Below are 140,043 nucleotides of genomic sequence, written 5' to 3'. Positions count from 1 at the left end.
GATCTGTGAGTAAATAAAGCAGAATATATTGATAAAAGTCACCTTGTCTGAGAGAGATTTACATGGTTATCCAAACGTCACGCCAGGGTAAGCCTGCACAAAACACAGCCCTTATTTTAAGTGTTTCTAAAATCCCCAATGGGAAAAGTGAATGGTGGACGGCTAGGTTTTATGGGTATCATGACACCTCAGCTGTGGGGCTTTATTCTGAAAATTACTCCACTTTCCGCAGCAATCCTCACTGGCTAGTGGTTACTATGGCAAACCATGCTCGATCAACTGAGCAAACTTGCACCTGCTAGCAGCCTAGTGGGAGCTTGTTTGAATGGCCATTACGGTAGCTAATTTGCCAGCTTGTTGATGAAGTTGTACAGCAGCACCAAAGTTATGGGGCTGTTCTCAGAAATCAGCATGTATCTGATTCTGACGGAAACTCACCCCATTCCGTACAAATGTGCGCAGCCGCGACATTCAAACGAGGCTGCAAAGAAAACTAACGGGACTGTGTTGACTTCAAAATCTGTGGTGTGAACTACGTTTCTATCCAAGCGTTGATCGACATGGTAATGGTTCTTTCGTACTGGAGAAAAGTTGAAAAAACGGACCCTCCGTTACATCGTGACGTGTCATGCCGTAACGTACAGCACGCATAAAGCAACTATTTCTGTCTTACAATCTCTCTCCACCAGGTGTAGCACTTATCTCATCGTTTAAAAACAAGATATGGACAGTGACGGGTTAAGGGGGATACCTAGTCATTTTTTGCGTCATCACTGTAAGCGATCATGACTCTCAAAGCCGCTGTTTACTTCTGAAGATCACTTTAGCACCGCCCTAAAAACCCGATTCAAATTCGACACAAACCTTCTAAAAGATATGTAATGACACATTATATAAACTCTTTATAGTGTTTTATTGACATTTTAGAGGCGATAAGGTGATAAGTTGGACAGATCCTTCTCACTACCACGCATTAGTGTCACTTCCCCACCCGCCATTTTTAAAAAGACCCGACGGAGCTCATTGCCTTCTTCAATCATGCAGAAACGGGCAGCTTGGAGGTCATGTCATTAATTTTGTTGGAAAGGGGAGAAATTGTGCTTTACAATGGTATTGACATTACGGTTGATCTGGAAGTATTACGTTTTTTGGGCGCTAAAATAAGGTCAATTGTACGGACCAAGGCGATGTACAAAAGTGAGTGAGTTTACGTTACTTTGTAACATTTGGCCAACACCATAATGTCGCAGCTAGCGCAGGTATCTGGATAGTTGTGTGATGCAGAACTCAATCACAGCAGAATAGAAACTAACTGCCTTATCATGAAAACCAATTTGTTTTATTAGCTACAATTTCACTACACTAGCTAGCTAGAGGGAGTATTAATCATTGAATGTGTGAACTCTAATTCTGTAGTTCTGGATTGATTTGAAACTGGTTCAGCCAGCGATTGCAGTGTTAACCTTAGCTAGCTAGCAAATTTTCGGGCATATTTCGACTTTCATAAAAACTGATTCTAAAACCACAAAACACCTTAGCTAAATGTAGAATTAGGTAGTGAAGACTTGCTCATGAAAAAAAAATATCAACATTAGCTACAGGTTTATATGTTTTTGGCAAGATTAACTCTCTTTTGACGATGTCGTCTTGGTAAGATTTTAGAATGTTAGCATCATTAAATGTATTTTTTTTTGTCTGTGACTTATGCTTTTTCTGTCTCCCTTAGTAACTTATTTTATATGGACAACTGGTCCCCTTAAGCTCCCGTGCTAATGCAAACCATTTATGATTTCACCCACTCTTCACAATGTTGGTCTATTGTTTTAACAATGTACTGTAGCAATGTAAGAATTTGCTCTTGAGTAGAGCAGCGGTCTAAGGCAGTGCATCTCAGTGCTAGAGGTGTCACTACAGACCCTGGTTTGCTTTCAGGCTGTATCACATCCGGCCGTGATTGGGAGTCCCACAGGGTGGCGCACAATTGGCCCAGCATGGTTAGGGTTTGGCCGGGGTAGGCCATCATTGTAAATAAAAATTAGTTCTTAACTGACTGGCTTAGTTAAATAAAGGCGCAATTATTCTTTTTTTAAAGTAATATGTGTTTAGAACAGTCAATAATAGTGTAGTGACAGTCTATAGCAGTGTAATAACTGTTTCGTACAATGTACAGCACATCTACCAATGCACAGATGCATTTCAAGAGCCTAAATTACTTTGTTTATTTTGTTCACCACGGACAGAGTAGTATACTTTTTTTACGCCGGTGTGACATAGGATGTGAAATCTGAAACCACTTGAAGCTGGGATGTACCTCCTACCTTTCCAATCGCTCCTCCGACAGTGTGAGGGAAAAATCCTGTATAACTTCTTTAAGCTTGTATAGCAGAGACAATGCAATGAAGAATTACTTTAATAGTTCTTAATGTTAAACTTTGTCATGCACATGTGCTGTAGGAGCCTTAAACCTGTACATTTCTACTGTGTGTTTGAAGGTCTTGTAAGAAGGAGCTGTTTTTTTTCCGCTCTGCCTCTGTTCAATTTAGTCACACGGTGTCACACCAGCCTTCTCTTTGGTTCCCCCTCCTGTCCAGCTCAGGTGTTTGGCGTCACCGGCCTTCTAGCTGCTGCCGAACCTACTGCTGGCACACGCCCTTCACTCATCAACCCCGGACTTGTCTAGTCATCATTACACACACCTGGTTTCAATCCCCACTCTATCGCTATATATACTCCCTCTGCCATTTGTCTTTCTCGGTCATTGTAAATGTTACTTGTTTTCCTGAGAGGAATCTCTCCTATTTCCTGAGTACTTTATATTTTGCACTTTGGGTTCGCCCTGTGCCTTTTTGTTTATGAAGATATATTTTGAGCACAACAGTATTTGGGTTTCGTCTGTCTTTGATCTATGGTGCTTACATAAATTCAGTAGTTCTAAACCTGCGACTGCCTCCTGCCTACTCATCTCTACACCAGTGACACACAGTCAAGACAAAGAGCCTCTAAGAGTGACCACAGTTTTTCAGTCCATCGTGTCTTTTACCATCTTCCAAGGGTACAGCTGTGTGGAGATATGAAGAGGACAGAGGCTGGCTTGATCAGAGGAGTAACGGAACTAACGTTATCACTTGTTTGTGCACTATGACCTGATACACATAGCCACAAGAAGAAAACAAGGTAGCTTATGATGCCCTGAACCTGCCCAGGAAGGGGTGGAACCAGCCATGACTAAGCATTTTTAGGTTCACTATATAAGACCTCAGCATTTCCTGTATTGTCATGCTCTATTGCAATAATTAATTGATATTCAAGTATGATTGCTTGAAGAATTATCCAAGTCTCTCCTGATTCTTTAGAACTTCCACAACAACTGGAAGTTGTTGTGGAAGTTCAACTCCTGGCTGAACCCTACATTACAGCCACTGACAAAGCACATGCCTGATATCTTTACATCATAGCGCAGCAGGTGATAGGGATTTCATCACTATAGCACATTCAGCGATCAATTTATTGCCATTAATCTAAAATAATTCATAGATTTTAAACAAAAAATGCATTCTGTTTGTCATAGATGGACAAGATTAATATGAGATGAAAGGTGAGTTCCTAACGAGTTCAGATAAGATAATGGAGCAATATACATACAAAAAAAATAAGATAATCTTTGAGAAAATAGCAATCATCCAAATACAAACAAGACAGTCAGGGAGAATCTGAAATTCCAAAAATGTCATGGCAAGGGGCCCCTATTGATTTTCTTATAATGTTTGAGTCATTCAGATAGCATGAAAACAAAGCACAATACCAGCACTAGTAGGAGACATCAAAGGATACACTATGAGACACTATTTAGTGTGTTTCAACTGTGAAATATATATTTTTTAAGTTTTCCGTTAACTCTTAACATGGTCTAAAATCTGTTGCAGTTGTCTTTTATATGGCTATACACAGATAAGTTATATTTACATTATTTAGCATAATTAATTCATCATTACCGGTGGTTCGCACATGTGACTGACCAATACCTCACAGGGCTTTCTCTCTCTAAGTTGAGACCTTGAAACTGAGATACCTTGGTTTTTCCCATAGCAACATTCTGGGCGTACTGTCAAGTTTCTTATCAGTGATAGTGAGGATTCCTCCATACACGATCAGTCAGTCACCTGCATGAACCCATCGAATTGGTTAAGAAAAAGCAGCATTGATTTGATACAAACATAACATTTCCCTCACAGGGTCTCAGGGGCCAAATCGAATTTCTGTTGCGCCTTATTCACCACACTGTGTGAAGGCCAGTTCAGGCCGTCAATGTGCTCTCTCTGCTGTCTCCCGTAGTTCGAGATCAGCTCCTTCATTTTGTTGACGTTGAGGGATAGGTTATTTTCCTGCCACCACTCTGCCAGGGCTCTTACCTCCTCCCAGTAGGCTGTCTTGTCGTGTTGAAGACATGGATGTCTCATGGTATGGTGTGGTATGCAAAATAGGTCAAATTTGAGCACCTTAATCTCTTGAATGTTTTGGCAAAAAAAGTCACTTTCCGAGCACTTCTACCATGGGCAAACATGTATGGGAATTTTTGTTTAAATCAAAAGGGGTGCCGTCAAAAAGTGATTGAATTAAAATGTATTTACCGTAGCTCAACAAGAGGCCAACGTACTCTTGTGTCCTGACTGCTATCACTGGAGGACACTGTGTTACTTGTTTGCACAAATCAGCCATTGGACTGACAAAGTTCTTATTGAATCTCAGTTGTATATTCATTATTGTAATCTAATTTCTGTAAATCTTTTGCACAAATAACATCCCTGGTTAATTCTAGGGATTTAGAATCCGTCATAATGCTTCAAGATATAGGGCAGGGGGCCTCCCGAGTGGCATAGCTGTCTAAGGCACTGCATCGCAATGCTAGAGGCATCACTACAGATCCGGGTTCGATCCCGGGCTGTGTCGCAGCTGGCCGCGCCCGGGAGACCCATGAGGTGGCGCACAATTGGCTCAGCGTCATCTGGGTTAGAGGAGTGTTAGGCCGGCTGGGATGTCCTTGTCCCATCGGGCTCTAGCGACCCCTTGTGGCGGCCGAGCGCATGCATGCTGGCTTTGGTCGCCAGCTGTTCGGCGTTTCCTCTGACACATTGGTGCGGCTGGCTTTCAGCTTAAGCGAGCAGTGTGTCAAGAACCTGTGCTGCTTGGCGGGGTCGTGTTTTGGAGGACACATGGCTCTCGACCTTCGCCTCTCCCGAGTCCGTACGGAAGTTGCAGCGATGAGACAAGACTGTAACTACCAATTGGGGAGAAAAAGGGGTAAAAAAATAGATACAGAGCAGGACTTCAATTTTATTATCTCCCCATCACAGAAGGGTTTAGGATAACTTGTTTATCTTGCACTATACGGATATATTTCCTAGTGCAACAGGTCTAGGTTTTGGACACTCAGAGGCAGGGTAAAACACATAATTTTATTAGATTACGAGCCAAAAATGGACAGAGTTAGAACAGCCATACCATACAAGATCAAACGATTGTATTGTCAACCATTTACAAGTCAATTATACTGTTGTCTTTCCATTTGTATATTTTGACACAGAGTTCATTGTACTGTCATGGAGGACCATTAAACACAATCAAAAAGTAATATACAACATCACATGCTGTTTCACTCAGTGTGAATATGATGTACTGTTTCATCGTGGCTTTACTTAGTGGAAGATTTAAATAGACTCATCAGTTTTGCACAGATCTACATTGTCATTGCATAACTCATATCATACATGAGAGAGGAAATCGCAAGAGACATTTTCAGAACCACTGAGAATAATCTGAGTTTGAATGCTCTCCTACAGGGAGCCTGAACTAGCTATAGGATCACATTATCCTCCGTTCTGATTCGAAAACTGTACCGTTACCATTTTTATGAAAAGTAGAATGTTTTATTTGACCAGAGTTATCATTTGTCAATAATGGAGTGAGCTATCACTCACTCAATAGTAAAGATTATGATCTGTCATTTTTCTTAGTCATATGTCTTTGTGCATAATCCTTATAGCAAATTCTGCATCTTTTCCACACATCTTTACTCTCCCTAATACTTGTCTCGCGTGATCATCCTTCCAATATCTGATGTCTTCTAAGCACTGTCAACATTCCACTTACTGTAATATGTGTGAGGCATACGCTAGTCTACAATATGTCTTACACTACATACTGTACAAAAAGGGCAGGCATGAAAACTCAATTTGTACATGTTACCACATGGACCTGCATTGTCCAAATGTACCAATTAAGCGGTACATAAGTACATCAAGGATCCATAATGTACAATACTTAAAAGTGGGAATTAACAACGCTACACAAGTTTACATCTCTGCGATGGCAGGAAGCATGCACGCCCTGATTCTTGCTTCTCTCCAGGCTGAGCGACAGTCAGCGATCCAGTGTGATACCATTGTGTGATTGTCCATGTAGCGTGTGCACTTCCCCCTCTCACCTGCAGGTGCCCTGTCTGGGTCATTCTGGAACCTCCATGACAATGAGCTGGAGGCGTCAGGTTTCTGCTGGTCTGATGAGGATGTCTGTGGTGGAGCAGGGTCAGGGTTTGGCTTCTTTTGGTCAGTGGGGTCCACCAGCCATAGCTCACGGCAGCTGTTTTTGCGCTGGGTCAGGGGCGAGGAACACATGCGGGGGAAACTGTCGGCACGTACCGGGGGTTGTGGTCGACGCTGGGTCGCACTCTGACTCCCTTCACCCATCCAGCCCTGTGAGTCATGGGCGCGACAGGCGGCTGAAAGGAGTCCTTCCCTGTGACCGTAGAGGAACTCCAAGGGGTCAGAGACACTGGGGACAACCCTACTGGAGGTCTGACGTGAACTGACATCCACCACTCTCTCTGGGCCAGTACACTCATTCTGACTCTCCTCTTGCTCTAACTGTGTGTGGCGGCTGACCTTAGAGATCAGAGGCTGACAGGGTGGCACAGGGTCCCTCAGTCTGTGCAGCCTCAGGCAAGGCCTCAGGGAGGCCAGAGCGCCCACCGTGAGGATGTCACAGTCAGGTTCGCCCTGGGGGAAGGTTGGTCGGGCGAGCTGGCAGATGGACAGGAAGTAGTCATGGGTAGACAGTGAGTGTACCTGACCATGGGGAGGGAGGTGGCGGCTGTTGGCCTGGTTCATGTCCTGGACCAGCTCCTCATAGCCCTCCCTGATGGTGGGCAGGCACCTCTTAGCCAGGAGTCTGGAGCGGGGTCGCATGCCTGGGAAACAGGAGGGAGAGAGAGGCTGGTCAGGTCAGTCTCTGAGAATAACTTTTTGTTTTTGCAAAGCTTGGATTGTGGAAAATGTAAACAATGCCATGAGAATTACAATTTTTTTAATGAATTATCAATTTGCATCTAGTTAAATACAGGAAAAAGTCAAAAACAGGCAAAGTGTAATTGACCATGCTCTTTGTATGTTTTTTAAATGCATAATTGCATATGAAATGCATTTGTGTATTTGATTCCTATGTGCAATCTTTTACAGGAAAGATGTGCTGAGCCCGTCTCCATGGTAACCTCGCTTTCCCTCATCACATCTCAAGGTGTGCTCATATTAGACACACACACTCACATAATCCACCCACCTAATAACCCACACATACACCACACAATCCACCCACCTAATAACACACACACACACACTCACATAATCCACCCACCTAATAATCCACACATACACCACACAATCCACGCACCCAATAACCTCACATACACCACACAATCCACCCACCCAATAACCCACACATACACCACACAATCCACCCACCTAATAACCCACACATACACCACACAATCCACCCACCTAATAACCCACACATACACCACACAATCCACCCACCTAATAACCCACACATACACCACACAATCCACCCACCCAATAACCCACACAAACACCACACACTCCACCCACCTGATAACCCACACATACACCACAAAAAAACGTGTTCACACACACTAATAAATATATAAAAGCACAGATTAACAATGAGTGGGTTTAAACTATAAGCTTTCCTTTTATTGAAGGTAACATAGCACAGCTCTCCATTTTAGGACCCCATGTAAACAACTCATTATGCCCCTCCCTATTCTCATGTTGTCTCAGGAACAGTGAGCTTAGAAGACAGACTGACAAACCGACAGTCAGACCAGTGTTACTAACTTACATTAGGCATGGGGACTTCATTCACATAGCAAAACAAATCCCTATTACATAATCTCATCTAGTATCCTAAAAATATCTTAATTTTATGTAGAATTTTCAATATAGGTTATGACGTATATTTGTTCTACACATCCCATAGGGTACCAAAATACTTGAACTTGAATTAATGACATTTTAAGCATATCAACTATTTTGCCATTGAGCATCAGCACATACATTGTTTTTTGTGTACTTATTGCCTGGCCATGTACGCAGCTATGATATAACCATTCAATTTCCTCAGGGCACATACCATCTATTAGTATTGCTATCAGTCCAGGTGTCTGGCTTTGCCTGTTCTATGTAGAATGCAGCAGAGCTTCCTACCTGTGTCTTATTTGTGTTTCTGGTGGTGTCGTTTGCTCGTTTTCGTTGCCTCTCAATCCTCTCGCTGTCTCTAGCCAAGCTACCCCAGTGCTCTGTGCCTCCGACCGACATACAGCTACGGAACGAAAAGAACGGTTTATCCCACCCCCTTTCTCTCTCTCGCTCCCATGCCCTCCCTCTCCTCCCTTAGCCGGCTAAAAATAGCACCCCCATCCCATTTTGTGGCTGCGCATAATCATGTGCCAAATGGATTTTATTGATGTACAGAGTAAGAGTGTGGAAGGTACAAGGAGTGAGAGGAGCGGCAAGAAAGGGAAAGAGAGAAGAGAGTAGGAGGTTAGGCAGGGGGAGGCAAGAGGCATCATTTAGAGGAGGATGAGGTCGTGGAGAGGAGGATGAGAGGAGAACAGGATGAGGAGGAGAGGATAATGGTCCCCATGATTCAACACGGGGTCGTGATGCAAGAACACAGGTGTGCCCCAGGGGTGGGTCCTTTCACTGTTGTTGTTCTCTCTCGACCAACCAGTGGAGGTGGTTAAGTGTTTAAATATCTAGGGACACAAATTGATAACAAGCTGAGTTTTTTTTAAAGAAAGCCAACGCCTGTTTTTAATCAGGAAATGAAAGGGGTTTGGGGTCAGCCAGGATGTTCTGGAGAGGGTGTACAGCAGCTTGGGCGAGAGCATCCTCACGTTTAATATGACAGTCTGGTATGGTAATCTGAGCGTGAGGAGCAAAAGCAAACAGACCAGAATAGTAAACACAGCCAGCAAAGTAATTGGTCGACCACAGGCACATTTGAGCATTCTGTTCCACAAAGCAACCAAAAAGAAGACACTGGCTGTCATTAGCAACCCCTCCCACCCTCTACACCCTCAGTTCGAGAGGCTTCCCTCTGGCCGGTGCTTCAGAATGCCCATGGCCAAGAAGAACGTGTTCAAACATTCATTAGTTCTTTGTGCTGATGGACTACTAAATGCAAAGTAAATTGTATCGGTATATGTACTTCTCTATCTAGTGCAGCTGGGACAGTGGTCGTTTGTGAGTGAATGTATTAATGTCTTAATACTTGTTTCGATATCTCACAATTGGATTTCTCAGGTGATCACAAGTAACCGATCACACAACGTCTGTCGGAGACAAACAGGTGGCGAATAAGGTGAGCCCATTCCTCCTCCTGAGGCGCCATTCGTCCGCCTCATGGTCATTCTCGCATCTCTTCCTTGCGGAAATGATCACGACGGCTCCTGAAGCTTTCCTCAGCATGACTTAAATTCCTGTATTCCTACATAACAGTTCACAGGCGAATGTTGAGGTTAACCCTGCCGGACGTAGGACCTCAGCTTTTATCGACAGTGTTTAGTACTTACCGAAAGGAACATTTTGGTTCGAGTCGAATTGCTTTTCTACTTCTCAGTCTCTGGTGACAGTTACTGTAACATGGCTTGCTACCGAGACTCAGTTAGCCCACGCTGCAAGGCTTAAGCTATCTTGGCTAGTTAGCTGGAAAGCAAACTAGCCACACTTCTACCTGCACATACGATAGTATTGCTAGCTCCCTTCTCTTGTAAACCTACAGTACCAGTCAAAAGTTTTGACACACCTACTCTTTGCGGAGTTTTTCTTATTTTTACTATTTTATACATTGTAGAATAATAGTGAAGACATCAAAACGATGAAATAACACATTTGGAATCATGTGGTAAACAAAAAAGTGTTAAACTGATCAAAATCTATTTTATATTTGAGTAGCCACACATTGCCTTGACAGCTGCTGTCTAGTAAACCCATGTGCACTTGTTGGGTTAGGCAGACCAACTGGGTTCAGCCCCCAGGCTTCTCGGTCAAGGGAATTTACCTACAAGAAGGCTAACCTGCCCCCACGCACTGTGCTAGCTACAGCGCACCTTTACCACAAGGTACAGTATCTTGATTTGATTACATAAGTATTCATCCCCCTGTTAGAATCACCTTTGGCAGTGATTACAGCTGTGAGTCTTTTTGGGTAAGTCTCCAAGAGCTTTGCTCACCTGGATTGTACAATATTTGCATATTAGTCTTTTAAAAATTCTTCAAGCTATGTCAAGTTGGTTGTTGATCATTGGTACACAGCCATTTTGAAGTCTTGCCATAAATTGTCAAGAAAATGTAAGTCAAAACTGTATCTAGGCCACTCAGAAACATTCAAAGTCGTATTTGTAAGCAACTCCATTGTATATTTTGCCTTGTGTTTTAGGGTTATTTTCCTGCCAAAAGTAGTGGAGGCTGCTGAAGGGAGGACGGCTCATTATAATGCCTGGAATGGAGTGAATAGAATAGTATCAAACACATGTTTGGAGTTGGTCTAGGTTTTCTGGGATGAGGGTGTTGATGTGACGCAATCTCAATCACACTCCGAACTGACCTTTCACACCTGGACAAAAGGAACACCTATGTGAGAATGCTGTTCATTGACTACAGCTCAGTGTTCAACACCATAGTGCCCACAAAGCTCATCACTAAGCTAAGGACCCTGGGACTAAACACTTCCCACTGCAACTGGATCCTGGACTTCCTGACCGGCCGCCCCCAGGTGGTAAGGGTAGGCAACAACACATCTGCCACGCTGATCCTCAACATGGGGGCCCCTCAGGGGTGCATGCTTAGTCCCCTCCTGTACTCCCTGTTCACCCACGTCTGTGTGGCCAAGCACAACTCCATCACCCTCATTAAGTTTGCTGACGACACAACGGTGGTAGGCCTGATCACCGACAACGATGAAACAGCCTATAGGCAGGAGGTCAGAGACCTGGCAGTGTGGTGCTAGGACAACAACCTCTCCCTCAATGTGAGTAAGACAACGGAGACGATCGTGGACTGCAGGAAAAGGACGGCCGAACACGCCCCCATTCACATCGACGGGGCTGTAGTGGAGCGGGTCGATAGTTTCAAGTTCCTTGGTGTCCACAACAACAAACACAGCAAGAAGGTTATGAAGAGGGCACGACAACACCTATTCCCCCTCAGGAGACTGAAAAGATTTGGCCTGGGTCCCCAGATTCTCAAAATGTTCTATAGCTGCACCATCGAGAGCATCCTGACCGGTTGCGTCACCGTAAGGCGCTACAGAGGGTAGTGCGTACAGCCCAGTACATCACTGGGGCCAAGCTTCCAGCCATCCAGGACCTATATGCTAGGTGGTGTCAGAGGAAGGCCCAAAAATGGTCAAATACTCCAGTCACCCAAGTCATAGACTGTTCTCTCTGCTACCACACTGCAAGTGGTACCGGAGCACCAAATCTAGGTCCGAAAGGCTCCTTAACAACTTCTACCCCCAAGTCATAAGGCTGCTGAACAATTAATCAAATGGCCACCCGGACTAATTTTATTGACACCCCCATAGTCACTTTAACCCAACCTACATGTACAAATTACCTCGATTAACCTGTACCCCCGCACATTGACTCGGTACCGGTACCCCCTGTATATAGCCTCATAATTATTTAATTGTGTTACTTTTGTATTTTTTTGTATTATTTTTTTACTTCAATTTATTTAGTCAATATTTTCTTAACCAACAATGCAGTTGGTTGAGTTAAGGCTTGTAAGTAAGCATTTCATGTTAAGGTCTACACCTGTTGTATTCTGCTTGTGACAAATAAAATGGCACAGATATCAAGACGAATCCTCTATATATCTCTATGGGGGATGATTTTTCATGAGCACAGTTCCTGCCCACATTTTAAACCCTGCCTTCCCACACTTGTGATGTGTTAGGAGGGATGTTTTTCTGAAGAGGACCCACCCCGGAATTGTTTTCCCCCTCCGTCATTGAAACCAGACCCTAGGCACTCTCTGTTACCTAGGGTCTGGTATTCAAGACTAATTCCTACGTTTACTCATCAATCAATGTGTCGCTTACCACATGGTCATATCACATAATCACTTATATCAGATGGTGTACAGTATCAGATGGATTGAAAATTATATTACACAGGAATGTGAGGACCCTATATTCAATCGCATCCACTGTTTGGGTTTCTGATGAAAGTAGAACATGTCCAATCCTTTTACTCTGCATGAATGCATGTAGCCTACTCAATGAAACAATGTGAAATTAAATTATAATTCATATCAAATTTACTTTCTGGCTGTGTGGAATTGCTGTTTTTGACTGATCCCAGAAACCCATACAGATAAATGAGACACGAAATAGCAATCAGGTGAAGGTTAAAGACAAGAAAATAATACAAACAACAACATCAACAAACACATGGCTGGAACAACCCATACAAAACAATCTACATAGTGACACAAAATTGCCTATATAAAAATAAATTCTTCAAATTCTCTTCAGAAAGGGAATAAAAAAATATTTATAACGGCATATACATATATTCATCTTTTGAAAGTAAGGCTACAATAGAAATTGAGACTTTCCATGGTATAGCCTATATTATTGTACCCGCCTTTAATTGCATCTACAGGAAATGTTGAAATAGGTCTAGAAGACAAGACAGGCATTAGTGCCACCCGGTGGACACCGCAAGGTGTTCAGCATCATAGAGAGCCTAGTTCTCCACTGCACATTATTATTACCTCATTACCACTGGGGGAGCAAGAGATGGTTTGGCATTGCAGACCTACATAATCCTGAAAATGTATTTTATTTGGTATGCAATCTTCATTATGTGGATATTAGCATTCTTTACCATTCTTGACACAGTTCAAAAGTCAAAGGAGGACAACAGTAGTATATTTCAATTGCAGTTTTATTACATTATCAGATTATCAGGTATGAAAACATACAGTTTATATTGTTGTTTCCATTGACAAATGTGTTAGAATACTACAAGGTGATTGTGCTGCTGCTAGTCCTATGAGCACATGGCTCATGCACCTGCTGTGTGAAAAGCATTAAACATTTGGCATTATTTAGGCTGCGTAGTAATTATATGCCCAGTACGATACGGCTAGCAAACTTTATTAGCAGATAATGACAACATGACCTATAACAGTAGCTTTAGATGATGTAATGAGATGGAGGAGGGGATGGGATGAGTGGGCGGATTGCTGGGCAATCAGACGTCACTAGATGCAGAATTTCGTCTGGAGGGAGAGGAGAGAAAGATTTAAAGGATGAGGAGAGGAAAGAGGCAGAATCAAGAGAGGCTTGATCAGGTGCTGCGGCTAGTTCTTCCTGTCACTTGTCCTCGACAGGCAGCCAGTCTCAGTCAGGAGTTCAATAACACGGGCCTGGTTTAGTTGGAAGCCCTCTCACCACGTCAAGGCACAGGTCAAGAGAATGATTTTGTTTTTAATTAAGGCCTTTAACCCCCTACTCTATCTTTGTAGTGCTTGACCTGATGGGGCTTGGATAGGTGTAGCAATATGGCAATATGACTCAACCCTGCTGTGTAATGGACTCCGGGACAATTCTGCCATATTACATACACAAATCTAGAACCTCCAGACATGCAAACACTAACTAGAAACCAATGTCCAATTCCATACCAACCCTGGCCTAAAATTTGATTTGGAATTGGACACAAAAGATTAATGGCTACGGAGAAGGGGTTAAGGACCAGTAAGTCTGTACCTGATCTACTGAACAGTCAATTTTAGTCAATTGAATATTTTACCTGCAATGAATACATCTAATATGCAAATGTATACATTTACAGCCAATTCAAGCAAGTTTCAAATATTTACCAGCAAACAAATGGAAAATATACAAATATTTACATGCTTGTAAACGTTACTTGGAATACAAAACAGATACGTACGCTATATACTTACCAAACAACTTACCAACATAGCCAATGTCTGCAAAAAAACACATCTTTATACAACTTTAAAACAATATTACAACAGGTTATTAAGGTTATTTACAATAACATACAATTTACAACAACACGCAATGTAGTAAAATACCTACCGTCTTGAGGTGGGGAGCTGGCCAAGCAGTGAAAACAAGGATGTGGAAAACATCAGACAAAACAGATGACGGACGATGGACAGACAAATTCACGCACATTGACAACATGAGACAAACAAGACACATGAAAATGCTTGCCGCATCTCCTGCACCAGGCCACCTCCTTACCTTTTCTCAACGTATTTCCAACAGAAGCAGTGGACGATGACCTCTGTTGTGTAGAGTGTGGACATCTTGGGAGGCCAGGACCCAAGACGGGGACTGGAATCGGGACTGGCAAATGGTGCCAGCTGCCCAGCCTGAAAACAAGAGAAATATGTTTTCTCATGGATTTCTGATGGTATTGTGCCATGAGGGTTCTTCATCTCTGCAGAGAGTAAGACAATAGCAAGACATTTTGCAATAGCAAGAAAATCAAACATCAGTAAATAAACTTGGCTATTTATATAATTGGTGACAGAATATAGCCTGTAATGTTATTACCTTGTTCCAGAGTTCATGACCTCGGTCACTCAATATGACCTCAGGGAACAACACCGTCTTCGAAGAAGTAGGAGGTAAAGATCTCCCGCCCACGGATTGCCTCCCTTGCTGCGTTGTTGAACCCCATCCTTGAAACATCCTGCAGAGCAGCAGACTTCTCCTCTGGCACACAGCGGCGAGCTACAGATCCCCTCCTGGTCCTCATGTCCATCCTCATGAAGTTATGCAGGACACGGGTAGCCTTCACATGCCTGAATTTCTCCAGGAGGCAGGAGGCAGTCCCAGATGGCCCTGGTCACCCAACCTTACACGGTAACTGTAGGCAGGAATCTCCAGTTACAAGGTATTTGTAGGAATATGGAAGATAATGTAATTATTAGACTTTTACATCACCAGGTCATTGTGGATTACTAAAGTATTCTATCCCTTATATCAAATCATGATAACATTGGATTGATAGATGCATGTGCACATGCAGGATAATATCAAGGATAGCATCACAAATGAATACATAAATACCACTTGAAGCTTGATGATGAGTTGACCATTTGAATCAGCTGTGCAGTGCTAATGCAAAAACAAAAATGTGCACCCCTTTGAATCCCCAGGACCAGGACTGAGAACCACTGCTCTTTATTGTGACCTCTTTGTCTGCAGACAGGCTTTCACAGCTCTCTGTATCTGAGGACAGACATCAAAGCTCCACCACTATATTTTACAGTAGGTATGGGGTTATTTTCTGCTTATGCATTTTCATTTCGAAGCCAAACCCACCGCTGGTGTGCATGGCCAAAGAGCTTTATTTTCATGTAATCCAAGAACGCCTGGAGTTTGCTCAATGGCATTGGCACTTGGGATGGAACTGGTGCTTTGGTCAGATGACATGAAAAATAGAGCTCTTTGGCAAAGCACACCAGTGGCCATGCACACCCAATGTGTTCTCCAACTCATAAAACATCTTAGAAGGTGAGATATTGAAAGGTATTGAAAGACCCTACCTTTTTGAGAATTTGTTTTAGAACTTGTTTAATAACTATTGCTCAGAGAAAGATAATTAGTATACAATAATTATATACAATTCTTTAGTATGCAATATACAGTGCATTCGGAAAGTATTCCGACCCCTTGACTTTTTCCACATTACAGCCTTATTCTGAAATTTATTAAATACACATTTTTCCTCATCAATCTACACACAATACCCCATAATGACAAAGCAAAAACAGGTTTTTAGAAATGTTTGCAAATTTATAAAAATCTGCTATTAGACACGGAATTGAGCTCAGGTGCATCCTGTTTCCATTGATCATCCTTAAGATGTTTCTACAACTTGATTGGAGTCCACCTGTGGTAAATTCAATTGACTGCACATGATTTGAAAAAGCACACACCTGTCTGTATAAGGTCCCACAGTTGACAGTGCATGTCAAAGCAATAACTAAGCCTTGAGGTCGAAGGAATTGTCCTAGAGCATCAAGACAGGACTGTGTCGAGGCAAAAATTTGGGGAAGGGTACCAAAACAGCTTTGAAGCTCCCCAAGAACACAGTGGCCTCCATCATTCTTAAATGGAAGAAGTTTGGAACCACCAAGACTCTTTCTAGAGCTGGCTGCCCGGCCAAACTGAGTAATCGGAGGAGAAGGGCCTTCATCAGGGAGGTGACCAACAACCCGTTGGTCACTGACAGAGCTCCAGAGTTCCTCTGTGGAGATGGGAGAAACTTCCAGAAGGACAATCATTTCTGCAGCACTCCACCAATCAGGCCTTTACGGTAGTGGCCAGACAGAAGCCACTCCTCAGTAAAATGCACATGACAGCCTGCTTGGAGGTTGCCAAAAGGCACCTAAAGGACTCTGACTGTCACGGCCGTCGTTGAAGAGAGAAGGGGACCAAGGCGCAGCGGGTTGCGTGCTCATCATTATTTATTTAATTAAAGTGAACACGAAAACAAGAAACGACAGACCGACAGTTTCACATGCTATAATAACAGCAGTGCAAAATACAACTACCCACAATGAGACAGGTGAAAACAAGCTCCCTAAGTATGACTCTCAATCAGGAACAACTATGTACAGCTGTTCCTGATTGAGAGCCACACCAGGCCAACAAAGAAATACAAAACCTAGAAAACCTAGAAACACAAAACAAGAACATACACCAAAAACCCCGGAACACATAAATACAATACCCCTCTACATACACATAACCCCCCGAACCATATAAAACAAATACCCTCTGCCACGTCCTGACCAAACTACCATAACCAATAACCCCTATACTGGACAGGACGTGACACAGACCATGACAAACAAGATTCTCTGGTCTGTACAGAGAGATCCTTGATGAAAACCTGCTCCAGAGTGCTCAGGACCTCAGACTGGGGCGAAGGTTCACCTTATGGTAAGTTGAGCCAATAGCCATGGGGTAAGTTAAGCCAATGGCCACCATACCCCATACAAATTATGATAAATGTTGTCCGTTTTATGCATAACATGCATAGTATTTTTGCAATGTGTCATGCATATGAACTCAACTGCATTTGTATTGTTACAGAGCAGACATTATCATTCCCTGTGTATACAAAAGTAAAACAAGCAGGGGTCTAGCCCCCCTTGAGGTTTTTGAAAGAGAGCAGGTAAGGAAGTGAGAAAAGGGAAAAAGTCAATTTGAGGTGCAGCAAGGAATAAAACAATAGACAAAGATAACACTGAAGAGGTGCATTGACAAAAAAGAAAACGAACATGTAACTGCAAAAGAGAGGCTATGATGGAGTAGCAGAGGCTCACAACCCAGCTAACCATTCTAGGGAGAGAGAACATTTTTGTAATGTTATCCGGAATGTTCCCCTAATGTTTGAGTGTCCAGTTTTCCCTTAGTTAGGGGAACATTCTCTCTATGTTAGTAAAAACCTTCTGAGAACCTTTTCAACATGTTTTGGTGTTGAAGTTACATTCCCTTAATGTCAAACAGAACTTATCTAGAACGTGGTTACAATGTACAATATTAATGTTATCGTGTCTTTGGCATCATTAACTTGAAGACATGTTTATCAAATAACTCTCTGTAATTATTATTACGTGATTAAACTGATTAATCGTGTAACTGTAATTAACTAGGAGGTCGGGGCACCAAGGAAAATATTCAGATTACAAAGTTATAATTTTCCTAATATAACTTTCAGATATCATAATATCTGATCTCTGAGTCTTCTGATTTAATGACGTATTCTTTACCTCGTCAGTCTCATTCCAAATGTCGTAAATTGTTGGTTATCTGCACGAACCCAGTCTTCACTACATCAATTGTCTTAAAATCATTTATTTACTAAACTAAGTAATTCACAGAAAGGCATACAAAACAGTAGGTATTGTTACAAAGAAATGGTAGAGGAATGTGCCCTAGTGGGCTAAACCGGCATGGCGGCTTGTTAAACAAAAGGGATGGTTCAGAATTGAATATTATACAATTGAACTGCTAATCCTTTGCACATGAACGCTCACTCATTCGTGAACAATTGCAATCAATATATATATATTTACGCTCAGTGTGTCGTCGGGATCTTTGTTGGAAAGGTCGTTCTGTTGGAGAGTTCTCTCTCTCTCTCTCTCTCTCTCTCGGTTAGAATGGATCTTTCAAAGCGACATTCGTTCATGTCGTTATAGGACAGATGTTTCCGGCGGTTGTCGCATTCAATGATACCGAATTCCTAGCTGAAGACTAGTAATTAATATCAAAGACTTGTTCTTATTCTGTATCGATAGTCTAATAGTTTAACCACGTGGTATGGTTAAAGTTCAGTAGAGGGATGCATGGTCAAACCTATTAGCCAACTCGTAATGGAGTGGAGGCCTGATCTGGTGATAGAAAGCCTGGGTGGGGGTTTTATTCGGAATGACAGATAAAGGCTGTCTAATGACGCCAGGTCTCGTCTGTTCATGGGGGCGTGCCGATGACTTGGTAAAACTTTAAACAGAAAATACAATTCTCTCACATTAACATCTTACAAGCATCCCAACATGTTCCAAATAGCTTTATCCTTATTGATTAATTTTATACAACCATTTAGATGTAATTCTCATAGCTGAGGCTAGTATATTAACATTATTATGGTAATATGGACGTATTGTCTCTCATGAGTTTCACAAAATTGTACCAAACGGACCAGTTCGTAGCTGGATTCTTCACCGATCTTTTATACCTTCTCCAGAACATAAATGTCATTCGGTTCTCCGATTCTGCGAGGTGGAAGAATCCTTTGTTCTCTATACTGTGGCCATGAGGAGAGAATTTCCTCATAGGAATTTACGACCGCTCTCACAGAGCCTGGTGTCAGAAGTATAGAGGTCGGGGGATGGTGCATAGAAAAGGCCTGGTGCAGAGGGAGGGGGGTCAACTGTGCTCGCTGTACCCAAAGAGGGCAACGTCATGACAATGTTCTAGACACGTTTCATGAGAACGTTGCAAGAACATTCCTGTTTCCTTTTTTCTGAGGTTTAGGAGAATATTCCATCAACATTCCAGCAAACATACACAGAACATTGTTACCATGATCTCAGAATATAACTTATTCATGTTCTAGACACGTTTCATGGAAACGTTGCAAGAACATTTCTGTGTACCAGTTGTCAGGAAGTCGCCTGATGGTTCCAAAGAAAAGTGTTTTATTACACCTTGTTACTGTTGCTTAGTACATCAAGATCCTGATTGGTGAACTTCTAATCCATTTGCAGTGCTTTTTGTCTGTTGGCAAGGTTAGGGATACCCACACATAATGCTTTTAATATAGTGTTTCCAACATACATATTTGACATGCATGATTACATATTCATTTATACAGTAATTATTATTCAATGTCCTCACCTGGGATTTGAACTCATAACATCTTGGTTCACAGTGTTCAGAGCTTCCTGCTATGCCATTATGCCAGTATCAGTTACTTTGAATATTCTCTCATCATTGATTTAATTTGCATATTTCAATCATTTTAGGGCTTTCTGTATAGTTGTCTAATGTTGGTGGGGCATATTAACCTGTTTTACTGATACTCCTGAATCACTATCATCAACAAAAGCTTTTCTTGAGTGTACTTTTAACAGAGCTGATTTACTTCAAAGTGCATTCACCCTATTGCTTACACCTATCCAGTTTTTTCAGATCTACACAAGTGCCTAGGGAGGAGGTGTTAGGGTTTCTTCTGGACAGGGCCTAACTATTCTGGCCTAATAAGCACATGCTCCAGAGATATCCCTTATTGGGCCGGTGGTTAGGTTGTTTGTCATTGATGCTGGTGGCTCTGGGTTCAAGACCTTCAAGGGCAGTTACCCTGCACTCACATTCTTAGTAATATATGTTAATGTCATTATTCGGTAGAATCCTAAATAGCTGTGCATCTTAAAAACTTCTTACGGATCATTGGGACGCTACCGTCCCACCTGGCCAACATCCGGTGTAATTGCAGAGCGCGAAATTCAAATTACAGAAATCGTAATATTAAACATTCACAAAAATACAAGTGTCATACATCATTTAAAAGCTTAACTTCTTGTTAATCCAGCCGCGTTGTCAGATTTCAAAAATACTTTATGGCGAAAGCACACCATGTGATTATCTGAGGACAGCGCCCCGCACACAAAAGCATTACATACATTTTCCAACCAAGCAGAGGCGTCATGAAAGTCAGAAATAGCGATAAAAATCACTTACCTTGGAAGATCTTCATCTGGTTGCAATCACAAGGATCCCAGCTACATAACAAATGGTCCTTTTGTTCGATAAAGTCTTTCTTTATATCCCCGAAAAGTCTGTTTCATTGGCGCGCTAGACTCAGTAATCCACCAGTTTCCCTCGTACAAAATGCATATAAATGAATCCAGTAAATTACCAATAAACTTCTTCCAAACATATCAAACAACATTCCTAATCAATCCTCAGGTACCCTAATATGTAAATAAACGATCAAATTTAAGATGGAGAATACCGGAGACCATTATCGGAGATAAAGAACGAAGTATGCGCACTCACCGGAACACGCAAACACTACAGCCAAAATGGGAGCCACTTACTAAAACTACAAATTCTAGCTCATTTTTCATAAAACAAGCCTGAAACTCTTTCTAAAGACTGTTGATATCTAGTGGAAACCCTAGGAACTGCAATCTGGGAGGACTTCCTTTTATATTCCCATTGCCAGCCATAGTAATCAAGGGTGAGCTGAAAGAAAAACAAATTCTGGATGGATTGTCCTTGGGTTTTCGCCTGCCATATCAGTTCTGTTATACTCACAGACATTATTTTAACAGTTTTGGAAACTTTTCTATCCAATACTACCAATTATATGCATATCTTTCTGGCCCTGAGTAACAGGCAGTTTACTTTGGGCACCTCATTCATCCAAACTTCCGAATACTGCCCCCTAGCCCGAAGAAGTTAACAGGACAGGTTCCACTCAGAACAGGCCTCGCCATGGTCGACCAAAGAAGTTGAATGCACGTGCTCAGTGTCATATCCAGAGGTTGTCTTTGGGAAATAGACGTATGAGTGCTGCCAGCATTGCTGCAGAGGTTGAAGGGGTGGAGGGTCAGCCTGTCAGTGCTCAGACCATACGCCGCACACTGCATCAAATTGGTCTGCATGGCTGTCGTCCCAGAAGGAAACCTCTTCTAAAGATGATGCACAAGAAAGCCCGCAAACAGTTTGCTGAAGACAGCAGACTAAGGACATGGATTACTGGAACCATGTCCTGTGGTCTGATGAGACCAACATAAACTTATTTGGTTCAGATGGTGTCAAGCGTGTGTAGCGGCAACCAGGTGAGGAGTACAAAGACAAGTGTGTCTTGCCTACAGTCAAGCATGGTGGTGGGAGTGTCATGGTCTGGGGCTGCATGAGTGCTGCCGGCACTGGGGAGCTACAGTTCATTGAGGGAACCATGAATGCCAACATGTACTGTGACATACTGAAGCAGAGCATGATCCCCTCCCTTCGGAGACTGGGCCGCAGGGCAGTATTCAAACATGATAATGACCCCAAACACACCTCCAAGATGACCACTGCCTTGCTAAAGAAGCTGAGGGTAAAGGTGATGGACTGGCCAAGCATGTCTCCAGACCTAAACCCTATTTTGCATCTGTGGGGCATCCTCAAATGGAAGGTAGAGGAGTGCAAGGTCTCTAACATCCACCAGCTCCGTGATGTCGTCATGGAGGAGTGGAAGAGGACTTCAGTGGCAACCTGTGAAGCTCTGGTGAACTCCATGCCCAAGAGGGTTAAGGCAGTGCTGGAAAATGATGGTGGCCACACAAAATATTGACACTTTGGGCCCAATGTGGATATTTTCACTTAGGGGTGTACTCACTTTTGTTGCCAGCGGTTTAGACATTAATGGCTGTGTGTTGTGTTATTTTGAGGGGACAGCAAATGTACACTGTTATACAAGCTGTACACTCACTACTTTACATTGTAGCAAAGTGTCATTTCTTCAGTGTTGTCACATGAAAAGATATACTCAAATATTTACAAAAATGTGAGGGGTGTACTCACTTTTGTGAGATACTGTAGTTCCATCTCCAAGTTTTAATGTGGAAAAACACAAATTGCAACCGAATCACTTTGAACATATCAGACATCACAATATGTTAAAGGTGCAATCTGAAGTTGCTACATCAATTTTTGAATGGTGTGGATTTCAAGAAAACAATTTATTTTATTGAACTTTTATTTAACTAGGTAGCTGTATAGAATTAATAAAAACTGATAACATATGAGAGGTAGTGGAAATATGGTCATCATTTGTGCTCAAAGGTAATCCTACAGATTCCCATCTTTCAAACTCATTTTAATTAGACAGATAAGTGTGTTGTAACTGTCATTAACATATATTGCTGAGAACGTGAATGTAGGATGACTCCCTTAGCAAGCCCAGGCCAGCAGCATCAATGACAAACACCCTAACCACTGTCCCAATACGGGTCTCTAGGGCATGTGTTTAATGAGCTAGTATAGTAATGAGCTGTCCAGAAGAAACTAACCTCTCCTCCCTAGGCACTTGTGTAGATCTGAAACAACTTGATAGGTCTAAGCAGTAGGGTGAATGCACTTTCAAACTAAATCTCAGCTCTGTTAAAAGTATTTTATTGATGATAGTGATTCAGGAGTATCAGTAAAACAGATTAATATGCCCCACCAACATTAGACACCTATACACAAAGCCCTTAAATTGCTGAAATAAGTAAATCAAATCAATGATGACACAATCTTCAGATTAATGGATATCTGACACGGACATGGCCACCATGTCCGTGCCCAATATCCATTAATCTTACTATTGAGGGCAGGAAGATTGGAGTACAGTGGACCCAAGAGGTTGTGAGGTCAAATCCCAGGTGAGGACATGTTGAATAAGAGTTAGTGCTTACAACTTACATATTTGACACACATGATTACACTTTGCAAGTTCAATTAATCACTGTGTGTGGGAGTATACCCAACTTTGCCAACAGACAAAGAGCTATCAGTGGTTCACTGATCAGGGCCTTGATTGGCTCAGCAACAAGATGTGTAATGGATTTTTTGTTGTTGACACATTGCAAAAACAATGTTCCCATGAAACGTTACTAGAACATTCATATCTTATGTTCTGAGAACATGGCAACCATCTTCTGTGTACAGTATGTTTGGTGGGGCGGAACATTCTAACCCTTAGGAACCTGGACACATGAATGTTCTTGCAACATTCCCATGAAATGTGTCTAGAACATTAATATCTTACGCTCTGACAACATGCACCAGCCCACTGTCACAGGACACCATCACCCACTTACCCCAAGGTGGCTCAACTTACCCTGTCCCTATGCTTTCCTTATCCTGTCCTTATGCTCAACTTACCCTGTCCCTATGCTCTCCTTACCCTGTCCCTATGCTTTCCTTACCCTGTCCCTATGCTCAACTTACTCTGTCCCTATGCTCTCTTTACCCTGTCCCTGTGCTCTCTTTACCCTGTCCCTGTGCTCTCTTTACCCTGTCCCTGTGCTCTCTTTACCCTGTCCCTGTGCTCTCTTTACCCTGTCCCTGTGCTCTCTTTACCCTGTCCCTGTGCTCTCTTTACCCTGTCCCTGTGCTCTCTTTACCCTGTCCCTGTGCTCTCCTTACCCTGTCCCTGTGCTCTCCTTACCCTGTCCCTATGCTCTCCTTACCCTGTCCCTATGCTCTCCTTACCCTGTCCCTATGCTCTCTTTACCCTGTCCCTATGCTCTCCTTACCCTGTCCCTATGCTCTCCTTACCCTGTCCCTATGCTCTCCTTACCCTGTCCCTATGCTCTCCTTACCCTGTCCCTATGCTCTCTTTACCCTGTCCCTATGCTCTCTTTACCCTGTCCCTATGCTCTCTTTACCCTGTCCCTATGCTCTCTTTACCCTGTCCCTGTGCTCTCCTTACCCTGTCCCTATGCTCTCCTTACCCTGTCCCTATGCTCTCCTTATCCTGTCCCATGCTCAACTTACCCTGTCCCATGCTCAACTTACCCTGTCCCTATGCTCTCTTTACCCTGTCCCTATGCTCTCTTTACCCTGTCCCTATGCTCTCCTTACCCTGTCCCTATGCTCTCCTTACCCTGTCCCTATGCTTTCCTTATCCTGTCCCTATGCTCAACTTACTCTGTCCCTGTGCTCTCTTTACCCTGTCCCTGTGCTCTCTTTACCCTGTCCCTGTGCTCTCTTTACCCTGTCCCTGTGCTCTCCTTACCCTGTCCCTATGCTCTCCTTACCCTGTCCCTATGCTCTCCTTACCCTGTCCCTATGCTCTCCTTACCCTGTCCCTATGCTCTCCTTACCCTGTCCCTATGCTCTCCTTACCCAGTCCCTATGCTCTCCTTACCCAGTCCCTATGCTCTCCTTACCCTGTCCCTATGCTCTCCTTACTCTGTCCCTGTGCTCTCTTTACCCTGTCCCTATGCTCTCCTTACCCTGTCCCTATGCTCTCCTTACCCAGTCCCTATGCTCTCCTTACCCTGTCCCTATGCTCTCCTTACCCTGTCCCTATGCTCTCCTTACCCAGTCCCTATGCTCTCCTTACCCTGTCCCTATGCTCTCCTTACCCTGTCTCTATGCTCAACTTATCCCATTCCTGGCGTAAGTTGTGCCAAGATACAGTACCACTAATATTATGTTTTCAAAACTATTATGTTTACATTAATTCTGATTATGTCCAGGGATAAACAACAACAAATACATATATGTAGATATCTTTGTTAGAAAGAATACTACAGTATATTTCCCTTGATACTGAATGTAAAAAATGCCTCAACATACTCCACTCTCCCCTATATATACTGCATATATGTATATGAATGTATACATTCTTTACGTACGGGTGGTCCTGGGACTCAAACCCACTACCCTGATGTTGCAAGCACCATGCTCTACTAACTGAGCTACAAAGGTCCAAATTGTAAACTGTTCACAATATTAACAAAAGTACAATGTAATAACATCAAAGCATAAAAGACAATTAAATCTCTTCATTGCCAAGCAGCAAGTACAAATGTGCAATTATCGCTCAAAAGAATGTATTTACAGAATAGTAATTGTAGTGTTAGTATATTCATTTCTGAATATTTTGTCTGTTTTGTCCATTGCTGTCCCCTTTCCTCATTGGATAAAAAAAGCAAAGCAGCCCAAATTCTAATCTTCAAGCCACAAGTTTTAATTTCTACATGACTGACAGTCTGAGCTGGAATGAGTGGTTTCACTCGGGTTTCAATAAAGCAAAATTGTTATGCAGGTGTTCAATAGGAATATCTCCATATAGAGCACTAACAAAGATGACTTGAATGACTGACTATCAAGGTCCTGGTTTTCTTTTTGCTCGTCTGAGAAGTAAGTCTTGCCTCCTTTTCTCTGCTAGGAGTTCTTGTATCCTTTTGTTTCGTGTCGTTTCTCGGTATGGAGGCCGTATTCTAGGAACAAAGTGGTTTTGAAAGACCTCATTGTCTACACCAACGATCCTATACGGCACGTCCACCGAGTTGTTTTCTCTCTTGTCCTCTGTCCGGTGGGGGGCTATGGTGGAGGGCATGAGTGTCACAATGACCCTACGCTGTGTTGGAATGGTTTTCCGTCTCTTGTCTCCTTTAGGTGTGGAAGTGGATGGAGCCAGGGTTGTCCAGGACTCCCTCTCAATAACATCAACCCAAGCTGTGGTGGACTTGGGGACATTTGTAGTTCTGAGAGTTGATGGGTCCTGACTGGTGGGGATTGTGGTGGGTTCAGCGGTAGTGACGGTGATGATGGAGGTTCTAGGAACCGTAGTCTCCTCAGTGGTGGTGGTTGGAGATGTAGTACTTCTGGCAGTAACCGGATAGGTGGTTATTCTTCTGGGCTGTCTAGTGGTTAATCCAGGGGTGGTGGTAGGCCTATATGTTTTAGTTGTGTTGTGTTCGTCGGTTTTGGTTGTATACTCCCCATAATCATCCTGCTCGACATAAGCAAAGTCAGTGCTATATATCCCAGCGGTGGGTTTGGGTCCGAGGGTTGTTGTGGGGTTTGTTGAATAGGTGCCATTGATGGTGGTGGGTAGTGTGGTGTACCTCCAGGGCCCAGTGGTGAGGTTTTGGCCCATAGTGGTGAAGTTCCCCTCAGTGCAGGACTTGCAGCACATCTGTCTGTACCCAGGGTTGGTGCAGTACCTGCTCAGCACCTCCATACGACAGAACGCTGACCTATCCCCTTTACACTGCCCTGAAACACAAAGCAACACTCATCTCAGAAACAAAACACAACCTCTATAGGCCCAGATGTTATGGTAAACATAATAAACCATAGAACTACCCCAAAGAAAGAAAAGGTGAGAAAGTAACAGAAAAGGCTACTGTGTTTAAGCAAGGATATAGGAAGGGGATGCTTGTTTGTCAGATTGAATGGATGTAAACGGTAAGATACAGTTGTTCTTCACCATATTATTCATCACCCGCGGTGTATAATCTGTGAGACAAAAAGTTGAATCATTTTATGAGTTTATTTGTTGGGTTTGGGCTGTACTGCTAAAACAAACTAGAAACCAAAGTCATATAATACACTCTCCCTGTCAAATATATGAAGCTGTCTATGCAGTTCAGTATGGAGCTGTTTGTCTTGATTGAGTACTGTACATTAAATCAGAAGGTACTGTACACAGTTAACAATTTGGTAAACACTTTGGTTAAGAACTGCATAACACCAGTAAGCCAAAACAGATTAACAATAACTGATATAAACACTGGTTGTCAAGGGAAACAATAAATGTGTCCTCCTATGTGTAAAAAGAACACATTTAATGTCTCCTGATAAGCATAAAAACTCTTAATCCAGTATCTCTGATAAAAATAATTTTGGACCAATATATAGTAAGGAACACATGCTTTCAGGCCTTACAAGTTGGCTGGTGAAAGCACACAATTCACTGTCACCAAGTTCAGAAACTTGGTCCTTAATACAGGCAACACAATTTGATATACTGTAGATACTCTCAAGTCTTGTTGACACAGGGTTTTCCCCACGGCGGACAGAATATAGCTTTCCACAATAATGATACAAGGATAATAAATGACGATCTGTGTTGTCCATGAAGGTGCTGTGAATAGAATCCATTTGGTTGTAAACATCAAGTTCAAGTAATTTTTTCATCCTCAGGAAGCTTCTGCTGTATCACACAAGAAAAAGCCATGTTTTCATTTCTCTCAACAGCCTAATAAGGCAAAGGTATTCTCGAGATGTTTATGACAAAATCATTGCATGAGGTATCTGTTTTGACTAATGCCTTACAATTATACACTAACAAACAAGCATTTAGCGATATAAGGACACATTTTAGTGTCCTTGGTCTGACGCACAAAATGTGTTTGAGTAAAATTCACAGTACTTTCAGAAAGTGAGAATGAACCATACTCACCTCCCCATAAACATTCTGGCCTCCTTACTAAATTCCCATACTCTTTAATGCTCATTAAACGTTTCACTTAAATATTTAGGTAGAATTGATACAAAAATACATATACGGTATGGTAACAGTCAGTAATGGAGAGGCATAGTAATCCACACTTTATTTCTGTGGAACTATTCCTGTTGATAATTGTGTATGCATACTGTATAACTATAATGAGCTGCTGCACCTTTTGTGTTAACAATCATGGAATAAATGTCTCTTCTTGTTATCAAATCCACTGCAAAACTCCATATTCACTTCCATGGAGTGTCCCAGGTTGAAACCCAACAACACGCAAACAAGTGAGCAACTCCATATACAGAGGCTAGGCCACGACCATAATCCCGCATCCAGGCATTAATAGAGCCTTGTCAGGATGGGATGGGAACTTCCATTTCTCTCGTCAGTGAGTGTTCCAAGGCCAGCTCTGCAGCCTACAGTACAGTAAGACCCCTGAAGGATAGAGTGTATATGTGTGAGAGAAAGAGCCAAAGAGACCATAGTACAGGAAGCCTCCACCCCTCAGCCAGACAGAGAAGCCAAAGTCAGGCAGGAGCTTTTCGGAGCCAACCTCCAGTGTAGAGGAGAAGAGGAGAAGAACAGAGAGCCACTATCAATGCAGTCTGCCCCGCAGAGCGAGGCAGAGAGAGAAGGGTAGAGCCCAGGTGAGCAGAGGCATGCAGCGGACCCCACACTCCGCGCTATAGAGGGGACGTTTACTTGAGGAGATCTTGGGTCCAGGAAATTCTGGGTTGGACCGTGACAGCCACTGGATCAAAACGTTTTTTCCGTCACCTGAGAACAAAACAAACAGAAAAGGATTGTGCACAGTGTGAAAAATCAAACAATATTGTATCAGTAATACATTTTTATGTACTTGTGTTCAATAACTTAAGCCTTGAGATTGGACAGTCACCTGTACAGGGGACTAGCTGGCAGGTCCTGAGTGTGATGGGTTTGGTCTCCATGCAGAGTCCAACTGAGTTATCAGGAGTGCTACACAGAACCTGGCGCTCCTGGGTCCCGTTGCTACACGTCACCGAACACTAAAACACACGCACACACTCCTCTGAGTTAAAGATTTCATGGAAACAAGTGTTTTCCTGTCTATCTTATATTTGCTGTTGGTAATGGTGGAGAATTATTCACATTTGTCTTTCAACGCCTACGTACCTGGGACCAGGGTCCTACTCTCCACTGGGCAGGGCAGAGCTGGCGATTGCAGGGTCGTCGTCCCTCTGGCCTGTCATCATTACAGTACTTGCTGTGGATGGAACGTTGGCCACCGCCAGAGAGGGGCTGCTGACAGCGTACAGAGCGGCTCTGGTAGCCAGTCTTCCCATAGGATGAACTGCACTCCTCCCAGTCCCCAGTGATCCAACTGGAGAATAGAGTCGACACACACACACACACATCACCATACAGGTAGAGTGAGAACAGAAATAACTTACTGAGACAACAGGAATATTAAAAGCTTATGTACTGACATAGTAATACAATAGTTGCATAGAACATTTACAGCACACGTATCAAACAAACACATAAATGCATTCACATACACTGGCTGGGAGCACTCTTTCTGGTTACAATCCCTGCTGATAGCTCTGAGATTGTCGATGTTCACACAGTAGGTGCGGTGGACCATCTTCCCATCGGACTTTCTCCTGCAGCCAAACCGTGTGTACTGCTTACCTATCGAGGGTACACAGTGTACACAATACCACTCACATCAACAATGTTGGTCAACATCCAAGGTTATTTGGCAGGTAGCCCTTTCCTGCAGTCAATGACCAAAAGCGCCCTCTTTGGTTTCATGGGTGGAATGTTATTAATATTTTTTTATAATTTCATAATTAATAATGACTAGAAATACGAAAATACAGTGTAGATTTGTTTAAGACTACCCAGAATGTGTGACCCTGATTCAGCCCACTGCAGTAAAAGGTTTGAATAGCATATTTATTGACACTTTTAAAGACACGCTTGTTACCTACCTCCTCCACAGGGTTTAGAGCACTGAGACCATTTCTTCAGAGCCCATTCAAAGTAGGCTGTGTCCTCCTGCACCAGGTTGTTCTCTATGGATGACTGCAGCTTCTCGTGCAGAATGTATTTGTAGGAGAGGGTCACTTTGGCGTCACCGTGAGAACGAATCTGTGGGAGGAAAATATATAGTAAATTATGGAGCAACTTGAGACGTGGCAAACATGACAGCGACAATGATATGGTACATTTTCTTTAACTACTGTGCATTTGTTTTAAAGGTCCACACTGTTAGGTTGGAATAATATTGTGAAAATGATCCATTTCAGCCTGTTTTGGTGGGATGTAGTTTTGGCCTTCCAGAGACATCAACATGCAGTAAATTAGTTAATAAACCAGTAAGAAACATCTTTGCCAAAACGAGCAAATTTTTCATTTTCCCCACCGCACTCAGACCACTCCAAGACAGTCCTAGCAAAATTCTTGCCTGAGAAATTGCTCTTTGCTAAGCTACTTTGATTTCTTTTTGACAATTTTAATTGAAAACAATCACAGTAAGGTAATTAATTGTTACCCCAAAACGATTTGATATTGAGATAAAAACAGCTGCATTGGACCTTTAACTAACTCCACATGAGGCAAACCGATGCACTGAGGTTTTTGCCAACGATATGGCTGGATAGTGGATACTCACTGCACAGAGAACATTTCAGGTTAAATTATTTCCTGAAGCCACTGCTACTATATCCGTTGGTGAGGTGGTTTTAACTAAAAGTGGGAACGGACTAAACAATGATATTAAAAACATTGCTCTGTGGCATGTAGGCTACACATTAATACAGGTCATCGCAGTAATTTTGACTTGTCATGGACCTGAGTATATTGACTCACCATGACCAGAACAGCGTATCCCAGAGGTCCTGTGGTCTGGACGGTCTCCGTGTCATCATCGTTGTAGTACTCCCACTCCACCCCCTTCTCTATCACCATACGGGACTCTGGGAACTCATCCTCGTTATTCAGAAACAGATGACCTGTGGCCTGGTTCTTCACCGCTGACACAAGGAGAACAATGAGAAAAGGAAATCGTAATGGTTGGTTTCTTTTCCATCTCAGAATTACACTTTTGGTTAAACTTGAATTTTCTAAACTTGGTGAGGAACAAACCAGAGACATTTGGCAGGATTATGAGGATGAGCATTAGATCAGTATAAATCAGTATCCGCAGGTGATCTCTTCCCAGCAGTCCAGATCCATTACTGGCAGCCAACTAGAGTTGTCTGTACTCTCAAACCCAATGCAGCCAAGACCTGACTGAAGCAGCAATTAATAACAACCTTCCTTACCCAAGCTAGTCACAGATTACTGATTTATAGAGACCAATGTCCAGGATATTAACGACCCACTCTGTTATTCACAGAACCGTCCATAAATAAACCTACCTAGGATGTGAGGGGTCCCCTTGAACTCCTGGATCAACAGATGCCTGGCCCCTCGGGGGATTTCAAGTATCTTGAGGAAACCTGAAACAAACCGCAAACAAAATAGATGTGTGATGACGAAGAGTCTCATCTGGGTATAAAATCAGCTTAAGATACCGAGAAGAGCATCCCTAGACTCCTATTAAAATGTTTTATTGTGAAGTGAGGGTAGAGGAAGTTGAGGAGGGGCTCACCTTGTTTTTTAACGCTTCTAGTGAAGTTTCCCTTGATGATCTTACAGCTGGAGTTGTCACCACCGCATATCCCACATTTGTCCTCCTGCGTGTCTGAGGCTATCTGGTTATCACAGCCAATGTGCTGTAGAGAGATAAGCTGAGTCAGTGTTTGGGAGTATGGGATCAGGCTGAGGAATGGACCTGGATGGTTCAATCAGGACAAAGACATTCTTTCTGACAAACCTCTCTCCTCCCATTGCACAGTCAGCATTTGCCGTCCACCTCATTTCTCATACTACTGTAATAAGGTGGACAGACAGTATAATACATTATATTTCAATATGTATTGCACGGAAAGGGAAAATATAAGAGAGAGAGAGAGAGAGACCCAGTAGCAGGAGGAGATTTATGGGATTGTATAAGGCGTTGTAATGTTTATGGCCGTATTTAATCATGTCCCTTCATGCATGACTTTTGTAGGCCATAAGACCTGGGCAATGCCTACCTCACAGTCCCCCCGCACACATATACTGTAAGGGTCTTTGTAGGAGCAGCGTGTGCCATCGTGCACCATCCTGTTCATGGCCACCACGTCTCCTGTCTCCTTAGACTTGCAGTAGAGTTGGCATCTCTCATCAGCTACAGTACAGATGAGAGGGGAGGAGAACATGATATAGGGTTTCATAAAGGAATTATAGTCCTACAGTACATGTCTTCAGCTTTCTTTGACTGTGCCCATATTCCTGTCCATATTCCACTGGCACAAATGAAACAATCTGAACAAACAATATTTTTAATTCTATATCATACTATGTCAGCATTATTTTGTTTTAGTCATGAGGATACACAATTATGGCAATAACAACAGGATAATGCAAAAGGACACTGTAAGGGTGTGTAATGAGACCCCATTTATAAAGCTAATCAAATAACACAATAACAATCTTTCCACCCCGGAGGAAAGCAGGAGGGAGATTCCTGAGTAATGACATTTCCATGTGTCCTTATTTAAACACTGGCCTGACCGACATTCCCCTGACATGTGGAGAGGCATGGCCTGTCTGTCTGAGGGCTTCTCAGATTCCCCGGTAAACCAATCATTCCCATTGACCCCACTCATCACCCCACAATCATTATAGTTGCCAAGAGACTTGAGCTGCTGGGTCATTAACTGAGCTGATACAGCCTCATGAAGTAGTGTGAATATCAGTGCAGCCAGATGCTTCTCCTCCTACTCTTCCTCCTCCCTTTCCTCCTCCCCCTGCTCTCCACTTAGAGCTCAGCTGTCTGTTTTAGCTATGGGCCACCTTATGTAACTTATGATAGTTTGCCATGGAAATTGGTCCTGGCCTCACAACGGAAGAATGAGAGCAGTGGTGTAGAATTGTTCCTTTCTCTGTCTCAACAAAGCCTCCAGGTCAACTTCTGATTTAAAAAAAAAGCCATCTGGCCTCTGGACAGTCCATGGATGGAGAAGGCATGCACAACACAGGAGGTTGGTGGCACCTTAATTGGGGAGGACAGGCTCGTGGTAATGGCTGGAGCGGAATAAGTGGAATGGCATCAAACACATGGCTCCGTTTTCAAAGCCAGGCCTTTTGACTCCCAGGCAGCACTGTGGACTTACGATCAGGATGCTCATAGGGCAGCCAGTGGTGCTTGGTGTTGTCATACTCAAAGTAGGGGTCCCACATCTTGCACTGCTCCTCCCTGAAGTCAGCGAAAGGCTCAGAGCACTCCTCTAGGTTGCACAGCTGGAATTCATAGCTGTTGCCATAGCAGGTGCGTCCTCCATTGGCAGGGCTGAGTTATGGAAAGGGAGAAAGACAGCGGGAGTTCCTTACATTTTAGACATCTTCCTATTATGAAGAGAGAGTAAAGGCACATCTATCTGCGTTTCGTCTTGTGTTGTACTCACATTGGGTTGTCACACTGACGGGTCCGGAAGCGCACACCACCCCCACAGGTGCGAGAGCAGGAGCCAAAGTTACTCCACGTGCCCCAACCACCATCCTGCCTTAGAATGTCTGGGGTCAACTTGATGCAGTAACCTTTGAAGCAGTGCTGAAAGAGGGAGAGGGATGGGACGAGAGAGAGAACCAGGGTGAGAGGAAGAGAGTTGTCACTGCTTATGTTTACACAAACATTGTAGCAAAGCATTAACGTGTAAAGAGGAATCGTTCTCACCTTCCCCGGTGAACACTTAGTGCCGTCGATGGGCGGACCCTTCTTGGTTTTGCAGAAGAATGGGTTGTCTGGGTGACTGCACCAGAGCTGTTTGCAGGGGTCATAGGTGCTGTACTAAAAGAAACAGATTCATGCTCTCTCTCACACACGCAGCTGAAGAAAGCTTCCCCACAGCCTTGACATGTCAACCAAGAAAGCATCAACAGTAGTGTGTGTACACAGCCATCCAACATTGTTGTTGGTGGTATTAACTTAATACTATACCAGTCCAATATATCTCTAATATTGTGAATAGTGGTAACTTTACACAAGATATGGTTTACACAGGTCAATAAATAATACTGTCATTAAGGACGTCTATGTTAATACTTACATTTTGTGAAGTACATATATTACCAAGACATTGAACTTGGTCAAATCTGATTCAAAAATAACATTTGAATTACATACAGTACATAGAACCACACATACTATGAATCTATTGCGGTCCCTCACAGCACAGTACAGTCAGATACATTTGCAGGAGGATGTTTCACGTATTACGCCTTAACTCCAGTAGTTTAGACTGTAGGTTGAAATCACCCCATCTTTGCTTACTCCATCACCATCAAATAAATGAACAAGCTGCATGCGAACATACAGTACATGTAACCTGGCCTGAAGGACATAGAACAAATCATGGAGTCAGGTGTGTGTGTGCACGTTTGTGTACACACGAGGACAGGTCTGTAAAACCACAGTCTACCTACCTCATAAAATACTAACCCTGATCGACACAACTGTACATCAATGTCACGAAGGATAGACAGTGACATGGTTGACCACCCTAACAGACATCTTAACAGCTACATGGTTTGTGGACAACATTAAACAAAGAAGTTATGGACACACTTCTCGGACCTAGGCTTATCCCTTACCTGCTTTGCTGAACAGGCCACCCTTCGCAACTAAGGAAATAGTTTGACAAGAAAGTGAAGCAAAGTGCCCAATAGGCACTCCCTCCAATTTACCCCAGAATGTGATCCAAAAACCTGCTGTCCCAGCTGTCTTTATTCTCTCCTTTCCACATCAAACAAAAACCATCTCTCCAAATAGTTCGGCCTTCTTGAAACAAAACAATGAAAAACATTTCAATTTAACTGACTCTGAAATGTTGATTTCCTCTTTAGAGGGACAATTGAATGTACCCGTTATTGTTATGTAGCTCTTTTCATCCAAAGACTAATGAGGTCATACTGCAGCGACAGATCAAGTCAGCCTGCTTTGAACTCATGAGTTCATAAAAATCGGATTTGTTCCCCTGGATGCTTTAAAAGCTAAGATGGCTCCAGTTTTATGGTCACACCCTGACCTAGACCTAGACAAGGAGGTCAAGGAGGAAGTCAAGGACGATGGTCATTAGAGAGACCCTGGAGTGAAGCTCAAGCTCTATTGGATTTTACCAGCTCCAGATGGCAGCCTTTCTAAAGGAGGGATATTCAATTCAATTGGTAACACCACTAGATGCTGCTGGTGTGGCGATTATTCAGCTTGTTGGGCATACGGGTGCGTACGGGTGAGGAGTTGAAGGACTCACCGCCGTGCACATGGTGTAGCCGGCGCCAAAGTCAAATCGACACTGCTCGTCCATGGAGTAGTGGATCCCTGGTAACTGTGGCAACGCCGGCCAGTCATGGTCAAAGGGGTCGTCACGGAGACAGTCATAGGAGCTGTGGGAGAAAAACGTTCATTGGAATTGAAGACTTTGGTTTCAATCTAACAGTTGAATAAACATTTCAAAATCTAACCCTTCACTGTAATCACATAAGGAATGAGCCACATGACTGCAAGACAGAAGAGAACAAGACAGAGAAACCTCCATAACTAACCTGATCTAATCTGTATAAGACCATTAGACAACATACAATGCATTCGGAAAGTATTCAGACCCTTTGACTTTTTCCACATTTTGTTACGATACAGCCTTATTCTAAAATGGATTCAATCTACACACAATACCCCATAATGACAAAGCAAAAACAGGTTTATAGAAATTTGAACAAATGTATAAAACATTTTTTATAATTAAATATCATATTTACATAAGTATTCAGACCCTTTACTCAGTACTTTGTTGAAGCACCTTCGGCAGTGATTACAGCCTTGAGTCTTCTTGGGTTTGACGCTACAAGCTTGGCACACCTGTATTTGGGGAGTTTCTCCCATTCTTCTCTACAGATCCTCTCAAGCTCTGTCAGGGTGGATGGGGAGCATCGCTGCACAGCTATTTTCAGGTTTCTCCAGAGATGTTCGATTGGGTTCAAGTCCGGGCTCTGGCTGGGCCACTCAAGGACATTCAGAAACTTGTTCCGAAGCCACTCCTGCGTTGTCTTGACTGTTAGCTTAGGGTTGTTATCCTGTTGGAAGGTGAACCTTCATCCCAGTCTGAGGTCCTGAGCGCTCTGGAGCAGTTTATCATCAAAGATCTCTCTGTACTTTGCTCTGTTTATCTTTCCCTCGATTCTGACTAGTCTCCCAGTCCCCACCATTCAAAAATATCCCCACAGCATGATGCTGCCTACCACCACCATGCTTCAACGTAGGGATGGTGCCAGGTTTCCTCCAGACGTGATGCTTGGCATTCAGGCCAGAGAGTTCAATCTTGGTTTTATCAGACGAGAACAAGACTGAGAGTCTTTAGGTGCCTTCTGGCAAACTGTCATGAGCCTTTTACTGAGTAGTGGCTTCCATCTGGCCACTTTACCATAAAGGCCAGATTGGTGGAGTGCTGCAAAGATGGATGTCCTTCTGGAAGGTTCTCCCATCTCCACAGAGGAACACAAGCTCTGTCAGAGTGACCATCGGGTTCTTGGTTACCTCCCTGACCAAGGCCCTTCTCCCCCGATTGCTCAGTTTGGCTGGGCGGCCAGCTCTAGGAAGAGTCTTGGTGGTTCCAAACTTCTTCCATTTAAGAATGATGGAGGCTACTGTCTTCTTGGGAACCTTCAATGCTGCAGACATTTTTTGGTACCCTTCCCTAGATCTGTGCCTTGACACAATCCTGTCTCTGAGCTCTACGGACAATTCCTTCAACCTGATGGCTTGGTTTTTTTCTCTGACATGCACTGTCAACTGTGGGACCTTATAGACAGGTGTGTGCCTTTCCAAATCATGTCCAATCAACTGAATTTACCACAGGTAGACTCCAATGAAGTTATAGAAACATCTCAGGGATGATCAAAAAGTTGTGCGGTATGAATACTTTCCGAATGCACTGTAAAGCCATGTTCTATGGGGGATTGAGATGTGTCGGTCCTGACTGTGGGAACAGAGAGAGGTCAGAGGTCAGCGTTGACCTGGACTCACTTCAGGTACTTGCTGAGCTCCGCCTGGCTGCATCGGGACCAGTGGAAGCGATGGAAGGCAGCCTGCACCAGAGGGGCCATGATGCTGCCCATGGGCACCTCGTCACCACACTCATTACCAGGGGGGCCATCATGCTCCATACCCAGCCTGCCAGGGGAAGACAGGATGGCGTCAAATAAACAGCAAGCACTAATACACATATGTGACTATGCACTCATGTATCCTGTGTATTATTTTAGATTTTTTATAGAGTTTCTTGTTATCCTACGACATGTAAATGCATAGTAGTAACTGTTGTCATGCATACAATATTACTGTTGTAATATGTACAATAATACAATATTTGTGCATACTGTGTGTTGAACGGTGTGTATAAGTGTGTCTCACACGTGTCCAGTCTCATGTGCCACAACGAAGGCAGAGGAGAAGCCATCCTCGTGGTTGAGAGTGCAGCTCCGTACTGGGTGGCACATGCCCGTTACAGGAGCGTAACCTAAGCAACGAGAAAGAGAACAAAAGTGAGAGAAAAGAAGGAATATGTATACTGTGTGAACACACATGATGTGTATATCGTATGAGAGAACATTAAGTATCTCCAGTACCTTGCATGCCGGAGGGACCAAACTCCTGTCGGGTGAGGAAGATGGCATGGTCATGGTACTCCGGATCACTCCTGTCTTCCTTCTGCTGCAGGAAGGCCCAGCGACATATGTTCTCTAGACTCTGAGACGGGTTGCCCAGCTCTATCAGACTCATAGACTGGAGGCAATACAGGAAAGGACAAACTGTGACCACATTACCTGAGTCCATTCTTACAACATAGTTATGCTAAAAAACTCGATCAGTTATTATTGACTCATCAAGAGGATGTCGACAACTTATTTTTGTATATTTCCCTGTATGTCTGCAATGCATTGAAAAGGCTTTTTTCCAAAGTATTTCTGGCAGATCCTTCTAGCCAGTAGGTGGTACTCTTGACGTGACAAATGCACACCGGTGCCATGACAGCAAATGAGGAATTCTCTCATATAAACTGACAATCACATCCAATCCATAATACAATTGATGCAACTCCGCACACAACAAAATGCTTTTGCAGACTAGAGATAATAGGATTTTACTATTTACTTAATCAAAGTAAATACAGTAAAGGACTATTCTTTTTTTTGATCAAGTTTTTTTATATCTGGCATTTTAAAGATTATACAGACTAACAGGTAGAGGGCAAAACAAAACAGATCCCTTACCGCATCAACCCCGCATGCTCCAACAGAGCCCCACCGCAGTACCAGAGTACAGGAGTATTCTGACATGGGGATCAGTCTATCTCCTACAGGTTACATCTGCTGACCATGTGAGTGAATGACAGGCCTATCGTGTCTTACCTTGGCAGGACACAGCATGATGATCCGGACCAGAACCACGTTGATGTGGGCACCCAGGGTACGATCCTGGTAAATCTCATTCACCTGCGGAGACGGACAGACAGACAAACTGACAGAAGCACGTGGCCTGCGACTACAGTACAGGATCATAATGCATGTCACTTGGCTGACTTATCTGAGAGAGGTTGGATATTGTGCAGGAGGAAGAGAGCAGTTAACAGGACCTGGTGTTTTTCCATCTGACATTGATATGTTGGAATTTTATCAATGCATCATGTGCACCTCTTCCTCAGAAATGCACCTCTTGCTAGGAATGCTCTTCTCTCTCTAAGAGGAGGTCTAATTAAAAAAGTATCCACACATATTTTATGTCTTCTGTCACTATTCCAGTCCCAACTGTCAAAGATTAGTAGGAGAGGCAGGGGTGTCCTCAGCCTGAGTGTGCATCTCCCAGAGAGGGATGGTCTCCTCTGGCCCTGTCTGTCACTCCTTATTCATTTACACACCTCACCTTTCCTGGCATAGGGGAGGAGGCCCACGACAGTGCAGTGAGTGAGAGTGTGATCTCTCTCTCTCTCTCTCTCTCTCTCTCTCTCTCTCTCTCTCTTTCTCTGTTTGTGTGTGTGAGAGACTGTGAGTGTGAGCGTAGAGGAATAGAAGGAGGACAATCCCCTGTCAGATAGACTGAGTTAATGAGGCCAGGGGAGGAGAATAGAGACAAGAGAGCAGAACAGACACGCACACTGACAGACTGACTGACATGGGATAATGTAAACGGTAACTCTGACTGAAAATCTTTAGCTTGTATTATCATCTCAGATTTCATCTAATACACATGGTAGCCATTTCACTACAATGGACCATTACAGGGTTTCTTGAAAAAGGCTAAAAGGAAAAAGTTATTGAATGTGCGTTGGAGTCTAGATACTTGATACACCGAATCCTTTATGTATTATGCAATTGAATGCAGTTTAATTGGCACCAATGCACAAGAATCCAAACGAGCCTATTAGAGCTAAACAGACCCATTAAGGACTAGTCCCCAGTACCTAGTCCCCAGTCAGGAGAACACTGCCTGTCTCCCTCATGCTCTCTATCTCTCTCTCTGCTCTTCTTCTGCATAAGAGTTGCTAAGCAACCTTCAGAAGATGTCCTTGGTAGAAACCCCCTGGGGCCTGTGTCTGTCTGGGCCCCTCCTTCTTGATAGGCTGGGCCAGCTGCACCTGAGCCCCTGAGCCCTGAGAACGCCTGGCCATGTCTGTCTGTCTGCCTGCCTTTCTTCCTTCCTGCCTGTCCGACTTTCTGCCCGCCTGTCTCATCATCTTTCTGTAGACCTATCTGTCTATGTTTGTCTGTATGTATGTCTTTCTGCCTGTCTGGCCACCTGTCATCATCTTTCTACCCACCTGGCCTCTGTCTGTCTGGCATTCGGTCGGTCTCTCTGCCCGCCTGGCCTCTGTCTATCTGCTTGCCTGCCTGACTACCTGCCAGTCTCATCTTTCTGTTGACCTGTCTGTCTGTCTGCCTGTCTGCCTGTGTGAATTGATTTACTTGGATTCATCCTCTTGCTCTGCTTCAGTGGATCAAATGTAAAATGGCTAAATGACTCCCCTCACTGAGGAATAACAGAACTGTGCCACAGTGTGTTTCTGGGTAGTGCATTTGATCTTGTTTTTCTTATATTTCTCGAAAATGAGCCGTCATGAAGCTTTCAAATTCATGCAAAGTGAACAGTGCTCTACTGGATCATACTAACAACTGAAATAGCGAAGGGAGGCCTGCTGGTGTAGATACAGATGTGAAGCAAATTCCTCCCTTGGTCAAATAAAAGAAGCATCTGATCAATATTCACCAGACTCCCATCGCACCCTTCTCTCGCTGTTCCTCACACACACACACACACACACACACACACACACACACACACACACACACACACACACACACACACACACACACACACACACACACACTCTTTTGCCCTCATCCTTATACGTATCTACCGTCCCCTGTTTAAATTCCTCCCCTCTCTCTTTATATCTCTTCCTGGTCCTACCCCATCCCTAACCCTGTGTTAATAACCCTGGCAGCAGGGCCCTCATTAGCACTGGCCCCTGTCCTGACCCACCGGAGGGCATGGGCTGGATTCTATTTCACTGGCCAGGTAGCTGGCTAATTGAAGCCAGAGTGCCAGAAAATCATTAGAATCAAATTAATAATTCTGCAAGGTCTCAAACAGGAGCCACTGTGCATTCACCTGAGGGGAGGTGGGTGGTGGAAGAGACAGAAATGAAAAAGGGGAAAACACATTGAAAGCACATAGAACAGGTTACAGAGTTTAGGTTAGAGAATGATTTTGTGGTAGAAAAATCACCTCAGAGGTGGAAATGGTTGCATGTGTGAAAAAGGTTTAGTGTAGTGTCGTGTGGCGTAGCGTTTTGTAGCATAGCGTTGCATAGTACATGGTACTAACTATGTTCATGAGGGTGAGGAGGTACTTCTGGATGTGCTCTCTGCCATGGAATTGGACCACAGAGGAGTCCACCCCGAGTAGGACCTCAATGTTGAACAGCTCGTGTTCCTCGTTGGCCTGGCGTCGGGCCCGAGCCTGCCTGGTCCTGTTCCAGATCAGGTTGTGATGCTGCTGCTGCACTCCTCTGGACAGAGCCTGCAGGTCCATCAGATCACCTATAACTGACCCTGAACAACACAGACAGACAGATACAGTATGTGTGGAAGAAGGCCTTAGAGAGGAGTCACAGTAGTTAATGGCATTGTACAGAAATAAGCTGGATGATATTAGCCAAAAAAACATTAAACAAAGTGCTGACTCAAATTGTATTCTTCCCCAAAAATGTTTTTGTGTGTCACGTATACTCCCTCTCCGGCCTCTAGGTCATCAGGCTGCTGATTATTCCGCACGCCTGTCACCATCGTCAAGCGCACCAGCGCCTCATAGCACACACCTGGACTCCATGACCTCCTTGATTATCTTCCCTATATCCGTCACTCCTCTTGGTTCTTTCCTCAGGTGTTATTGACTCTGGTTTCATGTCAGTGCGTTGTTTAGGTTTCGTGGTCATTGTTTCTTTTATTTATTAAAACACTCACTCCCTGAATTTGCTTCCCGACTCGCAGCGCACTCGTCACATGGTGCTATATCCTTGCAAGTAATCCATCATGTGCATGGTGGTAAAAATTTGTTTTTACCATTTAATATTCCATATTAGTCAATAGCCATTTTTGGAACATACAGACAAATAAAATGTGTCTAATTCACAGCAGGGTTGGACTAAATTCAGAATTGAATTGAGAAGGCCTCTTAAATTCAAATTTGAATAAAAGGAAATTTAATTTAATTCAATTAAATTGAAATGCCTCTTCTATATTACATGTAGGTGTATTTTATACAAATATACATGTTGTACGTAAAACATCAAACATGTCGTTATATAAACTCAGCAACAACAGAAAAATGTACCTTTTTCAGGTCCCTGCCTTTCAAAGATAATTCGTAAAAATTCAAATAACTTCACAGATCTTCATTGTAAAGGGTTTAAACACTGTTTCCCATGCTTGTTCAATGAACCATAAACAATGAATGACCATGCACCTGTGGAACGGTCGTTAAGACACTAACAGCTTAGGTAGGCAATTAAGGTCACAGGTAGGCAATTAAGGTCACAGTTATGAAAACCTAGGACACTACAGAGGCCTTTCTACTGACTCTGAAAAACGTCAAAAGAAAGATGCCCAGGGTCCCTGCTCATCTGCGTGAACGTGCCTTAGGCATGCTGCAAGAGGCATGAGGACTACAGATGTGTCCAGGGCAATAAATTGCAATGTCCGTACTGTGAGACGCCTAAGACAGCGCTACAGGGAGACAGGAAGGACAGCTGATCGTCCTCGCAGTGGCAGACCACGTGTAACAACACCTGCACAGGATTGGTACATCCGAACATCACACCTGCGGGACAGGTACAGGATGGCAACAACAACTGCCCGAGTTACACCAGGAAAGCACTATCCCTCCGTCAGTGCTCAGACTGTCCGCAATAGGCTGAGAGAGGCTGGACTGAGGGCTTGTAGGCCTGTTGTAAGGCAGGTCCTCACAAGACATCACCAGCAACAACGTCGCCTATGGGCACAAACCCACCGTCGCTGGACCAGACAGGACTGGCATTGAGTGCTCTTCACTGACGAGTCACGATTTTGTCTCACCAGGGGTGATGGTCGGATTTGCGTTTATCGTCGAAGGAATGAGCTTTATACCGAGGCCTGTACTCTGGAGTGGGATCGATTTGGAGGTGGAGGGTCCATCATGGTCTGGGGCGGTGTGTCACAGAATCAACGGACTGAGCTTGTTGTCATTGTAGGAAATCTCAATGCTGTGCGTTACAGGGAAGACATCCTCCTCCCTCATGTGATACCCTTGCTGCAGGCTCATTCTGACATGACCCTCCAGCATGACAATGCCACCAGCCATACTGCTCGTTCTGTGCGTGATTTCCTGCAAGACAGGAATGTCAGTGTTCTGCCATGGCCAGCGAAGAGCCCGGATCTCAATCCCATTGAGCACGTCTGGGACCTGTTGGATCGGAGGGCGAGGGCTAAGGCCATTCCCCCAGACATGTCCGGGAACTTGCAGGTGCCTTGGTGGAAGATTGGGGTAACATCTCACAGCAAGAACTGGCAAATCTGGTGCAGTCCATGAGGAGGAGATGCACTGCAGTACTTAATGCAGCTGGTGGCCTCACCAGATACTGACTGTTACTTTTGATTTTGACCCCCCCTTTGTTCAGGGACACATTATGCAATTTCTGTTAGTCACATGTCTGTGGAACTTGTTCAGTTTATGTCTCAGCTGTTGAATCTTATGTTCATACAAATATACACACACTAAGTTTGCTAAACATAAACGCAGTCGACAGTGAGAGGACGTTTCTTTTTTTTTACTTAGTTTACATATACCTGTATAGGAAATATTGTTGAAACAATTGATTTTAAAATGAATGATCATGGAAAACAAAACCTGCATGCAAAAATTCTAAGTTACTTCATTTCATTAATCACAAAAATGTTCTTCAGTATGGGAAAATGCTAAATTTCCCAAAATGCATTAGTTTAACCCTCACTTTGACCCTGAGGCCTTCAAAAAGAAGCCAAACAAATTAAACGGTTGGTGGAAATATAATAGGCTATTCTAAGCACTATGGTTGAAAAAGTACAGTATATGAACATTGTTTCCTGAGAAAAGTGATGTATTCTTTCATATCTGAAATGCTCGTGGGAAATGGAAAACTGGAAAGTGGGAAGACATAAATCCAACATGACTGTGTTCAATTGCTTTTGAAGTCAGAAACAATTCTTCATCCAATAAGATTTTAGCTAGCTTAATAAAGTTAGCTAATTTGCTTAACATTGACTATATGGTCAAACTAGCTACATTCTCCATATTGATAAGGTTGTAGTTGTCAGATAATTACGATGCATGTGAATGCATGCAGCATATGACTGAGTGGAATTTCTTTGAATTGTACTGAATAGAATTCTACTTCTTGTCAGTCAAACTCATATTCTACATCCTGTGGGGTGTGGCCAATTCAATTTGAATTTAAACTCATGAGCTGCTTCACAGTGCATAACCTTTTCTATGCCATTTCGAAGTCTTGTGGTAATATAGGTTGATCTGACAGCTTGTTAAAAAGTATAATCCTCTCGACTGTTTACACACATCTTCGTCCTGCCAGAGAGCAGGTTTGTGTCACGTCCTGACCATAATAAGAGGTTATTTTCTATGGTAGAGTAGGTCAGGGCGTGACAGGGGGTGTTTTGTGTTTCTATGTTTAAGTTCTAGTTTTCTATTTCTATGTTGTTTTTTGGGTTGATCTCCAATTGAAGGCAGCTGGTCCTCGTTGTCTCTAATTGGAGATCATATTTAAGTAGTGGTTTTTCTTCCTGAGTTTTTGTGGGTTGTTATATTTTGAATAGTGTTTGTTTCTCTCTGCGTCACGGTTTGTAGTTTTGTTAATTCAGTTATTTATGTATTGCAAAGTTTCACGGATTTAATAAAATGTGGAACTACAACCACGCTGCACTTTGGTCCCCTCTATACGACAGCCGTTACAGAACTGCCCACCACAACTGGATCAAGCAGCGTGCTCAGGAGGAGATGGATACCTGGTCTCTGGAGGACAGGCTAGAGAGGGTAAACTGGACTTGGGGCCAAGTACTGGATAGATATAGAAGCCTGCCGGGGAGCAACGAGAGGCTACAGAAACCCAAATATTTTTTTTTGGGGGGGGGGGGCACATGGAGCAGTCGGCGGAGCCGAGGAGTAAACCAGAGACAATCCGGGAGAAGAAAGAACATTCGGAGAAGGGAGAAATGGGCGAGTTATTGAGTTGGTGGAGGACGCACAAGTTTTTCCCAAAGGAACGTGTCGTCAGTTTGGTGCCACCTGAGTCAGCTCCCCGTAATCGTCCTGAGAAGTGTGTGGCAGTTCCGGAACAAGTGATACCGGCTATACACACCAGGTCTCCAGTACGTCTCAACAGCCCGGTACGTCCTGTGCCTCCTCTCCTCACTCGCCCTGAGGTGCGTGTCATCAGCCCGGTGCCACCTGTACTGGTCCCACGCATCAGACCTCCGGAGCGCCTCCACAGCCCAGTACGTCCTGTGCCTGCTCCTCGCACTCTCCCTCCAGTACGCTTCCACAGCCCAGTACGTCCTGTGCCTCCTCTCCGCACTCACCCTGAGGTGCGTGTCATCAGCCAGGTGCCACCTGTACCGGTCCCACGCATCAGACCTCCAGCGACGCTCCCCAGTTCGGAGCCTCCAGCGACGCTCCCCAGTATGAAACCTCCAGCGACGGCCTGCAGCCCAGAGTCTCCAGCGGCGGCCTGCAGCCCAGAGCCTCCAGCGGCGGCCTGCAGCCCAGAGCCTCCAGCGGCGGCCTGCAGCCCAGAGCCTCCAGCGGCGGCCTGCAGCCCAGAGCCTCCAGCAATGATCTACAGTCCGGTTCTTTCGACGACGATCCACGGTCCGGTGGTACAGAAGCAGAGGGATCTGCGGTGGAGCGGGAGTTACGCCCCAAATTGGAGCCGCCTCCTCTGCTGGAGGTTAAGGTTTTGTGGACTGCATTTGAGCCGCCATAGATAGGAGTTACCCAGCCAACCCTCCCTTTTGTTTTTGTTTATGTTTTGTTTGGTAGCATTCGGAGTCTGCACCTTTGGGGGGGGGGGGGGGTACTGTCACGTCCTGACCATAGGAAGAGGTTATTTTCTATGGTAGAGTAGGTCAGGGCATGACAGGGGGTGTTTTGTGTTTCTATGTTTTGTATTTCTATATTTAAGTTCTAGTTTTTCTATTTCTATGTTGTTTTTTGGGTTGATCTCCAATTGGAGGCAGCTGGTCCTCGTTGTCTCTAATTGGAGATCATATTTAAGTAGGGGTTTTTCTTCCTGGTTTTTGTGGGTTATTATATTTTGAGTAGAGTTTGTTTCTCTCTGCGTCACAGTTTGTTTTGTTCAGTATCGGTGCTTCTACACCTGCATTGCTTGCTGTTTGGGGTTTTAGACTGGGTTTCTGTACAGCACTTTGAGATATCAGCTGATGTAAGAAGGGCTATATAAATAAATTTGATTTGAAATTTGATGATTCAGTTATTTATGTATTGCAAAGTTTCATGGATTTAATAAAATGTGGAATTACAACCACGCTGCACTTTGGTCTGCCCCTTTCGACAGCCGTGACAGTTTGAAAGAGAGATTCGTTAAGACAATCGCAAAATCTTGGGTTTGCTCCTGAGAATAACTTCTCTCTATCCATTGGTGAAATGAAGCGATACTTCACCTTCCAACAGGACAAAGACCCTAAGCACACAGCCAAGACAACACAGGAGTAGCTTCGGGACAAGTCTCTGAATGTCCTTGGGTGGCCAAGCCAGAGCCCGGACTTGAACCGGATACAACATCTCTCTAGTGACCTGAAAATAGCTGTGCAGCGACGCTACACATCCAACCATCCAAGAAATTGAGAGGATCTGCAGAGAAGAATTCAATCTTGGTTTCATCAGACCAGAGAGTTTTGTTTCTCATGGTCTGAGAGCCTTTAGATGCCTTTTGGCAAACTCCAAGCGGGCTGTCATGTGCCTTTTACTGAGGAGTTTTTGCTTTGTCATTATGGGCTATTGTGTGTAGAATGATGAGGAAAATGTTTTATTTAATCAATTTTTATAAGGCTGTAACGTAACAAAATGTGGAAAAGGTAAAAGGGTCTGAATACTTTCCGAATGCACTGTAAATCTTCATAATAGCGTTAGCACAATGACATGCTAGCTGTTCTCATAGACTTTCAGTCATTGCATCAACTGCTATCTATTTAAAAGCACATCCCAGCGTTGTACGAGATCTTCAGTTTCTTGGCAATTTCTCGCATGGAATAGCCTTCATTTCTCAGAGCAAGAATAGACTGATGAGTTTCAGAAAAAAGTTATTTGTTTCTGGCCATTTGGAGACTGTAATCGAACCCACACATGCTGATGCTCCAGATACTCAACTAGTCTAAAGAAGGCCAGTTTTATTGCTTATTTAATCAGAACAACAGTTTTAAGCTGTGCTAACATAATTGCAAAAGGGTTTTCTAATGATCAATTAGCCTTTTAAAATTATAAACTTGGATTAGCTAACACAATGTGTCAATTGGAACACAGGAGGTGATGGTTGCTGATAATGGGCCTCTGTACGCTTATGTAGATATTCCATAAAAAATCTGCTATTTCCAGCTACAATAGTCATTTACAACATTAACAATGTCTACACTGTATTTCAGATCAATTTGATGTTATTTGAATGGACAAAAAAGTTGCTTTTCATTCAAAACAAGGACATTTCTAAGTGTGACCAAACTTTTTAACGGTAGTGCATAGGAAACTAGTCGTATGTCATGTGTCACTACCTCACAGGAGAGGTATTTGAACGTAAACATCCTGAAACATATGCATTTTCATGTGCCTTAATAAAAAACTTGTATGCCATCTGTAAAAATTAATAGATTGTTAAATTATGAACCTAGTTCGTTTAACCACAGAAAAATCCAGGTACCATCTTGTTAGCCATTATTGGCTGAGATAATGGATGGGTTGACATGCCGAGAGATGAGTTCGGATTGGTCTGCCATGTATTACGCTTCTGTCTATAACATAAAGTATGTGTCGTAATTCGTGGTATTGCATTTTTTTTTTAAGATATCACGAAGAAGACCGAGTTTTGAAATAAGTGGAATGCCCGGTGGAAGCAGAGAATGATAGCTAAGGAGATAGCAGTAGAGAAAATTGAGGCGTTTGATTGCAAATGTGGAGGGAGTTGAAAAGAGAACACAGAAGGCTGTTGTATTCCGAAGACAGGTGTTTTATACATCTTCAAACTAAGGACAACCATGGCATCTGTGGCAGAGAGGGAGAAGCGTTCATCCATGTATACGAGCAAGAGCATCCATGTATACGAGCAACATTTTCACTTATTATACGTTTCTAATTCGGTCAGAAAGTTGTTTTAATTTAAAGTTAAAGGCTGGTTCGCTATCTAATGTTACGAATATGATCTTTGTATTAATACTATTGTTTTCATAAATAGTTATAGCCTAATGTTAGCTAGTTAGCTAACATTAAACCTAGTTGGTGGTTAGCTTTAGCTACCTGTAGATTTATGCAGGGTAGTAACATTAGGAGTTGGGTTATAGTTCATTGTGTAGCTAGCTAGCTAGCTAGCTTCATGTCTAAACAAAAGACTACACTATGCAAGTAACCATTTCATTGTACCATTTACACCTTCTCTATCCTGTTCATGTGACAAACGTAGATTTTATTTGATATAGCGTGTGGTTACCAGAGACGTAATGTGAAGAACAACATGACCTGCACCAAAGTCAAATTAGGATGTAACGTTAGGCCAACAAGACAGTGTCCCTGTTCTAAAATTCTCTGGTAGAATGCACTGCTTTTATTTTGTCACACTCACAACCGAGAATATATTTTCTGTAATTAGCTCGCCATTAACTTGTAAATAACGATCTTGTTGCGAGTTTATTTTCCTGTATTAATGAATACAAATTAGCTAAATTTAAGACGTTGTCAGCTATATGATATGGTCATTATTTGAACTGGCTAGCCAGCTAACTTAACTTTAGCTAGTTAGCTAACAAGCTAGAAACGAACCAAAACATTATTTAGAAAGTTGTCTTTAGTTGCCTGTTTCGCTAGATTTACATATACTAAACACATTTTTAAACAGATTAGTTTATTAGTTTTAAAATACACCAGTTATGCTATTGTGGACCACCAGGCTGCTGATGTCATGGAGCCTGTCATTTTTGTGTTTATAGCTACTTTTTCATTACAACAAGTTTGATGGTGAACGACTATAGAATGTTCATGATGTCACTGCGACAACTGTATACAGAAGTGTCGAAAGACGTAGTATAAACCAGCCTTTAGTCTTGAAATCTTTGGTTGTTTAGTACAATATTTGGTTGTTTAGTACACTCACTACCGTACTCACTGTTTAGCACATGGCCTCACATTTGAATCCTGGGTCTAGGCTTAAGAGGGTATGAACGATGCTAAATGGGTGTAGACAAATAAGAGCTCTCCAGTCCGAAGTGGATGTCGATTAAGGCAGCCCCCCGCACCTCTCTGATTCAGAGGGTTTGGGTTAAATGTGGAAGACACATTTCAGTTGAAGGCATTCAGATGTACAACTGACTAGGTATCCCCCTTCCCCTTTCCCTTTCCAGAAGGTGTACCAAAACATTCAAGGGCCATTTTCTCAAAAGCGGAGTTACAAGTGTATCAACTTTCAAAGCAGAATTACTTTCATATTGTTCCTCAACTGTAGTGTATGATATACCATTTTCAAGCTCTGAGTCTCTACTTTTATCCAATGTACAAAACACAATTTCTAATTTTACTACATAAGACCAAATCGAGATGGTGAGTCACATATATATAAAAAATGACATCATTTTTACAGCGGTGGCAACAATAGGGGAAACAATGATGCTCTACTGTACTGCAATTGCCAATACAATTTCAATGACGCAAAAAGCATGTATAAATCAAGCATATTAAAATAGAGCCTGGATGATGACAGGGGTGCTCTTGAATTATGACAAAGTCAATTGGCTCAGAAGTGACATATAAAGCTCAGACTAATAACAAGCTAAAAGGGTTCACATAAGGCCAGTCATGTTTTTTTTTAGAAAGCTCCCCTTTCAAGTTTTAAACATATTTATTTGATCATTAATGATGTGTTATTCTCAATAAACAATCTCCTCGGGTTCATTACAAGAGCAGATTTATGGCTGATTCATAGAAAGACAGGTTAGAGGACAGAGAGCTGGAACAGCCCTACTGCTGCCTGGCCACTGTACAAGACCTCATATGCTGCAGGCAGTAAATGTCATGAATAAATGGGAGAACTTCTAATAGGGAAACTGGAGGAGATACATTAGATCACTGTAATCATTTTTAAATATCTCTGGCAAAACATATGTAGAAAATGTATCTAGATTTATAAAATATGAAAGATAATATTAAGGGTGAAGAAAAAGGTTCCACATTCCACGATAAAAATTGATTTCATATCTCTCTTTAAAATGATATCATTGCTCCTCAATATTACAATAATACATCTGAAAGCATTGTGTCTTTGTACGCACTTCCAGGCTTTCCTACCATAAAAAATGGTATGAGTTCTGTCTTCATGGACTCTCTTGCAGGTGAACTCTTGATCGAAGCATTGGAATAGATGGAGCAAACCTGGCAATCCAAGCAGCTTGGGAAGTGAAGCATGGGAACAGGGGACAAAACACCCATTGCTCAGGTTACCTTCAGCTCACACCCGGGCCCCGTTTCCATTCCAGCCCATCAAAACATAACTCAGCACGTTCCAACACAGGCACCCTGAGCTAAAAAACAAAGTCATCATATTTCAAGGGTAAAGCCTTCGAAGAACAACAATGTTCTCTGCCAATGACTATAAATAGATTGATACAGAGGCGGGTGGGTCACGTGCTCTGGGTTTCTATACTGACTGTGGACATTGATTCCTCATTAGTGTTGATAGATACTGTGTGTCGATGCTGGTGAGCTTTAATACTGGGCTTCCCAGTAGCAATCCTCAAGGACCCCTCATATTACACACAGATGACAAAGTGTGAATTGAGACATGATAGCGCTTTCATATTATAAAATGGTTGAATAGAAAGCAAGCAACCACAGGTGTTTTTTATTGGAGTGTCTACGCTACTTACATTTACATCATTTAGCAGACGCTCTAATCCTGAGCGATTTACAGTAGTAAGTGCAGTGCATACATTTGTAGATTTGTTCGAACTGGTCCCTTGTGGGAATTGTACCCACAACCCTAGCATTGCAAGTGCCATGCTCTACCAACTGAGCCATACGGGACAAGAGTCTATACTTCAAGTATAAATAGCATGGTGCAGTTCTAATGCTGTTAGCTGTAACCCCAGGTGGGACAGTGAGGTTGTGCCCTTGAGGCAGGTACTTAGCCTTAGGGGCCTCTGGGAACATTTTAGTGACAATGCAAAATCTAAATAGTACACCCACCACAAAAGTCACCCTGGATGAGGGTGGTCTCATGAGGTATGCTGGCTCAGCTGCTTTCAATCTTAATGTGAAGAGAAAGGATTCGGGTGCAAGGGAAAAGCGTATCAAGATCACGTCTACGCAAGATGAAGTGGTTCTTGATGTTGTTTTCTCTCTGAGCGGATCTTAAAACACAGCATCCGTCTGAGGTCACACTTTCCTTCCCCTTTCCATTGCCGCCTGCAGCCAAATCCCATCCAGATGTGTTTAGAATCCTAAACCTTCCCTGGGTTACCCAAGGTCCCCCCTCTGTCACTCAACTGATCCGCCGCATCAGCCCAGGCTAGCTCCACATTCAGGGGATAATGCCACCACTCAGATGAGATTGGAATACTGACATGACAGCCAAATAAAAAAAATTATGCTGCAGTGAAATAAAGGAAATCTGTTATGTGACGCAGTATACAAGACCCAAACGACTAAACAAGATGTAGTCAGAACATTTAAGACAGCACAGCACTTTGTAAAGACAGAGAGAACCAGGGACGTCTGTAGCGTCTACGAAATCGCCTGTGAAAAAACATGTTCACCGTCCAACATTTGTCAAAAACAAACGGAATGTTTTTATTTTAGGGGATGACTTTCAATGAAAAACATGTGCGGTGGTGAAACACAGACACACAGACACACACATACACGTGCAGGCCAAACCAGGCAAGCATGCACATACACACAGACACACGTACAAACACACGTACACACATACACACGTACACTCTTAGCTACACACACAGTACGTAGAAGTAATGCAAGGTTTCAGCCGCCTCTAGTATTAGGCATGACTATGTGTTTATAGGGTAACAGGGTATTAAGGGTGACCAGGATATACAGCAGCACTTCTTTGACCCATTCAAAATCACTCCCTGCTGCATGGCTATTACAGGATAACATTACCAAACCCTCAGAAATAGTTCACCTACTCTTGCCATGAATGAGCTCACTCAAGTCATTGTCTTGCATCAGATACAGTTGAAGTCAGAAGTTTACATACACCTTAGCCAAATACATTTACAGTGAGGGAAAAAAGTATTTGATCCCCTGCTGATTTTGTACGTTTGCCCACTGACAAAGAAATGATCAGTCTATAATTTTTTTAATGGTAGGATTATTTGAACAGTGAGAGACAGAATAAAAACAAAAAAAATCCAGAAAAACGCATGTTCAAAATTTTATAAATTGATTTGCATTTTAATGAGAGAAAGATTATTTGACCCCTCTGCAAAACATGACTTAGTACTTGGTGGCAAAACCCTTGTTGGCAATCACAGAGGTCAGACGTTTCTTGTATTTGGCCACCAGGTTTGCACACATCTCAGGAGGGATTTTGTCCCACCCCTCTTTGCAGATCTTCTCCAAGTCATTAAGGTTTCGAGGCTGATGTTTGGCAATCTCGAACCTTCAGCTCCCTCCACAGATTTGGCTAGGCCACTCCAAGACCTGAATGTGCTTCTTCTTGAGCCACTCCTTTGTTGCTTTGGCCGTGTGTTTTGGGTCATTGTCATGCTGGAATACCCATCCACGACCCATTTTCAATGCCTTGGCTGAGGGAAGGAGGTTCTCACCCAAGATTTGACGGTACATGGCCCCGTCCATCGTCCCTTTGATGCGGTGAAGTTGTCCTGTCCCCTTAGCAGAAAAACACCCCCAAAGCATAATGTTTCCACCTCCATGTTTGACGGTGGGGATGGTGTTCTTGGGGTCATAGGCAGCATTCCTCCTCCTCCAAACACGGCGAGTTGAGTTGATGCCAAAGATCTCCATTTTGGTCTCATCTGACCACAACCCTTTCACCCAGTTGTCCTCTGAATCATTCAGATGTTCATTGGCAAACTTCAGACGGGCATGTATATGTGCTTTCTTGAGCAGGGGGACCTTGCGGGCGCTGCAGGATTTCAGTCCTTCGCGGCGTAGTGTGTTACCAATTGTTTTCTTGGTGACTATGGTCCCAGCTGCCTTGAGATCATTGACAAGATCCTCCCGTGTAGTTCTGGGCTGATTCCTCACCGTTCTCATGATCATTGCAACTCCACGAGGTGAGATATTGCATGGAGCCCCAGGCCGAGGGAGATTGACAGTTCTTTTGTGTTTCTTCCATTTGCGAATAATCGCACCAACTGTTGTCACCTTCTCACCAAGCTGCTTGGCAATGGTCTTGTAGCCCATTCTAGCCTTGTGTAGGTCTACAATCTTGTCCCTGACATCCTTGGAGAGCTCTTTGATTTGGCCATGGTGGAGAGTTTATAATCTGACTGATTGATTGCTTCTGTGGACAGGTGGCTTTTATACAGGTAACAAGCTGAGATTAGGAGTACTCCCTTTAAGAGTGTGCTCCTAATCTCAGCTCCTTACCTGTATAAAAGACACCTGGGAGCCAGAAATCTTTCTGATTGAGAGGGGGTCAAATAATTATTTCCCTCATTAAAATGCAAATAATTTAATAACATTTTTGACATGCGTTTTTCTGGATTTTTTTGTTGTTATTCTGTCTCTCACTGTTCAAATAAACCTACCATTAAAATTATAGACTGATCATTTCTTTGTCAGTGGGCAAACGTACAAAATCAGCAGGGATCAAATACTTTTTTCCCTCACTGTAAACTCAGTTTTTCACAATTCTTGACATTTAATCCTAGTAAAAATTCCCTGTTTTAGGTTTTAGGTTTTAGGTCACATTATTTTAAAGAATGTGAAATGTCAGAATAATAGTAGAGAGAATGATTTATTGCAGCTTTTATTTCTTTCATCACATTCCCAGTGGATCAGAGTTTACATACACTCAATTAGTATTTGGTAGCATTGCCTTTAAATTGTTTAACTTGGGTCAAACGTTTCGGGTATTCTTCCACAAGCTTCCCACAATAAGTTGGGTGAATTTTGGCTCATTCCTCCTGACAGAGCTGGTGTAACTGAGTCAGGTTTGTAGGCCTCCTTGCTCGCACACGCTTTTTCAGTCCTGGCCACACATTTTCTATGGGATTTTGGTCAGGGCTTTGTGATGGCCACTCCAATACCTTGACTTTGTTGTCCTTAAGCAATTTTGCCACAACTTTGGAAGCATGCTTGGGGTCATTGTCCATTTGGAAGAACCATTTGCGACCAAGCTTTAACTTCCTGACGGATGTCTTGAGATGTTGCTTCAATATATCCACATAATTATCCTTCCTCATGAAGCCATCTATTTTGTGAAGTGCACCAGTCCCTCCTGCAGCAAAGCACCCCCACAACATGATGCTGCCCCCCCCTGTGCTTCACGGTTGGGATGGTGTTCTTCAGCTTGCAAGCCTCCCCCTTTTTCCTTCAAACATAACATTATGGCCAAACAGTTCTATTTTTGTTTCATCAGACCAGAGGACATTTCTCCAAAAAGTACGATCTTTGTCCTCATGTGCAGATGCAAACCGTAGTCTGGCTTTTTTATGGCAGGTGTGGAGCAGTGGCTTCTTCCTTGCTGAGCAGCCTTTCAGGTTATGTCGATATAGGACTCATTTTACTCTGGCGATAGATACTTTTGTACCTGTTTCCTCCAGCATCTTCACAAGGTACTTTATTGTTGTTCTGGGATTGATTTGCACTTTTCGCACTAAAGTACGTTCATCTCTAGGAAACAGAACGCGTCTCCTTCCTGAGCGGTATGACGGCTGCGTGGTACCATTGTGTTTATACTTGCGTACTATTGTTTGTACAGATGAACGTGGTACCTTCAGGCATTTGGAAATTTCTCCCAAGGATGAAGCAGACTTGTGGAGGTCTACAATTGTTTTTCTGAGGTGTTGGCTGATTTCTTCGGATTTTCCCATGATGTCAAGCAAAGAAGCACTGAGTTTGAAGGTAGGCCTTGAAATACAGCCACAGGTACACCTCCAATTGACTCAAATGATGTCAATTAGCCTATCAGAAGCTTCTAAAACCATGACATCATTTTCTGGAATTTTCCAAGCTGTTTAAAGGCACAGTCAACTTAGTGTATGTAAACTTCTGACCCACTGGAATTGTGATACAGTGAATTTTAAATGAAATAATCTGTCTGTAAACAATTGTTGGAAAAATGACTTGTGTCATGCACAAAGTAGATGTCCTAACCGACTTGCCAAAACTATAGTTTGTTAACAAGAAATTTGTGGGGTGGTTGAAAAATGAGTTTTAATGACTCCAACCTAAGTGTATGTAAACTTCCGACTTCAACTGTAGGAGTGACGCCAGCTGACGTAAGACAATGCACTCAAGTTAGACGGCTTGGATCACCTCAGCAGTCTACAGAGCAATGGTATACAGAGATATGCACTGATAACCAATTCAGAGATAGTCTATGGAAGGACCATTGCTATATGGAAAGTCAAAGGTGAATCCCTCTGCCATAAACAGGACCTCTTCCTCAAATCAGATTGAATACTGGGAAATGTTGTCATTGTTTTTGTGAGTGATTACGAAATGATGTTTACAAATGTTTCAGTCTGCCTGAAAATAGATTATATTCATTTGAGGTGATGGAAAAGAATCCTTGATTAGTTAGTGAAATCCATGCGCATGATGTGAAAGGGAAGGCTTCCCACAAAATGAGAAATAACATTTGCCTGTTTCCTTTTATTTATTTTTATTAGGAACAAACTTTTAGTCCTAAATTCAATCAGCATTAACCTGCGATAGCAGACACCCTTATAGCGGATGTTTGGTGGTGTCAGAGGTGGAACTGCTTTGAAGCTGTCAAATTGGTGAGCAGCTGTTCTTGTGATCATTGTCATGAAGTCCGCCCCTCTTGTGTTAGAAGTTCTGAATGAGAAAGTGCAAGCTATATAGAAATAATTATGCTCAAATTGAAAAATCATTCAACTAAATAATGAGGGTTTCTATCATCCTAATGGAGGAGTAGATTCCATCTCATATTCCACTGTTCCAACTTGTAAACAAGCATGTGATTTCTGTTAATGTGACCCCGTGCAGCCAATGGCAATGTCCGCTTTAGGTATAATCATTTGACAGTTCTAACGCAGTTCCACTTCTGACACTGCCAAAATAACCGATATGCAGATGTCGGCTAAAGCTGATCTGATTGAATAGTGCCCTTCATGTTTATTTTTTACTCAGTGCCCTTATCATTCTCTTGAACTACAAGGTCCATCTAGAGTCTGCTCTAGATCAACCATGCTCTCCTCCACTGGAGGAGTTAAGTTTACTGTAGGCTAATATCCCATCAGCCCTCAACCCTGCCACGTAGGAGTTGGCTGCGACCGAACCGCCTCTGATGGATTTGTGCGACTACATCTGAGCTTTTAATCCGATCCACACATTCCAGCTGATGTCGCCAAAGTCCATCATGAGGGTGTTCTCCTGTATCTCCACCAGTTCCCCCTTTAGAAGTTCATACAATTTTATTTGTACTGTATGTGTGTGTATTGGTGTCCTTTACGTTTATATAAATTGTGAGAGAATGTGTGCATTTGTGTTATGAGAATTTGTGTATAAGAATTCAACCGGAATACATCTGCCTTTTGTATATCGTCTTTTAGAGTAGACAGTAGAACTACTCAGACTAAGAAACTCCAAATTTGAAGTGACTGAGAAGCAAGTCTAGCCTCCCAATATCTTCAGGCTGAGCTCCGTTGTTGGAACTGAAGTGACATGTGAATCCCTTTTATAACTTTATTACTTGTCTTGATCCACCCACTCAGTGACTCAGTGTATATTCCTGCTCTGTCAGGAGAAAGTTCTGGCAAACTTTAGGAATGGACAGGGTCAAATGGGATTCATGGGGGGGGGGCATTGCACCATACTGTACTTTTCCCATCTAGTGAGAATGCTTTATCACAATTGTGCAAAGTCGAATGGCTGTATACGGTAGAGAGAAAATAAAAAGTAGCACATTTGGGTCAATCGAGTTTAGTAGCCTTTGCTTTGTCAAACAAGGGTGTCGAACTATCCTCCAGTAATTATTTGCTTAGTAGAGGCATGCCAGAGAGTGCACACGTTTGCGTATTTACTTGTGGAGTCATGACAGGTTATGTATACAGTGAACTAAATATTAGACTTATAGAATCAGGAAACACAAAAAAATCTGAATAAACAAATGTGGAATAAGATGCTTTCTCTGGATAGCATCCATAATGTTCATCAGGCTGGACCAGGAGAACTTGGAGGACATGGAGAGGGATACATTTGTTTTCTCTCTGCACAATAAAGCAAAGTTCACTGCCATTTCAACATACAGTATATCTCAAAAGGGATACAAATGGAATGTCTAGGAGACAAGTCTTTCATAACTGTTTCACATTTCAAAATGAAGGACAATAATCTGACAGAGTAGCTCATACATTAAACCCAGAAATCCCATAAGGCTTATCTGCATCCATCACTCTAAAGTCACAAATGACGATGACCTATGAAGGAATTTTATCATGTCTCCTGACAGTCAGGAAAATCATATGGAGTCTGTAAAGATGTATCTGAAGTTCCTTTTACCTCGGGGGTGATAGTCTGCTGTTTGATTGATAGGGGGCCTCTTAATGGCAGAGGAGCGATAAACAATGTGATGTCGTCCTTCTCCGCTCTCCTCCTCCTCTACCATCAGACCTCCTCCACGCACCAGGGGCTCGATGAAGAACTCCTCCTTCCCCATATGGATCATTCCTGCCTGAGAGAGAGAGAGATGAGAAGGGGGGGGGGGGGTTGAACTCTACAATCACAATCTTCTAACATGAAAAACTAACTTTTAAAGGTGCACTATGGAGAAAAATCACAATTTCCTGGTTGCAAAAATTCTAATAGTTCGCCTAATTTCAGTTGATGTGATAAAACAAGCAAATATAGTGTCGAGAATCATTGTACCACCTAAACCGCTGTGAAATATATTTTCCATAACCTAAAATATTGTATTTTCAGCTGTTTGAAGCTGGTGTACCAATCCAAAAGTAAAATACGCAAAAAAAACTAAGCTTAAGAATGGGAAGCATAGAAATAGCTCACATAGAACATATCTATCACTTTATAGACTTGCTTTCAATGAGAATGACAGATCTATAACTCACATTTCTCTGTGAATTTTGTTGGGTCACCCAGAAAGTTACCTATTGCAGCTTTAAATTTCACTTTGAGAATAACTTTGAGAAAGGGAAATACACAGTAATCAATATCTCAACCACTTTGAAGATCAGCTAGAAGAGAGGACAGCATTGACAAGTAGAACTGACATGAGACTGAAAGGGAAATTAGTTGATGAATATGGGGCCATAAACAGTACAAAAAAACAAAAAAAAAAGTACTAATGTTTCCATAAATGCAGACAGCCTAAATGTGGCATGACAACCCAAGCCAAGTGCCCCCCCCAAGCTAAGTCTTCGTGAATGTGAAGACAAGGGGCATGAATGTGAACCGCTCCTCTCTCTCCCCCCTGACCGCAGAGCTAGAGCGTGGCCGCTGATGCGGCCATTTAGCCACAGCCTCCTGGGAAATTTTACATAAGGAGCTGTCACATCCTCCCGAGGTTTAATTACCAAAGAAAGGTCTGGACGCAGCATAAATCGACACCAGCGGATACACCTCGATTAGCCAACTCTCTGAGCCACTGTGAAGTCAAACGTAATCTGCCTGACGATGCTGCAGGGCTAAACACACAACATCCTCACCTCAGAAAGGCAGTTGCTCACCTCATTTCAGGAAATCTAGAACTCTAACAGCTGATTAAAGTCATGCTAGGGATTAAAGGAGCTCACAGAAAAGATTCTACCCTGGGCCGGAGGAAAGAAGCACACACCTCAATGTTCAGAAGTCTTGAAAGCAATAATTCCCATTCTTCCACGTGTCAGGGAAGGCTATCCGTTATTGCAGCCACTTGTAAAACGAATAGACCAAGTCTAGTTATTTTTTATTAAACAATGGTGCAAGACTGGGGTTTTGCAGACTAATTATTTCTGGCTTCACTGTGAAAGACATCCAAACTCCCAGATCTGAAATCAAACTCTGTCTTCAACAACAAAGCACATTGCCATTTGGGCTAGAAAATCTCAAACTAACATTTGAAGGATCAACTTCACCTCACAATGATATCACTCTGTCACCAGCTTTACTGTCTGAAAAAATTATACAGTGTCAAGACATTTGGATCAGTGGTCCACAACTCTGGTATTTTCACCACATGAGTCCAGAGCACAATAGATCTGTAGCTGTAAATTGGCATACAAATTGTAAACCTTGACAGGAGCAATGATTGATAAGTCAGCATAAACTATGCTGAAGTGCAGCATTTTATTAAAGATGTGATGGGATCCAGCTCCACTGTAATAGTGAGACTCTGGTTTTTCAGAGCCTGAGAGACTCCAGAGCATGCCTGGCCTTCCAATGCTGAAATGGGAGAGCAGAGCCTGAGAGAGCCTGAGAAGCCCTGTCACGTCTGGGTTTCCTGCTCAGAGTCAGGCCTGCTGCCTCGTTAAAGTACAAATACACCCAAAACCACTAATTCCTACAATTTACCTTGTAAAAGCTGCAATATACAGTATAACTTTTTGGGCAACCTGATAAAATTCACAAAGAAATATGAGTTATAAATCTGTCATTCTCATTGAAATCAAGTCTAAGAAGTGGTAGATTTGTTCTATGTGCACTATTTCTATGCATCCCATTTTAAAGTTTAGTTTTTGTATCTTTTTTCCTTTTGGTTTTGTACACCAGCTTCAAAAACAGCTGAAAATACAATATTATAGGGAATGGAAAATATATTTCACAGCGATTTAGATGGTACAATGATTCTCTACACTATACTTGCTTGTTTTGTCACATAAACTGAAATTAGACAAACTATCAGACTTTTTGCAACCAGAAAATATTGATACCAAACTCAATATCAGCACGTGAAGTACTAGTTAGCTGTAAAATCACCTAAACAAACTGCACTATCAATTTAAGAAGTCTACAGTCTCACCATGTTGAACCTGCAGATCGATGTGCCTCGCAGAGGGGAGTCTGACATTCGTAACGGCCATGCAACGGCACAATGCATTGCGCTCTGGACTGAAGACGCAGACAAATAGGAGAAATTTGGTGGACCCTTTGCTAAATTACACATTTCAGGATGAAACAGTCAGAGGTCACCAAGACCAACATAGCTTCAGTGTATAAATCAACTAGAAAGATCAGCATCCAGTAATTGTCTCTGGCCCCCTCCCAGTTAGGGGGAGTGATGAGCTCTACAGCAGAGTCTCACAACTCAATCACTGGTTGAAAACTGTTTTCTGCCCCTCCCAAAAACTTGAATTTGAAGATAATTGGCCCACTTTCTGGGACTCACCCACAAACAGGACCAAGCCTGGCCTGCTGTGGAGTGACGGACTCCATCTTAGCTGGAGGGGTGCTCTCATCTTATCTACGAACATAGACAGGGCTCTAACTCCCCTAGCTCCACAATGTGATAGGTGCAGGCCAGGCAGCAGGCTGTTACCCAGCTTAGTGGTCTGCCACTAGCGCAGTCATTGTAGTCATCTCAGCTATCCCCATTGAGACCGTGTCTGTGCATCGATCTAGGTTGGGCAAAACTTAACATGGCAGTGTTCGTCTTAGCAATCTCACTGGAATAAAGATCTCCATTCCTGTCATTATTGAAAGAGATTGTGATATCTCACATCTCAAAATAGGGCTACTTAATGTTAGATCCCTCACTTCCAAGGCAGTTACAATCAATGAACTAATCACTGATCATAATCTTGATGTGATTGGCCTGACTGAAACATGGCTTAAGCCTAATGAATTTACTGTGTTAAATGAGGCCTCTCCTCCTGGTTACACTAGTGACCATATCCCCCGCGCATCCTGCAAAGGCGGAAGTGTTGCAAACATTTACGATAGCAAATTTCAATTTCCCCCCCAAAAAAGACTGCGTTTTCGTCTTTTTAGCTTCTAGTAATGAAATCTATGCAGCCTACTCAATCACTTTTTATAGCTACTGTTTACAGGCCTCCTGGGCCATATACAGCATTCCTCACTGAGTTGCCTGAATTCCTATTGAACCTTGTAGTCGTGGCAAATAATATTCCAATTTTTGGTGACTTTAATATTCACATGGAAGGGTCCACAGACCCACTCCAAAAGGCTTTCGGAGCCATCACTCAACTAAGTGTGTTTTGTCCAACATGTCTCCGGACCTACTGACTGCCACAGTCATACTCTGGACCTAGTTTTGTCCTGTGGAATAAATATTGTGGATCTTAATGTTTTTCCACATAATCCTGGACTATTGGACCACCGATTTATTACGTTTGCAATCGCAACAAATAATCTGCTTAGACCCCATCCAAGGATCATCAAAAGCCGTGCTATAAATTCCCGGACAACCCAAAGATTCCTAGATGCCCTTCCAGATTCCCTCCACCTACCGAAGGACGTCAGAGTACAAAAATTAGTTAACCACCTAACTGAGGAACTAGATTTAACCTTGCGTAATACCCTAGATGCAGTCTGACCCCTAAAAACAAAAAAACATTTGTCATAAAAAATTAGCTCCCTGGTACAGAAAATACCTGAGCCCTGAAGCAAGCTTCCAGAAAATTGGAACGGAAATGGCGCTCCACCAAACTGGAAGTCTTCCAACTAGCTTGGAAAGACAGTACCGTACAATACGATCATCCTATTTTTCCAACTTAATTGAGGAGAATAAGAACAATCCAAAATGTATTTTTGATACTGTCGTAAAGCTAACTAAAAAGCATTCCTCAAGAGAGGATGGTTTTCACTTCAGCATTATTCCTTGTTAATAAAACAAACATGTATGCTTTCATTTTTTTTTATACTTTTTGACAGAAACCAGCAAAGGTTTCAATATTGTCACATAATGGTTATTTCATGAACTTCTTTGACGAAAATATCATGATCATTAGAAAGTAAATTACAGACTCCTCTTTTAAATCTGAATATTTCTCCAAAGCTCAGTTGTCCTGAGTCTGCACAACACTGCCAGGACCTAGTATCAAGGGAGACATTCACGGATTTTAATCCTATATCTCTTGACACATTCATGAAAATAGTAATGGCCTCTAAACCTTCAAGCTGCATACTGGACCTTATTCCAACTAAACTACTGAAAGAGCTGCTTCCTGTGCTTGGCCTTCCTATGTTGAATATAATAAACAGCTCCCTATCCACTGGATGTGTACCAAACTCACTAAAAGTGGCAGTAATAAAGCCTCACTTGAAAAAGCCAAACCTTGACCCAGAAAATATAAAAACTATCGGCCTATATCGAATCTCCCATTTCTCTCCAAAAAATGTTTTTAACTCACTGCCTTCCTGAAGACAAACAATGTATACGAAACACTTCAGTCTGTCCTTGTGCTCCTAGACCTGAGTGCTGCTTTTGACACCATCGATCATGACATTCTTTTGGAGAGATTGGAAACCCAAATTGGTCTACACGGACAAGTTCTGGCCTGGTTTAGATCTTATCTGTCGGAAAGATGTCAGTTTGTCTCTGTGGATGTTTTGTCCTCTGACAAATCAACTGTAAGTTTCGATGTTCCTCAAGGTTCCGTTTTAGGACCACTTATTCTAGGTCCTAAGAAACAAAGAGATCTTCTGTTGGACCTGACAATTAATCTTAATGGTTGTACAGTCGCCTCAAATAAAACGGTGAAGGACCTCAGCGTTGCTCTGGACCCTGATCTCTCTTCAGTTTTTTGCATCTTCGTAACATTGCAAAAATCTGAAACTTTCTGTCCAAAATTATGCAGAAAGGTTAATACATGCTTTTGTCACTTCTAGGTTAGACTACTACAATGCTCTACTTTCCGGCTCTCCGGATAAAGCACTAAATAAACTTCAGTTAGTGCTAAACACGGCAGATGGAATCTTGAAATGTGATCATATTTCTCCAGTGCTAGCCTCAGCACTGGCTTCCTGTAAAGGCTAGGGCTTATTCAAAGGTTTTACTGCTAACCTACAAAGCATTACATGGGCTTGCTCCTACCTATCTCTCTGATTTGGTCCTGCTGTACATACCTACACGTACACTACGGTCACAAGATGCAGGCCTCCTTATTGTCCCTAGAATTTCTAAGCAAACAGCTGGAGGCAGGGCTTTCTCCTCTAAAACTCAATTTTTATGGAATGGTCTGCCTATCCATGTGAGAGACGCAGACTCGGCCTCAACCTTTAAGTCTTTATTGAAGACTCATCTCTTCAGTAGGTCCTATGATTGAGTGTAGTCTGGCCCAGGAGTGTGAAGGTGAACGGAAAGGCACTGGAGCAACGAACCGCCCTTGCTGTCTCTGCCTGGCCGGTTCCCCTCTCTCCACCGGGATTCTTTGCCTCTAACCCTATTACGGGGGCTGAGTCACTGGCTTACTGGTGCTCTTCCATCCCGTCCCTAGGAGGGGTGCGTCACTTGAGCGGGTTGAGTTTCTGACGTGATCTTCCTGTCCGGGGCTGGCACCCCCCTCGGGTTCATGCCGTCGGGGAGATCTTTGTGGGCTATACTCAGACTTGTCTCAGGATAGTAAGTTGGTGGTTGAAGGTATCCCTCTGGTGATGTGGGGGCTGTGCTTTGGCAAAGTGGGTGGGGTTATATCCTGCCTGGTTGGCCCTGTCTGGGGGTATCGTCGCACCGGCCACAGTGTCTCCCGACCCCTCCTGTCTCAGCCTCAAGTATTTATGCTGCAATAGTTTATGTGTCGGGGGGCTAGGGTCAGTCTGTTATGTCTGGAGTATTTCTCCTGTCTTATCCGGTGTCCCGTGTGAATTTAAGTATGCTCCCTCTAATTCTCTCTCACTCCCTCTCCTCCCTGAGGAACTGAGCCCTGGGACCATGCCTCAAGACTACCTGGCCTGATGACTCACTGCTGTCTCCAGTCCACCTGCTCATGCTGCTGCCCCAGTTTCAACTGTTCTGCCTGCGGCTATGGAACCCTGACCTGTTCACCGGACGTGCTACCTTGTCCCGGACCTGCTGTTTTCGACTCTCTCTACCGCACATGCTGTCTCTAACTCTGAATGCTTGGCTATGAAAAGCCAACTGACATTTTTTCCTGAGGTCCTGATCTGTTGCACCTGCTACAACCACTGTGATTATTATTATTATTTGACCCTGCTAGTCATCTATTAACTTTTTAACATCATGGCCATGTACTGTTATAATCTCAACCCGGCACAGCCAGAAGAAGACTGGCCACCTCTCAGAGCCTGGTTCCTCTCTAGGTTTCTTCCTAGGTTCCTGCCTTTCAAGGGAGTTTTTCCTAGTCCCCGGGCTTCTACATCTGCATTGTTTGCTGTTTGATTTTTTAGACTGGGTTTCTGTACAGCACTTTGTGACATTGGCTGATGTAAAAAGGGCTTTATAAATACCTTTGATTGATTGATAGTAAAATTGCTAAAATATGATCAATGGTTAATTCGAGAGAAGACAACCTCCACGTTATGACATTGGCCAGTATTGAAATCTGACATGTATGATAGACATTTACCTGATCTAAAAGTTGTATTCCTATTAATTTCCAGTGTAGTGACAGCAGCTTTATCGCAACATCACACCGGCCAAATTTCTGCTGCTTGAACGGCAATAGTTCAGATACACATGAGAACATGAAATGACTCTGGGAATCGATAGAACATCGCTTAGAGATGCATAAAAACAATATAACATTCAAAATGGGTGAATCTTTTCTTTAAGAGATTGGTCGCCCGGGAGACCCGTTGTTGAAAAGGCTCTAATAAGGAAGCCACGGCAACAGCAGCAGTCAGAAGTTAACTCCTGTCTCTGAGGCAGTCCCTCTGCGCATACCATAACTTCAGTGTTCACTGATCACTGTTCAGTGTATGTGTGTGTGTGTGTTTGACTCTGAGTGCCTGCATGCGTATTTTCAGGGACTGCAATATACCAGGCCATAGAATGGGCCTAAAACAACAAAACATTTCCAATAAGACAACACACTTATCTTGGGTAGAGGGAACTTAACTTTTTGATTCAGTCAAAAATAAATAAACAATTCCAAGTAAAGATGAGAGCTAATTCAATTTTACTGAGAGGGGCAGGTTTAAACTATTTTCAAACCAGAGAAAAAAGCTGAGAAGTCAGGAGAGAAGAGGTAGGGAGAGGGGTCAGGAAAATGAATTAATACAGAGGTAGCCATGTCTGTAGGGAGAAGGGAGAGGAGAACATAGCCTGCCTGACATGTTCCAAATAAGAGACAAGCAGAGCAGAGCTCTCACTCAGGCTGACTTTGCTGTGCTGCCTTGCCATTAAGAACCAGACAGCTATCTGTCTGTCTGTCAGTCTGAACAGGGGTGGAAGCACCTGAGCTCTCAAAATGGACAGCTCTGTGCGCAATTACAGATACTGTATACTGCAGCTAAGCACATCTCTAAGAGGTAATGGAAGGTTTAATAGGGTTGACAATAGTACTATTGTCCAGTTGATATGAATGAACGAGCCATTGTATTAACTCCAGCCCTGTTTGCACTCACATCCCTGTCATCCCGTATATGTCTTGAAAATGGCAGATTTGGTCACTGATAAGTGCCTCAATTGGAATGCAGTGGCTGTATAGTAACATACTCCAGAGGTCTAACTCCAGAGGTCATATAAAGTGCATTCGAAAAGTATTCAAACCCCTTGACCTTTTCAACATTTTGTTACATTACAGCCTTATTCTAAAATGGATTAAGTTATTCTTTTTTCCTCATCAATCTACATACAATACCCTATAACGACAGACCAAAAACAGTTTTTTAGAAATATTTGCAAATTTATAAAACAAATTAAAAACTGAAATGTTACATTTACATAAGTATTCAGTACTTTTACTCAATACTTTGCTGAAGCACCGTTGGCAGCGATTACAGCCTCAAGTCTTCTTAGGTATGACGCTACAAGCTTGGCACACCTATATTCGGGGAGTTTCTCCCATTATTTTCTGCAGATCCATTCAAGCTCTGTCGGATTAATGGGGAGCGTCAAAGCACAGCTATTTTCAGGTCTCTCCAGAGATGTTTGATTGGGTTCAAGTCCGGGCTCTGGCTGGGCCACTCAAGGACATTGAGAGAATTGTCCCGAAGCCACTTCTGCGATGTCTTGGCTGAGTGCTTATGGTCGTTGTCCTGTTGGAAGTTAAACCTTCACCACAGTCTGATGTCCTGAGCGCTCTGGAGCAGGTTTTCATCAAGGATCTCTCTGTACTTTGCTCTGTTCATATTTCCCTCGAACCTGACTAGTCTCCCTGCCCCTGCCACTGAAAAACATCCCCACAGCATGATGCTGCCACCACCACTCTTCACCGTTGGGATGGTGCCTGGTTTCCTCAAGATGTGACACTTGGCATTCAGGCTAAAGAGTTCAATCTTGGTTTCATCAGACCAAATAATCTTGTTTCTCATGGTCTGAGAGTCCTTTAGGCGGCTTTTGGCAAACTCCAAGCGGGCTGTCATGTGCCTTTTACTGAGGAGTGGCTTCCGTCTGGCCACTCTACCATAAAGGCCTGATTGGTGGAGTGCTGCAGATATGGTTGTCCTTCTGGAAGGTCCTGCCATCTTCACAGAGGAACTCTGGAGCTCTGTCAGAGTGACCATCAGGTATTTGGTCACCTCCCTGACCAAGGCCCCTCTCCCCCACAATTGCTCAGTTTGGCTGGGCGGCCAGCTCTAGGAAAAGTCTTGGTGGTTCAAAACTTCTCCCATTTAAAAATGGTGGACGCCTCTGTGTTCTTGGGGACCTTAAATGCTGCAGTAATGCTTTAGTACACTTCCCCAGATCTGTGCCTCGACACAATCCTGTCTCAGAGCTCTGCGGTCAATTCCTTCGACCTCATGACTTGGTTTTTGCTCTGACATGCACTGTCAACTGTGAGACCTTATATAGACAGGTTTGTGCCTTTCCAAATCATGTCCAATCAATTGAATTTACCACAGTTGGACTCCAATCAAGTTGTAGAAACATCTCAAGGATGATCAATGGAAACAGGATGCACCAGAGCTCAATTTTGAGTCTCATAGCAAAGGGTATGAATACTTGTGTAAATAAGGTATTTCTGTTTCAATTTTGAATACATTTGCAAAAAAAAAAAAACTGTTTTCACTTTGTCATTATTGGGTATTGTGTGTAGATTGATGAGGGGAAACAATTTTTTTAAATACATTTTAGTATAAGGCTGTAATGTAACAAAATATGGAAAAAGTATACTGTACAGTGCCTTCAGAAATGATTCACACCCCTTTGACTTTTTCCACATTTTGCTGTTTGTGTTACAGTCTGAATTTAAAATGAATAAAATGTACATTTTTTTGTCCCTGGCCTACACACAACCCCCCGTTATGTCAAAGTGGAATTGTGTTTTTATTTATTTAGTTCTTTTTTTTAAAATGAAAACTGAGTCAATAAGTATTCAACCCCTTATGTCAAGCCTAAAGTTCAGGAGTAAACATTTCCTTAGCAAGTCATATAATAAGTTGCATGCACTCACTCTGTGTGCAAAAATACTGTTTAACATGATTTTTAAACGACTGCCTCATCTCTGTACCCCACACATACAATGAATTATCTGTAAGGTCCCTCAGTCGAGAAGTCAATTTCAAACACAGATTCAACCACAAAGACCTGGGAGGTTTTCCAATGCCTCGAAAAGAAGGGCACCTATTGGAAGATGGGTAAAAAATAAGCTAACACTGAATATCCCTTTGAGCATGGTAAAGTTATCAATTACACTTTGGATGATGTATCAGAGACTGAAAAACAGCATGCATATACTGTATTCTAGTCAAGTCATATCCCATTCAACTACTGCTATACATATACTCTTCTATCCTACATATTCTTCAGATATACTACATATTCTATCCATATACTGTCCATAATGTCTATACATCCCATCATATATATAACAGTGGAGAACAGCGTCAAACACACGGACACCATCTCTGTGGTGTATTTGATATCATTCCACTTATTACGCACCAGCCATTACCACAAACCTGTCCTCCGCAATTAAGGTGCCACCAACCTCCTGTGATATACAGTTGAAGTCGGAAGTTTACATACACTTAGGTTGGAGTCATTAAAACTTGTTTTTCAACCACTCCACAAATTTCTTGTTAACAAACTATAGTTTGGCAAGTCGGTTAGGACATCTACTTTGTGCATGACACAAGTCATTTTTCCAACAATTGTTTACAGACAGATTATTTCACTTATAATTCACTGTATCACAATTCCAGTGGGTCAGAAGTTTACATACACTAAGTTGACTGTGCCTTTAAACAGCTTGGAAAATTCCAGAAAATGATGTCATGGCATTAGAAACTTCTGATAGGCTGATTGACATCATTTGAGTCAATTGGAGGTGAACCTGTGGATGTATTTCAAGGCCTACCTTCAAACTCAGTGCCTCTTTGCTTGACATCATGGGTAATTCAGAAGAAATCAGCCAAGACCTCAGAAAAATAATTGTAGACCTCCGCAAGTCTGGTTCATCTTTGGGAGAAATTTCCAAACGCCTGAAGGTACCACGTTCATCTGTAGAAACAATAGTACGCAAGTATAAACACCATGGGACCACACATACCGCTCAGCAAGGAGACACGTTCTGTCTCCTAGAGATTAACGTACTTTGGTGCGAAAAGTGCAAATCAATCCCAGAACAACAGCAAAGGACCTTGTGAAGATGCTGGAGGAAACAGGTACAAAAGTATTTATATCCACAGTAAAACGAGTCCTGTATCGACATAACCTGAAAGGCCGCTCAGCAAGGAAGAAGCCACTGCTCCAAAACCGCCATAAGAAAAGCCAGACTACGGTTTGCAACTGCACATGGGGACAAAGATCGTACTTTTTGGAGAAATGTCCTCTGGTCTGATGAAACAAAAATAGAACCGTTTGGCCATAATGACCATTGTTATGTTTGGAGGAAAAAGGAGGAGACTTGCAAGCCGAAGAACACCATCTCAACCGTGAAACACGGGGGTGGCAGCATCATGTTGTGGGGGTTCTTTGCTGCAGGAGGGACTGGTGCACTTCACAAAATAGATGGCATCATGAGGAGTGAAAATGATGTGGATATATTGAAGCAACATCTCAAGACATCAGTCAGGAAGTTAACGCTTGGTTGCAAATTGATCTTCCAAATGGAAAATGACCCCAAGCATACTTCCGAAGTTGTGGCAAAATGGTAATGCTATTGGAGTGGCCATCACAAAGCCCTGACCTCAATCCTATAGAAAATTTGTGGGCAGAACTGAAAAAGCGTGTGCGAGCAAGGAGTCCTACAAACCTGACTCAGTTACACCAGCTCTGTCAGGAGGAATGGGCCAAAATTCACCCAACTTATTGTGGGAGGCTACCCAAAACATTTGACCCAAGTTAAACAATTTAAAGGCAATGCTACCAAATACTAATTGAGCGTATGTAAACTTCTGACCCACTGGGAATGTGATGAAAGCAATAAAAGCTGAAATAAATTATTCTCTGTACTATTTTTCTGACACTTCACATTCTTAAAATAAAGTGGTGATCCTAACTGACCTAAAACAGGGAATTTTTACTAGGATTAAATGTCAGGAATTGTGAAAAACTGATTTTCAATGTATTTGGCTAAAGTGTATGTAAACTTCCAACTTAAACTGTATATACAGTACCAGTCAACAGTTTGGACATAACTACTCATTCAAGGGTCTTTCTTTATTTTGACTATTTTCTACATTGTAGAATAATAGGGAAGACATCAAGACTATGAAATATCACATATGGAATCATGTAGTAACCAAAAAAGTGTGAAACAAATCAAAATATATTTTAAATTTTAGATTCTTCAAAGTAGCCACACTTTGCCTTGATTACATTTTTGAACACTCTAGGCATTCTCTCAACCAGCTTCACCTGGAATACTTTTCCAACAGTCTTGAAGGAGTTCCCACATATGCTGAGCATTTGTTGGCTGCTTTTCCTTCACTCTGTGTTCCAACTAATCCCAAACCATCTCAATTGGTTAGAGGTCGGGTGATTGAGGAGGCCAGGTCATCTGATGCAGCACTCCATTACTCTCCTTATTTGTCAAATTGCCCTTACGCAGCCTGGATGTGTGTTTTGGGTCATTGTCCTGTTGAAAAATAAATGATAGTCCCATTAAGCACTTACCAGATGGGATGGCGTATCGCAGCAGAATGCTGTGGTAGCCATGCTGGCGAAGTGTGCCTTGAATTCTAAATAAATCACCAACAGTGTCACCAGCAAAGCACCCCCACACCATCACACCTCCTCCTCCATGCTTTACGGTGGGAATCACACATGCGAAGATCATCCGTTCACCTACTCTGCATCTCACAAAGACACGGCGGTTGGAACCAAAAATCTCAAATTTGGACTCATCAGACCAAAGGACAGATTTCCAAATCAAATCAAATCGTATTGGTCACATACACATATTTAGCAGATGTTTTTGCAGATGTAGCGAAATGCTTGTGTTCCTAGCTCCAACGGTGCAGTATAATATCTAACAATTCACAACAATACACACAAATCTAAAAGTAAAATAATGGAATTAGGAAATATATAAATATTAGGACGAGTAATGTCGGAATGCATTGACTAAAATACAGTAGAATAGAATACAGTATATACATATTGTCACGTTCGTCGTAAGGATGGGACCAAGGCGCAGCGGGAATGTGTAAACTCATCTTCTTATTTATTGGGAAGAAACCGTGAACACAGAAAAACAAAATAACAAACAATGACGACGCCGCTAACAGTCCTGTAAGGCAAAATGCTATAACTTCAATTTCTCAAACATATGACTATTTTACACCATTTTAAAGACAAGACTCTCGTTAATCTAACCACATTGTCCGATTTCAAAAAGGCTTTACAGTGAAAGCAAAACATTTGATTATGTCAGAAGAGTACCCTGCCAAAAATAATCACACAGCCATTTTCAAAGCAAGCATATATGTCACAAAAACCAAAACCACAGCTAAATGCAGCACTAACCTTCGATAATCTTCATCAGATGACACTCCTAGGACATTATGTTATACAATACACGCATGTTTTGTTCAATCAAGTTCATTTTTATATCAAAAACCAGCTTTTTACATTAGCATGTGATGTTCAGAACTAGCATACCCACCGCAAACTTCCGGTGAATTTACTAAATGACTCACGATTAATGTTTACAAAATACATAACAATTATTTCAAGAATTATAGATACAGACCTCCTTTATGCAATCGCGGTGTCAGATTTTAAAATAGCTTTTCGGCGAAAGCACATTTTGCAATATTCTGAGTACATAGCCCGGCCATCACGGCTAGCTAATTTGACACCCACCAAGTTTGGCCCTCACCAAACTCAGATTTACTATAAGAAAAATTGGATTACCTTTGCTGTTCTTCGTCAGAATGCACTCCCAGGACTTCTACTTCAACAACAAATGTTGTTTTGGTTCCAAATAATCCATAGTTATATTCAAATACCTCGGTTTTGTTCGTGCGTTCAGGTCAGTATCCGAAGGGTGACGCGCGAGCGCATTTCATGACAAAAAAATGCAAAATATTCCATTACCGTACTTCGAAGCATGTCAAACGCTGTTTAAAATACATTTTTATGCAATTCGACTATGAAGGCCTGATTCACGCAGTCTCCTCTGAACAGTTGATGTTGAGATGTATCTGTTACTTGAACTCTGTGAAGCATTTATTTGGGCTGCAATTTCTAATGAACTTATCCTCTGCAGCAGTGGTAACTCTAGGTCTTCCTTTCCTGTGGTTGTCCTCATGTGAGCCAGATTCATCATAGCTCTTGATAGTTTTTGCAACTGCACTTGAAGAAACTTTAAAAGTTCTTGAAATTTCCGCGTTGACTGACGGGCCAAAGCTACTTGTGATTTGTGTTGGATTGTTGATGTTCATTCTAGTAATCCCTTTAATTTCTCTGCTAACCACTGAAAGCAGAAATATAGGACATGGATAGATTGAAACTGAAATCCCTTCTGGGCTGCATTCATTCTTCATTACAAGCTGACAATCAAACTCACAGCAGCCAGCCCTGCTAACAGGTGTCAGGAATCAACACAACGACGTCAATGTTCACCTCAACAGACTAAAATCATAAAAGCCTAATAAAACAACAACTGTTTAAAGTGCAATATATACACAAGCATGGTCTAATGCAAACAATATTGCTCTCCCTCTGTCTCACACGCACAACCCCCCCTCCCCCCAGCACGCATGCGGGTGGAGGGGGGGGGCATGGCTTCTGGGGGCCCCAAAAAGGGGTTGGAGACCCCCCTCCCCAGATAGCATATGGCAAACTGTGTAGAATAGCAGGAAATTAAATTAAAGAACGCTAAATTCTCTCAGCCTCATTGCAAAACATGTAGAATAGTAGTTATAAAACTGGACATTTTCCTCAACCAGTATAATGTGTTGAATTGCAGGAAATTAACTTCAAAACATTTTCTCTTTCTCTCATGGAAAAATGTGTTGAATAATAAGAAAAGCTCAGATGCTGGGGGAACCGCAGAACTGCTGTACGCCACTGACGCATGCACACACATTAAACTGTCCTGAATCATCGGGTCAGATCTCACATGTATTGCCTCCATTCTGAACTCTCTTGACTAACATCCACGCCACACTGCTGTTTTCCATTTGGAGACTGCAACTCCTGCAGGGACTGGCCAAGCCAGGTGGCTGAGATCATATCGCACGCTGTAACTACAGACAGGACCGGAGGGAACTATCAAGACCCAACTCCTCTTTTTCATTCCCACCCATCACTTTAACATTGCATTTGGATAGAGTCACACTTAACACTTTGTGTGTGTGCCCTGACACGCTTTTCCTTTGAAATGTTTTCCTCAGAAACATCTACTCTATGTATCCAGGTCATGCTCCTCTGCACCATGACATCCATAGACAACTATAAATGCTAAGGTGTCAGTCATGGAATTCTTCAAGACTTTCCATGTTTTTCATCTGCATAATTGGACCAAGTATCATGGCCCTGAAAGAAAGCTGACACAGATTCAAACAAAAACAAAACATGACAAGACATTTATTGGCTTCCATGTTTGTGATGAGACAGTTGTGTTCTCTAAGGTCAGCTGTATTCATGTGTATAGACCTGTTCTCTACAGCAGAGGCATTGTGTCTTCCGGTTCAAAGTCCCTCTTTACGCTCAAGCTGGGCTTGTTATCTCAACTATAAATCCTGACAAGAGCGCCAATATGTCACTTTGAAACGGTAATGTAACACACAGCCTGCTGGACTGGGCATTCAGCCAGGTGGATGAGAGATGGAGAGAGAGAAGGCGGAAACTAGACAGACAGACAGTGAGAGACAACATGATAGACAGACAGTGTGGTAGACAGACAGACAGGCCACATGAGCGCTTAGTGGTGGAGGAAGAAGAATGCTTTCTTTTATCCGACATTTAAGACTGAGGTTTTCATCCACACATATATAGAAAGAGATCTAAACTCTGGTGAGAGGAAAGGAAATGTGCCTGTGCAGTGAGCTCCTCACTTCTCTCATTCAATGCTGCTTCCTCCAGCTTGTAGCAAGTGTGGCTTGTGGAATGTTAATGGAATCATCAAAGGCCACAGATACTCCACAGAGACCAGATCCAGGGGATTCTGGAATGGCCCTAGCTGACAAGTGTGTTCCTCTTTAACCCCTAACCACTGCCCACTCAGCTCCACAAAAGAGAGTGTCTCCTATTGGCCCAAACCAAAGAGGGGGGCAACAGATGGCTGCGTCCTCTGCCAAGTCCCCAACAACTGGATGTTGGAGGTTATACACAACTGACATATGCTGAGTATACCAAACATTATGAACACCTTGAGTTGCACCCCTCCTTTTGTCCGCAGAAGAGCCTCAATTCGAAAGTGTTCCACATGGTTGCTGGCCCATGTTGACTCCAATGCTTCCCACAGTTGTGTCAAGTTGGCTAGATGTCCTTTTGGTGGTGGACCATTCTTTGATACACCTGTGAAAAACCCAGCAGCGTTGCAGTTCTTGACACAAACCGGTGCATCTGGCAACTACTACCATACCCTGTTCAAAGGCACTTAAATGTTTTGTCTTACCCATTCACCCTCTGAATGGCACACATACACAATCCATGTCTCAATTGTCTCAAGTATTAAAAATGATTCTTTAACTGTCTCCTCCCCTTCATCTACACTGATTGAAGTGGATTTAACAAGTGACATCAATAAGAGATGATAGCTTTCACCTGGATTTACCTGGTCAGTCTATGTAATGGACCAGGTGCTCTAAATGTTTTGTATACTCAGTTTATATAATGCAAATAATGGTGGATTTTCAACCAACACAGAAACCATCAAAACGCAAAATTGCAAAACAGATAGATATCACGTACGCACACACGCACACACACACACACACACACACACACACACACACACACACACACACACACACACACACACACACACACACACACACACACACACACACACACACACACACACACACACACACACACACACACACGCAGACTAAGCTGACACGCTGACCCCTTGGGACAAATTGCATAAGAGGACGGTTTCCATGACAACTGTCTGTAGCATAGGCCACAACAGATTTGCTCAGGCCCCCCCCCCCCTAATAATCATTTGGTGGATGTCACTTTCTCCAATTTCTGTTTCCTATACATACTGCGGCAATGGCAACAGCTTGTGCCTCTGCTGGATGTCTGAAGCGGACACTTGTAGTCGCACCTCCTACTCAGTTCTCACTTAGCAGGGGTAGCGGCCTGCTCTGCTCTGGGTTGGTGCATTCTGCTAATGATGATGCTAATGCCTGGCCTGCAATACCATACCACGGTGATGTGTGGAGAACATAGAGCTGATGATGAGAAGACCTGGGGCCTTAAAACCCGACTCAGTAAGTCCCAAATTAAATGTCACTTTTTTTCTGGTATATTATATCTTGAAGTGTATAGACGAAAGATTAATTTGCCATTTGGATCACTTCAAAGTGATACACATGAAGGTTTTATGAATTATTGTTTACAAACTGCAGGTTAGGTTTCTCCAGGTGATCATGACGCATAGGCCTATTGATAATTTCTCTTGCGCACATTCTATCTGTCCCTCTGATCCATCCAGGACTACTGATCCATCCAGGATTGCCCCCCATCTATCATCAGAGTTTGTATTGTTAGGTGACCTAAACTGGGACATGCTTAACACCCGGCCATCCTACAATCTAAGCTAGATGCCCTCAATCTCACACAAATGATCAAGGAACCTACCAGGTACAACCCTAAATCCGTAACCATGGGCACCCTCTTAGATATCATCCTGACCATCTTGCCCTCTAAATACACCTCTGCTGTCTTCAACCAGGATCTCAGCGATCACTGCCTCATTGCCTGCGTGCGTAATGGGTCCACGGTCAAACGACCACCCCTCATCACAGTCAAAAGCTCCCTAAAACACTTCAGCGAGCAGGCCTTTCTAATCAACCTGGCCCGGGTATCCTGGAAGGATATTGACCTCCTCCCATCAGTAGAGGATGCCTGGTTATTTTTTAAAAATGCCTTCCTCTCCATCTTAAATAAGCATGCCCCTTTCAAGAAATTTAGAACCAGGAACAGATATAGCCCTTGGTTCTCCCCAGACCTGACTGCCCTTAACCAACACAAAAATATCCTGTGGCGTTCTGCATTAGCATCGAACTGCCCCCGCGATATGCAACTTTTTAGGGAAGTTAGAAACCAATACACACAGGCAGTTAGAAACGCCAAGGCTAGCTTTTTCAAACAGAAATTTGCTTCGTGCAACTCCAACTCTAAAAAGTTCTGGGACATTGTAAAGTCCATGGAGAATAAGAACACCTCCTCCCAACTGCCCACTGCACTGAGGATAGGAAACTCTGTCACCACCGATAAGCCCACTATAATTGAGAATTTCAATAAGCATTTTTCTACGGCTGGCCATGCTTTCCACCTAACTACCCCCTACTGCATTCAACAGCACTGCACCCCCCACAGCTACTCGCCCAAGCCTCCCCCATTTCTCCTTCTCCCAAATCCATTCAGCTGATGTTCTGAAAGAGCTGCAAAATCTGGACCCCTACAAATCAGCTGGGCTTGACAATCTGGACCCTTTCTTTCTAAAATTATCTGCCGAAATTATTGCAACCCCTATTACTAGCCTGTTCAACCTCTCTTTCGTGTCGTCTGAGATTCCCATAGATTGGAAAGCAGCTGCTGTCATCCCCCTCTTCAAAGGAGGTGACACTCTTGACCCAAATTGCTACAGACCTATATCCATCCTACCCTGCCTTTCTAAGGTCTTCGAAAGCCAAGTCAACAAACAGATTACCGACTATTTTGAATCCCACCGCACCCTCTCCGCTATGCAATCTGGTTTCAGAGCTGGTCATGGGTGCACCTCAGCCACGCTCAAGGTCCTAAACGACATCGTAACCGCCATCGATAAGAAACATTACTGTGCTGCCGTATTCATTGACCTGGCCAAAGCTTTTGACTCTGTTAATCACCACATCCTCATCGGCAGACTTAGTAGCCTTGGTTTCTCAAACGATTGCGTCGCCTGGTTCACCAACTACTTCTCTGACAGAGTTCAGTGTGTCAAATCGGAAGGCCTACTGTCTGGACCTCTGGCAGTCTCTATGGGGGTACCACAGGGTTCAATTCTTGGGCCAACTCTTTTCTCTGTATACATAAATGATGTCGCTCTTGCTGCTGGTGAATCTCTGATCCACCTCTACGCAGACGACACCATTCTGTATACTTCTGGCCCTTCTTTGGACACTGTGTTAACAACCCTCCAGACGAGCTTCAATGCCATTCAACTCTCCTTCCGTGGTCTCCAACTGCTCCTAAACACAAGTAAAACTAAATGCATGCTCTTCAACCGATCGCTGCCTGCACCTGCCCGCCCATCCAGCATAACTTCTCTGGACGGTTCTAACTTAGAATTTGTGGACAACTACAAATACCTAGGTGTCTGGTTAGACTGTAAACTCTCCTTCCAGACTCACATCAATCATCTCCAATCCAAAGTGAAATCTAGAATTGGCTTCCTATTTCGCAACAAAGCATCCTTCACTCATGCTGCCAAACATACCCTCGTAAAACTGACCATCCTACCAATCCTCGACTTCGGCGATGTCATTTACAAAATAGCCTCCAATACCCTACTCAACAAGCTGGATGCAGTCTATCACAGTGCCATCCGTTTTGTCACCAAAGCCCCATATACAACCCACCACTGCGACCTGTATGCTCTCGTTGGCTGGCCTTCACTTCATAATCGTCGCCAAACACATTGGCTCCAGGTCATCTACAAGACCCTGCTAGGTAAAGTCCCCCCTTATCTCCGCTCACTGGTCACCATAGCAGCACCCACCTGTAGCACGCGCTCCAGCAGGTATATCTCTCTGGTCACCCCTAAAGCCAACTCCTCCTTTGGTCGTCTCTCCTTCCAGTTCTCAGCTGCCAATGACTGGAACGAACTACAAAAATCTCTAAAACTGGAAACACTTATCTCCCTCACTAGCTTTAAGCACCAGCTGTCAGAGCAGCTCACAGATCTCTGCACCTGTACATAGCCCATCTTTAATTGAGCCCAAACTACTACCTTTTCCCCTACTGTATTTATTTATTTTATTTATTTTGCTCCTTTGCACCATATTATTTATATTTTAACTTTTAACTTTCTTCAAACTACAAATCTACCTTTCCAGTGTTTTTCTTGCCATACTTTATTTACTCTGCCACCATGGCATTTTTTTGCCTTTACCTCCATTATCTCACATCATTTGCTCACATTGTATATAGTCTTATTTTTTTCTACTGCATCATTGATTGTATGTTGTTTTACTCCATGTGTAACTCTATGTTTTTGTATGTTGTCGAACTGCTTTGCTTTATCTTGGCCAGGTCGCAATTGTAAATGAGAACTTGTTCTCAACTTGCCTACCTGGTTAAATAAAGGTGAAATAAAAAATAAATAAAATAAATATATCTAGCTGTATCCTCTCAATACAAACGAGACACATAAATGAGAGTTGAGTGATACAGAATAAACATGTAATTTAGCTGACAAATAAATGTGGTAAAGGTTAATAATATTGGCTCCTGGCTGTCAGTCTGTCTGTACGTCTGCCTGTCTGTGCGACAGTTGACGATAGGCCGGGGCACAGATTTGAAAACACTGGTGGGTTTGTCGTTACAAAATTGCATTGATGTTGCTAGCTTGAGCTTCTGAATGAAAACTGGAATTGTGGGCGATTTTCATTCAGCAAGGGATTGAGAATATTTTCCTAGTGCAACACTTGCTAGTTGGACCATATTTCAGACTTCTCACCATGACCAGTGCCAGCAACATGCTGGACACTATGGATAATAATCACGAAAGCCCGCTCGGTCTACTGGTGAACTAATTTGGCTGGCTCACAAACAGATAGATCCACACACGCATTGCTTGCAAATCTGCATAGCCTACCAGTGGGTGATTAACCTATAGCCAAACAAACCTTCATGCACTTGCAAACTTTGCTGGAGTTGCTAGCTGGCTGAGTGTTTTCATTTAGGATGTGGAGTTTACTATCGCAACTTTTTGATGGTTAATTTATTCAACCCTATAGTTGCTGAGGATCAACTTTTCCAGGCAAGTGTTTGCACTGCAAGAGATCAAGCAGATAACGACGCTACTGTTGCACCACAGTAGGTGGCCTATATTGTTCAACTTGTCTATGTAATTTAGAATTACATCTTAGTTCTGTAATGTTCATAGCCGACTCCACTTGTAAATTGTAATTCTTATGCAGTAGAGTAACCTACACTGAACAAAAATATCAACGCAACATGTAAAGTGTTAGTCCCATGTTTCAATAATAAATCCCTAAAATGTTCCATATGTACAGAAAGCATATTTCTCTCAAATGTTGTGCATAAATGATTTTACATCCCTGTTAGAGAGCATTTCTTTTTCGCCAAGATAATCCATCCCCCGACAGGTGTGGCATATCAAGAAGTTGATTAGACAGCATGATCATTACACAGGTGCACCTTGTGCTGGGGACAGTAAAAGGCCACTGTAAAATGGACAGTTTTGTCACACAACACAATGCCACAGATGTCTCAAGTTTTGAGGGAGTGTCCAATTGGCATGCTCTGCAGAAATGTCCACCAGAGCTGTTGCCAGAGAATTGAATGTTCATTTCTCTACCATAAGCCGCCTCCAACGTCGTTTTAGAGAATTTGGCAGTACATCTAACCAGCCTCACAACTGCAGACCACGTGTATGGTGTTGTGTTTCTAAAAACCTGTTTTTGCTTTGTCATTATGGGGTATTGTGCGTAGATTGATGAGGGAAAAAACAATTTCATAAGTTTTATAATAAGGCTGTAACATGTAACAAAATGCGGAAAAAGTCAAGGGGTCTGAATACTTTCCGAGAGACTGTATGTGGACTGAGGGATTAAATAGAGAACCTACACTAGTCTGTCACAACACAGACATCACTCTGTATGGACATGCTCTGGTGCTATGTGCTCCAAGCAGAGAAATGTACCACTCCTCACAGAGAGGAAAGAGTAATACAAGTCGCTCACAGTCACAGACAGAAACTCACCAATGAGACTGTCCATGTTTGAATACTGGTCTTTCTCTTGACAGTTGTTTTCTGACACTATAATCTGGACTTGTTTATTGGACAGTTCTGATCATAACACTGCAAGTGTGATTTGTCCAGATAACATGGGGGGTAAAGAGAGAAAAAAACACAGTGGTGTGTTTTTAACAAATGGTTTAATTTATTGCTAATTCTAAATTCAGACTTGTCTGAAACCCACCTTGAGAGAATAATATTCTGCAATGAGTTGTCTGTGTATCTTTAAGACGGATGGGGGCTTTGGCTAAACTATTTCATGTCATCATTAAGAGATGTGGTTTTATTCCAGCTGGGTGGGAGGGAAAGAGGAGTGGATAAAGTAGCTGTCTGGGATATGAAGCGTAAGCCTCCAGGGAATTACAGCTCCACTGGGCCTCGCTCCCTCCCTCAGCACAGAGACCTGCATACTGAATACTGCCACCCTGCCTGCTGGAGGCCAACCAGCATGCCAAGCAGGGAAAGAAAAGTTTAATATGAGATTACGTATGATGCTTTTGTTTTTTACAGTCCTATATTTTCATGCAGACAATTATGAATAACATCTGCCTACATGAAAAAAAAACTTCAGTCCTTCTGTGCAGAGATACACCACCACAACAATGTGCCAGAGGTTCAACTCTCCAACCTCTCCTCTCTTTTGGATGACATAAACCTAGCCACCTTAATTACTATGGGATTGCCCCTTTGTCTATCATCTGTACCTAATAAAGCTCTACAGGTGCAATATCAGTGTAACAACTATACATGAGGGGTACATATATCAACAGTGCAGCGCTTACCAGGCCATCACAGTTGCTGATAGCGACGGATGTGCCCCCGACGTTGGTGACCTCTCCTACATAAAAGCAGTCGCTGTCCCGTAGAGGCTCATAGGTGGTCTGGCTGCCCTCCTCGTGCCACTCCACCTTAGCTCCGGGGGCCACCAGCCTGGAGTTGAGGCGCAGGCGCAGGTGGAGCTCCTGGCCGAACACAGTGACGTTGTAGAAGAGTGTCTCCCTGTGCCTGGCGGTACCCTCTCCCTCCTCCAGGTATCCGTGGCTGGAGTCTGAGGCGGCTGCAGCCTCTCTTCTCCAGCGTCTGTGGGCCTGCTGGTGCTGGCTGTCCAGTTGAGGTGCAGAGACAGCACCTGAGAGGAACCGGCCCTCTGAATCAGTGTTCACAGGCTTAACAACGCCATACTCCCCCAGGACATGCTGCAGAGACTCTGTATACACAGGGAGAGACAGAACCACACACTGATCAATACACACATCATCATGCACAGGAGCACAGATGCACGCAAACAGAGTCCCCCCATACACACACATGCACAGGCACATGCATGTGTGTGTGTGTGTCTATAGTATCGATAGCACAGTGGAGGCTGGTGAGAGGAGCTATAGGAGGACAGGCTCATTGTAATGGCTGAAGTGGAATAGCCTCATATGTTTGCTGTGTTTGATATGTTCCATAAATCCCATTCCAGCCATTACAATGAGCCTATCCTCCTATAGCTCCTCCCACCAGCATCCACTGCTCTAGCATAGGCCAAAAGTTATGCTGGGTCTAACTTTATAAACACATTATATCATAAAATGTGAATCTATCGCTGACACATTTTACAACCACAACTGACTTTGGTATATTTCCTACCTTATCAATAAACCACAAGCAATAATGAGCATTGACTAATAGGCCTATCAACAACAACAAAAAAACGTCGTTGTGCCCCTGTGTTCACGCCCGTTCGCGCGCAGATGAGCACGCTCGTCTCGTCCAAGTTCAGAGCAAACACATCAATTTATATGCATGACTGCATCTATTGTCTACTTGAGAGTTGCGACAGTTTTGGTTGGAAGCTGTGACCCAGCACGCATACAAGCACATGTCAAGACCGGGTGATGATTGATGCTGTCAACTAGGAAGAATAACTGAGGTCGATATTCACGAAATCGGGTAATTACAAATGTCAAATCAAATTGAAGCGTAAAGTTGAATTTCATTCCAACCATTTATTGTACTCGTCAAATGCAATGGCTTATTTGGAGACGGTCGTTGTTAGGTTAACTTAAGCTATAACTGCTATAAAAACTTCAACAATACATTCGCTAATTCATACGACCATATATATAACGAATTTGAATCAATAGTGCATGATCTATGTTCCATTGGAATGTTCTTCAGATGCTGAAATTGAGCGCACGTAAACTGTGTTTGAATGAAAAAGAAATGTGGAAAAAGTTAGTCTTATGCAAAAGAAAGGGAAACGTACTGAGACACTGCAAAAAAAAAAAAACTACCATAGGTACTCAACGATATTTCTGTTGTGTAAAATGTTATTGAACTTGTATAGGCTACAACATAACCTGTGTGAATTTGACATGCTCCAAGATCGTATCGTGATCAGATCATTTTCGCAAGGGTGGTAGCCTACCTAGGTTATAGCCTAAGCTTTACAAAATTGTATAAAACGTAAAAAACCATAAATCACACATACCTATGCCATTGGAGATATAAAGTCCATTCGCGTGAATTAAATGCAGTAAAATAATAAAGAATGCAAATCCAGGCGTAACATCCATTGCAGGTATGAAGAAAAAGACCGCACATCAGAGAGGCGGACTTTGAGATTCTGGATAATGCGATCTACCAGCCCCGAACCTCCTCTGGAACAGATCGCAAAGTGCTCTCTCTCTCTCTCTCTCTCTCTCTCTCTCTCTCTCTCTCTCTCTCTCTCTCTCTCTCTCTCTCTCTCTCTCTCTCTCTCTCTCTCTCTCTCTCTCTCTCTCTCTCTCTCTCTCTCTCTCTCTCTCTCTCTCACTCTCTCTCTCTCTCTCTCTCTCACACACACACACACGCAACGTAATAAAGTAATGTGTAGAAATTAAGCCAACTTGGTCTTTGACAGTGTTCACACGGCGACAGCTGAATATCATCCACTCTCTCAATAGCTATTATATCATGTAACATTATCACTTACAGGGAACAGTGATAACGACATAGCGCACATATTTGGCCACTTTAAATCGATAACGAACTTTACAAATGGTTATAAGACATATCGGTGTGGGAACCAAGACTATCCATCACCCTCTGACCTTGAATTTCTCATGTTCTATGGAGCCTTGCATAATGATAATAATAATAATAATAATAATAATGAATGCCATTTAACAGACACATTTTTTCCAAAGCTACTTAGTCATGATGTGCCTACATGACCACCAATCGAAAAAATATCTATATTGCAATATTATGGTGTATGACTTTTTCCTTTGTATCTGAATTAATTAAATTATACACAGTGACAGCAATCAACATACTGTAGAATTGCTAAAATCCCACAAAAATATGTGCCATCCTAAAGTAGCAAAAAAAAGCAATCATAATATCGTGCCTCTTCTGCTGCCCTCACTTCCTGCAGGTATTTTAGCTATGGCTTCTATCATTTACTGAGCATTTGAGTCCGGCAGCTGTCGAAACATGTATTCAAGACATTACCTAGATCCCTCAACCACGCTTCAAATATGCGACGTCTCACCAAAGCACATAACCCATCTCTTTTTATTACGTGCCAGGTCTGCATGTGAAGATGTGGCCACTGCAGCCTTTAAAATATGTATTCCATGCCTTATCAATCTCCATCGTGTTATGTGCATGGTAAAATAGGACTGTGTGGTACGTTCACCCCTGTTAATAAGCAATTGAATTGATTGCATATTACGCTGTGTATTACACAGACAAGTTGATTGATGGTATTTGTAGCCATATTAGCAGGGACATACAGGAACTGCCAAAATAAAGGAAATGCTTGAGTGAATGAGGGATACAAAGTATATTGAAAGCAGGTGCTTGAGTTAATTAAGCAATCTCATCATGCTTAGGGTCCTGTATAAAAATGCCCAGTTGCACATTATTATGGCTACCATGGCCAGAAGATGTCTCAGTGACTTTGAAAGAGGGGTCTCAATGGAGCATAGGGGATTTAAAGTGTGTGTGTGTGTGTGTGTGTGTGTGTGTGTGTGTGTGTGTGTGTGTGTGTGTGTGTGTGTGTGTGTGTGTGTGTGTGTGTGTGTCTGTGTGTTTCTCATTCACCAGATCTCAACCCAATTGAAACCTTATTGGACATTTTGGAGCGACGACTGAGACAGTATTTTCCACAACCATCAACAAATCACCAAATTATCTAATTTCTCGTGGAAGAATTGTGTCTAATCCCTCCAATAGGGTTCCAGACACTTGTAGTATCCAAGGCCATTTAAGCTGTTCTGGTGGCTCAAAACCCTATTAAGACACTTTATGTTGGTGTTTCCTTTATTTTGGGTTGGCTGACAAAGTCCTAAAAATGATGCTCACGCATCGATGAGGCAGAAGGCCGTGTGGTGTTACGATTCTGAATGGCTAGATAGCTAGCAACAATGACACGAATCTGCCATGTGGGGAATCTTAGGTGGCTAGTTTCAGCTTGTTGTATCTTGTTATCGTATCTTGTATCTTGTTATTTTGACTCATGCAATGGCTACGCTAATATGGCACAAAATTTGCTAGCTAGCTAAGCAACAACTGTAGTGATGTATTTGAGAGACAACAAGTGCTCATTGTGCAAAAGTATTTATGTAGAGACTAAATATAGTTTACATGTTGTCAAAGATCTAAGCCAGGGCCAGCTCTAGCCCATTTTGCCATGACTTACATTATGCCATGATATCTGAGTAAGAAAGGAAAGGAAAAGGGGGATACCTAGTCAATTGTACAACTGAATGCATTTAACTGAAATGTGTCTTCCACATTTAACCCAATCCCTCTGAATCAGAGTGACTAACAAAATCAAATGGGGGCCCCCTGGAGGTCAGGGCCCCTGGGCACATGCCCTGTGTGACCAGTCGGTATTCGGCCAGGATTACTACTAATTTAGATAGCTGGCAAGACTAATTTACAATCTAAAAATTGTTAGCTCTGTTGGGTATCTCTGTTGGGCCTGGTCTTTCGTTCTCAGGTTTAAGTCTCTGATTGTCCACAAGATGTCACAATGTCCTTCTCTCTTAGGTGTCTGTTTACTTGTACTTGTTCTGTAAGAGGCTCCTTTGTCTTCTTCAACCTCGTGTTGCGTTTTGGGGTCGTGACTAATTGTAGACCTCGGCTGCAGCGCATGGTCATCCTAGTCTGGTATGTTAATTCTTAACTCAAATGCTTTATACCTTCGGGTAGAAAGGGGCGTTTCCGTCTTGCTGGCACACTCTCTGGGATCCCTGGGGCGTAGCTAGTTACGAGGCAAGGTATCACAATTTACTATGATCTTGTTAGACATCGTCACAGAAACATTCTCTTTAATCTGGATATTTTCAAAACAACGTAAAGTATGTAAACATCATATACACATTATGAAAACTCTTCAAGTTACAATGTTTTTATCATAACGTCTTCATTTAACTTTTAATGACGTCACAAAATAGACATTCGTCTTCCACATTCCATCTCTTATCATTACCAGCATTCGGAGGATGAAATATAGTGTCCCCGTGTCCATTGTTTGATGTTCTAGTTTTGGGCTGTTAGCTTTTCATAGGGCACAAAGACATTCCAGTCACCCATGCTAGAGCAGAAATCGTCTGCTGCCTTAGAATTTACGATGGGCGTGAGGTGTCATAACCCCCCCCCCCCCCCCCCAGCCCCCTCTGGGGAAGAGAGGGAGTTCTGTAACGCTGATACACTGTAACCTGATCCTTTGGATCCTCACAGGATAGTCATGACACTGTTTTAGCAGGATCAGATGGTGACAGGTATCCCTGCAGGGTCAGACAGCCAGGGAAGACCAGTCTACGGAGCTCAGGTGAATTTTTCAGTTTATCATAACAATCAGTGAATGGATACAAAGTTCCATCTTGAGTTGATGGGTAGGCTACAGTATGGGATCTGGGAATAATGGTAATTTCAATTATTGAACCATTGATTCTATTCTTGGATAATATAATGTAGAAATGTACACCAAGGTAATACTTTGTCATGCCTCATCTGAGCAGGATCAGATGGTGACATGGGTCTCAGCAGGGTCAGGTAGCCAAGGAAGACCAGTCTGACTGCGCAGAGGTGAACTTTTGCAGATACAACACTTTATTCTCTCATTGCAGCAAACACTGGACAAGCAAGAAGCTTCAAAGATTTTAGGCAGTGTGACAAACCTATAAAGTTGATTTCCAAACTGTATCAAGGGTTGTAGTGGCTTTTCCCAATGACACAAAACATGTCAAACAAAAATGTGAGGAAGACCTGGGCGAAGCTATTGATGATGATGAATTAATACAGATACAGTTGAAGTCGGAAGTTTACATACACCCTAGCCAAATACATTTAAACTTAGTTTTTCACAATTCATGACACTTAATCCTAGTAACAATTCCCTGTCTTAAGTCAGTTAGGATCACCACTTTATTTTAAGAATATGAAATGTCAGAATAATAGTAGAGAGAATTATTTATTTCAGCTTTTATTTCTTTTATCACATTCCCAGTGGGTCAGAAGTTTACATACACTCAATTAGTATTTGGTAGCATTGCCTTTAAATTGTTTAACTTGGGTCAAACATTTCGGATAGCCTTCCACAAGCTTTCCACAATAACTTGGGTGAATTCTGGCCCATTCCTTCTGACAGAGCTGGTGTAACTGAATCAGGTTTGTAGGCCTCCTTGCTCGCACACGCTTTTTCAGTTCTGCCCACAAATTTTCTATAGGATTTTGGTCAGGGCTTTGTGATGGCCACTCCAATACCTTGACTTTGTTGTCCTTAAGCCATTTTGCCACAACTTTGTAAGTATGCTTGGGGTCATTGTCCATTTGGAAGACCCATTTGCGAGTAAGTTTCAACATCCTGACGGATGTCTTGAGATGTTGCTTCAATATATCCACATAATTTTCACTCCTCATGATGCCATCTATTTTGTGAAGTGCAAGAGTCCCTCCTGCAGCAAAGCACCCCCACAACATGATGCTGCCACCCCCGTGCTTCACTAACTTTATACCAGTTAAACTGAATATCATGCACTCAGAAAAGTAATTCTTCTTCTGGAGGTGTAAAACACAAAAGGGGACATATTTGCAAATGTTATGGTTTTGTGAAGGCTATCTTAATTCTGTCAAATAGTATGTTCTTTAATCTCAGCATGTCTACAGATTCTCCCTGTTTTTGTTTGCTTGGAAATGTTGATAATGGAGACAGAAGAAACTGTGTAATTGTCACGTCCTGATCAGCAGAGGGAGCAATTGTAGTAGTTTTGGTCAGGACGTGGCAGGGATTGTTATGTTACGTGTGAGTTGGGTGTTGGACTCCCAATTGAAGGCAGGTGTGTTGAGTTGCCTTTGATTGGGAGTCCTATATAGTAGTGTGTGTTTTTCCTTGTGGTTGTGGGTAATTGTTTCTGTTTAGTGTGTTTCACCTGACAGGACTGTTTGGCTGTCAGTTTTCTTGTTTTGTAAATTGTATAGTGTTCATTCTTTATTAAATGATGATGAACACTAACTCTGCTGCATTTTGGTCCACTTCTTCAGACGACAGTCGTGACAGTAATCTAGCATTCATAGCGGCTAAGAAATGCTTTGCATTAATTGGAAGGTTTGTTATCCTCCCACAATGTCATAATGGATGGCAGAAATGTCAAGTTATGTATCACTATATATGATTTATTACCAGACTAAGGTTATGCTGTGCAACTTTCATAAGGTCTGGATTCCTTATATGGAAAAATGTATGAAAACATGCCCAGGTCAGGAGAGATTCCTATTTACTGTAGGCAATCCCTAGCTGCTGGGCTGCTCAGTCCTGGCCCTGGGGTTCTGACATACTGTTGGTTGTCACTCTGGCCTAACACACCTGAAACCAATAATGAATGTTTCACTAAGATCTTAAAGCTGAATGGGGTGTGTTGGGTTGGGGAGCTGCAGGGCCGTGGACACCTAGGAGCAGGACGGGGTGACACAGCTAAATTGTGTGCAAGTAAAAAGAGCTCTACAGTACTATTAGGCCTATGATATGAATTATATGGAGGATATACTGTTTCTGTGTGTTAATGTGTAGGAGGTGTATGTGTGTTTTTATTAAACGTTGGTTTTCCAAACCTTTCCATTGAGACATAAAAAAAAGATTGGAAGGAAGTTGTGTTGGGAAAAGACAATCAAAGACAATCAAAATCAAAGACAATCAAAAGTAAAATCTTTGTACTTTATTTGTAAGTGTTGTTCATTTGTTAGGCTATTGGTTAATATTGATTATTGAATTATCATTAATATAGTTAAGTCTTATCAATCATTTAAATATATTTAATAATGGTCTCTTTCCTAGCTTGATGACCGTGGGCATTTTTGCTCCCTTTTTGTAGTTCTAAATAGAGACGGCTTAAAGGGCCATAGGTCATATTAGATTGTGTAGATATTCGGGAAATTAGCTTTAGATGCCCCCAAAAAAGGGAGGACCCTCTGACCCCCCACTTCTAAAACCAAAGTTGCGCCCCTGTTAATTAGATACATGTAGCTTCGCTTTTCTCATTACACATACAGCACCAGTCAAAAGTTTGGAAACACCTACTCATTCAAGGGTTTTTCTTTATTTTTACTATTTCCTACGTTGTAGAATAATAGTGAAGACATCAACACTATGAAATGACACATATGAAATCATGTAGTAATGAAAAAAGTGTTAAACAAATCAAAATATATTTTAGATTCTTCAAAGTAGCCACCCTTTGCCTTGATGACAGCGTTGCACACTCTTGGCATTCTCTCAACCAGCTTCATGAGGTAGCCACCTGCAATGCATTTCTATTAACAGGTGTGCCTTGATAAAAGTTAATTTGTGGAATTTATTTTCTTCTTAATGTGTTGTTTGAGCAAGTCAGTTGTGTTGTGACAAGGTAGGGATGGTATACAGAAGATAGCCCTATTTGGTAAAAGACCAAGTCCATAATATGGCAAGAACAGCTCAAATAAGCAAAGAGAAACAACAGTCCATCATTACTTTAAGACATGAAGGTCAGTCAATACGGAAAATGTCAAGAACTTTGAAAGTTTCTTCAAGTGCAGTCGCAAAAACCATCAAGCGCTATGATGAAACTGGCTCTCATAAGGACCACCACAGGAAAGGAAGAAATTGCAGAAATTGCAGCCCAAATAAATGCATCACAGAGTTCAAGTAACAGACACATCTTAACATCAACTGTTTAGAGGAGACTGCGTGAATCAGGCCTTCATGGCCAAATTGTTGCGAAGAAACCACTACTAAAGGACAGCAATAAGGAGTTGGCTGTGTAAGGCTGTGTAAGGGTTATTTGACCAAGAAGGAGAGTGATTGGGTGCTGCATCAGATGACGTGGCCTCCACAATCACCCGACCTCAGCCCAATTGAGATGGTTTGGGATTAATTGGACCGCAGAGTGAAGGTAAAGCAGCCAACAAGTGCTAGGCATATGTGGGATGTCAGGCGTGTGCGTACTGGTGGTGAAGTCAGGTGCAGGAGAGCAGAGAATTGTGAACAGGCGAACACTTTATTACGTCAAGAGAGATATACAGATGAACGCAGCTGCATCAAAAACCTCCTCCAGCCAACAATGCAAAGTGTATAGCACGCACAAATGTCACACAACATGAATGTATAGCAATACAAACAAGCTTCGTGAAAACACACTGAAAATAATAAACGCATAGCCTAGTGCGTACAACACGTAGCACACAAACAATCTTTCACAAAGACATGATGGGGAACAGAGGAATAAATACATGTAGATTGATTTGGGAATGAAAACCAGGTGTGCAGGGAACAAGACAAAACAAATGGATACATGAAAAATGGAGCGGCGATGGCTAGAAAGCCGGTGACGTCAACCGCCGAACGCCACCCGAACAAGGAGAGGAGCTGACTTCGGCGGAAGTCGTGACATGGGAACTCCTTCAAGACTGTTGGAAAAGCATTCCTCACAAAGCTGGTTGAGAGAATTCCAAGAGTGTGCAAAGTTGTCATCAAGGGAAAGGGTGGCTACTTTGAAGAATCTAAAATATAAATATATTTTGATTTGTTTAACACTTTTTTGGTTACTACATGATCCCATATGTGTTATTTCATAGTTTTGATGTCTTCACTATTATTCTACAATGGAGAAAACAGTAAAAATAAAGAAAAACCCTTGAATAAGTAGGTGTGTCCAAACTTTTGACTGGTACTGTACATACAGTACATATACAGTGCATTCAGAAAGTATTCAGACCCCTTGACTTTTTCTAAATTTTGTTACGTTACAGCCTTATTCTAAAATGGATGTTCAAAAACATATTCCTCATCAATCTACACACGATACCTCATAATGACAAAGCGAAAACAGGTTTTTAGAAATGTTTTCAAATGTATTAAAAATATACATAAGTATTCAAACCCTTTGCTATGAAACTCGATATTGAGCTAAGGTGCATCGTGTTTCCATGGATCATCCTTGAGATGTTTCTACAAAGTGATTAGAGTCCATCTGTGATTTGGAAAAGGCACACACCTGTTTATATAAGGTCCCACAGTTGAAAGTGCATGTCAGAGCAAAAACCAGGCCATGAAGGCTCAGGACCTCAGACTGGTAGCGAAGGTTCACCATTCAACAGGACAATGACCCTAAGCACACAGCCAAGACAACGCAGGAGTGGCTTCGGGACAAGTCTCTGAATGTCCTTGAGTAGTCAAGCCAGAGCCCAGACTTGAATCCGATCTAACATCTCTGGAGAGACCTGAAAATAGCTGTGCAGCGATGCTCCCCATCCAACCTGACAGAGCTTGAGTGGATCTCAACAAGACAAATGGGAGAAACTCACCAAAATTCAGGTGTGCCCAACTTGTAGCGTCATACCCAAGAATACTCGAGGCTGGAATCGCTGCTAAAGGTGTTTCAACAAAGTACTAAGTAAAGGGTCTGAATACTTATGTAAATGTGATATTTCTGTTTTTTATGTAATATGCAAACATTTTTAAAAACCTGTTTTTGCTACATCGTTATGGGGTATTGTACGTAGATTGATGAGAAAATTTGTTTTAAAAAAAATCAATTTTAGAATAAGGCTATAACGTAACAAAATGTAAATAAAGACAAGGGGTCTGAATACTTTCCGAATGCACTTTATGTTGCCCTAGAATACTAAATAAACCTTTGCTCAACAGAATAATGTAATAATCGATAGAATGAATGCGTCAATCTAGTTGACATCCGTAAAGTACTCTCTGTCAACTTATGCGGAGCAAAGACGTTTAGGGACTGGGGAGAAAATACAATAACGCAAAATAAAAAAACAGAAAATATTTTCTTTGCAAAATGTCCATATTACATCAGTTTTACCAGTTTTAAGGAAAACGAAATCTGTGAAAACAACCTGTCACGCCCTGACCAGGTGAACTCGGGTATTTTGGGTCAGGGTGTGTCATGTTGGGTATTTTTCCTTGGTTTCTTTTATGTTTACGTTTTAGCCTTGTGTAGGCTCTAGGTGGGTTATGTCTATGTTGGGTTCTGTCGATCACATTTAAGTTGCTGTTTTCCCCACGCTGTTTGTGGGGTGTTGTCTCTTTGTTTGAGCACGTAACGTATCGCCATTTTCCTTGAGTTTTGTGTACATGTTTATTTCCAGTGTGTTGAATAAACATGTGTTCGCGCCCAGCTGCGTTTTGGTCCGCTTCCTCGTTACCAGGCGACGATCGTTACACAACCCAACGTGTTTCTGATAAGATTTCAATTCGGCTTCCCTGCATATTGTCTGTGGTTGAAATTCGACAGACACAAGACGGGACTTCAAATAGACCTATGGCATGTCAAGGGAACTGTAGCCTACTGTTTAGATGGGTTAAGTGGAAACTGAAATCTGGACACTGACTGATGCTTTTATGATGAAGACAGCACCTCTACAGGTGGTAACATCAGATAACATTCATACTGTACATTAGCCATTTCTGAGACTCAATTAAATAATATGTTTGATGATACAGCAGTAGCAATACAAGGATATAACATATCCCTGTAATGCTTAGAGAATATCGTATGTCAAGTGTTATTGAAGTGTTGTGGTTGCAGGTCCACTTGGTACATCTAAAGCCGTTTCCTTTGGGGTGTTGCTATAGGCCGCCAAGTACTAACAGTCAGTATCTAAATAATATGTGTGAAATGCTTGATAGTGATTGTGATGTAAAAAGAGAGGTCTACTTTCGTGGTGACCTGAATATTGACTGGTTTTCATCAAGCTGTCCGCTCAAGAGGAAGCTTCTTACTGTAACCAGTGCCTGTAATCTGGTTCAGGTTATTAATCAACCTACCAGAGTGTTTACAAACACTACAGGAACAAGATCATCCACATGTATCGATCACATTTTTACTAATACTGTAGAACTTTGTTCTAAAGCTATATCTGTACCCATTGGATGCAGTGATCACAATATAGTGGCTATATCCAGGAAAGCCAAAGTTCCAAAAGCTGGGCCTAAAATAGTGTATAAGAGATAATACAAAAGATTTTGCTGTGACTCTTATGTGGATGATGTTAAAAATATTTGTTAGTCTGATGTGATTAATAAGGAGCATCCAGATGCTGCACTTGATGAATACACTAATATGTAGGCCCATCTCCTTTGTTTTGTTGACGTTGAATGAGAGGTTATTTTCCTGACACCACACTCGCAGAGCCCTCCCTTTCTCCCTGTAGGCTGTCTCATCGTTGTTGGTAATCAAGCCTACTACTGTTGTGTCATCTGCAAACTTGGTGATTGTTGGAGGTGTGTATGGCCACGCAGTCATGGGTGAACAGGGAGTACAGGACGGGGCTGAGCACGCACCCTTGTGGAGCCCCAGTGTTGAGGATCAGCGAAGTGGAGATGTTGTTTCCTACCTTCTCCACCTAGGGGCGGCCCATCAGGAAGACCAGGACCCAATTGCACAGGGCGGGGTTTAGACCCAGGGCCTCAAGCTTAATGATGAGCTTGGAGGGTATTTTGGTGTTGAATGCTGAGCTATAGTCAATGAACAGCATTCTTGCATTGGTATTCCTCTTGTCCAGATGGGTTGGGTCTGAGGGAAGCCAAAGTAATTCCACTAACCAATAGTGTCCTTTCCCGGTTCTAATAGCAGACATATCAGCTTGCTGCCAGCTCTTAGCAAACTGTTGGGAAAAAAGGTGTTTGACCAAATAAAATGCTATTTCTCTGTAAACAAATTAACAACAGACTTTCGTCATGCTTATAGAGAAGAGGGCACTCAACATGTACTGCACTGACACAAATGACTGATGATCGGTTGAAAGAAATTGATCAGAAGATTGTGGGAGCTGTACTGCTAAATTTCAGTGCGACCTTTGATATTATTGATCATAACTGTAACGGCAGCCTTTAGAGAGAGTGGACAAAAACGCAGCGGAGTGAGTGTTCGTCATATATTTAATTTCGGGAAGAACACTATACAATACAAAACAATAAACAGACAACCAAAACAGTCCTGTCACGTTAAAGACAGTAACACAAACAGAAACAATTACCCACAAAACCCCAACGGAAAAACATGCACTTATGTGTGACTCCCAATCAACAGCAACGAACTTCAGCTGTGCCTGATCTGGGAGCCACACACGGCCCAAAACAAAGAAATACAAACACATAGAAACAGAACATAGAACGCCCACCCAATGTAACACCCTGGCCTAACCAAAATAAAGAACAAAAAACCCCTCTCTATGGCCAGGGCGTTACAATAACCTGTTGTTGAGAAAACGTATGTTATATCTTTTCAACCTCTGACATATTGTGGAATCAGCACTATCTATATAATAGAACAAAAAAAAAGATTATGGAAGCTTTGTTAATGTCAAACATGTGTGGTGTACAGCAGGGCAGCTCTCTAGGCACTCTACTATTTTCTATTTTTACCAATGTCCTGCCACTGGCATTAAACAAAGCATGAATGTCCATGTATGCTGATGATTCAATCATATACGCATCAGCAACCACATCTAATAAAGTCACTGTAACCCTTAAGAGTTGCAGTCTGTTTTGGAATGGGTGGCCAGTAATAAACTGGTCCTGAACATCTCTAAAACTGAGAGCTTTGTATTTGGTACAAATCATTCCTTAAGTTCTAGACCTCAGCTGATTCTGGTGGCTATTGTGATTCTGGTGGCTATTGTGATGTGGCTATTGAACAAGTTGAGGAAACGAAATTACTTGGTGTTACCTTAGATTGTAAACTGTCATGGTCAAACTATATAGATTGAATTGTTGTAAAGATGGGGAGAGGTCTTTCCGTGATAAAGAAATGCTCTGCTTCTTTTGACACCACACTCAAAAAAGCAGGTCCTGCAGGCTCTAGTTTTGTCTTATCTCGATTATTGTCCAGTTGTGTGGTCGGGTGCCGCAAGGAAATACCTAGTTAAGCTGCAGCTGGCCTAGACCAGAGTGGCATGTCTTGCTCTTCATTGTAATCAGACGGCTGATATGTATACACTATGCATGCCAGTCTACCTTGGGTAACAATTGAGGAGAGACTGACTGCATCAGTTCTTTTTTAAAGAAACATTAATGTGTTGAAAATCCCAAATTGTTTGCATAGTCAACTTACACACAGCTCTTACACACACACACACACACACACACACACACACACACACACACACACACACACACACACACACACACACACACACACACACACACACACACACACACACACACACACTTACCCCACCAGACATGCCGCTAGGAGTTTATACAACAGTCCCCAAATACAGAACAAATTCAAGAAAGCATACAGTGTTATATAGAGCCATTATTGCACGAAACTCCCTTCCATCTCATATAGCACAAGTGAACATTAAACCTGGTTTCAAAAAACAGATAAAGCAACACCTCAAGGCACAACGCCTCTCCCCTATTTGACCTAGATAGTTTGTGTGTATATACACTAATATGTAGGCTATGTGTGCCTTTTTGAAATTGATGTAGTTCTGTCCTTGACTATTAATGTTCTGTATTATGTCATGTTTTGTGTGGTCCCAGGAAGAGTAGCTGCTGCTTTTGCAACAGCTAATGGGGATCCTAATAAAATATCAAAATAGAACTGAGCATTGCATTCTCTCAAGATGTAGAAATAACATTTCTCCACTCCTGTTCCCAAGACCAAATTTTGCCTACTTTTGGTGTATAATTTTACTGCAAAAAATGCTTATTATTATTAAGGCTATGAGAGAGGTTATACACATACAGTCAGTGTCCACATTTCAGTTTCCATTTAACTCATCTAAACATCCCTTGACATGCCATATGCCTATTTAAAGTCCCATCTTGTGACTGTCAAATTTCTATAGCAACTGACAATCACCACAAATAATTATCATCCTCCTTTACAACTTCACCAAATATTTTCCAAACATTACTTTTCTGGGCCTCCGTTCTCTTTATTTTCAACTCTCCTTTTTGCAGCTTTTGTCTTATTGAATTTATAAGGGCACAGGGCGAGACCAAGATGCAGATACGGGAGGCAGATGGTTCGAGTCTCTGATATTTATTAGTATCCAAGGGGCTGGCAAGAGAAGGGTCGTGGACAGGCAAAAGATCATAACAAGGTCAGAGTCCAGGAGGTACAGAGTGGCAGGCAGGCTCGAGGTCATGGCAGGCAGTATGGTCAGGCAGGCAGGTTCAGAGTCAAGGCAGGCAAGGGTCAAACCGGGAGGACTAGCAAAAAGACAGAAAAGGGAAAAGCAGGAGCAACACGCTGGTTGACTTGACAAAACAAGACGAACTGGCACAGACAGAAAACAGGTATAAGTACCCAGGGGATAATGAGGAAGATGGGTGACACCTGGAGGGGGTGGAGTTAAGCACAAGGACAGGTGAAAGATCAGGGTGTGACAGTACCCCCCTTGGGGCGCCACCTGGCGTCCTACCTGGGCGCATACCTGGTTGACCGGGGTGCTGGCAGTGGAAGTCGGGGATGAGGGCTGGTTCCAGGATGTCTCTAGCGGGGACCCAGCACCTCTCCTTAGGGCCATAGCCCCCCCCCAGTCAACCAGGAACTGGAAACCCCTGCCCCGTGGTCGAACACTCAGGAGGCGTCGCACCGTTTATGCCGGATGGCCATCGATGACGCGGTGCGGAGGGGTGGGCCTGGAAACAGAAGACAAAGGGCTGTGAGACACGGGCTTAATCCTAGACAGATGGAACGTAGGGTGAATATGGATGGTACGGGGTAACAAAAGACAGACAGCAGTGGAACTAAGGACCCTAGAGATGGGGAAAGGGCCAATGAAACGGGGGGAAGGTTTGCAGGACTCCACCCGAAGGGGCAGGTCCCGTGTGGATAGCCATACCCTCTGCCCAATGCAATAGCGAGGAGCTGGAGTCCGACAGCGGTCCGCTTGTCAACGATAATTGTAGTTGATCTTGAGAAGTGCCGCCCGGGCTCTTCTCCAGGTACGTCGACAACAGCGGACGAACATCTAGGCCAAGGGTATGTTGACTTCTTGCTCTGGGAAGAGCGGTGGCTGATTCCCCTTTCGAGTGCACAATGGGGTGAGTCCCGTGGCCAAACAGGATAGAGTGTTCTGGGCAAACTCTACCCAGACCAGTTGTCGGCTCCAGGTAGTGGGGTTGCTCGAGACGAGGCATCTTAAGGTTGTTTCCAGGTCTTGGTTTGCTGGTCAGGCTGGCTGACGAACCAATAAGGGTGCAGAACGCCTTCCAGAACTGAGGACCCCGGTCGGAGACCATGTCCACCGGGAGTTCGTGGATCCTGAAGACGTGCTGCACCATGAGCTGGGCTGTCTCTTTGGCAGAGCGATGAAATGGGCGGCCTTGGAAAACCGATCCACTACTGTCAGAATGACTGTGTTGCCATCAGACAGAGGGAGCCCAGTGACAAAGTCCAGGGACATATGGGACCAGGGATGATGAGGGACAGGTAGTGGCTGAAGGAGGCCAGAAGGGGCTTGCCGCGAAGTCTTATTCTGAGCACAAACGATGCATGCGGCGATGAAGGCAGAGGAACCATTGTGGGCCACCAGAAGCGTTGTCGGAAGGCCAGGGTTTGACGAGAACCCGAATGACAGGTAAGCCTGGAAGAATGAGCCCATTCCAGGACCGGTCTGAATTAGGGATGAACAACTGGTTAGCCGGGCCCCCTCCAGGGGCAGGCTGGGAACGTTGTGCCTTGCGGACCAGGGTCTCAATACCGCAGCCCACAGCAGCCACAAGGCATGAGGTAGGGAGGATGGTCTCGGAGTCAGAGGATGTGGCAGCGGGACTGTACAGGCGAAAGGGGGCGTCAGGTTTAACATTCTTGGACCCTGGGTGATAGGAAATGGTGAAGTTGAACCTGGTGAATAACAGAGCCCACAGGGCTTGCCTAGAGTTAAGGCGCTTGGCTATGCGGAGATATTTAAAATTCTTGTGGTCGGTCCAAACCAAAAACGGATGTTATGCTCCCTCCAGCCAGTGTTTCCCCTCCTCCAGTGCTATCTTGACCACCAAGAGGTCTCGGTTACCCATGCCGTAGTTTCTTTCTGCAGAGTTGAGATGATGGGACAGGAAGGCACAGGGATGGAACTTTTGGTCCTGGATGGATTGCAGGGACAGGATAGCCCTCACTCCAACGTCAGAAGCATCGACCTCAACCACCAACTGACGGGACGGGTCCGGATGGACGAGGATGGGGGCTGTAGTGAACCGATGCTTCACGTCCACAAATGCTCAATCAACCACTGGGGACCATGTGAACGGTACCTTGGCAGAGGTGAGTGCCGAGAGGGGGGCCGCCAGGGTGCTTTAGCCTTGAATGAAAAGCCGGTAGAAATTGGCAAACCTCAGGAAACGTAGCTGCACCCTGGACGTAGGTTGGAGCCAATCCACTACTGCTTTCACCTTTTCCGGGTCCATCTGGATATTTCTTTCAGCGATGACATATCCCAGAAAGGAGAGGGTAGAACGGTGGAACTCGCATTTCTCCGCTTTCACAAATAACTGGTTCTCCAGGAGGCGCTGAAGGACTTGTCGAACATGGAGGACGTGTTATTGGGCAGAACGGGAAAAAAACAGGATGTCATCGAAGTAGACCAACACGAAATGATTTAACATGTCCCGGAGCACATCGTTTACCATGGCCTGGAAGACCGCGGAGGTGTTGGTGATTCCAAATCGCATGACCAGTTACTCATAATGTCCACTGGCAGTGTTGAAGGCTGTCTTCCACACATCCCCTTCGCGTATCCGAACCAGGTGGTAGGCATTCTGAAGGTCCAGGTTGGAGAAGATGGTAGCCCCCTGGAGAGGTTTGAAATCCGAGGAGAGGAGTGGTAGGGGGTAACGATTCTTGATCGTTATGTCATTAAGGCATAGTAGTAGTCAATGTAGTCAATGCACGGAAGCAGGGTCCCTGCGCCGGCAGGGGATGCCGAAGGCCTGATTCCTCCAGCAGACAGAGTCCTCAATATATTCCTCCATGGCCTTGGTCTCTGGGCCGGATAGGGAATACAGTTGATGTTGTAAGTTTACATACACTTAGGTTGGAGTCATTAAAACTTGTTTTTCAACGACTCCACAAATTTCTTGTTAACAAACTATTGTTTTGGCAAGTCGGTTAGGACATCTACTTTGTGCATGACACAAGTCATTTTTCCAACAATTGATAACAGACAATTCCAGTGAGTCAGAAGTTTGCATACACTAAGTTGACTGCCTTTAAACAGCTTGGAAAATTCCCGAAAATTATGTCATGGCTTAAGAAGCTTCTGATAGGCTAATTGACATCATCTGAGTCAATTGGAGGTGTACCTGTGGTTGTATTTCAAGGCCTACCTTCAAACTCAGTGCTTCTTTGCTTGACATCATGGGAAAATCAAAAGAAATCAGCCAAGACCTCAGAAACAAATTGTAGACCTCCACAAGTCTGGTTCATCCTTGGGAGCAATTTCCAAACGCCTGAAGGTACCACGTTCACCTGTAGAAACAATAGTACGCAAGTATAAACACCATGGGACCACGCAGCCATCATACCCGTCAGGAAGGAGAACTGTTTGGCCATAATGACCATCATTATGTTTGGAGGAAAAAGGGGGAGGCTTGCAAGCCGAAGAACACCATCCCAACCGTGAAGCATAGGGGTGGCAGCATCATGTTGTGGAGGTTCTTTGCTGCAGGAGGGACTGGTGCACTTCACAAAATAGATGGCATCATGAGGAGTGAAAATTATGTGGATATATTGAAGCAACATCTCAAGACATCAGTCAGGAAGTTAAAGCTTACACGCAAATGGGTCTTCCAAATGGACAATGACCCCAAGCATACTTCCAAAGTTGTGGCAAAATGGCTTAAGGACAGCAAAGTCAAGGTATTGGACTGGCCATCACAAAGCCCTGACCTCAATCCTATAGAAAATGTGTGGGCAGAACTGAAAAAGCGTGTGTGAGCAAGAAGACCTACAAACCTGACTCAGTTACACCAGCTCTGTCAGGAGGAATGGTCCAGAATTCACCCAACTTATTGTGGGAAGCTTGTGTAAGGCTACCCGAAACATTTGACCCAAGTTAAACAATTTAAAGGCAATGCTACCAAATACTAATTGAGTGTATGTAAACTTCTGACCCACTGGGAATGTGATGAAAGAAATAAAAGCTGAAATAAATAATACTCTACTATTATTCTGACATTTCACATTCTTAAAATAAAGTGGTGATCCTATCTGACCTAAAACAGGGAATTTTTACTAGGACTAAATGTCAGGAATTGTGAAAAACTGAGTTTCAATGTATTTGGCTAAGGTGTATGTAAACTTCCGACTTCAACTGTATAGCCGACCATAAGGCGATGTGGTGCCTGGGAGAAGGTCAATGGCACAATTGTAGGGACGATGCGGGGGAAGAGAAGTAGTCCGTGCCTTGCTGAAGACCTCTAGGAGGTCATGGTACTCTGCGGTGACGGAAAAGAAATCCAAGGCTTGATTAAGCCCTGAGGAGGCCGTCTCGGGGGAAGGCTGAGCTGTTTTGAGGCAATGGGAATGACAGAACGGACGACAACCCAGGACTGAACTCAGTGTCCAGCCAATAACGGGTTGTGTTTTTGGAGCCAAGAAAATCCCAAAACAGGAACATGGGGGGACTCAATGAGGAGAAGCTGTATAACCCACAGATTAACAGGAACAGTGCTGTGGGTAACTATACCAATGGAGCGGCCGTCCAGTGCTCTAGCGTCCATAGGAACAGAGAGGAGTTGAGTGGGGATACCCAATTCAGAAACTAGGGTAGTCCATAAAACTCTCATCCGCCTCAGAATCAATGATCACCCGGAGAGACTTAGACTGGTCTCCCCACAGCAGTATCACAAAAAGGGAGTGCGGTTGATGGGGATTAGAGGATTTTCAGTCCGGCTCACCAGAGTACTTGTACCTACTAAAGACATAGGTCTCTTAACCGGGCATGTGGCTATATATTGTCCCGCAGCCCCACAGTACAGACAACTGTTGGAACTTAGCCTATGTGAACGTTCCCTAGGCGATAATCTAGCTCTGCCCAGTTGCATAGGTTCCGGTGTATCTGACTCACCCGTCACCGATGATTCTTGAGGGAACTCGGGTGACTTCGGGTCTTCTCGGAAATACAGCCATCGGGGACTTCCGGATTCCTTTGGAGAGGAACAAACAGCAGCGGATGAACGAGTCTGCCCAAGACCAGACCTCTCTCTCCTGCGTTCCCGTAGACGCCAATCAATCCTAAGAGTAAGGGCGATAAGGGAATCAAGGCCCAGCGGTAAGTCCCGAGCTGCTAGCTCGTCTTTTATCTCCTCTGAAAGTCAATGAAGGAAGGTATCAAATAGGGACTCCAAGCACTCTCGTTGGCCAATGTGTGAAAGTCTACTGCGTAGTCTGCCACACTACGGGAGTCTTGATGTAATTCAAGTCGTTTTCGGGTCGCCTCTCTCCCGGATACCAGAGAATCAAACACCTTCCTCAGCTCTACAGTGAAATCTTCCAGATGACGACAAATGGCGGATTGTTGCTCCCAAACTGCCGTAGCCCAGTAGAGCGCCCTTCCCGTCATTAGCGTAATAATATACGCCATCTTCGACCGGTCCAAAGGGAACAAAGATGGCTGTAGCTCAAAAATAAGGGAGCACTGAGAAAGAAAACCCCGGCAGGTTCCAGAATCCCCAGAATATCGCTCCAGAGGAGGTAAGTGGGGTTCTCGGGGAGCCGGGCTAGGCTGTTAGTAGACAGGATACTGGGTGATAGTAGACAGGTTACTGGGTGGTTGGAAGGTCAAGAGATGGTGGGCTGCCTATGAGCTAACTCACTGATTTGCTCCATAATAGCCTTGAACCCTTGGTCGTGGCGTTCCGTCAGAGAACGAAGCCCTTCCGAAAGGTCCAGCAGTAGTTCCTCATGCCTCCCAATGGTGGCTCCCTGCAGGGAGACAGTGTGGCAGAGCTGGTCCAAGTCTGCTGGGTCTGTCATGGCCAGTTCGTACTATAAGAGCACAGGGCAGACACGGGAGGCAGATGGTTCGAGTCTCTGATATTTATTACTATCCAAGGGGCAGGCAAGAGAATGGTCATGGACAGGCAAAAGATCATAACAAGGTCAGAGTCCAGGAGGTACAGAGTGGCAGGTAGGCTCGAGGTCAGGGCAGACAGTATGGTCAGGCAGGCGGGTTCAGAGACAAGGCAGGCAAGGGTCAAAACTGGGAGGACTAGCAAAAAACAGAGAAAAGGAAAAAAGCAGGCGCTCAGAGTAACCCGCTGGTTGACTTGACAAAACAAGACGAACTGGCACAGACAGACAGAAAACACAGGTATGAATACCCAGGGGATAGTGGGGAAGATGAGTGACACCTGGAGGGGTGGAGACAAGCACAAGGACAGGTGAAACAGATCAGGGTGTGACAGAATTAAACTTCAACAATGTCCTTTTTGCCTCCATGGAATGACGTTAACTTTTTCTGCCCGTTCACAAAAGCATAATATGGCGATTGGCTGTGTAGGCTATTTGGCTTGCGTACAGTTAAGCCCTAAAGCTTAGGCGTATGCACTAAACCTCAATGTAGCCTATAGATATAACTTGCACAAGAATTAAACATTTATGGATTTCTTTAGGTATTGTTTCTCTTTATTCAAAAATTGCAGGCTTTCCAGCCTCACAAAATTCTAGGAACCCCAGGTTGTCTGGGTGCCACAGCTATGTTAGCCTGCTGAGCTAAAGCCTTGGCATTTGCTCATGGAGTTAACTTAAGTCTACAGGTCTCAGGAACAGTTAGTCATTATACAAGCGTGGTTCATCAAACCACCTTATTACACAATGAAGAGCTACAACCAATGAGAACACCACGCCATAAGCCTCCATATGATTTGCAGGACCTCATGTGTCTCATCCTGCCACAAGAGGGCCTGGTGTCTGTCTAGTCTAGTGTACAGTATAACCCAGATCTCTGTGTGCGGTATCATATACCAAAGCCAAAAAACACACATTACCACACAACGTCATCTAAATGTACAGCTAAGCAACTTGTCAGCTTAACAACATAAAGGAATACAATTCTTAGTATTCAACCAAAGTGTTTTTTTAATGAAGAATATTTTACACCATGGCCAGTTGTCTGACTGCCTCTAACAGTATGTTAGCAGAACTGCTGAAAAGTGGGTTGGTAAAAACAGATGGTCATGTATATTAATTATTTTCATGATACTGAACCCCAATGGCATATTCTTGTATGTAGGAATATTTTGCTGTTGCCATTCTACTCACAGCCCCAGTCATCCCATATACAGGTTGAAAATGGCAGATTTTGTCATTGATAAGTGGCTAAATTGGAACGCAGTGGCTGTACAGTAACATGCCATACATGATGTTAGAGCTCCAGTTCTCCGCTTCACAGTGCAGTATGGGTTTTGCCTGACAGCAGTTATAAACTTGAACACTGCACGCGACAAGAAGATGCCCCCATCCATCCCGCTAACTGGGCTATTTTGCACATTTGTTGTTGTCTGAGTGAGGTTAATGCTGTAAATCAAGAGGAGTCGATGTGTTCTGAAAGATAGATGAGACATTGAGGATTATAATAAATACCACTTTGATGTCATACAAGCAAACCACACACCCACGTGTCCAAGTGTGCACTTCACATCTCCACATTTGAAAACTCATGTCCTTTACAGTATCAACATTTACAATCACTATGTTTGATCCACAGTTACATACCCTGGGTTGTCCTGGACAGAATGAGACTGTTTGTCATATTGTGACAAAAATTTGTCATGGAACATGCACTTGATCCCGTTCTGTGCGCACCAAAATTACAATCTGATTGTCTGAAGTGCCTTTTGAAAGGAAAACACTGTAAGATCGTATTTTATAACTTAGCTAACCATGTTGGAAATATAATAAGCTTTTAAATGATGCCCACCTGCCCCAATTGTACAGCTTGTACATAAATACCATCCTAGTAGCAGTCAGATATATACATTGTGTCATGAACAATAGGCTAGTGTTTTTAAAATAAGCTAGCTAGATGATTATTAGCAACATACCCTTATGTTAGGTGGTCCATGTACCTGCTGTCAATTGTGAGCTGCACATTTACCACTGCATTCAGTGTGAAACCCAGAATAAGCAGGAAGACAGCATTACACAGGTGAAAAAAGGTAGAATAAATAGTATAGCATAAAAGCAACATAGGGCAAATAAATAGCATAAAAGCAACATAGGGAAAATGGGTGAAGGTAGGGTGGGTTTATGGAGATAAGATGGAGAGTTCCAAAGTGTCTGAAGTTGAGGGACCATGAGGTATAAAAGGCATAGTGTGGAATAAGCAGTGGTGGAAAAAGTACTCAATTGTCATACTTGAGTAAAAGTTAAGATACCTTAATAATAGAAAATTACTCAAGTAAAAGTGAAAGTCACCCAGTAAAATACTACTTCACCCAGTAAAATTCTAAAAGTATTTGGTTATAAATATTCTTAAGTATCAAAAGTAAATGGAATTGCTAAAATGTACTTAAGTATCAAAAGTAAAAGTGAAATTATAAATATTTTGAAATGACTTATATTAAACAAACCAGATGGCACTATTTTATTTGTATTTACGGATAGCCAGGGGCACACTCCAATACTCAGACATCATTTACAAACGAAGCATTTATGTTTAATGAGTCTGCCAGATCAGAGGCAGTAGGGATAACCAGGGATGTTCTCTTGATAAGTATGTAAATTGGACCATTTTCCTGTCAAAATGTAACGAGTACTTTTGGGTGTCAGGGAAAATGTATCGAGTAAAAATGACGTTATTTTCTTTAGGAATGTAGTGAAATAAAAGTACAAGTTGGCAAAAATGTAAATAGTAAAGTAAAGTAGAGATACCCAAAAAAACTACTTTTAGGTCATCGTCACAAATATCCGGCCCATGTCCAGTCATACTCCATTTCTGTTGAGAACACGCTGGTGTGCCCTTCGACATCATTCCTTCTTAGTTGCAGCATTCAAATCGTGGTCATCGTGAGTCTGTGAATCACAACATTAAAGACGATGAGTGATTACAACGTTTCCACAAATTGAGCCATACACAACACAACTTAAGCATTGAGGACAGCATTTTGTTGACAACATGGTGTGTATACTGTATGATAAATAATGGATCTTACCCCAGTTGTAGGTCCATTTGAGTGTGTGTGGTCACTTAGGCCTGCACATCAACCAGTACTGTAACCATTGGAGACTTGGGATGCTTTCTCTTAGGAGCTTAGATTGAATTCAAAGCTGACCCAATGATAAACTCAGCAATACGATGCAACAAACTACTACTCATATGAAAGACTCTACCACACAGGCCAGTACAATAGCCTACACATGGAGAGGAACCTAAAGCACATACAGTATCAACCAATATTATTCACCCGACAGACAGGACAGGTGGGGACCAGTGCTGCCTTGGCTGCAGTTTTCTGGTCCGCAGCTGCCGCCTTGGCATCAGTCAACAAGTTTAACTTCAACTTGAGAGTTGAGCATGCGTTATATATCAATACTGTAGATTGGTGAAAATCCACTTAGACTGAGGATGATAGAGAATTAGTGTAAGAGGAATTTCACCATAATATAATCTTCAATTGGACCCTATTATCATGTGAACGCTATGGGCCCATAAGCGTATCCAATGGGTCTAGCCAAGGTAGTGAGCCTTGCATCACCACTTGGAATACTATAAGTTGCATGTGTCCAAGGTAACTGTTGTGCAATTATTAAGAGGCTGAGGGACAAGAAGCTAATATCTTGCAATCAAATTCCTAGCATTAAATTATTGATTTCACCGTAGCTCAGAGCTGCACAGTTAGGCCAAACATACACTGTATGCTATGTGTAGTGTGAATAACATTTACCATTAGATCATTCACCAAATAATAATACAAGTAATATTACGCAGAAATATGAGGCCTATGGTTCGTATCCATTTCAAAGTAATCAGATTTATTACAGTTATGCAATACGAATACTGTCACACCCTGATCTGTTTCACCTGTCTTTGTGCTTGTCTCCACCCCCCTCCAGGTGTCGCCCATCTTCCCCATTATCCCCAGGGTATTTATACCTGTGTTCTCTGTTTATCTGTTACCAATTCGCCCTGTCTCATCAAGCTTTCCAGCGTTTTTCGCCATACTCCTGTTTTTTTCTAGTTCCTGTTTTCTAGTTCCTGTTTTCTAGCCTGCACTGACTCTGAGCCTGCCTGCCGTTCTATACCTTGTGACACCGCCTTGGATTACTGACCTCTGCCTGCCCTGACCCTGAGCCCGCCTGCCATTCTGTACCTTTTAGACTCTGTTCTGGATTACTGACCTCTGTCTGCCCTTGACCTGTCATTTGCCTGCCCCCCTGTTTTTGTAATAAACTTTTGTTACTTCGAAACTGTCTGCATCTAGGTCTTCTCCTGAGCCGTGATAGTACGAACTGGCCATGACCAACCCAGCAGACTCGGACCAGCTCCGCAACGCTGGCTGAATGCCATGGCCGAGCGTTGAACATATTGCTGGAGCAATTATGCGGGTTGTCTGTCAGGCAGCCTACCACACCGGTAACCTCTCAGCCCCTCAGTTACCTGGCTGTTAGCAGCGCGGCCTCCCCGGTCATCCCGGTTTCCTGAGAACCCTGCTTACCCCCCCCCCCCCCCCCCCCCCCCCCCCCCCCCCCCCCCCCCCCCCCCCCCCCCCCCCCCCCCCCCCCCCCCCCCCCCCCCGGGAATGCATCGCTGGAGAGTCGGGAACCTATCGGGCATTTCTTGCTCAGTGTTATCTCATCATCGAGCTGCAGCCCTCCTCCTTCCCCTCGGACTGCTCAAAGATAGCGTAACTCATCACGCTGATGTCCAGGAAGGCTCTCGCCTGGGCTACGTCAGTGTGGGAACAACAGTCAGCCATATGTTTCAGTCTGGAGGAGTTTGTGGCAGAGGTTAAGAAGGTTTTCAATGATCCATTGTAAGGGAGAGAGGCTGCCCTGAAGTTACTCCAGCTTCGGGCAGACTCCCACAGTGTGGTAGATTATGCGGTGGATTTCCACACTTTGGCAGCCTGGAACCCGGAATCGCTGTTCGACATGTTCCTGCACGGAGTATCGGAGGAAGTTAAGGACGAGCAAGCAGCCCGGGAACTACTGACGGATCTCGACTCGCTCATCGCCTTGACCATCCGGATCGATGGGCGGCTACGGGAAGGTAAGATGGAGAGGAGGCCCAATTCCACTCGTCCGCCCAAGGATTCCACCACATCTCCATTGCCGAAAGAACCCGAGGCTACCCGAGTTCCCCCGAGAGTCTCCAAAGTCTGACGATTTACTTCTTCCCAAGCCGATGCAACTAGGCAGAGCTAGGCTGTCTCCAGCTGAATGTCTTCACAGGCTTCACATGAAGAGTTACCTGTATTGTGGGACTACTGGTCATTTACTGTCCTCCTGTCCAGTAAAAGACCAGGCTAACCGGTAGGGGTGAGTATTTTGGTAGACAATACGGATAACTTTTCCTCTTCCCTTACTCGCACCCCTTTCCATCCCATCCTGCTGTGGGGGAACCAGTCTAAATCTCTCTGGGTACCCATCAACTCTGGGGCCGATGAGAGTTTTATGGACGCTACCCTGGTGTCCGAGCTGGGCACCCCCACTCAGCCCCTCTCCATTTCCATGGACGTTAGAGCGCTGGGCGGGCGCTGCATAGTCTGGGACACCCCTGATACCACCCCGAACAAATTCATGCTAATAAAGTCTCCTCAGGTTCCTGTGGTTTTGGGATTCTATTGGCTCCAGCGACACAATCCGCTCATTGACTGGACTGCTGGTGCCATCATGGGCTGGAGCTCGTTCTGCCATGCCCATTGCCTAAAGTCAGTGCAGCCTGCCCCAGGGCGTCTCCTGGGGGCTCGGAAGTTGCCCCGTACCTCTCCTCCATTCCCGCGGAGTACCAGGACCTCCAAGAGGTTTTCAGTAAGGCCCGGACCACTTTGCTTCCTCTGCACCGACCCTATGACTTTGGGATCGACCTTCTCCCAGGCACCACACCGCCCCGGGGATGATTGTATTCTCTGTCTGGTCCAGATGCCTACAACGAGGACTCTCTAGCTGCAGGGTGTATCGGTCCTTCTGCCTCCCCCGCCGGCGCTGGGTTCTTCTTTGTGGAGAAGAGGGACAAAACCCTGTGCCCGTGCATCGACTACTGGGGCCTCAATGACATCACGGTGAAGATCCGCTACCCATTACCACTCATCGCCTTGGCTTTCGAAGCCGCTCCAGGGGGCCACTGTTTTCTCCAAGCTGGACCTGTGGAATGCCTAACACCTGGTGTGGATACAGGAAGGGGACGAGTGGAAGACTGCCTTCAACATGGCCAGCGGTCATTACGAATATCTGGTCATGCCATTTGTCCTTACCAAGGCTTCAGCTGTGTTCCAGGCCCTGGTTAATGATGTTCTCCACGACATGTTGAACTGGTTCGTCTTCGTCTACCTCAATGACATCCTCGTTTTCTCCTGCTCAGCCAAAGAATACGTGCTCCATGTCCGACAGGTCCTCCAGTGCCTCCTGGAGAACCAGCTTTTTGTGAAAGCGGAGAAGCGCAAATTCCATCACTGCAGGGAGTGTACAGGTGGATGCCGGGAAGGTAAGAGTGGTGGTGGATTTGCCCAAGCATACGTCCAGAGTGCAATTGCAACGTTTCCTGGGATTTGCAAAATTTTATCGCCGCTTTATCCGTGGGTTACAGCCCCCTGGCTTCCCCCCGGTCTGCACTCACCTCTCCCAAGGTTCCGTTCACGTGGTCCCCAGCGGCTGACCGGGTGTTCCGGGACCTCAAGCACCGCTTCACCATAGTTCCCATATTGGTTCATTCTGACCCGTCCCATCAGATTGTGGTGGAGGCCGGCGCTTCAGATGTCAGAGTGGGGGCTGTCCTGTCCCAGCCTTCTGCCCTGGACTTCAAGTTACATACCTGCGCCTTCTTCTCCTATCGCCTTAATGCCACAGAAAGGAATTACGATGTGGGGAATCGTGAGCTTCTCGCGGTGAAGATGGCGTTGGAGGAGTGGAGGCACTGGTTGGAGGGGGCAGAACATCCATTCATTGTGTGGACAGACCACAAGAACCTGGAATATATCTGCACCACCAAGCATCTCATTTCCACGCAAGCTAGGTGGGCCCTGCATTTCACCTGGTTTAACTTCTCCCTCTCCTACCAACCAGGATCCAAGAGCATTAAGCCGAATATGTTGTCACACCCTTATACCCCCACGGCTACACCCTCGAACCCCGAGACCATCCTTCCAACCTTGTCCCTGGCGACAGCACACAGCTGGAGAATAGAGAAGCAGGTCCATGAGGAGCAGCGATCCCAGCTGAACCCCGGTGGGGGCACAGATAACCGGATGTTTGTTCCTGACGCTGTCCGCCTCTCGGTCCTGAAGTGGGCCCACTCCTCCAGGCTTGCCTGCCAACCGAGGTCCCGTCGGACCCTGGCCTTTGTGCAACATCACTTTTGGTGACCTACCATGGTCCCTGACGTCTCTGCGTTCGTTGCCGCCTGCATGATCTGTGTGCAGAACAAGACTCTTCTGCAAGCTCCGGCTGGTCTCCTTCAACCACTGCCGGTCCCTCACCGTACCTGGTCTCACATTTCCCTTGACTTTGTCACGGGTCTCTTCCCGTCTGATGGCAACACTGTAATCCTGACAGTAGTGGACTGGTTTTCCAAAGCCACCCATTTCATTCCTCTTCCCAACCTACCCTGTGCCAAAGAGAGGGCCCAGCACATGGTGCAGCACATCTTCTGGATCCATGGACTCTCGGTGGACATGGACTCCGACCGGGGTCCTCAGTTCTCGTCCCGGTTCTGGAAGGCATTCTGCATACTCATTGGGTCGTCGGCCAGCCTGTCCTCCTGTTTCCACCCTCAGTCCAATGGCCAGTCGGAGCTAGCCAATCAAGACCTGGAGACGACTCTTCGCTGCCTTGTCTCTGTCAACCCCACCACCACGCCCACAACACCCTCCCCTGCTCTGCCACTGGTCTCTCGCCCTTTGAGTTTTCCCTGGGTCATCAGCCCCCGCTCTTCCCAGAGGAAGAGGTCGGCACACCCTTAGCCCAGATGTTTGTCCGCCGCTGTCACTGTACCTGGAAGAGAGCCCAGTCAGCTCTTCTCAAGACCACTTCCAGGTATCGACGACAAGCGGACCGCCACCGGACCGCGGCTGTGTCTCCATCCACCGCATCCGCCTATGTCGGCCTTCCACAACTGCGGAGGAAGGTGGGCGAGCTTCAGCGGTGTTTGTCAAACCATAACATCCCAAAAATCAGTCTTCTCAAGAAACCGTCTGTAGTGTCCAAGCAGTCATCTGAAGTCGGTAATGCTGATGTTCCAACTTCCGTCTGTACCGTCTGAACCGTTTGGGCTACAAACTAATACGATGGTGTTCTCCGTTTTGCTCTACGAGTGTAACAGGACTCATACAAATGAATGGAAGTATGTAGGTAGCTTTTGTATATCTTTCTTATAACTTTCTTATATCTCCTAGATATAAGGCAGAAATGCCAACCTTATTCCTTATTTATTTTTCTACTTATTTAGCCATTTATTAATGTGTTATTCAATGCGTTTCTATGGACTACAGTAGTAAAAGCCAAATTTAATATTTTATCAAATTATTATTTTATAATTTAAAAAAAATAATAATTTATATGTAAATGGTTCCAAGAATTCAAAGTCAAAAAGCTAAATGATCCATGGTATGACATCTTAAAAAAAATCCATATGTTAGCTCAGTAACCATGAGCTAGTTTGGTAGATAACAGGTATTGTGTAAATGTTTTACTTGCCCAAGACAGTTCACAGAATTATCCATTTTATTTTGCCAATTTATTCATTACTACATTGAGCTAACATTAGATAGTTAATCCAGAGATTCTTACATTTGCCTCGATTCTTCAGTCTTGTCCAAATCATCATGGCCCTGGTGAGTGACGTGAAGCTTGAGACAGCCAATTTTTGTTATCAATGATAGCCACATTAGTAGCTAATTAGCATTTCTTTTTGGGGGGGGGGGCGAGTAAATACAGGTGAATATATTGATAAAAGTCACCGTGTCAGAGAGAGATTTACACAGTTATCAAAACGTCAAGCCAGTGTAAGACTAGACGAAACACAGCCCTTATTTTAGGTGTTTCTAAAATCACCTACGGGAAAAAAGAATGGTGGAAAAACTAATCATATCCGTGTTTGATCGCGAGGTTTTATGGGTATTATGACTCAAACTGTGTAATAGTTCTAGCTAATCTTAAATGAGAGTGCACCAGAAAAATGTTTTGTTACGTAATAATATTCAAATGTTGGCAATTATGACGTTTGAAATACAAAGATGTCAATAAACGAGATCCCAATAGTTGTATTTTTGATGCATGTCTAATTAAGCCCCAAACAAATTATTTCAGCAAATGTTTGTGTATTTCATAAAACAGCTACATTTCTAATATGGTTTCATGGACATGCATTTACATGGCTAAGCTTGATAGTTTTTAACTGATAACTTCACAGCGTTTTTCGACCAAATCTTCTGCATACAGTTGAAGTCGGAAGTTTACATACACCCTAGCCAAATACATTTAAACTCAGTTTTTCACAATTCCTGACCTTTAATCCTAGTAAAAATTCCCTGTCTTAGGTCAGTTAGGATCACCACTTTATTTTAAGAATGTGAAATATCAGAATAGTAGTAGAGAGAATTATTTATTTCAGATTTTATTGCTTTCATCACATTCCCAGTGGGTCAGAAGTTTACATGCACTCAATTAATATTTGGTAGCATTGCCTTTAAATTGTTTAACTTGGGTCAAACGTTTCAGGTATCCTTCCACAAGCTTCCCACAATAAGTTAGGTGAATTTTGGCCCATTCCTCCTGACAGAGCTGGTGTAACTAAGTCAGGTTTGTAGGCCTCCTTGCTCGCACACGCTTTTTCAGTTCTGCCCACAAATTTTCTATAGGATTGAGGTCAGGGCTTTGTGATGGCCACTCCAATACCTTGACTTTGTTGTCCTTAAGCCGTTTTGCTCAACTTTATAAGTATGATTGGGGTCATTGTCCATTTGGAAGACCCATTTGTGAGTAAGTTTCAACATCCTGACTGATGTCTTGAGATGTTGCTTCAATATATCCACATAATTTTCACTCCTCATGATGCCATCTATTTTGTGAAGTGCATCAGTCCCTCCTGCAGCAAAGCACCCCCACAACATGATGCTGCCACCCCTGTGCTTCACTGTTGGGATGGTGTTCTTCGGCTTGCAAGCCTCACCCTTTTTCCTCCAAACATATCGATGGTCATTATGGCCAAACAGTTCTATTTTTGTTTCATCAGACCAGAGGACATTTTTCTAAAAAGTATGAGCTTTGTCCCCATGTGCAGTTGCAAACCGTAGTCTGGCTTTTCTTATGGCGGTTTTGGAGCAGTGGCTTCTTCCTTGCTGAGCAGCCTTTCAGATTGTGTCGATATAGGACTCATTTTACTGTGGATATAGATATAGATATAGTACCTTCAGGTGTTTGGAAATTGCTCCCAAGGATGAACCAGACTTGTGGAGTTTTTCTGAGGTCTTGGCTGATTTCTTTTGATTTTCCCATAATGTCAAGCAAAGAGGCACTGAGTTTGAAGGTAGGCCTTGAAATACATCCACAGGTACACCTCCAATTGACTCAAATGATGTCAATTAGCCTATCAGAAGCTTCCAAAGCATGACATAATTTTCTGGAATTTTCCAAGCTGTTTAAAGGCACAGTCAACTTAGTGTATGTAAACTTCTGATCCACTGGAATTGTGATACAGGGAATTCTAAGTGAAATAATCTGTCTGTAAACAATTGTTGGAAAAATTACTTGTGTCATGTACAAAGTAGATGTCCTAACCGACTTGCCAAAACTATAGTTTGTTAACAAGACATTTTTGGAGTGGTTGAAAAACGAGTTTAATGACTCCAACCTAAGTGTATGTAAACTTCCGACTTCAACTGTATGTGTTTCCCAGTAGTGTATTTTGAGTAGCTTAAGCTCTGTACTTGAATACCAAACATCACAAAACAAATGATTGTCCTCAGAATGGATTGATATAAAAAATCAGGAGCATCCATCCCATCAATGTTCTGCCTTGATTGACCACCATGCACTATACTTGGTCCCAGCTGGGGGATGGATGCCTTAGTTTGGGACTTGCTGTGTGCTCTTTATTAAGGAGAGGGGCTGCAGTGGCGTCACTCCTGGCCAACAACTGGAGCGTGGCCTAGTCTGATTGCCCTGCCAGGCTGTTTTTCCCATTTACTCCCCTCCATCTCTCCATCCCTGTTCCATCAGAGGAGCTCAGCGCTAGGCTGTCACGGCCCTACATATCACATCCCTGCAGCAGCTGTGGCTGGTTCACATGCGTGGGCGGGCAGGCGGACAAACTGACAGACACATACAAGTGCACAAACACTGGAGAGCACACGCCCACAGATACATACATATGTGTGCAAATGGACACACGTACACTTACTATGATGTTTAAATGGGGTTTTATTTTGTTGGAATCACGAGGCAACATTTTTTCATACATTGTCTCAATAAAATGAACAGAAAAAGCAATGTCAACATTTGATAGATTTCAGTAAGCCATTATTTAAACACAAGAATGTTTTCAGTGGCACGTCTTGCTCTCCTTTTTTGCGTGTGTGAGATCAGCCCTTTTAAAGTTAATAAGATTGTACAGCTCACTTGGAACTGACATTTGAAGACCTGGGTCATCAGTGGAGCTCTGCCAAGAGGTGGGAGATGATGTCTCCTTTAGTGACATTTACAGGGCCAGAGGGAAGCCAGGGCCCAGCAAAGAGATCACACTGCTATCCTTATGAGATGTGTGGCTCAGCCTTCTTACTGTCTGATTTATAAAGCCCCTCACTCACAAATAATATCTACATCATAGAGCACAGAATCATGTTGAAAGGCACATCTGATTCCCAATGTAAAGGAAATTAACCTGTCCAAGATGCAACATGTGTGTGGTGTCTAGATTGTTGATGATAGTGCTATATTTTTTATCTTCTCCCTAAACTGAATTCAGTAGCCAATACAGAATCAGAGAAAACAAGGCGCTGTCTGTTGACATAGAGAAAAGCTCTTCAAGTGAAGGCAGACTACTGCAGGTCTGAGCAGAATTTACGGGGCATGCATACCACAGTAAAGCATGGCACAAGCCGCGCTGCCATTACCTCATAGTGACACCTTGATAATGTAATCAAGACCAAGTTCAGACAGAGGTTATCCTCTATTCTTCTGTCAGCTCACTAGGCTGTCTACTGCAGTATGTGATTGGTTCTCACTGTAGGTCCAGAAGGCCCACAGGGCTCCCCTGGTATCTGTTGTGCCTCCATGCTTGGCTAATTATTATTTGTGCAAATATACAGTAAAGGTAGAAAATAACATTGCAGAGCGTAACAACTGCCCAAGTAGTGGAGGACATGACATCAGATGAAGTGGGTGACAACAGTGACAAGTGGTGTTGTCAAAAGTTGCCCTCCCTGATCAAGGACCAGAAAGTGGAGCTGCCGATAGAGTCAAAGAGATGTCGGTGACCTCAAAACTCAACTGCAGGATGGATGAACTCAGTAATACTATGAGTCTATAACTGATGAGGCAAAGCCCTCAGATAATGGATTGGATTTATATACCTCCTTTCTACCAACTGAGGTATTCAAAGCACACCAATTTGTGCCAGAACATTCACCACACATCAGCTAGCATGGTAGAGAGGTGAGGAGTGATATATGCCAATTGGGCATTTAGCCAGGACACCAGGGTTAACATCCCTACTCTGTGATAAGTGCCATGGGATTTTTTTATGACCACAGAGTCAGGACGCCCATTTAAAGTTCCATCCCAAAGATGGCAACATACGCAGGGCAAAGTCTCCTTTACTGCCCCTGGGGCATTGGGATTTGATCTTAAGACCAGAGAGAAGAGTGCCCCCTACTGGCCCTCCAACACCAGTTACAGCAGCATCTGGTCTCCTATCCAGGGACCGACCAGGACCGAGCCTGCTTAGCTTCAGAGGCAAGCCAGCAGTGGAATGCAGGGTGGTATGCTGCAGATGTCACACACATCCCACAAAAGCCATATAAAGAGTAGAAAACAAGACTTACTCTAGTTTTCAAGTTCAGGGTTACCAAAACTCGGTCCCAGGGCCCCCCAGGACCGAGTTTGGGGAACCCTGGTCTAGTTAAACAAGCTGTGACAACAGAGTTGATAGACCACAGAGTGATTTATTCTGGTTCCATCCTGGCACACTCATGTAATGATCATTCCTTTCTGATCAGAGAATTGAAGTACTTTAATCTGTGAAACACAAGGCTTTTCCAGCCTGCTGCAGCCTCCTCTCCCGCTCTCTTTTCTCCTTATGGTATGTGAAGATGTAATGAATTGGAGTAAGAAAGATTGGTCTTGTGATAGACTGAGAGCTAAGCAGAAACAGCCTGTGATCCTTGCTGGAAAAGTGTGCCACGTATGCTGTCTCCAATTCCATGATTAAAGGCAGTTGAAATGTTGGACAGAAATAAAGTGGAATGGAAGGGAATGTTCCAATAAAGAGTTGAACAACCACCAGCATATACCAAAACAGTTTGTTCTCACAGCTAGTTTTAACACCAGAGCAGATCTGTGAGGCCAAATTGAAGAAAAAAAAACCTAAAAACACTGAATAACTTCTTATCACTTCTAACATAACGATAAACACCTTCTCTGATCCAAAATCCCCTCCCTCAATAGTTTTGGCCACTGTAAGACAAGACCTGCAACTAGAGATGATATACAGTGCATTCGGAAAGTATTCAGACGCTTGACTTTTTCCACATTTTGCCTTATTCTAAAATGTATTTAATCTACACACAATACCCCATAATAACAAAGCAAAAACAGGTTTTGCTATTTTATAAAATAAAAACGAAATATCACATTTACATAAGTATTCCGACCCTTTACTCAGTACTTTGTTGAAGCACCTTTGTCAGCGATTACAGCCGCTACAAGCTTGGAACACCTGTATTTGGGGAGTTTCTCCCATTCTTCTCAGCAGATCCTCTCAAGCTCTATCAGGTTGGATGGGAAGCGTCGATGCACAGCTATATTCAGGTCTCTCCAGAGATGTTCGATCGGGTTCAAGTCCGGGCTCTGGTTAGGCCACTCAAGGACATTCAGAGACTTGTCCCGAAGCCACTCATGCGTTGTCTTGGCTGTGTGCTTAGGGTTGTTGTCCTGTTGGAAGGTGAACCTTCTGCCCAGTCTGTGGTCCTCAGCGTTCAAGAGCAGGTTTTCATCAAGGATCTCTCTGTACTTTGTTCATCTTTCCCTTGATCCTGACTAGTCTCCCAATCCCTGCCTCTGAAAAACATCCCCAAAGCATGATGCTGCCACCACCATGCTTCAGGAAAAGTCTTGGTGGTTCCAAACTTCTTCAATTTTAGAACGATGGAGGCCAATGTGTTCTTGGGGACCTTCAATGCTGCAGAAATGTTTTAGTACCCTTCCCCTGTGCCTCGACACAATCATGTCTCGGAGCTCTACGGGCAATTAGTTTGACCTCATGGCTTGGTTTTTGCTCTGACATGAACTGTCAACTGTGGGACCTTATATAGATAGGTGAGTGCCTTTCCAAATCATGTCCAATGAATTTATTTTACCACAGGTGGACTCCAATCAAGTTGTAGAAACATCTCAAGGATGATCAATGGAAACAGGATGCACCTGAGCTCAATTTCGAGTCTCATAGCCAAGAGCCTGAATACTTATGTAAATGAGGTATCTGTTTATTACTTTACTGTCTGCAGGTACATGGGCCCACTGTCACACTGCATTCTACTCTACAGCCTCTCCCTCCAGGTGTCCCTGCCTGGCCTGCCATCTCCACTGACACCAATGTGCTGGAGGGTTCTACGATGACCGATACCTTCTCTCTGGCTCTGTTTTGATAAGTCTGTTTAAATGGAAGAATTCAACTGAAGTGACACAAACAGAAACTTCAGTAACTCAAACTGTCTAACACAAATTGTATAGCTTCTCTGCAGTGGTGGAGATTAATGTAGAAGCGAATCAGTGGTGACAAAAACAGGAGCAATATAGAGGCGGGCATAACCTAATCAATGTGCTACCTAAAAGGGAGCTTTCTAAAATGAGTTTTGGGTGACATTGAGAGAGGCGTAAGACTGATTATAGTATAGTCGAGACAAGGAAAAGCAGGTGGAGCTGTCCATGGTCATTTACATCAAAACATATCCCGTCTGCGGCGACCCTCGCCAGGATCCATCTGTGACTGTGTGTGTGTGAGAGTGAGTGAGTGAGTAGAGAGCGAGAGCGAGAGAGACAGAGACACTGTTGCCTCCAATTTAGGCTGTCCTCGGGACAACAGTCAAACATGAAAAGGCACAGGGATCCAAGACCTGGACAAACACATACAGTGGGGTCTGAAATTATTGACACTTGATAAAGATGAGCAAAAATTACTGTATAAAATTATCAGGCATGAAAGTAAGACCCAGATGCAGACAATGTCGAATTAACAATGGTTTAATAATCCAACAGGGGCAGGCAATAGACAGGTCAAGGCAGGCAGAGGTCAACAATCCAGAGGTGGGGCAAAGGTACAGGTCGGGCAGGCAGGCTCAGGGTCAGGCAGGCAGGCTCAGAGGTAGGACAGTCTAGGGTCTAAACCAGGAGGGCGAACACTCAGGAGGCGTCTCACCGAGTACGCCAGATGGCCATCGATGACACGGGGAGGAGAGGTGGGCCTGGAAACAGAAGACAAAGGGCTGTGAGACACAGGCTTAATCCTAGACACATGGAAAGTGGGTGAATATGGAGGGTATGGGGTAACAAAAGACGAACAGCAGTGGGGCTAATGACTCTAGAGATGGGGAACGGAATGATGAAATGGGGGGAAGGTTTACGGGACTCCACCCAGAGGGGCAGGTCCCGGGTGGAGAGCCATACCCTCTGCCTGAGCCGATAGCTTGGGGCAGGGGTCCGGTGGCGATCCGCTTGTCGCCTATACCTGGAAGTGTTCTTCAACAGAGCGGCTCAGGCTCTCTTCCGGGTAGGGCGACAGTGGCGGATGAACATCTGGGCAGAGGGATTGCTGACTTCCTCCTCTTGCTCGGGGAAGAGCGGAGGTTGATATCCCAAGGAACACTAGAAAGGCAAGACATCTGTGGCAGAGCAAGGAAGGGTGTTGTGGGCATACTCAACCCATATCAGTTGCTGACTCCAGGTAGATTTGGTGGAGACTAGGCAGCGAAGAGTCGTCTCCTGGTTGGCTCGCTCCGACTGGACGTTGGACTGGGGGTGGAATCCGGAGGACAGGCTGGCCGACAACCCAATGAGCGTGCAGAATGCCTTCCTGAACCGGGACGAGAACTGCGGACCCAGATCGGAGACCGTGTCCACCAGGAGAACGTGGATCCGGAAGACGTGCTGCACCATAAGCTGGGAGATGGCCGAGGGTAGTTTGGGGAGGGGAATGAAGTGGGCGGCTTTGGAAAACCGGTCGACCATAGTCACAATGACAGTGTTGCCCATGCCGAAATCCAGGGATACATGGGACCAGGGACAGTGAGGGACAGGCAGTGGTTGGAGCCAGAGCTTGCCGAGGAGTCTTGTTCTGTGCACAAACTGTGCAGGTGGCGACAAACGTGGCAACATAGTAGGCCACCAAAAGCACTGTCGCACGAAGGCCAGGGTTCGACGGGAGCCCGGGTGACAGGCAAGTCTGGAGGAATGGGCCCACTCCAGGACCGCAGAGCGGACAGCGTCAGGCACAAACATCCGGTTATCTGGGTCCCCCCCAGGATTCGGTTGGGACCACTGCGCCATACTCCAGGTTTTTGTGATCGGTCCACACAATGAACGGATGTTCGGCCCCTTCTAGCCAGTGCCTCCATTCCTCCAATGCCATCTTCACCGCAAGAAGCTCCCGATTCCCCACATCGTAGTTCCTCTCCGTGGCGTTGAGGCGGTGGGAGAAGAAGGCACAGGGATGCAGCTTAAGGTCCAGGGCAGAACATTAGGACAGGACAGCCCCCACTCCGACATCCAAAGCGGCGGCCTCCACCATGAATTGATGGGAAGGGTCAGGATGAACCAGGATAGGAGCAGTAGTGAAGCAGTCTCTAAGGTCCCGGAACGCTCGGTTAGCGGCAGAGGACCACGTGAACGGAATCTTGGTAGATGTGAGTGCAGACAGGGGAAGGCCAGGGTGCTGTAACCCCAGATAAATCTGCGATAAAAGTTGGCGAACCCCAGGAAGCGTTGCAGCTGCACCCTGGACGTAGGCTGAGGCCAATCCACCACTGCTCTCACCTTCTCGGGATCCATCTGGACACTCCCAGCTGAGATGATGTAGCCCAGAAAGGGAATGGTGGAGCGATGGAACTCGCACTTTTCCGCCTTAACAAACAACTGGCTCTCCAGAAGGCACTGAAGAACCTGTCGGACGTGGAGCACTTGTTCTTGGGGGAGCAGAAAAAAATGAGGATGTCATCAATGTAGACGAAGACGAACTGGTTCAACATGTCGCCGAGAACATCATTCACCAGAGCCTGGAATACGGCAGGGGCGTTGGTGAGACCAAAGGGCATGACCAGATATTCGTAGTGGCCGCTGGCGGTGTTGAAGGCAGTCTTCCACTCATCCCCTTCTCGTATCTGCACCAGGTAGTAGATGTTTCGTAGATCCAGCATGAAGTAAACAGTGGTCCCCTGGTGCAGCTCGAAGGCCGAGGAAATGAGTGGTAGCGGTTAACGGTTCTTCACAGTAATGTCATTGAGTCCCTGGTAGTCAATGCACAGGCGCAGGGTCTTGTCCTATTTGTCCACGAAGAAGAACCCTGTGCCAGAGGGAGAGGAAGAGAAACGGATAAATCCTGCAGCTAGGGAGTCCACAATGTAGGTCTCCATAGTCTTGGTCTCTGGTCCCCACAGAGAGTACAAACGTCCCTGGGGTGGTGTGGTGCTAGGGAGAAGGCCAATCCCGCAGTTATAGGGGTGGTGCGGCGGAAGGGAAGTGGCCCGGAACACCTCTCGGAGGTCCTGGTACTCTGCGGGAATGGCGGAGAGGTCCAGAGCAACTTCCGAGCCCCCAGGAAGACATCTCGGGGCAGGTTGCGCCGACTTAAGATAATGGGCGTGGCAGAACAAACTCCAGCCCATGATAGCACCCCTAGATCTGTTGATGAGGGTATTGTGTCGCTGGAGCCAGGAGAATCCCAAAACCACGGGAATCTAGTGGGACTTGATGAGAAGGAATTGAATGGCTTCGCTGTGATTCCCTGGCACACGTAGGTTGATGGGAGTGGTGTTATGGGTGACCCGGACTATAGAGCGCCTGTCCAGCACTCTAACATCCATGGGAATGGAGAGGGGCTGAGTGGGGATGTTCAGCTCAGAAGCCAGTGTGGCGTCCAAAAAGCTCTCATCGGCCCCAGAGTCAATGAGGACCCGGAGAGATTTGGACTCGTTTCTCCACAGCAGAATGACATGAAAAGGGGTGCGAGTAAGGGAAGCAGAAAAGTTCTCCATATGGCCCACCAAAGTACTCGTACCTACCGGTGAGCCTGGTCTTTTACCGGACAAGAGGACACAAAATGACCAAAAGTATCGCAATACAGACAGCTCCCTGTGTTGATCCTGTGTTGCCGTTCCGCTGGCGATAGCCCAGCTCTGCCTACTTGCATAGGCTCGGGAAACAGTGCCTCGGCCGTCTTCGGTGACTCTCGAGGAAGGTCGGGACACCTCGGGTGCTCTCGGCAATGGGACCGGGATGACTCAGAGGTGAGGTCGAATCCCTGAACGTGTGAGCATTCCTCTCCATCCGTCGTTCCCGCAATCGACCATCGATGCGGATGATCAAAGCGATGAGGGAGCCAAGATCCGTGGGTTATTCCTGAGCAGCAAGCTCCTCAGAGACGCCGTGCAGGAAATCCACCGCACAGTCGGGCCACCCTGCGGGAGTCCTGCCTGAGCTGGATTAGCTTCCGGGCAGCTTCTCTCCCAGAGAACGGGGCATCAAAAACCTTCCTCACCTCTCCCACGAGCCCCTCCAGACTCACGCACATGGCCGGCTGTTGTTCCCGGTGGTAGTCCAGGTAAGAGCCCTCCCAGACATCAGCGTAATGAGGTAGGCTAACTTGGAGCGGTCCGAGGGGAAGGAGGATGGCTGAAGCTCGAAAATGGGGGCACACTGAGCTAAAAACAATCGACAAGTGCTCGGCTTTCCATGAAAGCGTTCTGGGGGAGGTAAACGGGGCTTCCAGGAAGGTGGAGTGGCCGGTGGGGTGGCGCTGCTAACTGCCGAGTTACTGAGGGCAGCGGGGTTACCACCATGGCAGGCTGCCCCCACACAACCCGCGGAATTGCTACAGCAGCATGTCCAACGCTCAGTCATGGCGCTCAGCCAACTTTTGGACCCCCTCCATAAGGCCACGTGCCTACCAATGGAGGCTGCTTGGGAGGATATGGCATTGCGCAACTGGCCCGGGTCTGCTGGGTCAGTCATGGCCAGTTCATACTATCAGGTATGAAGGTAACAATTGTTTAATAATACAAGAGGGGCAGGCAATAGACAGGTCAAGGCAGGCAGGGCTCAGTAAACCAGAGGTGGGACAACGGTACCGGACGGCAGGCTCAGGGTCAGGGTCAGGCAGGCTGGCTCAGAGGCAGGACAGGCAAGGGTCAAAACCAGGAGGGTGAGAAAAAGAGAGACTGGCAAAAGCAAGAGCTGAGACAAAAATGCTGGTTGACTTGACAAACAAGACAAACTGACAACAGACAAACAGAGAACACGGGTATAAATGCACAGGGGATAATGGGGAAGAATGGCGACACCTGGAGGGGGGTGTAGACAATCACAAAGAAAGGTGAAACAGATAAAGGTGTGACAAAAATAAATAATTCAAATACTCAGCTACATTGTGTGTACTGGCCAAACCTACCACTGGTGTGCATGGCCAAAGAGCTCTATTTTCATGACATCCAACAAATGTAACCATCTAAAGTTTGCTAAATGGCATTGGCACTTGGATTGGAACCGGTGCTATGGTCAGATAACAGGAAAATAGAGCTGTTTGGCCACAAGTGGATCAAGTGGATCTTCCAGCAAGACAATAACCCCAAGCACACATCAAAATCCACAAATAAATGGTTAATTGGTCACAAAATCAACATTTTGCAATGGCCATGTCCGTCTCCGGATTTCAAACCCATTGAAAACCTGTGGTTTGAATTGATAGCGGCAGTCCATAAGTGCAGACGATGGATATCAAGGATCTGCAAGGATTATGTATGGAGGAATGGTCTAAGATCCCTCTCAATGTGTTCTCCAACTCAGAAACATTTTAGAAAATGTCTCAGTGCCATTATCCTTGCAAGGTATTGAAAACAGGGGTGTCAATAGTTTTGCCCCCTACCTTTTTGAGATGTTTCTTTTTTTTTTTACAAAATGTCTTTCTCTGAGCAATTGTATTAGCATAAAATAATATAATTTCAACAATAAAATTAAGCATAAAATGTAGCTCAGAATGAATTATTTTTTATACAGTCATTTTTGCTCATCTTTATCAAGGGTGTGAATAATTTTGACACATAGCTCCTGCACATAGCTCCTGCACAAGACCTGTACAAGACCTGTACAAGACGTGTAATGGGAATCATCTTACCCCTACCTCTGTTACCAAATGGCCAACCATTTGACCCATGCATCTGAATAATTTGAGATGTATAGACAATCTAACAATTTGAGACAGTTTTATTAAAGCATTAGAGTTTAGACTTTTTTTCATCCATATTGCATGCTGCAGCTCCACATGCTTCCCATTAAGGTCAGCTTGCATGGTGAGGAGCTTGCAGCTTTAGCTAACTGATGTTTGGTTCTTGCGCACAAAAGACGGACCAGATGGTCCAATTTCCAGTCCAGTGGTTAGTTTCCTGCAAGCACTCTCCTTGGCTAATCTAGTGCAGGGCAACAGAGATGAGGTTGTATTGACCACAGATGAAATCCCATCAAATTCACCTGGCTACTCCATGAAATGGATCTAGCAATCCTATAGCTATTTCCAGGTTTTCAGAAATCCAGGTTGGAAGATTCTCGGAATCAGGGGGGAATAAATAAAAATCCGGAATCCTCCAACCAGGATTTCTGGAAAACCTGGGCATTTTGAGAAAGTTACCAGAATTCTGCAACTCCAGTTGTAATGAAGAAGGTGAATTCTTCTTATTGGCTCTTGTTTTCAGCTGGAGGCAGGATAGAGGGAGGACAGAGAGAGATGGGTTGAGGTTTTCCATACAGTTCACTAATTTCAAAGAACACATCTGCTACTGCTGGTGGGTTTGATTCGTCAGGGGTTTACGGTTTACTTTTAATAAGTCAGATGCCCCCATTTTTCCTACTTTTAGAGACAACAACAACAACCATGGGGCATAAGACTAGACGACAGAGTCAAGTGTGATCTAACAAACATTCTTTAGCGGGGTGCAGGGGTGAAAAAAGTAAATATAAAGAAATAGAGCCCACTCACTCATAAGCTCCACCACATACCTTTATTCACAAACATACAATGTTTCGATCCTGCATGATCTTCAACGGGTTATTTAAATCGGAAGTGTACTACACGCTCATATTTATAGACATAGGACAAGTGCAAATTAGAGCGGTCTATACATCTTTAAGTAGAAAAGGTCAACACACAATATATACAGTGTAAATATATACAGTACCAGTCAAAGGTTTGGACACATCTACTCATTCAAGGGGTTTTCCTTATTTTTCCTATTTTCTACATTGTAGAATAATAGTGAAGACCTCACAACTATGAAATAATACATGGAATCAAGTAGTAACCAAAAGTGTTAAACAAACCAAAATATATTTGAGATTTGAGATTCTTCAAAGTAGCCACCCTTTGCCTTGATGACAGCTTTGTATACTCTTGACATAATCTCAACCAGCTTCACCTGGAATGCTTTTCCAACAGTCTTGAAGGAGTTCCCACATATGCTGAGCACTTGTTGGCTGCTTTTTCTTCACCCTGCGGTCCAACTCATCCCAAAACATCTCAATTGGGTTGAGGTTGGGTGATTGTGGAGGCCAGGTCTTCTGATGCAGCACTCCATAACTCTCCTTCTTGGTCAAATAGGCCTTACACAGCCTGGAGATGTGTTGGGTCATAGTCCTGTTGAAAAACAAATGATAGTCCCACAAAGTGCAAACCAGACGGGATGGTGCATCGCTGCAGCATATTGTGGTAGCCATGCTGGTTAGGTGTGCCTTGAATCCTAAATAAATCACCAATAGTGTCACCAGCAAAGCACCCCCACACCATCATACCTCCTCCTTCATGCTTCATGGTGGGAACCACACATGCTGAGATCATCCGTTCACCTACTCTGCATCTCACAAAGACACGGTGGTTGGAACCAAAAATCTCAAATTTGGACTCATCGGACCAAAGGACACATTTCCACCGGTCTAATATCCATTGCTTGTGTTTCTTGGCCCAAGCAAGGCTCTTCTTGTTGGTGTCCTTTAGTAGTGGTTTCTTTGCAACAATTTGACCATTAAGGCCTGATTCACACAGTCTCCTCTGAACAGTTTATGTGGAGATGTGTCTGTTACTTGAACTCTGTGAAGCATTTATTTGGGCTGCAATTTCTGAGGCTGGTAATTCTAATGAACTTATCCTCTGCAGCAGAGGGAACTGGATCTTCTTTTCCTGTGGCAGTCCTCATGAGAGCCAGTTTCATCATAGTGCTTGATGGTTTTGCGACTGCACTTGAAGAAACTTTCAACGTTCTTGAAATGTTCCTTTTTGACTGACCTTCCTGTCTTAAAGTAGTGATGGACTGTCATTTCTCTTTACTTATTTGCACTGGTCTTGCCATATTATGGACTTGGTCTTTTACCAAATAGGGCTATCTTATGTATACCACCCCTACCCTGTCACAACACAACTGATTGGCTCAAATGCATTAAGAAGGAAAGAAATTCCACAAATTAACTTTTAAGAAGGCACACCTGTTAATTGAAATTCATTCCGGGTGACTACCTCATGAAGCTGGTTGAGAGAATGCCAAGAGTGTGCAAAGCTGTCATCAACCAAAGGGGGGCTACTTTGAAGAATCTCAAATATAAAATATATTTTGATTTGTTTAACGCTTTTTGGTTACAACATGATTCCATATGTATTATTTCATAGTTTTGATGTCTTAACTATTATTCAATAATGTAGAAAATAGTAAAAATATAGAAAAACCCTGGAATGAGTAGGTGTGTCCTAACTTTTGACTGGTACTGTATATATACACTACAGTTCAAAAGTTTGGGGTCACTTAGAAATGTCCTCTTTTTTTATTTAAAGAAAAGCCATTTTTTTGGTCCATTTAAATAACATCAAATTGATCAGAAGCACAGTGTAGACATTGTTAATGTTGTAAATGGCTATCGTAGCTGGAAACGGCTGATGTTTTATGGAATATCTACATAGGCGTACAGAGGCCCATTATCAGCAACCATCACTCCTGTGTTCCAATGGCACGTTGTATTAGCTAATCCAAGTTTATCATTTTAAAATGCTAATTGATAATTAGAAAACCTTTTTGCAATTATGTTAGCACAGCTGAAAATTGTTGTTCTGATTAAAGAAGCAATAAAACTGTCCTTCTGTAGACTAGTTGAGTATCTGGAGCATCACCATTTGTGGGTTCGATTACAGGCACAAAATGGCCAGAAACAAATAACTTTCTTCTGAAACTCGTCAATCTGTTCTTGTTCTGAGAAATGAAGGCTATTCCATGCTAGAAATTGCTAAGAAACTGAAGATCAAATTATATTTTGAAAGAGGAAGCAAAGTACTTTAAGCATAAGTTTTCATTTCAGTTTCCTCCATCTCCACTAACCGAAGTTAATTGTAAAAAAAAATGTTCTATTAATAATGTAAAATTAACAGCTGTACAGAAAGACTCATGTGAGGGCCATATTACAGAGGAGGAACTTGATTCAATTAAAGCCTTTAAGTCTGGGAAAACTCCAGGGCTGGATGGCATACCAGTTGAGGTTTATCAAATGTTTTTTTATGTACTCATCATACCTTTATTAGCATGTTTTAGCCACTCCTATAAAACTATTATATTATCAGATACTCAACAAGAAGGTCTTATTTCACTATTACTGAAACAGGACCCAGGTGGTAAATATAAAGATCCAGTCCATTTTAAAAATTGGAGGCCCCTTACACTTCAGTGTTGTGATGCAAAAAATTCTAGCAAAATAGAATTAAAACGATATTGTCAGATATTATTCATCATAATCAGACAGGTTTTTTACATGGACGATGCACTGGAGATAAGTCACGAGTCATAGATGCTCAAGTAGAAGTCAAGTGGCAAGTGTTTTTTCTTTTTTGCCAAGTCAAGTCTCAAGTTGGAAAATTTACGAGCCCACATTTCTGCATTAAATTAATTTGATACACGATGATACACCAAGGAGTGGCTCAACTAACTTTTTGGCTCAGCTTACCCCACTCTCCCCTATATATTTTGTGTGTTACCCTTTTCAACTTCAACAGACTGCCCAAACTGGTGGTTGTCCTATGTCTATAAATATGCGTGTGGTATACCTCCGGTGAAATAACCTGATGAAGATCCTTGCAGATTTGAAACATTGTTTGTTTGTAAATAAAGGTAGGTGGTGGAGCTTATTAGTGTGCGGACTCTATTTCTTTTATAAGACGAAACACAGATTTCAAGAATGAACTTGCACTATCAATCGTAGCTACCCAAATATATAAAGCAACACAAATGTTACCATGGCATTTAAGCTGCCCTTCTCTGGTATCTATGGTATCTTCCCAGGCAGAGTGAGAGTTACTGGGCCAAACAGAGCAACTGTATCAAGCCTAGACAAGCGAGGACACACCTAATACTGATGGACTAAATGGAAAATAAGACAAATGATTTACTATCAGGGAAGCATCGTGGCAACAGTTAGCCTTTAACAGAGTAATTTACAGCTCGCACTCATTAGCTCAAAGGAAAACCAATGATCCGTAGCCATTCATCAGGCTGACATGGCCTATCCTTAGCGGAGATTTAAAACATCTCAATCCACCGCCTATGCTGGGGGGGGGGGTGCCACAGCCCCGAGGAGGAGAGGAAGGGGTCTGTCTGTCAGAGTCTGAGATTGCGCTGTCCTCAGGCACTAATATCAGACTTGATCGCACCTCCACAAAGCACTCTGAAGTCCTTACTCATCATCAACGCTTTGTGCCGTTGCCTGGCAACGCAGGCCCCGTGTCTCTCCAAGCTACTGTTTGTCCCTGCCTAAGGAGAGTGATACATGGTAAACAGGACTATGGGGGGGGGGGGGGGGGGTGGTGATACCTGCCAATTGGCGGGTAGTTCTAACCAAATACCAAACATGATCTATGGCAAAATATGTATAAGTTCAGAGATAGCTTGCTGACAGAATTGGTTAGAAATTCCCATGTACTGTGCAGTAATGTAGTGGCTGTCTGGAAGCCTACCTTATTGTACGACTACCTCCTGCTTTGTATTATCTGCCAGGGCTAGCGCAAGTTCAAATCCCAGGTGCAAAGCTTCTGTGCACTGATGGCATAAGAGAGATAAGGAGTCTGAAGAGTCCTTTATTAATATAAGAGGTATCAAATGTTTGCAGTCTGTGTTGGCCTTTAAGCCAAACTAACATTGAACCATAATCTCCCAATATACTAAATGAAGCCATGTCATTTGAAGGGAAGCTGAACAACTGTGGCATTACTGCTGTAGGGAGAGTGCTTTATTTTTATTTTGTTCACACCCTTTTTCTCCCCAATTTCATGATTACGATCTTGCCTCATCGCTGCAACTCCCCAACGGGCTTGGGAGAGGCGAAGGTCGAGTCCTCCGAAACATGACCCGCCAAGCCATGCTCCTTAACACCCTCTGGCTTAACCCAGAAGCCAGCTGCACAAACGTGTCGGAGGAAACACGGTTCAACTGACGACCGAAGTCAGCCTGCAGGCGCCCGGCCCGCCACAAGGAGTCGCTAGAGTGCAATGAGCCAAGTAAAGCGACCCCGGCCAAACCCCCCTCTTGTGTGCCACCCTATGGGACTCCCGGTCACGGCCGGTTGTGACACAGCCGGGATCGAACCCCAGGCTGTAGTGATGCCGAAACACTGCGATGCAGAGCCTTAGAACGCTGTGCCACTCCGGAGGCCGGGGAGAGTGCTTTCTGGGAAAAATATGAATGTGCAATCCACTGTGTTCCTAGCTAATCCTCTTTTAATCAACCTTCGCTCAAGGTGTTGATGTTTCCAGCTGAATGACTCTGAACCTCCAGTACAGTACAGGCCAGGGAGGCTGAGGGAGAAACTAACAGATGGGTCTCAGTGCTTCCACTGACAGCTCTCGCGGAGCACTGTGCAACATCAACATTCGTATCAAACCATGCCATGCTACTATTGGCCTTGAAATGCAAACTTTATTTTCTACTTCATAGATTTACAAAGGTTTTTCTAAAGGTTTTATGTTAACAACATTGTATCTCCTGGGAATGTTAGCAAGAAAAGAAACCTTAGCGAAGCGTTTCTTCACCAGCCATGTATAGCTCAGCCAGAGGCAATCTGTGTTTCTGCGGGCCAATGCCATGCTCCAGTGAGAACGTTCCTGGGTTTTCTGAGCTGTATCTGGCCTTCTCAAGACTAATGGGAGCATTGATTAACTACACAGAGCTGGAATCAAACTGTTGCTCTGTACTGAAGTTCTAAACTCTCTCTCTGCCTCTCGTTGAGCCTCTCCTCATACCAATGTGGCAAGTAGATCAGAGAGTCAGTTTCCCAGCTTGAGTACTGACAACAATACCTGTCCTGGTGACAGTATGACATGCCAGAGAGAAGGAGTGAGAGTGTGGAGAGAGTGCTTATTGAAGACCTGCTAATGGATGGATATCATGCTGTTTACAGCAAAGCCATCAGTAACATCTCCTCAGAATGATCTGTGAATGTTCCCCACCAGACATGAAATAACTCCCTCTCTCCTAGCATAGAGAAGGGTCTGGCTCTAGAGCTGATTATTATTCAACTCTATTGTGACAGCAAGTTCATACATGCCCCTCCCAGGAAATGGAAATGTCTCTACATTTCCTGGCCCCTCCCAGCTTGCCTCCTCACCCATGGCAACAGGTGCTGCTCAGACAAGACAATACTGGTGGAGCAGCTACACAGTCAGTAGTCTCTCTCGCCAGGGAGATACAGTGGCCATCTGTGAGAAGAGACAACACAGTCAGCACAGAGTTTAGTCTGGGATACAGTTTAATATTGCATCCACAAGACAGAACCTCTATCTACGTATTCAACTGTGGCCAAAGACAACAGAGTTATTGGACATCATACCATTCATAATAACCCTTCGAAAAAAAGATTGCAGTATAACTGCAGTATGCTGCAAATACTGTGTCCAAAATAAAAAGATTTACTGCAGTAATTTAACAGTGTAACTGCAATTAGTCATTCTGCAATTACTGTATCCAAAATACCAGTTGACTGCAGTTACTGCACTTTTACTGCAGTTTCAAAACTGCAATCTTTTTTTGTAAGGGAACTTCAAATTAGTTGTAGATTTCTAACTAATTGCAAATGGACACCATCTGCTGGCTGCCCATCACAGTTAGTTACAGACTTTCAGATAGAAGAAATGCTGCATATTTATCCAACCTATTGTACTGCATGTTCCAAAAGTAAATTTTGTAAAACCAGGAATAAACTAAATTGAGATTTACCTTGAAATGGAATCTGTCTCCCAATGTCACTCCTGTCCGCGTAGGCGTCTGCAACTAGAACTAGACAAATCCCATTACCACAGAGATAATCTCAGTTGCCCAGAAGTAAAATTCTATTGTGAAAGTTTGTCATTTCCTGTTTTACGTCTGGGGATTGAGTACTACAGTATGAGTCATAATACCCATAAAACCTAGAGGTCAAAAAAGGAAATGGTTCCAATAATTTTTCCACCATTCATTTTCCCCATAGGTTTTTTTTAGAAACACTTAAAATAAGAGCTGTGTTCTGTGTAGGCTTAACCTGGCGTGACATTTTGATAACCATGTTAATCTCTCTAGGACAAGGTGACTTTTATCAATTTATTCACCTGTATGTACCCCCAAAAATGAAATTATAATTAGCTGCTAAGATGTCCATCATAAATAACTACAAATGCCATGATGAACTGGACGAGATTGACGAATCGAGGCAGAAGTAAGAATCTCTGGATTAACTCTCCAATGTTAGCTAATTGTAGTAATGAATGAATGAATTGGCTACATGTCTTTAAATGGACAATTCTGTGATCAGTCTTATGCAAGTTTTAAATTGACATAATACCTGTTAGCAAAGGTGTCACACCAGGGTAAGCCTACATGAGACAGACCTTAACTTAAGTATTTCTAAAATCCTCTATTGGAAGAAAAAAAATAACTATTGGAATCATTTCCCTGATTAACCGCTAGGTTTTATGGGTATTATGACACCTACTGTGGGTGCTCTATGCCGATAACGATTGCGATTACCTTTGTACGAAGGAAGGAAGCGAAGTCTTATCCTTCGCAAGCAGAATATCTTGGCAAACTCCCTTCCGCTAATTTCACCCATGTTTATCATGACCATAAAGCAAATATTTGTTTGTTTTCATGAATTTTTATGATACAGACAATTCTGACTTTGTGGCTGTGGAGTCTAGTGGAAACCGCTTATCATCCGCACACGTGCTTGAAAATCACCGCACAAGTTTAAGCACCGCCAACGACCAATCCTGATTCGTCCAAATAATAAACGAAAACCCCAAACCAGGAACTACTGCTTCTCGTAATCACTAAATTCTAAGTATGCCTTGACAGATTTGCCATTTCATCTGGTTGTCACTAGTTACAACAGCCAAAATCAAAAACTGCTAGATTTTTTAAATTCATGAAAACAAAAATGTGCTTTTTGTTCTTGATTTAAGGTTAGGTTTAGGCATAAGGTTAGCAGTGTGGCATGGTTAAGGTTAGGTTTAAAATCACATTTTAAGAAGGCAAATTGTAGAAAAGGGGTTGGGTTTATGACTTTGTGGCAACTAGTGATCGTTTCATCTGTCCATGAGAGATTACCACACAGTCATTGATTCACTCACTCGGGTGTAGGACACACACACAATAAATACAGTACACAAGGACAAACAGATATAGAATTTTATAGTCAACCAGAAGTAGGAAAAAATACAGAGGTGTAAAGGAAACAAGCTGACCCTGGTATAAACACGACTACTCAAGAGAACCAAGACTAGAGGATAACAGTGAAATAATGAAGACCATGGTTTACCATTAGGTTGCTGTACATGTCCTAATATTACATTAAAAACAGCTGCCATGTTTTATATATCTATATTTTTTTTCAAATACATAACTCTTTAGAACATTGTGCAAGTGTGTTGCTGGTATTCCATAACTGGTAAACAAGAGTTGGTCCAGTGCATTACATAGTGACACATTACCTCTATACACCTAACTTTCAGCTGGCCACAAACCTAACCATTGCATTACTACTTCTACTTAAGAGAAAACGGTAAACAGATTGAGAAAGGTCCATGAAAAGGAGACAGATTCAAATGGAAAAGACAGGTAATTGTAAATTCCGCCAAAGCATTACAAAACAAGAAATTCAAAAAAATAGAATGTTTTAATTATTATTGCCAAGTTTGGGTAAACTATACATAAAGACTGAGTGCCAATTATCTGACAGTCACATCAGTCATATTTTGCCTATGAACTAGGACTGTGGTGGACATAGATGCACCAGTTATCAAACGTAACAGAGGTGAAGGCAAGATACCTACAGTGCCAGGGATTAGTTGGGCCTAAATTATGTTAATAAACTAGGCCGTGACTAGTGCCGGCCAAACACCTCCATTCCCACCCTCTAGTCTAGGGTCTGCCAACAGATCAAACAGCAGGGGAATAATGTCTGGGTCAAATGGGCATAAAATGTTGGCTAAATCAGTAGACCCTCAAAATGCTGCACATCTACAAGCAAAGACTATTTTACACCAGCCATCTCTTCAACATTGGCTACTACCCGACATCCCCTACCTAACCAGAACCCACATCCGATAACAAGGTTCTATAAAGCTAAAGGTAAAAGTTGGAGAATATCATTTGGTGACAATGACAAATCTTTATCTGTGACTTTGTTTTCTCTAGGATGTTTGTCAATTGTTTAAAATACTGTTCAAATCATGTTCTCTTAAATCAAAAGTTAGCAACCATATAAATCTATAATTCAGTGTCCCAACATTATCACAAAAATAAATTTGGTTTGAGAATTACAAAAGAAAAACTATGAGCAAAGACAGACAAACCAATCATACATTTGTCATGATACACAAACAATTGATGAAAGGAAACATGATACAATTTATTCACAATTTACAAAAAATCTCTTTTAGCTACAACACCATCAGCAATCTAATATAATTAACCAGATACATTGATTTTGATGAAAAACAAAAAAGGATGGCGGAAAATTGAAAGGGACAACAAAAGGACCAAGACTGAACCCTTTCCATCGTTTTCCTCCTGCTTGGTAAAATTCATAAAAAAAATAGCTTTTGCAAAACAGCAAAAGTATCATTTAAAAAAAAGCCACATGAGTAGCTGCACTAGTGATCTACAATAAGTGCTTGTCAATCCATTGAATAAAAAAAACTGAATTCAGGAGAGCACAACAAAACACACAAATTGGCCTTAAGAGAAAATATCAATAATTTAAAACAGATCATATTTTTTCATGTAGCTGATCTTACAGTGCCACTGTGGTTTGGAAACAAGCTGGGCCACGCCATAGCGCTGGCTCACAACAAGCTCAGAGCAATATTTATGAATAACATTTTATGCCCCCTTTAGTTTATTTTTTTCCTTGATATTTTCCTGTACAGTATATAAGTGGACTTAACAATTGGCCTTGAAGTAGAATGCATCAAATGGCACTAGAGACAATATATCACTGTGGTCTAGCAGTAGACATACGAAAACACCTCAAAAATGAAACAAAATTTAAAGAGAATTGCCTGAGTTGGAGACAGTGGCTCTAGATACAACTATTTTACACTAGACTGAGGAAGAGGGGGAGGCTTCCAAGTATGGACCTCTGCATGATCGGGTTCCTCGAAAAGACAAAACAAAAGACATGATAAAACCGATCTAAACACGTTAAGAGACAAGAGCGGCTTATAGTTTAAGCTGAAAAAAAAAGCCCAGCAAAAACAGCCATTTTACCCGATTACTCTAAAATATTAACTAAGTGAGACAAGGAAATAATATGTTTTTGATAGCTAATACAAAAAAAAAAGCTTCTAACAGTGTTTTCAATTTGAGAAAAATAGGAAGCTGTTCAGGTGTTCACTGATAGCACTGGCAGTGCATTAGAGAACAGAATCAGGGAGGCACGTTTTATGTTTTACTGCAAATTCCAAAGACAGATGTGAGAAAATAGCCAGAAACCTGCCTCTGAAATGCATTCAATTTAAAAAAGTGGTTAAATCGGGAAAATGTAACCTGGTCAAGTGCAACTTGCAACGGCGGAAACCTGAAAACCTCTATTGTTTCGTTTTTTTGTACAAGCTGGTCTTTTACATTTTCTTAACTTTAAACAATTAAAATGGATACAAATTTAGCCTTAATTTACAATACAATCATTTTCTCCAAATCTGACCATACTTACAGGTACAAAATAATGCAGTGTATTAGGACTTCTGCAGTTCATATACAATCAATTTTAGCCCAAGTTCCTGTATCAAACAAATAGCTATTAGTAATGGAGAGGAATAACCCTGGATTGAAGAGTGGATGTCTTTGTAATGGAAGGTTTGCTACTGGCCTAAAAGACAGCACCACAGATCTGTCTGTCGGAGCATGGTTTTTTTTTTTTTTGGGGGGGGGGGGATGATGTCCACCCTGCTTTAAACCATTTGTGATTTAAAGCAAGTTGGCCCCTGGTCAATTCCATTTGGCTACACAGCTATGGGGTCAGAGATGGGGTCTCTGGCATAAGACAACCTGTTTGGAAGCTGCCAAGTCAGACTGACCGTGACCATTTTCCCTTTCTAAATCCCTAAGCCCCATTGCTAAGGATCACTAAAGGTCATTCCCAGTGAATGACCGGTGGTTTTTGTAACATTTTAATATCTGATGCTAGATTCAAAATGGCTCTATGGCACGTGACTAAGGTAAAATTGCATTGCAATATTAAAAAGGCAGTCGCTTAATTTTGCGATGATGTTCAGATTTGTGATTAGGCCATAAAAAACAGAACCAGTCCAAGGTGTTAATGGTATGAGTCTAGATAAGTTACACGTATTATCACCCTAGCATCATACACTGAAATAGACATTTTACAGTAGTCTTTCAAAGAGGAGGTTTGAAAATGCCTTTGTGCTTTAGCTGCACAGAGCGATTGCACCACTCAGTATAAAATGGAGCCGCTGAGCTAGAGGACAGGCTTTTAGCACCCGGAGAGGTGGTCTCAGAACCAGCGAGTGCAAAAGTGCAACATTTGGCCTGCTCTCTCCAGCACCTCCAAACCTACTACACTCTTTATGGCAAGATACGGCAATGCGAGGGAATGGATTTGGAACGGCTGAGACTGACTGGTTAAAGCTGGTATATCGGCCTTGTGGGTTTATCTAGTTAATTGGTGGCGTCTTGAGATTTTGCCGCTCGCTCTGATTGGACTGTGGTGACATGAACAATCCCTATAGGATATAAAGATGTGTATATATATACGCACACACACTCCCAGTAATTTATTGGGTAAACCAACATTTCGGCACTGTGGTACTGACAACAAAACGTTGGTTTACACAATCAATTACCCTTAATATAGTGTGAAACTATTTTTATAGCCTACAGTTTACTCGCCGTTAGTCAGCAGCTCTAACTTTGTGTGTACACCAGCTCATGCTTTTGACATGAAGAATCCCCCCGTAACAGAATCTCTCACTGGTGATAAGAGGTGGGAAAATACTCTACAGATGCATGCACTCCCTGTGGGCCTGATGGTATTGCCACACAATTCAACAATTTATCTGCAGGTTACGTAAAAACGAAACACCCAGGACTGCTACGTGGGATACGGTGTGAAAAAAATATACAACATTAAATTGTGCCCAGAAAATGTGATAAAGACGTATTGTTGAGATCGTCGTGAACTTTTGCTTCAGTTAAAATCCATGGGGGAAAAATGCTGGCCATATCCCACTCCTATTATTGTATTTTGATTGATACAGAATGTGTTTGTCGACTTTGCAGGAAAAATAGAACGAGGTTGGAGCAACAGCTCCCTCTTGTGGCTCGGAGAACTACCTGCGCCCTGGCAGGTGGATTCCGTTGACTGATGGCGGGTAGGAGAGGAGCAGCTCCAGTTGTGCAAACAGGGAGAAGTGATCTGAGGGGATGTGGGGGTGGGGACAGCCGCTGATATTGTTCTCATGGAGCCAGTGAGGATCCAGAGGACCCAGAACCCCCAACACATTGAGCGTAGGCTGAGAGTAGAAGATGTAGTCAATGATGCCCTGCACAGAGAGGAAAAGCACGTTAGATGGCGATACATTCACATCCCCGGCTTGGAGAAAATGATTCACCGGTGTGACCCAAGCTTTCATAATAACCCAGTCTTTTAGAACAACTCAAACACTGTGGAGCACAAATTTTACACTGATGCAAAAAGAGCGATATACAGAAGAGGGAAGACATGAATGTGACAGTCTCACCTTGAAGTCGAAGGTGTAGTTGGTGTAAGGCATCAGGCCGTTTTCGTAGGCACTCTTCAGCTTGAAGCTGTGGGTGATCCTGCCGTTGGACGTGCCATTCTTGCCGTTGCAGTTGAAGTTGGTCAGGCTGTCGATGTAGCGAAGCTCCTTGAAGTCCTTGTGGGTGCTGTCCACTCCGCCCGAGCTCAGGTACTCCACCACACCTGCACGCAGACACACAGATCACCAGGAATTACAGAAAAGGCACTACAGTAGAGTACACACACTCGATTTTCAGCTGACACAGTACACACCAGAGTCGGGCAGTGAGTTGAGGTCAGCACACAGGACGAGTGGGACGGCATTTGTCTCCCCGGAGACTGAGGAGAGCTTGAGGCTGCGCGTGGCCTTCTCCACTATGTTTTTCACCTCAGACAGGAACATGACGGTCTGGACCACCTTGACGTCGGAGTACGCCGGGTCCCAGTGCATATGGGCGTTGGCCACCAGGAGGAGCTGTTTCTCCATGCCGTGCAGAGACTTCCCCACTAGACAAACACACATTGGACAACACCAGCGTTTTGACATGGAAACATTTAAGCCATATGGAATTAATGCTTTTTCGCTTGCGTATGTGTAGTGTGAGAAAGACTCACCAGACTGCTCCATCATCTCCTTGCGCACCTCTAGAAGAGCGGCCACACCAATGTTGTCCTTGGTCATGACTCTGTTGAGCATGGCCTCTGAGCCCTCAGAGTTCGCCATAGCCAGCTGGTTGAACTCCACCGTGTGTTTCTGCACCAGGCTGAACCTAGACAGCAGAGTGGAGAGGAAGAACAGACAGGTGAGTGCACTGTGCTGCCTCTGGGACAGCTTAAAAAGGCTTTCCTGCAATGGCTGAATTTAGAATCATTACACCTCCGAAACACTATACAGGGCAAATGTCATAAACATACTTGAACTCATGATCTAATCAAGACTGACAGGTGGCAGTGTGTCGAACTCACTTTTCGGTTCTGTAAAATATGGCGCAGCCGTCCACATGCTTGCGGTCACACTCGGACATGGTCCTGGCGCGGGACTTGGGGCTGAAAAAGCCTTCGTAACCATGGTCCTTTAGCTCCGGTAGGAAGTAGTTGTAGTACTGCTCTGTTTCCACTTCCTGTTCAGCAAAAACCAGGACAATTCAGGTTAATCTTAAAAGGTGCATTATTCAAAGTATATGACCTGTAACTATGGAGATGACATCGCAACCGCAACACGGCCGCCGTGCTGTCTGACGTAAGACAACGCCTTAAATGCTAGACTGATTGTACCACGCACGTGTCCTATAATTCATTGCAACTTTCAGTATCAAATCGCATCAGCATCTGTCTGCCCACCTGTAGGCTAATGATGTCAGCGTTGCAATTCATAATCTCCTGCATGATGGACTTCTTCCTGTACTCCCAGTTAAGGGCCCAGGAGGGGCAGTAGCCGTAGAGCTGGCGCGTGGCATACTTATCACACAGCACGTTGTAGCACATCACAGAAAACAAGGCTAGAACAGGACAGAGGGACACAGACATGAGATTATGCTACAGTCTCTCATTAGGGCTCTGAATATGATCAATAACACACACAATGTTCTTTGTGTTGATGTGTGTGACTTTGAATAGGTGTTGCAAGTGATTTGTAACGGTGGATGAGTTAGTTACCTGCTGTTCGTGCCCGGTCAGGCTCGGCCATGACAATCCATGATCTGGGTGGGGGTTGCTCGGAGTTGACTGCGACAGAGAGGGGGAAAATTAGTAATCCTTACACTGCTCCCCAAAATACCATTATGAGTGACTCAAAGGAGTGTAAATAGAACTTCATAGTGACCACTTGAATATGATCATCAAGATCAAGTGCAGACCCAAGTCATTCCATTCAACAAATTTCAAAGAAAATAATAACTTATCTACCTCACTCAATTCAAAACAACAATATGCTTTCCCTGTATTTCAACTTACCTCGTTTGGTCCCTGCCAGATTGTCCAGAAGGTAGTTGAGCAGTTTCCTCGTGCCATCATGCTCCTGGTAGAGGTTCAATATTTCTTGTGCAAGTGGGTTTCCTGCAGGAGGAGGATACAGTGGAAAGAAATTAGATATTACACAGGTTCAATGACACAGAATGAAAACAATGACATCTATCATTCTATGACCTCTACTCTAGAAATCACTTGGATGTGCAACCAAATCAGCATAAACAGATTATTATAAAAACTGAAAATGCAGGGTCAATGGAATCTGCATGCAAGTTTTCAAGACTCCATGAACAGAAAGACCAGCTTCAAATAATCAACTTCGATGCCACAAACCACCAAAACGTAATGACTATCAGGGAAAGCTTACCTTTTAACCCCAGTGTTTGTAACTTAAACAGTTTTCCAAGCTCAAAAGGTAGAACCCGCAACTGGTTATTGTTTAAAAGAAGTTCCCTGTGGAAGAGGTAAGACAGACATGTTTTAGATGGCTAGAGACAGTAGAGAGCAATAGGTCAAGATTCAGAAGACAACATTCAAGTAGTCACACAAGTGACCGCTTTCTCCACTTCATCCAAACTGCTGCGTGCATCAACTTGCGTCTGCGTAGTCAGGCGCTAAAATAGAACTTGGTTTTTAGGAACATATACCCACGTGGGTGATTGACAGATGAACTGAGGTCCACACTCCAGTCGGTAGTGATAACACACCTTAAAGTTGGTTGCCAACCGCCATATAAAGTCCACAGAAGACTGAAGGAGGAGAGATTACTAGAAACTAACTAGGTTTCCCCTTTTATCTGTGGATTAATTGTCGGAGTAGAGAACAGAATTGTGTGACTCAAAATTCTACAATGATACAGAAAAAAATTGACCTTGTGCATTTCAGGTAAAATAACAATCCAATGTTTATATCACAGGACAAATTAGTTACCAACAGCAAGCTAGCTAGCTAAATGTGTTTTGACCTGTCCCCAAATTAATATAGTTGGTTCAGAGTTGGTTTTGATATTTTAACCTGCGTGTCCTGATCGCGTCTGGTGTGGATGGACAAAATCAACATGCGCACGATGGTGCACGCACCCGGTCTAGTCAGCATGTCAATCAATAAGTATCTGTTCAGGCCATTTCCATGTCTACTCAGCCAGTTAATGAGCAATTTGTCATGGAGGGACAGGTGCAGGAGAGGGCATACACAAGAACGATACAAACAAAAACATACATTTCCATGAAACAGTAACTAGCTATTACCAATTTCAATCACAGTGGGGGAACAGAGGTCTAATACCACGCATGGGAGGCTGAAATGTCTCTTCATCCATCTACTTTATAGAATGTGCTCTCAGCCCAAATCCCCTAGGGACGCTGAAATGGCATTGTTGATTAGATGAACAACACACTTAACATTTCCAATTATAGCGTAAATAGCTCAAAACAATAGGGTTTGAAGCATGAACTGTGAAAGGGTTTAAATTAAATAGAAACCTGGTTAAATTACTACGCTATTGAAGAACAGCAAACTCCTGTCTTTAACAGGCCCAATCATCAGCTTTTAGTGCAAATAATTTCTCACGTGGAAGACAAAGCAATGTCGGTTCTCCAAACTAGCAGAGTAAACAACACTTAGCCTACAATGGACACAATTCAACTTGCACTATGACTGACCTGAGAGACACCATGTTGCCAAGCTCGGCGGGCAGGCTCCTGATCTTGTTGGATGAGAGGTCCAGGTACACCAGGTTTTGAAGTTTGACAATATCGGGCGGGATACGAGAGAGGGAGTTATCGCCGATGTGAAGAGCAGTGAGGTGAGTCAACGTCCATAATGAGGTGCTCAGACTCCTCACTTTACCTGCCGAAACAAGTGGGGAAACCAGGGGACAAGAGAGTGAATCAGTGAAAACAGGAGTACAGAAATACCCTTACTCAATTTAAATGGAAATAAAGAATATACCTATTAGGCCAACATGTGGAAGCCATCCCCCCACCAGCACTCACCACTAATTTCGAGCTCAGCCCAGTATGACTTCTTCCCATTGGCTGCCTCCTCAGTGGACATTATTGTGTACATCCGCCTTGGGTCTGGCGGATCATATTTTTCCTTGGGCATCCCTATAATACTGAAAAACAGATTGCATGGTCAATTTGAAACAAAATGTTGAACCAGAAACATTGCATGGTCGAATTGAAACCATGCCCTCTTAGATATATCCTAGAGATTGACTGACAGACCATTAGTCTAACACAGGTATTCCCAAACTGGGGAGCGCAATGCCGTCGGGGGTACGCCAAATAAAAATGCGATTCACTTAAAAAAAAATTATATATATATATATATATATATAATCTTCACATTTTCAAACAGTCCATTTATATTTTCCAACGGGGCTATACATTTGGGTGAGGTTTTTTTCTCGCCTGAGAAGCCTCGTTTCACTGTCAAAAATAAAAACAAACCATCTAGTGTTCAGTGAAATAACAACACAATGTCAAATACAGGTAGCCTAGTCAAATAATTATCATCCAATCACATTAACCGTTACGCTCTCGCGGGAATTCCACTAATGGTCCTTATGTAGCCAAACGTAGCTGCTGCTCATTCCGTTTGCTCGAAAATTGATAAATGCTTAAAAAAAGTAAGGCCCGCGTCCATAGAGACACATACCAGCTCTACTGGTAGTATTACTACTACCAGCAGTACTAAACCTGCACCTGTCGACAACACAAGTTGTTCTGCTTCCACGAGCATATCCAATGCTAGCATCAGTAATTCTACATTTGTTGTTAGCCCAGCTAGCATGGACACGGACAGTTGTGAATTTGACGCAGCCGAAGAGCTACAGCCCCCTTGCCCTGGAAAGCACAGGACAACAGACAGGGACATTGGACCATCGAAGAGGCCCAAATATGATGATAA

At 43.5% G+C, this 140,043-nt stretch overlaps 3 protein-coding genes and 1 long non-coding RNA gene across 6 annotated transcripts in view; 1 reads left to right on the top strand and 3 right to left on the bottom strand.

Annotated features, from left to right (window-relative positions):
* Positions 1-5,435: 5,435 nt before the first annotated feature.
* On the bottom strand, positions 5,436-8,694 carry LOC115154903 (uncharacterized). The gene is made up of 2 exons (XM_029701601.1): positions 8,556-8,694; positions 5,436-7,243 (listed from the first exon to the last, which is right to left on the bottom strand). The coding sequence occupies exon 2, from the start codon at positions 7,239-7,241 to the stop codon at positions 6,351-6,353; it is 891 nt and encodes a 296-aa protein (XP_029557461.1). The 5' UTR covers positions 7,242-7,243; positions 8,556-8,694; the 3' UTR covers positions 5,436-6,350.
* Positions 8,695-24,517: 15,823 nt separating this feature from the next.
* Positions 24,518-82,429, bottom strand: LOC115154901 (A disintegrin and metalloproteinase with thrombospondin motifs 2). Its single transcript, XM_029701600.1, has 22 exons — positions 82,242-82,429; positions 80,545-80,969; positions 57,591-57,762; positions 40,941-41,167; positions 38,468-38,551; positions 37,685-37,841; positions 37,470-37,575; positions 37,083-37,229; positions 35,314-35,446; positions 33,738-33,851; positions 33,469-33,614; positions 33,178-33,353; positions 32,056-32,189; positions 31,569-31,692; positions 31,336-31,416; positions 30,785-30,948; positions 29,905-30,064; positions 29,470-29,602; positions 29,084-29,291; positions 28,827-28,956; positions 28,631-28,705; positions 24,518-26,688 (listed from the first exon to the last, which is right to left on the bottom strand). Exons 1-22 carry the CDS (start codon positions 82,324-82,326, stop codon positions 25,793-25,795), a joined length of 4,077 nt encoding a protein of 1,358 aa, XP_029557460.1. The 5' UTR covers positions 82,327-82,429; the 3' UTR covers positions 24,518-25,792.
* LOC115154902 (uncharacterized) lies at positions 81,549-84,464 on the top strand. Its single transcript, XR_003867963.1, has 2 exons — positions 81,549-81,700; positions 83,843-84,464. It is a non-coding gene; the product is annotated as an uncharacterized LOC115154902 (long non-coding RNA).
* Positions 84,465-130,554: 46,090 nt separating this feature from the next.
* The window catches only part of cnot6a (CCR4-NOT transcription complex, subunit 6a), a 12,949-nt gene continuing 3,460 nt past the window's right edge, over positions 130,555-140,043 (bottom strand). For all 3 annotated transcript variants that reach the window (XM_029701596.1, XM_029701597.1, XM_029701599.1), the window contains 11 exons: positions 139,125-139,246; positions 138,792-138,978; positions 137,498-137,583; positions 137,116-137,217; positions 136,819-136,887; positions 136,504-136,661; positions 136,129-136,283; positions 135,778-135,932; positions 135,436-135,669; positions 135,143-135,345; positions 130,555-134,944 (listed from right to left, as the gene is read on the bottom strand). In XM_029701596.1, the coding sequence (XP_029557456.1) occupies positions 134,732-134,944; positions 135,143-135,345; positions 135,436-135,669; positions 135,778-135,932; positions 136,129-136,283; positions 136,504-136,661; positions 136,819-136,887; positions 137,116-137,217; positions 137,498-137,583; positions 138,792-138,978; positions 139,125-139,236 (1,674 nt within the window). In that variant the 5' untranslated portion in view covers positions 139,237-139,246 and the 3' untranslated portion in view covers positions 130,555-134,731. The remainder of the gene's footprint in view (positions 134,945-135,142; positions 135,346-135,435; positions 135,670-135,777; positions 135,933-136,128; positions 136,284-136,503; positions 136,662-136,818; positions 136,888-137,115; positions 137,218-137,497; positions 137,584-138,791; positions 138,979-139,124; positions 139,247-140,043) is intronic.

The sequence above is a fragment of the Salmo trutta genome, chromosome 19, assembly GCF_901001165.1.
Source record: "Salmo trutta chromosome 19, fSalTru1.1, whole genome shotgun sequence".
NCBI lineage: Eukaryota > Metazoa > Chordata > Actinopteri > Salmoniformes > Salmonidae > Salmo > Salmo trutta.
Note: the sequence above shows the minus strand (reverse complement) of the source record. Positions and strands in the feature narration are given on the sequence as shown.

What these genes read in the sequence shown, in the direction of transcription:
- LOC115154903 (XM_029701601.1), bottom strand. Translation starts at nt 7,241, where the DNA reads ATGCGACCCCGCTCCAGACTCCTGGCTAAGAGGTGCCTGCCCACCATC.
- LOC115154901 (XM_029701600.1), bottom strand. Translation starts at nt 82,326, where the DNA reads ATGGATGTTACGCCTGGATTTGCATTCTTTATTATTTTACTGCATTTA. An exon ending in TCATGCTGTGTCCTGCCAAG is followed by an intron (nt 37,842 to 38,467) that starts GTAAGACACGAT and finishes TATTGCCTCCAG; the next exon opens with TCTATGAGTCTGATAGAGCT. An exon ending in GATACGCTGTTCTGGTCATG is followed by an intron (nt 30,065 to 30,784) that starts GTGAGTCAATAT and finishes TTCCTCCCACAG; the next exon opens with ATTCGTTCTCACGGTGACGC.